The sequence below is a fragment of the Dreissena polymorpha genome, chromosome 16 (assembly GCF_020536995.1).
Source record: "Dreissena polymorpha isolate Duluth1 chromosome 16, UMN_Dpol_1.0, whole genome shotgun sequence".
NCBI lineage: Eukaryota > Metazoa > Mollusca > Bivalvia > Myida > Dreissenidae > Dreissena > Dreissena polymorpha.
In genome coordinates, this window is record NC_068370.1 from 13,376,120 (window position 1) to 13,520,298 (window position 144,179).

General features: G+C 34.8%; 2 protein-coding genes and 1 non-coding gene across 3 annotated transcripts; 1 reads left to right on the plus strand and 2 right to left on the minus strand.

Annotated features, from left to right (window-relative positions):
- Positions 1-19,756: 19,756 nt before the first annotated feature.
- LOC127861670 (uncharacterized) lies at positions 19,757-102,735 on the plus strand. Its single transcript, XM_052400358.1, has 4 exons — positions 19,757-20,320; positions 84,266-84,548; positions 84,664-85,396; positions 102,585-102,735. The coding sequence occupies exons 1-4, from the start codon at positions 19,757-19,759 to the stop codon at positions 102,733-102,735; spliced, it is 1,731 nt and encodes a 576-aa protein (XP_052256318.1).
- Positions 22,786-22,858, minus strand: Trnak-cuu (transfer RNA lysine (anticodon CUU)). Its single transcript has one exon. It is a non-coding gene; the product is annotated as a tRNA-Lys (tRNA).
- A 19,730-nt stretch (positions 102,736-122,465) lies between the features above and the next one.
- LOC127861671 (bone morphogenetic protein 2-like) lies at positions 122,466-141,727 on the minus strand. Its single transcript, XM_052400359.1, has 3 exons — positions 140,670-141,727; positions 127,321-127,325; positions 122,466-123,912 (listed from the first exon to the last, which is right to left on the minus strand). Exons 1-3 carry the CDS (start codon positions 140,972-140,974, stop codon positions 123,047-123,049), a joined length of 1,176 nt encoding a protein of 391 aa, XP_052256319.1. The 5' UTR covers positions 140,975-141,727; the 3' UTR covers positions 122,466-123,046.
- Between the last annotated feature and the right edge of the window lie 2,452 nt (positions 141,728-144,179).

Genomic DNA, 144,179 nt, shown 5'->3' on the forward strand with positions numbered 1-144,179 from the left:
CTACACACCTTGAAATAAAGTACATGTTAATCAATACATATAGATGCAATTTGAAAGTGTGAAAATTTTTCATTAAATCTATAGCCTAGTTAGCAAGTAATTTATAATTTTTCAAACAAGAATTTATGCTTTTAAAACTGAAAGTAGGATTTCTATATTAAACACTATTATTTTTAAGTTTTAAAGCGCAAAAAAAGATGGCTTTCTACCTTGTTATCACCAGATATATTCTAGTTGGCATAATAAAATTAAAGCTATAGCCTAGTTTAATAGCAAGTTATTTATTATTTTTCAAACAGTACCGCTTTTAAAACCGAAAGTAGGATTTCCAGACGTACACATCCATTTCGACAAACACGATTATTTTTAAGTTCTAAAGTGCAAACAAGATGGATTTCTACCTTGTAACCACCAGATATATTCTAATTGGCATATATAAAATATGTCATTTATACTTAACCCTTAGCATGCTGAGAAATTTGTCGTCTGCTAAAATGTCGTCTGCTGAATTTCTAAAATTAGCATTTTCTTTGAATTTTTTCAAAGAATATTATCAGAATAGCAAACAGTTTGGATCCTGATGAGACACCACGTTCTGTGGCGTCTCATCTGGATCCAAACTGTTTGCAAAGGCCTTCAAAATTCGGTTCCCGCACTGAAAGGGTTAAATTTACTATGCCAAATAAGGTGTGTGGCTTTTACATAAAAATTGTATATAAATCTTTTTAATCATGTTTGTTAATTTGTTTTGATTGTATAACTACTGAATACATAATTTTGTTAATAGAAATTTTAGTTTTTATTTGGAAATATTAGGTAAAACTAAGAAAGTCCAATGCATATTGAGACAAATTAATACCTAAGTTCGTTTCCTGGGAAGAACCAATACTGATTCTCGATGGGGATCGAAACTGGTTGCTCCAGATTGCTTAGCAGACACCAAAGCCACTATTTCACTAAGACTCTGCTACAGATTTGCATAATCCTTTGAGTAAAAACACTTTGTAAACAATGATATAAGCTTTATTACAACAGATATAATGCAAGATAAGCACATTTGAGTAGCATAGTTCATCACAAAACAGAATGCAGTATCTTAAAATGAGAGATTAATGATGAAAGACAACATGTGATAGCTAGAAATCATAAACTAATTTAAGGAAACAAAATCTGAAAATAACAAACATTCAGATACAGGTTTTGCACCAAAATTAGCAGAGATCCTATGATTATATTGAATGAATAAATGTGATTTGAGGTGAATCTCACAAATACTGACACTTAAATAACACAAAATTGAATACTTTCAAATCTAATTAAGATTATTTCAATACTCTTTATTCCTGATTACCGGTTACATGTATCACTTTAATGACTAGTTAAAAAATTAATAAATATGATAAATAAGCACATTTGAGTAGCAGAGATCATAAAATAGTATGCAGTATCACAGTATCATAAAATGAGAAATAAATGATGAAAGACAACATGTGATAGCTAGAAATCAGAAATTAACATCAATTAATTCAGAAAACAAAATATGAAAATAACAAATAAACATTCAGATACAGGTATTGCACCAAAATGAACAGAGATCATATGATAAGATTGAATAAATAAATGTGATTTGAGGTGAATCTCACAAATACTGACAATAAAATAATACAAAAATAAATAAAAATTGAATACTTTAATATTTAATTTAGATCATTTCAATACTCTTTTCCTGATTACCGGTTACATGTATCACTTTGCTGACTAATTAAACAATTAATAAATATTACAAATAAGTAAAATGTAACTGAACTGCAGAAAATAACCAACAAGCAAATGCGGTGACTCACAGTCACAATGCAAGAAGTAAAGTCTAAAGATCATATTTTAAGACAATGTATTTTTTCTGGACAAAAACAACAGCACTAAACAAACACAATTTATCCCATTTTCACCGCGACATTGACGGTATAACACGTTGTGGAATATACTTGCTTGTATTCAACACTGTGGAATATACCTGTCGCGTGCACGGACTACTTTTTAAATGACGTCATGCGATATGCGCTAAAATTAGGTCGATATTGTTTGGTTCATTGATCGAATTTTAAGGTCACCCATTAGAAGAAAATGTGCATATTTTGCAGAAAAATATATATATGACATATTCACCAAAAGAAATGTTGAAATAAAATATAAAATTACACGATATTTGTTTTGTTATTTTTTTATTTATATTTACTTTACCACTGAATGATTTTTCATAAGAAACAAAGTCGACAAAACTTAAGCTTCAAAATTATTCGACCTTCAACCTTTAAATCTAGTCATATGACATAATTTTTCGCCATCCGTATAATGAATCAGCTGATTGATGGCGTCATAAAATGACATACTTATTGCGTCATTTTCCCCATTTGTTTTGACGATTTATTATAAACGCGACTTATTTCACATGTTTTTTACATGTACTGTATGTCGACATATCTGAATTGTCAATTGATCACATTTTCCTTATTTCGTGTAATGTGCATTGTTTATAACCAAAGCATATACTTTTGACATTTAACTTAAATATTAAGAATGTACAACAAGCCATACACATATCGCACAGTTCATGAATAATCTTCTATGTTTGCTTTCCTATTTAATTCACGTTAGGCATAGAGCTGTGTAAAGTATAAGATGGTAAAAATAGCACCACACTGGAATTGGGAACGTCCCATTTTGTACACGGGTATTTTCTACTCATTTATCTGTTGTGTACTGGAATGTTTTCCAATCTTTGTGTATTTATATATTAAATTATTGTCTCGTACAATAAGGGTATTTACCATAGATAAATAAAACATTGTGCAAGTTTAAACATAATTATGTTTGTATGCAGAAATCTGCAAATGCAACCGAGTTTACCAACGGCTATTATTAGATAAACTGCTCCGGTTCATTTGAACAGCAGAAATGTAGAGTACATGACGTAGCGTGTGACGAAGAAGAAAGTTTATCGCGTTCATAAACTCATTTGAATAAAGTGATAGAATGGCATAAGGGTCTTTATTTAACTATGCTAAAATAACTATTAAAGACCCTAGATGCAAAATCGTCAATTATTGTGTTAAATGGATTATTAGATGGATTTTAAAGGATAATTAAAGGTAAGATACTAGTTCTTACGTGTTTTGATTTTTGTTTGTACTTTTGTCGTTCCCTGTCCTCGGGGAAATGATTTTAACATGGGCGCCATTGATGCATCGGATCACACACGGCATACCCATAACATTATATAAAAAAACACGTTCTGCGCGTCCTTAAATTCGTCGTCCGAAGTCGGAAAACGTATTGCCCTGTATATTTTGTCAAATAAAGTGTCAGTCGCTGCAATTGTCTGTTTACTCGTCAAAATTGTCAAGGTCTTCGATAGCTAAAGAAACTTCAGCGTGCAGTTTAATTTAGTATTGACAGACCTGTACAAAGTCGCGCCAGTCAAAAATCATAAAAAGCGACATTTAAAGTTATGGTAGCCAGAACTAGGTCGTCGATGGTGTACATGTATGTTGACATCGACAGCATTTTGTCAGGAGCAATCGCCGCCATATTGGATTTTGATCATTTTCTTTCGAAAATAAAATAAATTATAGTAAAGTAAAATCTTCTTTTCGCGGTCGTAATGTGTTAAAATTCGCATACTGCGTAAAATTGAATGTAGGCATATGGTGATATTTTTACTTGTTTTACAGTTTGTGTGTGAATTTTTTAAAGACTATTTTGCGTACCAGAACAAATACATGTATATCACTACGCATGGTTACATTTGTTAGATTTTAATTAAAACGCTTTTATGACTGAATTAAAATTATTGTTAAGGTTATTAGATCTATTTATGTTAAATGTCACGTTGAAAAAATCAAATGGGATAAATAGAATACTAGGATTAGCGTTGAATACAGAGAAGTTTATGTTGCTCGGCTCGAACACCGAAAGCGCTCGCCAAGGCTCGCGCTTCCGGCGTTCTAAGCCTCGCAACATAAACTTCTCTGTATTCAACGCTAACCTAGTATTCTCTATGTACATCATTTCTTTGATAAATACAGCTAAACAATACCAGCTTAAGACATTTACAAAACAGGTAACTATTCAGACTATGACTTATTTGGAGACAAGAGCTCTTTCACTACATGTGTCTTACAACAGGTAAAAACTCAGTCACATAAAACTCTCAACTTGTTTGTCATGCATTTCCAAAATGCATAATCAAATAAAATCCTCTCAATTCAAAGTCCTTTATTTGTGTAGACCACAAAATCACAAAATTCTGCTCCGCAAATGCCCATCTGTCCCTGCACTTGCGCATAATATTCGTGTTTCTTTTGAGTTTGATTTTGCTATTTTCCAACTGGCAGAAAAAGCCAGGATCCAAACAGGCATCTAATGGTGTCAAATTCCTTTTTGAGTAGCTACACTTTCTTGAGATGCTTATTTTCCTGTGTGAGGGATTCAATTCTGTCATTGATATTATTATTACGTCGGAGGATTTTTCACAGAGTTACCGATGGAGACGGCTCTGGTTGACAGAAACATAGAAAAAAATTCACATCATGAATGTGCGTTTTTAATATAAAAAAACAGGCTTTTTCCTGGCCATTTTGGGGAAAAAGCAATTGCAGGATTGTGAATTTTTCGCGCCAAAAATCAACTTATTGGGGAAAAACTAATTTAAAATAACGCTTCACAATCATTCAAATTAAATGAAAAATCATATTAATCATGGTAATGTACTTTGTTAGATGTCATATAATTGAGTTATAATAATCATAAACGCTTCTTTCTGTTTTTATTGGGAATTATTTTTTTCAAATTGGGAATTTCTATTACAATTTAGGTTAGCAAATGGGTCCGTTTAACTGACCCGTAGATACACCAGGAACGAATGTCGGGACAAATAGTGTCACATCGGGACACCGGGACAACGCCCCAAAAGCAGGACTGTCCCTCCAAGATCGGGACGTCTGGCATGTATGTTAAAACCTGACAACTGAACTTGTATGTATTCATGTTGGGTTTCTGTACCGAGTCAATATTTATTAGATTGTAGTTATGGTACATGACTATGTCCGGATATATTCTTGCCACCAATGTTTATGTATTTGCACATATTAATAATAAAATTAGGAGTATTTATAGTGAATTCACATTTTAAACAAAAAACAAACCTTATGACAATCACAGTCGTGTACTGTTGTACTTTTTTCTCTGTTACCGGATCTGGTTCAGCCACTGGTACTTCAGTGTTTCTGAACATAGCATTTGGGATGATTCCTGAAAAGATACCACATATAATCCAGGGCTTTTTTGCAGCTGATTTTTAAGCAAAACTTATATTTTTTCACCACTTCAGTCAAAGAATCCCCAATGGATAGTTTCGGTTTTGAAATTTTATAAATATAGAGATTTTGGTGTAAAAAACGTGAAAGTTAAATGACACTTTCTCCTGATTGGTTTTCATTCACATTCTTCTAGTTTCTTGTTCTACTATTTACGAATAAAAAAGCCACGAAATCATATAATTCCTATGATAAAATCATGATTACAAATATAAACTTTATGAAAATAACTAGTAATACGCTTTGTTTTCAATATTTGACATTTTTATAAAATATTTACATTTAAGTTCCAATCCTGGTGTAGTGGTAAATGTACGAAGTAACGAACATGAAATGACAAAACAGAAAGTTTAATGCATTTTTTCTCACTTCATCGTATTTAAAAGTAAATATACAACAAGCGATAGCTTTAAAGCGGGTATATACGAATTTTTTTATATGTGTTTAATTGTAATATATTGATAAAATATGTTACAATAACACCAAATAGGCAATAACAATTATACATTAAGGCCGAATTTAATAAAAATGAAGCAAAGACAAATTAACGCCCCGAGCCGATAGTGACGTACATATTTTCCTACAATAACCGAAGCATTCGTCTTTGTATTAGGATCGGAGATAGTGTTCGTGTGTCGTATGAATAGATATCGTTGCAGAATTTCAAATAAACCGTTTAAACTAAGTTTAGATGCACATCGTACATGTATGGTATACATGCTGGCGAATTCGGCTGTACAGCCGTTTTCAATTTTAGAATTAAATATCTGGCTTATTTCGCATTTTTCCACACATGTTCTTCTTAACTTTTATTTTAATTTATATTGAAATATATTTATAATAAGTTTTTTACACAGTTGATATAAATTCATAAATATTTGACTTAATCGTATATACCCGCTTTAATATGCGTCAATATAATAATAAATATGAAACATGTGTGCAACTTACGCATATGTTGTGCTAAAAACGTTGATTTCTTCAGCGACACAGTAAATTTGTATTTTCTCTGGCGAATTTCTATCCCCCGTTGACGTCACATCCGGCTAAGGGACACAACTCTAACACTAGTAAAAGCGAATAACTGAAAGGGTGTATATTTGGATATGTGCCCATTAGGGGTGCGCTACCTTAAAATGAAGTTACTGACCAATTATCTGCAACTCATCTTGCTACCAGTTGTTTACCAAAAAAAATATTTTATATTCGATATCTTACGTGACCCACCCAGTCCTGTAAGCCGAAATGATCCGTAAAACAAAAGTGTGTCTTTGTGTCGTATGAATGAATCTGCATTAAAAATAAATTTAATATCACATCGTACATGCATGATCAGTTGTCAAACGAAAGTACGGTTGAGTTTCAAATGCATTATTTTTCTCTTTCCCGGATTGTTTTAGTATGTTGATGCTGCATTAACAAATATAAAAATAAAGAGCGGTTGCGATAGACACCAATAAACTGTTAGATGCCCATAATATCACTTTAATGTAAAAAAAAAGATCGAACTCTTACTCAAATTTGTTCACTTATATACATATATGTATTAATAAATGTATTTTTCTACAGCAATGTGTAATTTAATATATGCAACATCAACAAAGAACTGTCTTTTAATAATATTTACAATTACCTTTAAGATTTAAAAAAAGATCAAGCACGTTCTTTACCAAATCAACTAAAGATAACATGTACAGGGAAAAAATCGTCACTTGTTTTCACCTTATAGGATCATGTTTGTAGCGTTCCTGTTGACATTTAAGCCTTTCAGAGAGAGACATGTGCACGTCATTTATACGAACCATAATTTTTGTTTCATAGTGTCATTGACACCACATAACCAGCTGCTTAATTACTCTTTTATTTGAAAGCACTTAAAAAATACATATTTAAACATTAAATGGCGTGTGTGAATGTTAACATTATTGTATTCATTTTAAAGTATTCAAATGTCAACGAATATGCAGATGTGAACACCCGGGACTGTTTATTTTGAGCTAGCGTAAAGGTTGACTTTAAAAGTTCGTATTGAATTAATAAGGTTTAGATTAACGTAGGTGTACACACCCAACTATTAGATTCGAGTAGGATTATACAATTAATTAACGGAAATATGTAAAATAAATACGTAAATAACAAAACATTTTCAGATAATAAACATATTTTAGTAGCAGAAGTTTTTGTAACACAATGTCATTACGTCCGTGAATGATTATTAACGTTCATGAGTGGAACGAATAACCCTTTTATTGCTAATAAGTGAATACAGTTAAATCCCATACTGCTACAATTTGACAATCCCTAACAAACCCTCCGTCTTTCAAAATCACTGACCACCGGCGTATGAGCATTCGCCGATAAACTTCCAGTAGTACGGTTTGAAAACATGTATGTAAGTTTCATTAGATAGACATATTTTAGTTTTTTAAGGCTAATGGGAAGGGAGCATTCAAATATGGGAAAATAGCGCTTCAAAAAACTAATTGAATTACAGAGATAACTTTCATTTCGAGAGAAAACTGCATTAGTTAAAAGTGAATGCCTGTGGGGATTTTCCTTTATTCGGCTAAAGCTTGATAATTAAAACAAGAAATATCTTTTAAAAGATATACGGCGTTGATGTTGTAATGTTTGCGAGTGAAAGGAGATGGAATGAAGCGACCATGTATTTTAATGAAGGTAGTGAGTGATAATAAGATAATATATCTTGCTGTATTAACAAATAAGAAATGAAAAAGAAGAATAGGTGAAATTGTATGTTTTATTGTCAATAAGTATTGTAATGACTAGGTTTTCATAATTGAACGAGTAATACATTAGTTTCAATAGGAAAAGAAAACATATTCTGAAATACTATGCACATAATGTTGGAATGAAATAAAAGATAATGTGTTAAAATGTGCAAAGATGTTAGTAGAATGTTAACATAAAAGACTCAATATTGCAAGCCTCATAGTGATATGAATTTTTTGCAGAAAGATACAACTTTATATACAAAATGAACAAAACAAAGTACAAAGAAACATATTAACACAAATAAACGCAAATATGGATTAGAATAAATCAATGACAGATATATATTTCCAACACCTATATGTTTCCATAGTATCGAGGGCTACCGGTCCCAAACCCCCGCTTTGTCGATAGTGGTAAACAACTGGGTACCGGTAAAGTGCAATCCAGCCTGTTTTTGTAGTGTTTAGTGTGACCGCTACGGCATGTAAACAATCGCTTCTTTTAATTGTAGAGACGCGTGATTAATGCTATACTAATTCGTAAACTAAGGAGAAACGTTTCGATGTAATGTTTAGAGGATGTTTTGTATCATGACAGTTTTTAATATATTGTAATTTACATGTTATTTTCAATATATTCATATTTAAGTTCAAATGATATGCATCCAATGTTTACGGTGATTTTTGGATTATTAGCCAATTTACAATTCGGATTTATTTATTTGGGACCTATCATGAATGAAGGTCATCTAAGGTCAAAAGTGACGTCAAACAGCTACGCCGAAAAAAATCCCGTGAATATACACATGTGCATCGCAGAAATGAGCAATTAATTTCTAGCTCATTTGCGATCGCTCGTTTTTCGCAGGACTCGACATTCACGTTTAGAGTTCCTTTCATTTACGTCATTCAAATGGAGCTCATTCATTAAACAATGTTTGTCACTAGCCCTTTGCTGAATTTAGTAACTGAATGATTAACAGTTTATATCCTACTTCATCTAATCGCCAAATTCGTTTTTTTTTTCAGAAAACAGTTTGCTATTTGGTGTATGGCGTCAACCAATCCATTGGATTCCCGGCTGACATTTCAAAATATAGCGGTCAAATGGTTAAATCCTTAATTTTGGTATTGAACATAGTCGTCGAAATTAAATGTTTATTTTAAACAATTTAAGCGTAATTAAATACTAATGAATTAACTATGATCCTAATGAGTGTCAAGTACCTGGTTTAAACCAATGCCATATTGAGTTTGCTCGTGTCGCAATAGTTGATTTGTTTGATGCCAGACTTTCACCTCTGTATAGTGAGTACTGTTTGGTACTTTGCATATCGGCAGCTATCTACATTTGTCTTTCTGAAAATAAATCTATTGTGATAACCATTTTGAAATATATCAAACATGTGTTCATCCTGCTACAAAGTAAATCACTCACAACACATGCTTATGTTTGGAAAAACTGATCATAATATGAAACATTGCCATATTAAATTGACACTTTAAAAATGGTGTATGTATGGGAGCAGATGTTTTAAATCTCATTTAAACTACGATCTTTATATACAAAAACTTGTTAACACATGTGTCTGTTTCTTTTCTTACGTGTTTTACAAAAAAAGATAATTGTTTCATTTTGGTACATGTTTTTGTAATCGGGAAAGGGACTATATTGAGTGACAAAGCCATTATGGTGTATATACAGTTTTTCAGTCTGTAATAAGATATTTAAAAACCAACACGTTCGTAATGTTTATGTTTTTCTGTCATATTTTATTTCATTTTTTTTTTCAAAATTATTAATTTTGTATGACTGAACGCTCCTTTTGCCAATAATTGTTATAATGTTCACAATATATGACGTTTCCGTAAACTTTATTACATTGATTTATTTAGTTTCCATTTATTTCAGATGAAGTTTCATTTCTACATGAAAAATATCGCTTTATTAATGGTACTTATAGCAGATTGTTTACTGTAACTGTATTTATGTAAAGTCTAAATTTTATAAAAATGCGAAGTGCATGACACATTCTAAAAAGTTTGCTGTAATAAATTAAGATTTCGAACTCATCGAAGTATATTTTGTGTGACCAAAACAGAATATTCTTACTTAATGTGTTGATTTTATTCTACAAATGCATCGTTTATTGTCCCCCACCGGTTTCACTTTGTGAGTCTGCCTGTATGTCTGTCACACTTTTCTGGATCCTGCGATAACTTTAAAAGTTCTTTATATTTGTTCATGAAACTTGAAACATGGATATATGACAATATCGACATTATGCACGTCTTTTCATTTTGTTCCTGCGTCAAAAATTCTGGTTGCTATGGCAACAAATAGACTAGAAATACTGCTGAAAATGGTAGTTTTCTGGATCCTGCTATAACTTTAGAAGTTCTTCATATTTTTTCATGAAACTTAAAACATGGATAGATGGCAATATGGACATTACACGACACGTCATTTCATTTTGTTCTTACGTCAAAACTCTGGTTGCTATGGAAACTAATAAAACATATTTTAAAAAATCTGACAATGGTGGAATTTCCGACGATGGTGGAGCCGGTAGGTACATATATTGCTTTGCAATAGTCTTGTTTTCACCTCCTTTAATATTTAAAAAAAAAAACTTTGTTGTATTGATTTTTACGGGTCGTCATTAAAATGATGTGTGCACTTATTATTGTGTATAGCTGATCATTCTACAGATGTATATGTATTTTAAAGAATAATTGGTCAAACGAGTCGTATGCTCTTCCAACCAAGCTATTTTGGCAACCTTCCTTCATCTTTTGACGTAAAAATTTCGAATGACGTCACAGGGAAGTATAATAATCTGTATTTTCTTAAGAACCAAGAGTCCAATTTGAAATTCAATTGTTGTTTTAACTTTAATCGCCAAGATCGAATATCATGTGTATTCCGGCATCCATTTTCATTAAACAATGAATTAATCGCTTATTGGTTATTGTTCATTTTACATCTAGATCCGTTTTTTAAATCTATGCTAAATTTTCGATCACCGTACTTATTCATGTGTTTTTATCGCGTTTTATAGGCACGATATAAAATATCGAACATCTACATCGAATTATAATGACATCACTAAAAATGATGTCCTCTATAACAAAATAATATCAACCAATTGGGGGGGGGTTTAATCCACGACACAACATTCAATAGTTAGTATATGTATAGTTCATTTTGTGAAGGACATGACATTTTTTGCAGTACGGCGTCTTTTTTATAAACGTTACGGGGATCTGGAGTTTGTACTGTGTCATGCTCTGAAATATTCAAAAATAGAATTGTATATAGCTAATACTAGTTTTTACTTCATTTAATCGTGTCTCAGAAGTTGATATTCTGTTTCTATGATGAAATTTAAGCATTTTCTAATTTGATTGCAATTAAATCTATATTTTTTTCTACTTTGATTGCTTTACAAAATGTTGACAAGATTTTCCTTCCAGGTAGATATAGTGGAGTTTCGTCATTCAGATATATAATATGAATACAATAGTGTGTGTGTGTCCATATTTGACGACATGACATGAGATAAACGCTCTTAAATGTGTGTATGTGTACGAGTTATAGTAAAATGAAATCGCCAAAACGTTGGGCTCGAACCAACGACCTCGAAATTATCAGTCCTGTTCTCTAACGACTCAGCCAGTCTTGCTGATTTTGCGATCATTTGACGTCCTAATTCTGAATGACGCCACTGGGAAATATCAGGAGGTCACACTATACCTAATATTGTGTATATTTCAATGCAAAAGCGACAACGTATTGCTGTGTTATTATTGCGCTTTAAAACGGGTAACATTTAGCAAGAAAACGAACGGAAAAAAAACGGTGCAAAAACAGCCGTTTAATAAACAGTCTGGTTATGGTGGTGTCTTTGAACAAAATATTGCCTTTATGTTTGCTTAAAATTTCAGATCACCGTACTTATATAAGATTCATGTGCTATTATTGAAGTACTTCACTGCCGGTATCAGGCTTGATTTTATTAAATAAGTATCGTCAATGTGATATTAATGGATGTAGATCTATCATATTTTTTTCCAATATTTCCTTTGTTGAGGTTAACCGAGAGAACTAGCAAACAATGCACTGTACCTTTGCAACTAAGAATTGAAGCTGGTCATCTCGGCCCTAAATGCACTTAATAATCCCTTTTACTTGTTATCCATTACCTCATATTGCACTTGCATTAGTTGTTATACACGAAAACCTTGCTGTGTAGAAATGAATTCAGCTATGTCTCGAGTAGGTACCTTATAATGATTACCTTTGTAATATTTTATCATCATTCCGTGTATTACTGTTAGAAATTCATTCATCACGTAAATTATCTAAGGAATCCATGTTGTGAAACTATGGGACGTAGTCACCGTTCGATTCTCCAACATTGTGTATCTATGGCCGGTTTTGGCCGATTTAGGGCCGGTCTGAGGCCGTTTTTTGGCCGGTGGCCGATTTATTAATTTACTACTTTAAAGCTACTGTTGCTCGTTTTAATGCTAATGCGTTATTGTGGATATTTGCATTCCAACCGTTTGAAATAAAATTGATCATTCGGATTCATCGTCGTGGTTTTATTGACACATTGTAGCCTAACTTTATTACGCTACCAATGTTTAGAGCTAGGCCCCAACAATTTCTGGTGGCAGCGGTGGGATTAGTTTCATTATTTAACTTATCATGTGATGCGAACTCTTAACGCCCTAAACATTAAGAAGAAAAAAATCTGTTCACTCATTAAGAATTATAAGTATACATGCACGCAATAGTAACGGAAAACGAGCGGTGTCTAAAATGAGCGACTAAAAGTGTCAAATATGAAAGCAAATATTATTATTATTTAAATATTAAAGCGAATTGCCGCCAGTTTAAATTTTAAATTAAATAAATACGCCTTACACATGTTCATCGGCTAATCGAAATATACAGAACAATAATAGCTGGTTACTGCAATAACTAATATTTTCACAAAAGATTAAACATTACGCTTGCGTTAATCGACAAAAATTGTTTAATATATTCGCGTCAATAAATAATACACTCATAAAATGGCAGAAATGCCAGTTGACAGTGAGGGAGAAATATATTTCTTTGAGCGTAAAAGAAGCGGCATTGACGACGATGAATGTGAAGGGTCGAGCGAAAAATCGTGTGGGAGTAGGGCTGATGTCGCGGGTCCGGAGGGTCGAGTATCCAGTTCGGACTTCAATCGTTATTAAGATCACCAAATGCCGAGCATGAACAATGAAAGCCATGGCTCGTGACATAAGCGACCTGAAAGTAACAACGCGCAAAACGCCGACGGAAGCAAACAGCCAGGCAAACGACGACGTGCGTCTTCATATCGGAAACGGTCATGGTGGATCCGGAAGCCACGGCGAGCGTCGTGAATCTCGACCAGCAGACGCAAATAACGGCGCAATGCTGCGACCTTTCCCTATGAGGTAGTTAAGGACGCGTAGTCGGTACACAGGCGAGAGCCTGCTATCGAAAACGAACGTTAGCGGTACGGTGCACGACGATACGTGTCTCCAGCCGGTCGTAAAGGACAAGGAGATGATGGTCCCAATGCTCTTCAATTATATTGGGCGGATATCGATCTCGAGAGGGGATGAGTTTGCACTCCCGCGTACTACGGCCAGCAAAACGAGCGTGGTCGTGTATTGTCCCCCGGCGACCATTGTAACGCGCATGGACAATAAAGGCGACCATCACATGTCCAGGATCGAGACTATCGTAGTCTGCCAGCCGTGTGAATGGCCCAAAATATCGGTAAAGAGGAATGGCAAACGTGGATTGCACAGTTTGAAACAATCGCCAATCGGTATGGTTGGTAAGAAGACGAAAGGTTAGACCAATGATGCCGAGGCAGGTAAGGGCGGCAGCGCAATTTGTTTTCTCCCAGTTGCCACCACATGTTCTTGACAACTATTACAAACTGCTACGCGAAATCGATAGTAGGTTCAAGATAATTGAAACTCCACGGTCGTTTGCGGCCAAATTTAGCCGCCATTCGTAGAGAAATTACGAAACCCTGGAAGAGATTGCCCAGGAATTAAAGAGATTTTACAATAGAGCGTACAGTGGGCGCGATGGAAGAACGCGAAATAAAGATCTTGTTCGACGGTTTTTGGATGGTCTGTACGACGATTAGATCCGATTTGAAGTCGAGTATAATAAGGAGCCACGTACTATAGATCAGGCGGTGTATTATGCGGTGACACTCACTCGCTGCGTAGCCTCGATGACGGTCTGTTTGTGAAGGGATCGGTGAACGAGGTACTGGTCATTTTCACAACAGATACGGGGACATCGAGAACCATCATCTCAACGAAAGTGTACCACAGGCTACCGGAATGTAGTAAGCCGGTGCTGAGCGGAAGTACACGCTTAAGGGGGGGGGGGGCAGTGGAGTGCCCATTAAGGAAATAGGCAATGACCTGTTCGAGCTTAGGCTTGACGAGGTGTTGGTAAAACGCGAGACGATCGTTGCGGAGATTGATGACGAGTTTCTTCTCGGTTATGCTGTCCTTGCGAAGGGCGCTTTAGGGCCGGCTGATATATTGATAGGCCGAGGGATAATCTTTCTGGACGGTCACGAGATACCGTGTATTAGTCAGGCGCAATGTGAGAAGTTGAGGAAATAAACGGTCGCTGATGACACGATGATTCCGGGGAACTCCGAGGCGGTTGTCGACGTGTTCGTGGAGAGAACAGAGTGGGACGATCATCTCAGTCCCGACTTTCATGCGGAACCAACGGGAGCGTTCAATCAGCGATTTTCGATGATTATGGCGGCAACCATGGTGGACATTAACAGGTCTCCGACGTGCAAAATCAGAGTTATGAACCCATTCAGCCATAATGTCGATTTGAAACAAGACGCAAGATCGCGGTAGCTTAACGGGTCGAAAGGGTTAATAGTAGGGATGTCAACGAATATCCGAATATTCGGTCCCGGACCGAATATTCGGATACTGTTTTCCGAATCGAATATTCGGAAGAAAAAATAAAAAATCGAGTAATTTCAAAGACTTTGTATTCGTAAAATTTGCTTCAAACATTGTCAAAAAAGTTGTTCCTCGTGTCATAATGTTTATTCCGGTTGGCGCGATAATGCGTCGCTATGGTGATGACAGTATACCGGTCATAAATCCCGCTAACAAAGCCAGACACTTTGTGTCAAAATTATGATAGGTGCAAATCGCGTCGGCAATCAAAACACCGACCTGCACTTGATCCAATGACTCGAATTACATTTAAAATTATCAAAGATTAAATGAGTAAAGGAAAAGCCAACGTTGTGTAAAAAACAAATAAGACCGTATGGCAATTAAAACACCGACCCATCTTGATCTAATTACTCGAATTACATTTAAAATGATCAACGATTAAATGAGTAAAGAAAGAGCCGACTTGGTGTGAAAAACAAAACAGATCGTATGGTTATAATCACGTTGTCCAATCAAAAAAGCTTTTAGAAAATAATTTACTCAACCTTTAATGAGTATTTGCGTATCGTATGGTCCAAAATTAATTAATTACTCAATATTCAATCAGGTATTATACTTAAAGAAATGTTTTTGGTATTGCACCCTCATTTAATTGAAAAAATTATAATTGCTACACGCATAAAGTAAATATCTGTCCAAGCAAAATGCCACCTACGCCTTCCGCTGCTTGGAAGTATTTCACGACATCATCCGAAAAGAAGTCGCCGATCCAAGTGTCTTTTAAACGTGGCAACTTTAAAAGACTGACTGTTTAGTCTGTTAAACAGGTTCAAAGTGTGTTGTGGCTATGTACATAATTCGTGTGAGTTCAGCTTTAATTATATGTAGATCTAACTGTTTTGTCATGTAATTATTTTGTCGTCATGTAATATTATGTTTCTCGTTCTATTGTTGATGTACGATATTAATAGTTTAAAAACAGTTTTTGTCATTCAATTTTAACAATAAAAAGTAATCAACAAAATCAGCTTCGAATTAGCGACGGCAAAGCTGTGTCAATATTTAGTCACTTTCGTTGAACTTCCGGTAAAAACAAAAGTAGAATTCATGGAGTAATGGTACGGTAAACAAAGTTGACTCTTTTCCAACAGATGTTGACCGAATATCCGAATATTCGTTCGGAAGGGTGACCGAATATTCGAATACCGAAATCGGTATTCGTTGCCATCCCTAGTTAATAGCGTATTTGCGGAAGCGGAAAGCCTAGTCGGCGGCGTGAGCGAGCTCTCCGCGATAAGAAGGATCAAGCTAAGGAGTGCGACCGAGGGTGTAGAGGATACACGTCCGATCCCTTTTGCCACAAAGCAGGTTGTACCGGACCACGTAGTTGAGCTTTTCCGGAAGTCGTCCGAAGGCAAAATGCTTGAAGAGAAGCAACTATTAGCTGGCCTTTTAAAGACGTATGGCGACACCTTCTCGACGGACGAGTGAAACCTAGGGGTTACGCGCATAGCGCAACACGCCATAACTACTGGAAGTGCAGAGCCAATTAAGCAGCGGGCTAGGAGGGTACCACTTACCTATGCTGATGAAGAAAAAAGGCAATGAAAAACGGAGGGTGTGATACGCAAAAGCACGTCACCGTGGGCCTCTCAAATAGTGCTGGTGAAAAAGAAATCGGGGGCGATCTGACCTTGTGTTGACTATAGGCGGCTTAACGCCTTGGTTAAGCCAGATGGTTTCCCTTTGCCCATAGTGCAAGACTGTTTAGACGCGGTTGCGGGGACAGTGTTGTTAAACAGTTTCGATTTGACGAGCGGGTTTTTCAAATACCATTAAAGGAGGACGAAATACCCAAAAGCGCGTTTGTTTGTTAGTTTGTCACCACGAAATGACCCGTATGCCATTCGGGCTAAACAACTCAGGAAGTACTTTTCAGCAGACGACGGAGCAAAAACTCCAAGGCCTCCTGTGGGAAATATGTTTGATCTATGTCGATGATGTGGTAGTCTTTGGACGTAACCTAATGCAGCACCTCCATAAACGAATCGAGAATGCTGGTCTAAATCTCCGGCCCGACAAATGTCAGATATTGGAAACAGTGTGGTCTTTCTGGGTCATGTAGTGTCTGAAGAGGGAGTGCTACCAGACCCTTCAAACGTTGCTAAGATTGCCGAATGGCCTAGACCACTATCGGAGATTTGTAAAGGGATTTGCGAAGCTAGTCAGACCGATGGTAGACCTTACTCGGAAGGACGCGCACTTCGAGTGGAGCGAGGATTGGGAAACGGCGTTCTCGAAGGTTGAAGAGATCCTAATGGGTTCGGAGATCATGGCGTATCATTAAACGAGGGTGGCGTGTTCACACATACGCATCAGGCAAGGCACAGGGACAGTTCTGTCACAGCAACAAGCCGAATCACTGAAGTGCAGGCCATGTCGAAAATGCCGTCGAAGGGCTGAGCTGATGGTGCCGAAAACTACGGATAACAGTATTGGCATGATTGGTCCTAGTCCAGAGCTAAAGGTTGGGGATGGCCAAGTTCATAGCCGCAAATGCGCAATCAACAAGGATAGCTCACTTCCGGTGATAACTACCGAAAACAAAGTCGATGAGCACATAAGAGTGATCTCTATAGACGACGGTCTGGAGTCGTCATCCTCAAATGATCCTGACTCGGAAACTTGGATGCCGCATGCGTGGACGGAATCCCTATCAGCAGCCGCTCTTCAAGAAGCACAAAAAAACGATGCGGATATAGACCCCATCCTTAAGGCTTTACGGTCTGGAACGAAGCCGAGTTACACAGAAATGGAGACGTCGAGTCGAGAGACCAGACATTATTGGGTTTAATGGTCCAGTCTGAAAATCTGAGAAGGCGTTCTCCATCGGATGTTTCGAAATCACGATGGTACGAAAAAGTTCAATCAATTGATTGTCCCGCGCAATATGAAGACGTCGGTGATAAAAAAAAGCCCACGACTCCCCAGCGTCAGGACACATGGGCGTAAAGATAACGAAACACAGGGTGCAGGGTTTGTATTGGTTTGAAATGAAAAGCGATATCGTAATGTATGTTCGGGATGTGATGTCTGTGAGGCTGCCACAAAGCCACAGATCACGCCGAGAGCGCCGATGGGGCATATTAAGGTTGGCTCCCGGGGATGTGTTCGCTGTCGATTTCATGGGACCGCTTCCGATAACGAAGCGTGGTAACCGGTACATTTTAGTCATGACGGACCATTTCTCGAAGTACATCGTGGTCGCGGCTGTACCATCTCAAACAGCCGAGGATTGTGCAAACGTGATTGTCAATGACGTCATAAGTAGGTGGGGCGCACCATTGGTAATTCACAGTGACCAAGGAGCAGCCTTCGAGAGTCGTCTCTTTAAAGATCTGTGTAAACTGATGGGAATGAAGAAGACGCATAGTAGCCCACGCAATCCGCGTGAAAACGGTCAAGTCGAGCGTTTAAACCGGTCCCTGTTAAGGATGGTACGAGCCTTCCTGGTCGATGAAGAAGAATGGGATCTATACCTATGTTGTCTTGCAGTGGCGTACAGAGCAACGCCGTGTAAATCAACGAGCCTATCTCCAAACATGATGGTGATGGGTAGAGATATTCGACAAGCCGCCGATATCATGTTTCGCCACGTCAAAGACATGCACGCATCCGACTTAAAGCCATCCGATTACGTGAATGGCGTTCGGGAACGGATGCACACAGCGCAAGGAGTAGCAGTAACACACATTGAGGCTAATGCGAGGCGAAGCAAGGACGTTTAGTATGCGCGGCTATCATTCCACTATTACGAAATGGGCGATGCGGTGTGGTTGCTGCATTAAACCAGAAGGGTCGGCGTTAGTGCCATGCTGGAGAAACTCTACGACGGCCCGTTTGTCGTTAAGGCTAAAGTGTCGGCAGTTAACTTCGTTATTCAAATGGATAGTAGGGGTTTAGACAAACTCATACATCACAATAAACTGAAGCCATACTCGGGATCGAATCTGCCAAAGTGGATCTTGGCGGTTAATAATAAGATGTAATTGTCACATTACTTTCTGGTTTCATGGGATTTTGGGACAAAAAACAAACTTAAACTTATCGTGTTGTTTTATGACTTAACTGTATGATAAAACGGGAGAGTGAGTGGACGAGGACAGCAGTTCCGATTCGCTAACAAAAAAACAACTGGCTAGGCTACTCGTGAGTCGTGACGGTTAGACATGCTTAACTTCGAGCGCAGTCAACGCTGTTCCGCAAAGAGCAAACGATTAATGAGTCGGTAAAGCCGTGTCGAGAAGATATGGAATGTCAGACTAAACATTATTGTTATATTTTCAGGGCAGTAAGTATTCGAACGGGGCCACTCCTTACCGATGCCCTCATTGCCCGAAGGTGGGGAGGAAATGAAGGCTTATCGGACACGTACTGAAGGAGCACATCCCATTAGACAGGGTGCCGTATCACTGCACTTTGTGCGCTTTTCGGTGCAAAGATAGGACGACCCTTGACCAGCACGTGACAAGGTACTCGAGACACGTTGCGAAGGAAACGAAGTTATGCCTTGTTAACTACGCGGCAATTCTCCCGAAGTCGGAGAACCCAATTTTCGTAACGGCGGTGTGCCTTATACCTTGTGGCAACGACTCCTATATGGAGGAGACTGTCGAAGATCAGGAGGCGACGGTTCAAGATGCAAGAGGGCTCCTGAGTTTGCCATTCGTGGGAAACCAAGAAAGTGGGCAGTTCAGTGGTGCAACCACGTTCCCGACGATGCCGGCTCAACGAGGTCACCAGCTGCCGCAGCCGGTACTGAAAAGTCTGCCTAACGTGTCAGCACAGTCTGTATTCCAGCAAGTGAGTTCGAAAAATATTCCGATTCCCTCGGGTCACGGCTCGTCGGTGAGTACGCCCCTTCTTGATGAAACACCGTTCGGCAGGCTGACTGCTGAATTCGAGAGATTCCTTGAAGAGCCGTTCCGAGAGACAAAGCGGACGACGCCGTCGAACAAATGCACGGGGATACTTCCGCTAAAAGTTTGTAAAATGACGGACTCCATATCAACTCAGACTGAACTCACAGAAGAGTTATTCAGCAGTTTAGACAACGGATTCAGGAAGCTGCGAGAGACGGTCGATGAAAATACCAAGTTCCTCATAGGCACACAGCGCCTGATAAAAACAGTGTTCGAGGAACTATCGGCTGGAAAGAGTGTCGTACTGATTAACAAAGACGATTAGCAAAATGATCGGTGAATCGAGACGGTTGTATAGTTGGCCCCTCCGATGAACCATGCTAGCGAACATTTTTAAAAACAGTTTTGTTTTCGGTTCAACGTTTACAGTTTACGATGAAGAGGCTCCCGTGTTTCGCCTGCTGATGTAGGCCCGAACGTGGCTACGCGCTCCCTTAAGCCCGTACGGGTAAACCGCTCCTCACGGTGGAGGATTCTAACGGACGAGACCATTAGGTGTGCGGCCATGGAGTGGACACTTAATGGGTAGGCGTGACGACCAGTGATTTCCGTTCCAGTTTTGAATTTTGACTGTTCCAGTTGAGGTTAAAAACAAAAAAAACGTTTAACATTATTAGCGATCAAATGTATGACATAATACCCGGCCCATCAATCGACGAGGGGATAATGAAGTACTTCACTTCCGTATCAGGCTTGATTTTATGTGTTATGAAATAAGTATCGTCAATGTGAAATTAATGGATGTAGATCTTATCTTGTATCTTATTTCCAATATTGCCATTGGTGAGGTTAACCGAGAGGACTAGCAAACAATGCACTTTGCAACTAGGCATTGAAGCTGGTCATCTCGGTCCTAAATGCACTTAATAATTCCTTTTACTTTTTATCCATTACCGCATATTGCACTTGCATTTCCTGTTATACACGAATCCCTTGCTGTGTAGAAATGAATTCAGCTATGTCTCGAGTACGTACCTTGTAATGATTACCTTTGCAATATTTTATCATCATTCCGCGTATTAATATATTAAAAAATTGATTCATCACGTAAATTATCTAAGGAATCCATGTTGTAAAACTATTTGACGAAGTCAGCGCTCGATTCTCCGCCATTTTGGATATATGGCCGTTTATTGGCCGATTTAGGGCCGTTTTGTTTGGCCGGTGGCCGATTTATGGCCGCGGCCAATTTTCGGCCACGTTTTGCCCAAACTTCGAACGTTTTGATGATTTTTTAGTCATTTTTGGTTTTTTCACTGGGCAGTCAGCATTACACTAGCATGCCCCCAGATAATCTACATTTTTAATACATTTTCTTAACAAGTTTAGAATAACAAGAAATTAAAACATATTGGGAATAAACATTAATCCATAAGTTAACACTTTTTCAACGGAATCTTTATTGTTATCGGCTTTGTAACGAAACTTAGTGCTATATCTCTTAGAATATTTTAAGACGCACGTTGAATAGTGTGACTGTGTGTGAATATGTCTACGTCATCGCTGTGACGCATAAGCTAAGATTAATTTTAATTTCCGTGAATTGAACGCACTTTACTACTTTAAAGCTACTGATGCTCGTTTTAATCCTAATGTGCTAAATTGTGGATATTTGCTTTCCAACCGTATGAAATAAAATTGATCATTCGGATTCATCGTCGTGGTTTTATTGACACATTGTTGCCTAACTTTATTACGCTACCAATGTTTAGAGCTAGGCCACAACATTATTGCGTTTTACAGGAAGTATTCACAATATCGAATATCTACAAAGAATAATAGTGGCATCATAAGAAATTATGTTCTCTTTAACAAAATAATAATGCCAAACGTTGGGCTCGAACATACGACTCCGGAGATAAGAGTCTCGTGCTCTACCGACTGAGCTAGCCGAGCAGCTTTTTGTGATTATTTGATGTCATAATTTTGAATGACGTCACTGGAAAGTATCAGAAAGGTCGAATGATACTTCAATATAAAAGCGACACATTTTAGCAAAAATAATTGCAATATTTTGTTCAGAGAGACCACCATAACCAGACCGTATATAAAACAGAACTCTAAGCTGAAACGCTTTAAGCCAAACAAACCTACCTCGGTATGTCACGTGCGATTGCAAGTTAGAGAAAACTCGACACAAATCATAGTCGACTGTTTTTGCACCTTCTTTTTTCGGCCGTTTTCTATTTAAGTGTAGTCTGTTTTAGCACAATGTTTTACTATTATCTCTAACATAACAGATTTCATGTATAAAGTGGTCAACACATTTTCTTCTCCTTTCTATATCTCCAAAATATAAAACCAGAAAAACTATCTATAGTGTTAACAAGCCTTCGATCAAAAATACGTCATTTTATTTACATAGTATAGCCCTACATGATTCGATTATTCCGTATAATTTCAACAAAAGAAGTATTGATTATCTACAGAACCCAGAGTCGATAATAAAACCCGATTTGTTTGTTAATTAATATAACGAAGATAGAATTATCAGTTTATGCTGGCATCCATTGTTATACAACAATGAATTCATCGCTTAGTGGTAGTTGTTAATTATACGTCTAGGTCCTTACTTTCAAACTATGCCGACTTTCAGATCACCGTACTTATATCAGATTCATGTGTTATTATGGCGTTTTACAGGCATGATTCACAATATCGAATATCTACATAGAAAAATAGTGGCATCATAAGAATTTAAAATACCGCCCAACGTGGGGCTCGAACCCACGACCCCGAGATTAAGAGTCTCGTTCTCTTTCGACTGAGCTAGCCGGGGAGCTTTTCGTCATTATTTGATGTCATAATTTTAAATGACGTCACTGGGAAGTATCAGAAAGGTCACATTATACCTAACATTGTTCGTATATATATTTCAATGTAAAAGCGACAACTTTAAGCGAAAATAATTGCAATATTTTGTTCATAGAGACCACCATCACCAGACCGTTTATTAAACGGCACTCAAAGCTGAAACAAGCCTTCGGGCAAAATATGTCATTTTATTTACATAGTAAAGCCCTACATGACTCGATTATTCCGTATTATGTCAAACCAGAGCTGTAACCATAGGATGACTTATGCCCCCTATAAACGCTTGATAGAAGATATGAGCTTTTTTGGAAACCTAAACGCAGATTTCGAAACCTAAACACGTACCCTAAGTTCAACGTCAAGGTCACAGGGGTCAACTTTTTTGTGCGTGTGAAAAGGCATTGTCCATCTTCACATGCGTACCAAATATGAAGGTTATATCTCAAGGGACATAGAAGTAATGAGCATTTTTTTAAACCTAAACGCAGATTTCGAAACCTAAACGCGGATCCTAAGTTCAACGTCAAGGTCACAGGGGTCAAACTTTGTGTGCGTATGAAAATGCCTTGCCCAATACACATGCATGTCAAATATGAAGGTTATATCTCAAGGGACATAGAAGTTATGAGCATTTTTAGAAACCTAAACACAGATTTCTAAACCTAAACGCGGACCCTAAGTTCAACGTAAAGGTCACAGGGATCAAAATCTTTGTGCGTATGGAAATGCCTTGTCCATATACACATGCATACGAAATATGAAGGTTATATCTCAAGGGACATAGAAGTTATGAGCATTTTTCGAAACCTAAACAAAGATTTCGAAACCTAAACGCGGACCCTAAGTTTAACGTCAAGGTCACAGGGGTCAAAAATTGTGTGCGTATGGAAAGGCCTTGTCCATATACACATGTATAGCAAATATGAAGGTTATATCTCAAGGGACATAGAAGTTATGAGCATTTTTCGAAACCTAAACCTAATATAAGACGTATAGTACATATGAGTCGTGTTCTGAGAAAACTGGGCTTATTGGATGTGCGTAAAGTGTCGTCCCAGATTAGCCTGTGCAGTCCGTTCAAAGGAAGTCCCTTTTTACCGAAAATCTAGTTTAAGCGTAAAGTGTCGTCCCTGATTAGCCTGTGCGGACTGCACAGGCTAATCTGGGACGACACTTTACGCACATGCATTAAGCCCAGCTTTCTCAGAACAAGGTACATATCAAAACGACGACGCCCAGCGTAGGTCTCGATACAGTGACCCCAAGATCGAGAGTCTCGTGATCGACCGACTGAGCAGCGCTGTACAAACGTCTTCCTTTGACGGTATAATGTTTAATGGCGTTATAATAAAGTACCAGAAGAAATATTGATTATCTAATTTTTTAACCCCTAGTCAAATTAAACTTCGATTTGTGAGGTAATCATCTTCACGAAGATCGAAATGTATTTGTATGCTTGCATCCCTTTTCACACAGCAATCAATTTATCGCTATTGGTTATTGTTCATTTATATCTAGATCCTGACTGTCAAAACTGTTTTCAATTTCAGGTAAATTACTATTTACTAGTTGGCTCTACAAACGTTAGGAAACAAAAATATATACGAATGACAAATTATATTTTACATTTCAACGGATCATTTTATTATAACTCATCAGGTATGTTATGAAACATGTATACACTCTTGCATTTTATTATATAGGCAGATGCAGACTAAGCTTTTGTCTCCATTAAATGTCGGAAACTGTAAAAGTATTGTTCAGGAAATTGCTCGGACAAATATATTTTTAAGAAAACCATAATTGTTGAAAAACAAAAAAACACACAGTTGTTGTCTTATTAAAAATACAATGGTGTTCATTGCTTTATCATCTGTGTTTATTGTTGTTGGAAATACGCGAAATAATGACTTAAAATAACGATTGACGATTAACGTATTTCGACGGAATATAACTAACATTGCCCACAGACAAGTGGAAAACTCCAACCTTAATATAATTGTTTTACTTCTATATATAACATTATATTGACATCTGTTAAATAAGTACGATAAATTGTTTAAACGTCTCTATATGCCTAAGAAATACACGTTAAATATGTTTATTAAAGGTAAAATATTCAATTTATAACATGCCATACCCTCTTTCCCATGTAATATAACCATAACAAATATTTATATATTACACATGTGTAATATACCTGTTAACGTTTTCATTGACTTAGTTTTCATTCGATTGACCAATCGCATTTTGTTATTTTGCTGAAATGACGTTGCAACGTCAAATGACGTCACAAGATGTAAACTACATTCGGGAGTTATCACTATGTTTGCGTAAATATTTATTTAATTTGCTCATTTAAAGGCATGTGATAAAAAAATCTGACACTCGTTGTCATGTCATGCCATATTTTATTATACCCGTCCAGGAAATTCGTTAGAAAGCTCGCCAAAGGCTCGCTTACTAATAAAATTCCTGAACTCGTTTAATAAAATATGGTATGATATGACAACTCGTGCCAGATCCTATATATAGGCAGTTCTCTATCGGAGAAAAGTGTTTTTATTTTAATATAACAAATCGATGATCTTGAAAGTGATTTAAAACATATCGGCTATATAAGTGTCACGCTCATGGAAAAAATGGCATAAATCCTGTGCGTTAATTAACGTCCGTGCATTCCGATCAGGCTAAACAGGGACCACTAATTCTACACTGAATTTTTGTTTAGAAGAGACCGCCTTTAAATAATTATTCATTAAAGCGGAAAGTATCGGTTTTAGCCTGCGCAGACTGCACATACTAATCTGGGACGATACTTTACGCACATGCAATTAAGCCGGTTATTTTAGAGCGAGGTCAATTTCTAGTTGCTTTAAAACAAAACGCATGCAGCAAACAAAAGTGGCCTGAGACGCTTTCATAGGACTATGGCTTTTAATTCGAATTTGGAACCCTGATGGTAACCTTATATGGCATCCGGGAATCCAAGTTTCATTAAAAATATTTAGAAATCGAAGTGTCAATGTTAAACTTGTATTTTATTTTCGGTAACCTTCATACACTTACGATTCAAACAGCTTTAAACGAAGGTGACCTGCGGATGATTCATGTGAAGTTTCGTGCAAATTTGCCAAATGGTCTATACGGAACAGTTGTGTTGACGAAACAAAACAATATCTAAATTTTATAACACATTCTGACAAACTCAGTGATTGTATGCGCGTATAGGGTCGGTAAATCTCAGAAAATGTCTATTTTAATTTGATTCAATGGGTTTTCATTTCCTCTTTTACGTTTCATTGTGGCTTATTTGGTTAATTACTTACAAAACACGTAAACTCAAATTAGAAATAGTCCTCTTGAAAAGTATACGAAAAGTATACATACCGCAAGTTTAATCTAAACTCGTGTGCCAATCTCGAAAAAAGCAACGATTTTAATGAATAACTTTGTGGTGATGTAACTTATACTTGTCACACCTTAACTCTGGCAATAAGACAGGCTGGTTTTATCTGAGCTTTAATAAATCTGCAGAAGGGTTTCGCCCGTCCGCGATGCGGGTCTATGTCCTTCCATTGTCTATTTGTACTTAATCTTAACTTTGAACGTAAATGTTCTTTGTGGCTTAAACATGTATTAAAATACCTATTTTAAAGAGTCGCAAAATGAAGATGTCAATTTGACATGTTTGTAAACAAATAGCAAACTGATGACTTTAATCCGACATTTTGGTAAACATGTCACACGATGACAATTTTTGATCAAACACAGAGGTGCACGAACAATCGACCTTTCCATAAAATTAAAGAAAACACTGCTTATTAATAAAAATGAAAGGTCCATAACAAAAAAACATTGTTTTAATTGCACAAATTTTTCTTTGTACCCGGCTAAGAAATTATATTTTATTAAGAAAAGCTCTTGCTCACTATCCAAAAGTTCATAATTACAAGTTCTGTTACATTCATATGAATGCTACATTCTGATAATTTGTTAGCGTGACCGGTTTTTCATTTTCTGACGAACCCACTTCGTATGCAAATTTGAACATGAATATTCATGGCGCTACTTTCTGGACATAAACAAGTTGCCAAAATGACGTTATGATTTGCGCGAAACTTAATGGCGTTATTTTTTATTGGTCAATAGCGAAATGACGTTATATTCTTTTGCGCGAACTTCAACGATATACCCGTTTGACGGAGATGAAACCGAAACTGAAAATAAATTCATTCGCTACATTTAAAAGGACTCTATGACTCTTACCACGATAGAATTTCAGATTTAAGATCATTTTGTTTTAATTATAAGAATTGAATATCATTTTTCTGCATTTCATCGGTGTATGAACAGGGGAAAAATACACATAAACGCCGACGAATATTAATTATGCAATGGTAATATTTTAGAGGATACTACTTATTGAATTCAGACAATATCAACACATGAGCCGCGTAACGCAAACACGAGTATTTTCTACCAGATTAGGCGATTGTCAGGAAAGAAAATCTTGTTAGAGTCGCTGTTCAAGAAGTCAAACGTCGGCGTTCATGCATAAATTATGTGTATGTTTTCCTTGGTCCAAGGTTTGTCTCTGAAACGAGGCGTCTCTTGTAATTTGCACTATCTCTCGTTACAAGTCTTCTATAACAAGTTTTTCTTTGATCACGAAATGATCAAAATCGATGATCTTTCAGTTTACACAGTCATATTCTCTTCTTATTTCTGTGCTTCCAATGTCTGTTTGCATTTGTTAAGTCTCTAACTTAAATGTTTTCCAGGAATATAAACGCCGCGTCAAAATAATCCCGTCATATTTAATGGAAATTGCACGTATCGAGGGGTGAAAGCGAAACGGCTCTAACTGACATTTTTTTCACAAAATGACTTTTTTGTATATTTTGTATCGCAACACCCATGCCCATCATGTATTAAAATATCTTAGTTGCAGGCAATCAAATAAAAAGTAAAAAAGAAATTTGTCCTAAAGCTCTAAGTGAAATTAAATATATTTTTTAGTGCAAAAAGGTTCTATGTGCAGTAAAGTGCTACTTAGAGCTCTTTCTCATTAAGGTAGTAAGCGTTAAGAAAAATTCTAAATGAAACTTTTATCTTTGTTGTATAATGACATTGCTTAGGCCTACACAATACACCAAATATCTGCCAAAGCATGAATTAATTTCACAAATTATGATAGAATGTTGAAAATTAATTGAAAACTACACCTTAAATATAAAAACTCAGAAAGGAATTAACAACATATGGTACTATCACAGAAGTTTCCCCAATGCACCATTTCTAACTTGTTACTGATTGTTGGACACACTCACAACAAAAAATTCTTATTATTTATTGTTTGTTGTGAATTCAAAACATTTTTTTAATGTTTTGAGACATTTAACAGAATACGTTTGTACGTCTCCTATGTTAAGACAAAAAGCAACTGCAAAAAATGAATATTAAAAATAAACTAACATCAATTGACATATAGAATATTAAGCACTATTAAATTATATAAAAACAATATATTTATGCTATTTGTTTAGAGCAAAAATGGCTATAAGTAATTTTTTTTCAAATATAGTTTTAAAATACCTTTATACAAATGATAAAACTATTCAATTTCAAATATTTGCCATTAAGTGAGAATGTTCAATACTTTTTCAAGTCACTAAATTTTGCTTAAAACTTTTTCGCTTTTTAAAATAAGTTTAAAAAAGTATTTATTCAGTGCGAAAAGGTTCTAAGTGCCATTTTTTGCAATATTATTATTTTCAATATAGAAAAAATATTTTTATATAAAATAAATACTGTAAACTTATTAATTAAGTTAGATTAAAATCACTTAGACCTGTTTCGCTCTTAACGCAAAGTGCAAAAAATGTGAAATTTCAATGCGAAATGTGACATTTTTTCAAATAACTATTTTGTTTCTGAAAATTCAAAAATCTTTATTAAAAATGTGATTAAAACAGAATATTCTCTATCAAACTTGAAAATATAAAGCCTTTATAGTTTATTGTGTTTATTTGATACAGTTTTAACCTTCTTCTGTAAAATTTTGAAAAATGCACTTAGAGCTGTTTCGCTTTGACCCCTCGGTATGTAAGGTCAGTTAAGACGGCGTTAGGTCAGAACACACATTTTTATAAATTTACACTAAACAGCGGTCGGATATGGATAATCATCAAGCAAAATTACATTTAATGATACAAAACATGTTACATGTTAAGAATACTGCTAACGGAGGTCAATCAAACTAATGAAGCGTCTCATCATGCGTGTTCATTTATTTTGCCGCGATTTTCGGGTGCAGGGATAACGTGATAATCCACACGCTTGTTTTATTTAGTAGATGCGAACGACATTTTCAGGAAATATCCTATAATCAATAGTTAATGCGTAATATAACTTTTTTGTTCGGGTGCAGGGTTGACGTGATTATCCCTACGATTGTTTTATTTAGTAGATGCCAACGACGTTTTCAGGAAATATTCTATAATCAAAAGTAAATGCGTAATATATTTGTTTTACTTAATTAAGTTTGCAAATGTACAAAATGTCATGCGAACTTTTATGAATTATTTTCATTGCATGGTAGTCCGTTGCTGGTTCTCCAATAAATTATTCATTTTTTGTCAGTTGTGTTTAATTCACTTTTTTTAAAGTCTATTACCAATTGATCATTGTAAATCATGTATCAGGTGTTTCGTGCCCATACTTGAAATTAAATTCTTATCTCATTTAACACAACATTTACTAATTATACGTTCATGATATGTCAGAAATGTCACGTAAACTAACGGTTTTAATGATATGTTCGCGTACTACGTTAAACCATAACGTACTTTAAACTGGCAAATAAGTTAACAAAATGGTTAAACATGTAAAACAACTTGAAACAATGACAACCACTCCTAAATGACTTTACAAATATGTAAGATGAAAAAAATTCTTCGTGAAAATTTATTTCACCAGAGCCACTCCATCTGATTATGAACTGTACTTTTTGTTTTATATTATGATTAAATGTTGCAGGAAGCACTGTTTGTCTTTTTTTCGAACAAAAATCTAAGCAGTCATCAAAAACATATTAATAAATATAACAACGAGGTCATGAACAAATAAAATGTTATGCTACACATTCGTTCTGCGATTCCTTTTTAAATAGTTTAATCATTTTATACAAACCTTAAAAACATCAATTGTTATTGTACACGAATTTCGTAGTTTGAAAGAGTGTAGCTTAATCAAATGCGTAAATAATCCTTAATATTGGTTGTATACGTATTTTAAGTCAGCACGGAATCAAAACTGCTATTTGGTAGAATCCAGATGCCCGATTCGCAACTTTGTATAATGACGCAATAAAGAAGTTGATCCATAAGTTTGTATTTGTAGTTTATTTCATATTAAGATGCTGGTATTCCTCTGGTGCATTCATGTTCTATGGACGATTGAAATAACGGTGGCGAACATGATTAATTAGAACATGACTAGAGAGCAAAATAATAACACATGATCAATAAGTTGCAATTACCCGAAACGTATTCAAACATTTTGCTGTTAGTTAAGCATACATCACGTGATATTTATCAATATTTTGTACCGATTTAGATTTGCTTATTCTTCGAGAGATGGCTAGATTACATGGCGTGCAGTGTGGAAAAAAATCAAATACAAAACATAATTGCATACAAAAACATCAGCTTAATAAATCATATGAAATGATAAATACCTTGACTACATGGTTGGTACGGGAATGCAGAAAGTTAGAAAATTTTATAAAAAAAGGCGAGCTTTAGGAAGCCTAATTTTTGTTTTTCTGCCGATCCGAATGCACTTACTCCTTCACGGTACCTACATTGGATTCTAGTTATCCTGTTTTCTTTTTGATTTGTTTTTTAATTGATTTCAATAACACTTTTGCCACAATCAGTACACAAACCGTAAAAAAATCTCAATATGTTGTTACCAACTGATAATTGCACAATTATTCGGGAGTGTTTTAGCCATTTCTTGTTACATGTTTTATAATACCTTAAACATGGATCATATCGCCACCATTAACAAAATAAGAATTACTTCTATACTGAAGGGATGGACACGACATACTGAATGTATAAACACAATTTAACCGAACTAACATTAGTTCATTTAATTGCCTTCAGTTCATCGTTGTTTATATGTTTTACAGACCTTATATTATGTCTTTCTAACTCATGATTTCGCGATAACTTCGTTATAACCTTTCGCTTTTGTTTACAGCATAAATAACATCATATCTAGACATATCTTGAGGTTTTAAAAGAAATTGACCTTAGACATAAATAGGATTTTTAACCAAATGACTTACAAATGTAGGAAACTAAACACTGTTCAGTATGTTCGAACCATTTAACGTAATTCAAATAAAAACTTTCATCAGGTAAAACAACATATTAATATGCAATTTACGATAACATAAAAGTATTTAATTATCTAAATGGCAATGTATTCTCCACTTTCTTTTCTTAAGATTCGAAAAAGTGGCACCTCATAATAAGTATTTTTGTTCGTTTTTAGAAACGTAAGTGTTTCAAACCCCTAAAGTCAAGCAGCAGAAGAGAAATAAGGAGCACAATATGAGTCCCAAAATCAAAATTACCTCAAACAATGTGAACAAAATCCACATGCAACAACTTTATACAACTTTGCCATAACTATTAATGTGTAAAAACGTATGTCTGTGTGACATTGTTATTTCAAAATTTAGTTTTTGTTAAAAACGGTAGTGCCGAGAAGTACTGCACTAAAATACTCAGATGAAACTTACACATGCAAGTAAACATATTTCAGTGGCGCTCCTGTGCCGTCAAAACATCACGAAGAACGTCGAAGTGCGCGCTAGTCAGTTAAGCAACGCGTTGCAAACGTCAGGCGCCATGCAATCGCCATAAATCGCCTCAAACGCATCGATTATGTTCACAAACTTACCAAGCTCTTCATGTATGCATACTTTACAGCACAATATTTTATTTTATATATTATATTACATTATAAACATAGTAAAAACATGAAACAATACGCGAAAAAAACACCCGTAAATGACTATTGAAAGAGGTAGTTGCGTAATAGATGGGATGTCTATCTTGCGACCAGGAGGTCCAGGATTCTATTCCCACTTAAGGGAGTGTTATTTTGATTTACACAAAGACTGCAAGCCATGGTAATTCCGGAGAAACGTACTCGATAGAGTTTCAATTAGTTTAAGGATCTCAATGCTATAGAGCTAAACTAGAGGTTAAAAAAATAAAAATAAACGTACAATAAATCAATAGAAATATTTTAAGGTCGAATCGTGTCTTTATAACTATTTATCTAGACCGCATTTATCTGGTTATGATATTTAGTCGTTATCTACATTCTGAGATGTGGTGCAGGATAGCAGGAAACGACTGTCGAAGTTGAGTGATTAAAAAACTATTATAAGAATATGTCCTTTGTGTTAACCTGTGACGCCAATGAACTTCTAAGTAATGAGGGTTCAAAAAAACTTATAAAGAAACTACTGCCAATACTCCGTGGCCATAAATTATGAGAAGGTTATATGATAACAGGGTGCAGGATCAACGGGGTTTACATGGGGTTTACACACGGGCTGGACAGAATGTAAACACTTTGTATTTGCAAATATCTTAAGCTATTTAAATACATTTGCAAAACTCTTTAGTGCATAAAAGACGATTTTATAACAGTGTGTACCGATATCAAAAGATTTAAAAATGAATCCTTGCAATCGTCTGAAATCGGTGCCAAACTTTCACGTTGCGTGCAGAAAAGCCATGTACATGAATGCTGTACACATCGAATATTTGGACAAGAACACATTAAGTTACTCTGATGAATTTCACTTTGCCATAAGAATCATAAAAACTATCTTCAGATCTATGAACTATTTAAAATTCTTAAGAAAAAAATGTTTTTACATGATTTTAAAAAATGCCCCACTTACCGTTGTTTTTACATCTATTAACGTTTAATTGTGGACAACACAAAGTCACGTGATCCTACACCCTGGATAAGTGGGTAAAACTTGTTATTTCTAGAGTGTTTCTCAAATGGTGTATTATAGACACATAGCCACATTAGGACAATGAAAAAGAACCTTATTTCATTCAGCGGAAAAATCATATGAACACATTTTCTGAACAAATGTATTTGTTTAAATGGCTTATGCATGCTGATTCTGACAAAGTTTTATGACAATTGGGTAATAAATGAGGTCTCTATCTGTGTTCAAAAACTATGTTTTTCAATTTGACCCAGTGGCATAATGTTTGACCCCACGTAACAAATTTTCAAGAATGTTATGATTTCAGTGGGGCAATTGTTCTCACTAAGTTCTATGAGATTGAGAAATACAATTTGTTTTTTGGGTGTACACAAGCTTTTTCATAAAATTGACCTATTAACCAAGTTGTTGGACCCGTGTGATCCAGTTTCAAATTCGGCCTAGACATTAATAACAAATATTCCCACCAAAATGCATGACGATTTGGAATTAAATGTTGTCTTAAGTGTTCTTTTTTATTTTGACCTAGCTATCTTGTCTTAAACTCCACGTGAGGCAGTCTCGAACTCGGTCGAGGTATCATTATGAAAGGTGTTCTGACATTGTTTTTAGCTTGACTTTTCGAAGAAAAATGAGAGCTATACTACTCGCCCCGGCGTCGGCGTGTGGTAAAGTCTTTTTATAAAGTCAAATAACTTTAACATTATCAAAGATAATTAACTCAAACTTTGAGTGCTTCTTTATGGCAACAAGGCAATTGTGTATGTAAAGTTGCATAATTATGTCAGCATTATTTTTAGCGTTATGCCCCTTTTTATACTTAGAAAATTGAAAAAGTGGTAAAGTTTTGTGTTTAGGTCCATTTTATTCCTAAAGTATCGAAGCTATTGCTTTCATTCTTGCAACACTTACTAACTATCATAAGGGGAATGTGCAGGCAAAGTTATGTAACTCTGACTGGCATTTTGACAGAATTATGGCCCATTTTATACTTAGAAAATTTAAAATTGTGTTAAGTTTTGTGTTTTGGTCCATTTTACTCTTACAGTATCAAAGTTATTGCTTTAAGACTTGGAACACTCGCTAACTATCATAAGGGGACTGTACATGACAAGTTGCATAACGCTGGTTGGCATTTTAACGGAATTATGGCCCTTTATTTACTTAGTAACTTTGAATATTTTGTTAAATTTTGTGTTCAGATGCACTTTACTTCTAAAGTATCAAGGCTATTGCTTTCAAACTTCAAATACTTTCATACTATCATGAGGGTTCTGTACCTGGCAAATTGATTTTGACCTTGACGTTTGAATGATCTTGAATATCAATGTCAAATAAATCTTAAATTGCCATAGCTTCTTTATTTAGGATCAGATTTGATTCAAATTTTGACAAAACAACGCTTACCTGACATACCGCAATGGACTCTAACCAAAACCATCCTCCAGGCCCCACCCAAGAACTCCCCCCCCCCCATATTTTTTTATAAAAAATCATATTTTTTGCCCCCTGTAGCAGTTGAACTGTCCGTCAGTCTGTGCATCCATCCGAAAACTTAAACATCCGCCATAACTTTTGCAACATTAAATATAGCAACTTGATATTTGGCATGGAGGTGTATCTCATGGAGCTGCCAATTTTGAGTGGTAGAAGGTAAATGTCAAGGTCGTCCTTCAAGGTCTAAGGTCAAATAAATGGCGTCTGTCCGTCCGTCCGAAAACTTTTACATTGAAGATAGCAACTCGATATTTGGCATGCATGCGTATCTCATTGAGCTGCACATTTTGAGTGGTCAAAGGTCAAGGTCATCTTTCAAAGTCAGATGTCAAATTTGCAATATTGAAGATAGCAACTTGATATGTGGCATGCATGTGTATCTCATAGAGCTGCATATTTTGAGTCGTGAAAGGTTAAGGTCAAGATCATCCTTCAAAATCAAAGGTCAAGGTCAAAGGTAAAAATTTTGCAATATTGAAGATAGTAACTTGATATTTGGCATGCATGTGTATCTCATGGAGCTGCACATTTTAAGTGGTGAAAAGTCAAGATCATCCTTCAAGATCAAAGGTCAAATATATGTCATCTGTCTGTCCGTCCGAATAAGTTAACATTTGTCATAACTTCTGCAATATTGAAGATAGAAACTCGATATTTTGCATGCATGCGTATCTCATGGAGCTGCACATTTTGAGTGGTCAAAGGTCATCCTTCAAGGTCAAAGGTCAAAGATATGGCTTCAAAGCGGCGCAGTGGGAGGCATTGTGTTTTACGATAACAGCCTTTACAACACCTAAAACACTGACCTGACATACCACAATGGACATCAGCCATACCATCCCCCAGACCCAACACCAGACCCCCCCCCCCCCGAAAAAAAATCCCTTTTTTCTTCTTATTTTTGAAATGTCATCTAATAAATGACCTCACCCTCACAGTATTCCCCCTCCCCACCTTCCTCCACCCGCACACACAGAAAGATTTTTGTTGAAACATGGTAAAAAACACAAATATTTATTTTTATGATTTTATTTTTGAAAGACCGTCCAACCATCACACCCAAGCTATTGCTATCAAACTTGAAATATATTATTATTAAATTGTTTTATGTCTTTACAAACGTTCATTAGATTGTGAAAAATATACTTTAACTCAGAATCATCTATAATGTACCACTTCTTTAAAACATAAGCGATCAATATGTTTCAATTATGGTCCTCTTCCAGTTAGAATATGACTATATTACATTGACCTTATTGAATATGAACAATTTCCGCTTTATACTGTCAAGCACTCGAAAAGTCGAGCGTGCTGTCTTCCGACAGCTCTTGTACATTGAAACATTACTTAACCAATATTCACAAGCTTTTTTAAACATTTGCCAAGATGGATTTACCCCAAGTGATCCAGTATCAAGTTCAACCGAGATATCAATGGGGCAACTGTTCTGACCAGTTTTCTTGTTGCTTTGGCGAAAACTTTGAGTGACATCTTCTCGAGTGTTTGAAAGATTTTTCCTCATTTTGACCCAGACGAGACACTGTTTCGAATTTGGATTAAATATCAATTTGACAAATTTGAGTGCATCGATGAAAGGCCTGAATTCAGAACACACTGCGGCGGTACATCAAATCGTATTGTTATACATTTTTTAATTTATATTAATGAATTATATATTTTTGCAAAATTTATTTCTGAAACGTGTTCATTTTCAATTTATAAGTAAATGTCTATTTTTATGTAAATTACTGCCAATATGCCCATTTGTCATTATCAAAATAAGTAAGAGTGATTAGTTTTATTAACCCAAACACATGTTTATTTTAATAAATTTAGTGTTTTTTTTTACTAATTTTTTTAAACGATAGCTGGCATTTCACGGCATCGTACGATACTTTTTATCTTGATTGTATTAGATATTTCATTCAATTAGAACCGCTTCTGAGCTATCAGTATACTGACTTTTGGAAATGGAAAAACAGAATAAAATACCAGGACAGACATTATATTTAGCCTCGAATAGTATTTTATTTAAAAGTAAAGTGATATATTGCAAATACAAATCAGGGTAATCCATTCAACATAGCAATACTTATAAACATTAATAGGTTGGGCTCATCGCATTGGAGCGTTCAATTCAAAACATTGGATGTTTAAATCTATTGCAGGCCATATCCTATTTCAAACTTAGTTTCGAATTTATCACAGAACACAACACGCGTGTAAATAAACATTAACGTCCTAGCAATACAATTAAAAAATAATAATAATAAAAAAACGCACTAAATTACAAACTCGAATTATTGTGTTTTAGTTTCTCAGTGGTTTAATAAACATTATAAATACAACACTACATTTATTTCATGTACAATAATAAGCTCACAGTCTTAATTACAAACTGTTTCTTTATTATGATCAATGCAGCAATTGTATCTGTGAATAATAATTCTCCCCACACATAACACTGGAGGTTTAATTGCGAAGATTTTGGACCTGCGTCGAACATAGTTTTGAAATCTCTATTTTGGAAAAGTTAAGCATGTTTGAAATATCGCAATGCGATGTTGTAAATGAAAGGTACGGCAAATATGTCGAAACTCAACATATGTAAGATGCTTTGGATTCTGGGGCACTGTTAATGTTTACATGCAATGGTTGAGTATCGTTCAAACCGGCATCAAATAGAGGGCGTTGTTTAGATATTTGCCACTTAAATAAGTAAACGATTATCGCAAATGATCACAAATAACACACTCACAATTCAATAAACGTTGAATATTCGGATCCACCTAGGTCTTGAAGAATTATCGGTATGCTAAACATGTCTGGAATTTGATTTTACATTATTCGATGACGCCTTTTCATAGGTTACACATACGAAACTAAACGTTGAGCATCGTCTTTTAAGGATTAAATGATGGAACGACTAGTTGTTACTTTTTTAAGTCATGCCACTCTAAACGTTGATTTATGAAAAGTGTGCACGTAAAAGAAACATGTGTTATTATTTGCCATGCCCCTTTTTCCGCTGTAAAATATAGACATAACGAAATAAATTTATTTCATTTCACAATGATTCACGTATGTAGACTATATTAGAAATAAACATAACGCCTGTAAGGCATAGATTTTTAATGTTGATTTTTATTTCATAAAATAATCGTACATTTGGATCGAAAAAGTAATACACAAACACTTTAAATACAGAAAAAAATATATTGTTGAACTGTGTAAATGCCGCAACGATCAAGATGGCCACGTCTGTGCCGAATCAACCATTTTTCACCGTTGCATACCCTTTCTTGCTTTTGTTTAATTTTTTTAAAGTTCGCTCGTTTTCCAGCCATATCAAAACAAAAGTGATAAGCGTTTATTTTGTTTTAATATTCGGATTTTATCTCGACTTTACTCGCTACGAATTTTTTAAGCGGAGCTGTAATTATGTGATCCCGCTTAGAAATTTCGTTGTAAAGTCGAGATATAAGGGCGAATATTATTAAGAAATAAACGATTATCACTTTCTTGCTGTTATGGCTGGAAAGTGAGCGGCATGAAAAAAAGCAATACAAAGGGCAAAAATACGTTTCTCGGCATGGACAGCGCAATTTTGACTTCCTTTAGATAATTACCTTATTGCCCATCTGATACAGCTAAAATAGGCAGGTATCTTACGCCAATTTACACGTCCCAATTTTAGGAAACAGACGTCATCAAATTAGTATTAGAAATTAATTGAACATTATATATATATTCACACATATCGCCAGTTACGGGGTCCCTGATTTAGCAATAGGATATGGGATTCCCACTTTAAATACATGTATCTCCATACCCTTTTTATCCGATATTATCACGAATTAAGGTATATAAGGGTACCTTATATAGTATTATATATAAATACGTCATTTATTTAATGTCTCATACAAGAAAATATATAGCAACATTAATTGCGAGGTATACAAAATTTCAATTTCAGACGTGATTGTGGTTTTCGATATAAGACCTTATTGTGACATTTAATTGCATTACCTCCCCTACACCCCCTCATAGTAATTAAAGGTGCCTAGAACGCGGGGTTGAATACGGACCCCGTTTTTAATATTGACCCCTTAAGTATAGTCTGAAAACTACCGAGACCGCGTAACTGGCACGTTGTATTAGTATATATATATATAATATAGTTTAACTATATCGAGCTCATTTAAATATTCGACTTTTAATGAATATCAATTTCAGATATCTGAACATTTGACGAGTATTGGTGCGCCGTTATGAGGAAACTAACATCATTTCTCATCTAAACGGCATTCTAGAATCGGATCAAATCTACTTTTTGATGAGTTTTGTAGATTTCATTACCCTTTTTCATCACGCTTGTAGTCAGTTTTAATGAAAAAGAAAAATGTTGTATCAATATGATACAGATCAACATCGTGTCTGACATCGAACTATTGTTTGTTATAGTGAGATAATGTGTGCAAACGAATTTGTGCAATGAAGAATGGTTAAATACAAAACACTGTTGTTTTTTTCTGTTGTGTTGCTTGACCAATAGTTGAATTTTTTTACTGCATACATCAATAATCTGTTTTAACCGATCTGTGATAGTACACTATTGACAAATTTTATTTTAAAAAATCTATAAACTCATTAAACTCATTACCGGCGTTAGTTTTGAGCTCAAGCTTTGTGAAAGGTAATCAACTATAGAAAACGGAATATATTCGCTTCATTTTGGATTAAGTCAACTTATTTATGAATGAATTGATTGACTAACAATATGTTACTCATTTGTTAGGAATCAAATGATTCTAATCCAGCATATTTTGTTTAAAAGGATGAAAAGCCATTTGACCGTTAAAACACTAAGTTGGGTATTCACCCACCGTATCTCCTAGATTACAGCAAGTGCAGTCTGCGTGGAGTGTGCGGACTGCAAGTGCAGTCTGCGTGGAGTGTGCGGACTGCAAGTGCAGTCTGCGTGGAGTGTGCGGACTGCAATGACCAATCAGGGTATTCCCAAGAGTACATCCGATAGTTTCTAATGAAAAAATAAAGCAAATATTATTTGTTTAATAGACTTTCTTAAATAGGTGAAGAAAAAAACACGCTATGTGTACGCTGGACTGTTCCGTTGTTAAATGTATGATAATAACAATATTCGTCCATCAGACTCAACTGGTCAGACGGTGAGACCTTAACTCTCAAATCTCGTTGATACATTTTCTGATCACCATCACCCTGCACTATTTGGATTAACTATAATATGTTTTCATCTATGTAAACATTCGCAGAATATGTTTCCAAACTTACCATTAAGTATTTTTGCATATGCATCTATGAGCTTTCTTAAATAATTTCAAGGCCGAACTCAGTTGTTTTAGTTTTCATTATGTATCGCATTTTCATCTGCTGGCATGCTATAATTACGTGCAATTATCGGAGAATACTAGTTGTTGTCTTCATTTAGGTTGTAATTACAGTCCACTCTCGTTATCTCGACATCGGATATCTCGATATTCTCGATATGTCGAAGTAAGCTCATTGTCCCATTTTTTTCCTTCTTTATCTATATAAATACACATCGCTTATCTCGATTTTCGTTATGTCGAATAATTCGATATGTCGATATAAATTTTTGTCCCGAGTCCCGATTTAACATGTATTTACTGCGGTTTATCTCGAAGTGCGAATAACTTTCCTAGTGTAGGCAAAAGGTGAGAAACTTTTTTCTTTGATACTTCACCGTCCCGCTTCGCCCGGCTGCTCCCGATACCGTGCGGTAGGAAATTGATCCGTTAATTGCATCAATGATCTTACGTGTGTAATGTCGTTAGCCATTAACTCTTGATTAAGGCCTGCCACTTTAAGTGTGACTTTAACATCAATTAACTGCAATTAATACACAGCCTGCCGAAAGGCCGAAAGACTAATTGTTTTTACAAACAACATTCCAAAATGCATTGAGTTATATTTTTGCGTATATACACCGTCGTTTACTCGACAGTTTAGAAAAATTATAACTGCATGTGTTCATGCAATTCTGTAATACTTAAAACGTCATTTCAAGCATTTAAATAGCTAAATCAATCGTGCCTCGTAAAACGCGTATATATCAGGAAGAGAGTATTATGCCACACGGTGACGGCTTTAGTTAGATCATTTAGCAGGTATTAAGATGTTAAAAACAAGGTAAATTTTCGTCTCATTTTTCCTTTGAAAACGCCTTATCGGATATCTCGAACTCTCGTTATCTCGATATTTTTTCTTGTTCCCGCCGACTTCGAGATAACGAGAGTGGACTGTAATATATGACCGTTCCAAAATATATGTCGCGTGTCTGAATATAAGATGTAATATAAACAACAATTTCATATTGATGTTTCAAAAGCATTTAAATTTGCGATATGTATTCTTGACAATATATTATTATATCAATAACATTTATCCAGATTTTTCGCCACTGTTAAATGTGGCATTTTACAAAAGAAAGCATATCAAAGCAACTGTAGAACGATACTTTTAAAACAGTTGCATATGTATATGTTTCGTTTGCGATTGGTTCGTGTTTGTCGCGGTGTTTTTGGATTGCTGGTTATACATTGGTGTTCTTATGGATCGCTGATCAAGTTCATATGATTTATACGAGACAACCGATGATGATAAATATTTGCTCAAAAGAATATATCTCAAACGAATAAAGTAAACGTCATGATTCGTTAACATAAGCATTCATCACAGAGCATTCGTCAATAATTCTCCCTGACATGGGATTTACTTACTCAGATTGCGGGATAAGTCCACATACGATGTCGATTCCTTATCAAAGAAGTTTATTTTATTAATTAAAAAATAACAAATAATACCAAACAAGTGGGCATAACATAACTGTTCAATTTCAACCTAACAACCTTTCGTTTATTTCATCAAATCATTGACCTTGATACTCATTTTTAAGAAGACGAATCAGTCTATTTAGGAACACGTGCTTGGCCAAGTATCTACAAGGAAGACTGCATAACTGTCCAGAAAATGTAGCCTTTCTTGGATCAACACCTGTTTCTTGCGATTAAACATCTAAAGTGAATGCGTAAAGAGTCAGTGCTAGTAGACATTCCCTCCAAATTACATATTACAAGTTCGTGATGTTGGTCCTATATTTCAATGTGGCACATCAATGAAATACAAAGCTTTATAGTAATTGAAGTTTCCTTGGCATTGTTGTAAAAGCGATTGTTGATAAAAGAAAAGCAAGCGATAAGTGTTCAATGAAACATGAGAGTGTGAATTTGTTTGTGTAACTAATAAATCACCAACGACTATGAACGGTCGGAAACAGGTTTCCAAAGATAAATAGACGATAAACTGTAACTTGAGCTAACTCAATAATCGGTTTGCTAATGAAAAATAAAAATGCTAAAAAATGAAATATTAAGCACAAGATAAGTAAGTGGATTTCGTTCTTACGTGCGTGTGTGTGTATGTATGTAGTTTTTATTTAACTAACTGACTACAGGTGCATCGTTTACAGAAAGTATTACATGCGTAGATGACGGAATGACGGAGTGGCCAATGCGTTAGTCTTTTGATATTGAGGTTGCTAGTTTATTTCCATTTAAAATAATGCATCACGTAGAATTTATTCAGCAACATACAAAGAAAAACACCAGCTGATGACATTAAATATATATCAAATTTTAGATGTAAGTTCATTTTGATCACTTTGTCAAGTAACGATATGTACTGTTATGCTTAAAGTACATATGTTTGTGTACAAGAAGTTTGGTAAGTGCGATTGAGTAGTTAAATATTCATCTTCGCACTTCCACAAAAGAAACACACGATATGCCATACGGTTTGATATCAAAGTGTTGCCTGATCCATTCCGAGATCATCGCTTTTCCAGTTTCAATATCAATGTTGTGTTTGGTCAGTTCACATACCATCCCTATGCGTTTTTCAATCTCAATGGAATGCGTGGTCCGTTCCAATTGCATTCTTATTCAGGTTTCAATCTCGATATGTTGCGTGGTATGCATGTGATAAAGAACATCAGATATACCACGTACGTCCGTCACACAATTAACAATGGTACTCAATAATATGTTCTTGTTTTTTTAGGCACAAATATATATGCCTATCAGTAAAAAAATATTTGCGAACTTGTACAGTCACAGTGCGTCGATGCTAATATTGGATTTTCTTACTTTCTTACTTTTATACCATATAATACCACAAAAGAGGCAGGTATAATTAAGCAATTTACATGATCCAAATGTTTACAATCGAAAATTTACAATTTGAAAAAAGTTGATATAAACTGAATACTTGAATACAAATGCTCTTTTTTTAATGCACGTGTCGTGTACTACTGTTATTTTAATACAGCACACGCCATTGCATCATGACGAATTCCTTTATGTAGTTTGATCACATTTGCTTTTTGTTAAATTGTGCCGAAGATATTATTGATTTAATAACGTCTATGCACTAATTCTTTTTCAAAATAAACTATTGTGTAATTGGTAAAACACGAATATCAACTTTGCTTTTTAAAATCGACTCATTATTCCGTATAGTGGTAACGTTAAATGCGATTTCGCACACTGTCTTCATCTTTATATCTGCCAACGCCCTACAATAATTGCTAATAAATAAAAACAAGGATAAATAGTTATGAATGAACATAACTTATGATATAAGAGATGATTAGGTACACCATTATGACCTATGGCCAAGTGCAAATATATAATTTCTTTTACTTCATATAGCACCTTTAGGACGCACCGTCATAATTTTACAAAGGACATTGTTCTACCGAGGACATATTATTTTAAATTCTTCGTAAGAGATTGTATAAATACTTTTATTTTATGTATACAATTATAGTGAGGAAAAATGAAAATTATCAATTATTTATATATTTTATGTATTGTTCGTGTACATGACGATAGTGACAAGTTGGAGTTTATCATATAACATGTTTTGATTGTCCGCACTGAACGGGGCATCAGAGCTGTTTATTAAAGTTACCCAATTTTTGGACAATATAAAAGAATTGTATGTGTGATTCAGATAAACGTTACTTTTAGCTTTAATTAAGCTTTTAATAATAGGTAAGGTTAACTGTTTAGTTTACTGCATACAATTTAATAAATAAAATGAGTAGATTAGGTTCTCGAAAATGTTGGAAATATATTAAGAAATTTAAAGGCGGTAATAAAAATCATCCAATATAAATGTAAATGAATGTGTAAATCACTTTAAACAAATGTCTGCAACACCAAACGAAAATTGTTTTAGAAATTGAAATTATTCAGATTCAACTGACGTCATTAATATTGATTCTCTCGATGATCCATTTACGACCGATGGAATTATTAAGACTATATCATCGATGTGCCGAAATACAAAGCGCTGTTTTGGACGGTAACGTTGCGGACTTTTTTACTGATTTAAAAGAATATATTGCCCCATACCTTGTTCAAATATTAAATTTTTTATTTGATAACATGAAAAAGCATTTGATACTGTCATTCATGACGCCCTATTGATTAAACGTGTGGTTTCAGCTGTAAAATGCTTAATATGCTGAAATTTGTATATGCAAATGTAAAATTTTGTATAAAGTGGTCAAGTTCAATATCATACTCATAATGTTTAGATGAATCATTAGGGATCAAGCAAGGTGAACAATTGTCACCTCTTTTGTTTATTCTGTTTATCAACGATATTGGTGAACATTTGAGTTATACAAACCTATGGTCGAATTATGTTGATATGTTTTCTATTTTATGTTAATGTTTGCCGATAACATTGCTTTTTTTCAACTGATCCCCGTAGTCTAAAACACCAATTAAATTGTATAAATGAATAATCAAAGAAGTGGGGTCTCAATATGAAGGTTGGAAAAACAAAGGTATGTATATTTCAAAAGTACAAATATAAAAATATTCACAAATAGGAACTCAACGGCGACAATATTGAAATAGTAGATGTTTGTACGTACTTAGGTGTACAATTTGTCTATAAAGGTTCACTTGAACGTGCAGTTGAAGCACTGAAAAAGCAGACTCTCTAAGCATATAACCACCTTATTTCATTATTGAGCAGAATCAAATTAGACAAACAAAAAACTAAATTGTTACTTTCTGACTCAATGGAAGCACCAATAATCACGTATGGCTGCCGAGTCTGGGGAATTTACGATATGCCCGATGTTAATTAATTGCATTCCAAATCATGTAAAACGAATACTTGGGGTTCTTCGACAAACATCTCATGCTGCTCTACAAGGTAAACATGGTCGCTTAACATTGTCTATCATTCGTAAAGAACGAGTCCTAAACTATTGACATAAGTTGTATCTAAAGATTTACTTTTATAATTTGTTAAATAATAATAATCAATATTGCATACAATAATTTTCTGTATAGCCGACCTTCATCTCACTGTGTTTAAGTATTTATGATATGATTTATTTTGCCAAAAGCATGTATTGCTGATTAGGCGAATAAATTAACCATTATTATTTCCTACTGATTGCATTTACAATAACGTTCTCTTCACATTATAGGTGCGTGATGCTTGCTTTAGCCAGACGGGAAAGGTTTTGTTGTCGTATTTGAGGCCGCCATTTGATATCAGTTAAGTCACCCAACGCTGTGACACAAAACTTGCAACACAGTGATTTGTTGAGTAGCGACTCCTTTAAAACACGACTCTTATACGATGTTACCACAACTGACATTGCTAGACGTAAGGTGCAGTTGATGTGACGTAGATGTTAAAAAACACGTGTTTTTTTTCTTCATAACACGATGCCTATGCGATGTAAAAAAATGACACCGCTAGACGTGAGGTGAAGTTGAGGTTACACGGAAGTTGCAATAACGTAGTTTTTTCTTTGTTATATTTCAAATCGGTTTAGGTAACATTATGGTTATTGAGGAAAGTTATGCTAGGCTTGACCGAAAAGGCGTTTGTTGTTTCTTGTTTTATTTACTTATTTTTAAAAATCGTGTGAGCAGAAGTTTGTCTAGACATTGTTTATTCATAATTAAATGTATGTGTTGTTGCACGCCTTAACGTTCGTTATCAAGCGCATTGTTGTTGAAGGTGGTATTTGAGTTTCATTTAATTTTCTGTGCTTGAAACAATAACTATTCTATTGCTTTCTTAAACAAATAAGCAATCATTTATTTAAATTGAATTTAAAAGAACGGAAATCGCTCATTGTGAGATTAGTGTGTATTTGTAGGTATTTGTTTTGCGAGTTATATGACCTAAGAGTGACGTTTGTCCAGCTTTTCTCCCGTTTTACTGTCGATTTTTTGCATTGTCCATTCTTATAGCGTCATTATTAAATGTCGTTTTAATCATTTAATCAACAGAAGAAATACATAATTCTAGTTATTATATTTAAGTTTTTAAATATTTAAATAGCACATAATAATCAATTCAACAATAAAATCAAATATACCAATGATAAAAGTACCATACATTGAAATTTCGCATACTTACTAAACGGATTGTATTGTAGTGCTTTAACTTTGACGGTGTATGAACGTATTATATGGCATGGTTATACATCGCAAGTGAAGTCATAAATAAAATCCTTTATGTTGTAACTCCTTATTTCTCCGATTCAATATTAATAGCTAAAACTGCTATCTAGAAACATTTTAATGATTTTTATCATTTAATTATGAAATCAAAGGTAAACAACCAGACACAAAATAACGACACGTCATAATTGTCGTACAGGCGATTATATTTGTCACGCACATGTCTGTATAGTAAATACAAACATTAAAGGCACGTTAGAAGAGACAATATTCCTCATTGCAATGAATGGGAGATAACTCATGGAAACAAAAGTACTTAATTGTACTGTTGTCAGGTTACAATCATATTGCTTCTGGCGTCTAATTGCAACCTAATTCACATGCAAAAATGTTAACATTAATTACATACCTTGTTTTACATATATATAAAAAAAGTCTGCCATGTGGAAAATGTCTCCATGCTTTTAAAGGGACTGGTTCACACTTTGTAAAAAATAGAATTTTCAAACGTGTTATCACATATTTAAAACGTAAATGAAAATTGTACATCCGTGAGAAAAATTCCTCTTATAACGGACTCTCATACTGAAAAAACATTTTCGTTTATGAATAATCATCGTTAGAAATTTATAAAAATTATAAAGCCTCACAAACAAGGAACGATTGGAAAAAAACGTTATGTTGGTGTCTTCCAAAGGGCAGTGCTTTAAGCCAAGGCGAGGATATTTTTTTCTTTCTTTACTTAATTTCTTGTTGTTATACTTGATATGTTAAGTTCCAATGTTTACATACATTCATTAAAAGCATGGAAGGACACTCTTAAAACATGCCTAAATCTGTCCCTTTAAACACATGTTCATGCCGTTACAAAATTTGTTAACATTTGATATACCATAAAACGGGTAGGTATAATTGAGCAATTTACATGATCCAACAGTTTGTATATTCGAAATGATAGCACTTAATATTTGATGAATACTTAAATACAAATGCTTTTTTGAAATGCGGGGTCATATAGTCCGTTATTTATTACAGCCACCACAATTGCATCATTACGAATTCCATTCTGGATTTTGATAATAATTTTAAATTATGCTGAAAATTTCATCGAATGAATGTGATCGTCTTTTTAATGATTCCTTTAAAATAAATTCTTTAAACGGTAAAACCAGAAGATCATATATGCATGTTAAACTCGACTTATTATTACGTTGAATGCAAACGTTGAGTGCGATTTCGCAAACTGTCTTCATCTACATGTCTGCCAACGCCCACTATTATTATTCACACCACATTTTGTATTGTATGTAAACTTGGTTAATCATCGTGACACTTGATATGTCTATAAAGCTGTTATACACGGGTGTCATATATTTTTAAAAGGTATCAACATACAATAATTGGTATGAGAGCAAACCTTTGATAGAGAGTTATCATAGCACTCAACCTATAATTGGTAATGATCGGTTATGACATATGGACAAGGAGCAACATACAACTGTTTTAAATTCATACAGTAACTTAAACACTTGCCTTCATAATTGTACAGAGAGATTTTTATACAAAAAAACTGTTTGTAAATTCTTAATGCGAGATTATATGAATACTATGAATTAAAAAATATAATTATAATGTAGAAAAAATGAAATAATTGCATACGTTATATGTTTTATTAATTGTTTTTGTATATGTTTATGATGAAAAATTGGTGTATACAATGTTTGAGATAACATGTTTTATTGCACGCGCAAAAGATCTATTAATGACTAGATATTGATAAATGTTGCACGCACTAAACGGTTTTTCAGAACTGTTTCTTACCATTATCCAAATTTGCAGAATTATGACAGAAATGCATGTATGCTTCACTTACATGTCAGCGTTTATTTACGATAATGTATTGTTTGTTACAATATTGCATAGCATTAAACACTAATTATATCTGCATCATTTCAAAACGAGTTCATTTACAACAGCGTACACATCGGGTTATATGTTCCATTTTGGCACATCTATGAAATTACAAACATTTATAGATATTTAAGTTTTCTAGGGTCGGTTGTAAAAGCAATGTGTAATAAAAGAAAATATTGCGATCAACGTTTCAACTGGAAACTCATTTAACAATTTCGTTTCTTTAACATACAAATCGTCAACAACAATATACGGTTGAAAACAGATTTCTAGAATAGACAGATAGTGTGTGAATTGAGACGACCTTGCAAAGTGATGAACTCAATTACCGGGTTGTTTATGAAAAAATCATCTATTAAAAGTGAGAACATTATTATGCTTGTATATTTTATAATGTTAAACAATGGAATATCTTTAGCGTTCGTGCGTGCGTGTGTGTGCATGAAGCATTGGTTAAATTGTCGAAAACACGTGCATCTTTTACATTAAGTATTTTATGCATAGACGACGGAATGACCAAGGGATCGTTAGTCGTCTATTATCTGATGCCTTTAAATATATTCCTTAAACGGGAAAACATGAAAATTAACTAGGCACGTTAAAATCGGCTAATTATTCCGTTTAAAGAACACGTTGAATAAAAGTTCGTAAACTGTCTTTATCATCATGTCAGCCAACGCCTACTATAACTTTTTATATCAAATTATTTTTATTGCAGTTAAACTTCGTTAATCGTCATGCGAATTCATATGTCTGTAAAACTGATTTATACAGATGTGATATATTTAAAAAGGTATCTACAATAATTGCTTAAAACGCACAGCCCGGATAGAGAGTTATTACTTTACAAAAGCTTTGATTGGTTATGATTATTTACGACCTATGAACAAGGAGAAATATACAATTTCTTTTGAATTAGTACAACACCTTAAATACCCGCCGCCCTAATTATACAGATGTATTTCTCAACCCAGTTTAAATGGTTCTTCCGTGATTGAACGAATACTATAAATTACGATATTGAATTATTATGTCAAAGACAATGAAAATTATTAACTCAGTAAAACATTTTATTGATTGACCTTGATTATGACAATTTGGAGTATATCAGATTACATGTTGCCCGCACCGAATGGGATTTTAGAATAAAGTTCATTTTGTTATACTGTCAAGTTATGATATGGACTGTATCCTTAATTACATAATGTGTGTACATAGCATTTTGGTCAGCGCTATGGAGTAGTTAGAATTTCATCTTTGCACTTCTATATAAGAATCACATGATATGAAATACGGTGTCGATATCAATTGCTTGCGTGTTCCGTTTACAGACCATCCCTTTTCAGGTTTCATTCTCAATGTTTTGTATGGTCAGTTCCGAGACCATCAATATTTCAGTATCAATCTCAATGTTTACCATGGTCCGTTCCAAGATCACCCCTGTTAAGGTTTCGATATCAATGTAATGCGTGGTCCGTTCCAAGAGCATTATTATTCAGGTTTCAATCTCAAGGTTTTGCATGGCCCGTTCCAAAATCCCCCATATTCAGGTTTCAATATCAATAGGTTGCGCATGTGATATACGACATCCATTATACCACGTACATCCATCACACGTCAATCACACAATTTAAAAAGATAATAAATACATATACATGTACGTATTTTTGCGAACAAATATACAATGAGAAAACCAACTCAAATGACATCAACAACGTCAGCGGTAAATCGTCAGTTTTATAACGTCATATTTTCTGCGGAAAATCGATAGGCATTTGTAAATACGATATTTGTGTACACGTCTAATAGATTTACATAATAAAATAGAAGAAAATAATAATACATTTGTGGTCTATATGAAGAAATAAATCTGCCATGTGGTAAAATATCCCTTAGCTTTTAGATCCATTTTAACACCATTATATGTTGATATTTGATATACCATAAACTTAGAAGGTATAATAATTGAGCAAGTCCCATGAGTTTAACAGTCGAAAAGATAACCATTTTTAAATTGATATTTAATGAATACTTGAATTTTAAAACACTTTTATTAAGTGAACAACTCTTATAATATAAGATATTATCGATTTAATGTGAACGTCTATGCACTGATGCCTTTTTCAAATAAACTATTTAGACGCTTAAACACGAATACCAACTTTGCCATTAAAGGGGCCATCCAACAGATTTTGGCATGTATTGAAGCTTGGCATTAAATGCTTTATATTGATATATTTAAACAATTGAACTAAATATCTCCTTTAAAAAACATCAAGAATACAACTTTAAAAAAAAGGAAAAAAGTAACCCTCAACGGGGCTCGAGCCTCTGACCCATGGAGTCCTGGAGAAGAAAGTCTCCCGCCTAGACCACTCCTCGTAGTATCCCAATATATAACGACAACAACATAACTTTCCAAATTATTCAATCGTTTCGCGTCGCACGACGCTTTATAATTTTCAGGTTTTCAAATCATCAAAAGATGCATATAAAAGGTATTTAAAAGCATGGAAAATGGTCAGTATTACTATTTCCTCAAAAAAATCATAACTAAAACGAAAATTTGCGATTCTGAAACAACTACTTTTTAATTTTGTTAATTTACCAAAACGTAAAATACGTTGGACGGCCCCTTTAAAAAGCGACTATTTATAACGTTAAATGGGCAAGTTGAATATGATTTCGCAAACTGTCTTCATCCAGATATATGCCAACGCCCGCGATTATTATTTACACCACAATCTTTTGATTGTATTTAAACTTGGTCTATCGACATGACACTTGATATGTTTATAATGGTTTATACGGGTGCGATATAATTCCAAAAGGTATCAACCTACAATAATTGCTAATATATCACAAGTTATCGTGGAGCATATTTGATGATTGTAATGATACGTTACAGCGTTATGACCTATGGCCAAATGAAAATATATAATTCATTTTTTACTTCATACAACACCTTAAAGACGCGCCCTCATAATTTTACAAAGGACATTTTTTATACCAAAGACATATTATATTTAATTCTTTGTGGGAGATTTATAAATAACTGTTATTTTAGATATAGGATACAAAGGTAAAAATACATTCACTTAATTATAGATTTTAATTATTGTTCTTGATATGACGAAAGCGACAAGTTGGAGTATATCATATACAATGTTTTGATTTCCCACACTGATATGATTTCAGAGTTGTTTATTTAAGTTACCCAATTCGTGCTTCAGTAAACTTGTAAGATAACGTTTAGTTGACTGCATACATTTCGAAACACATTATATCTATATCATTTCATAATGATTGCATTTACAATAGCTTTCTTTTTACATTATATATGCGTATGTTGGTTGGATGTTAAAATGTGAATCAATAAAAGAACAAAGCATTAATAGTTTTTTTAAGTATTATTGGAATTGTTGTAAAAAAAGTGTTTAATAAAAAAAAAAGATAAAGCGATGGTCAATGTACAGTTTTAATTGGTTAGTTTAAATACACATTCAGCAAACAATATATAAGTGGAAAACAGTTTTCCAAAAATAGACGAGTTTTGTGTAAATTGAGCTAAATGAAAAAAGTGATCAACTGAGTAACCGGTTTTCTAATGAAAAATCATAACTTGAAATTAATAACATTACTATGCATATGTAACGTTAAAAATGGGTTGTTTGTTTGTGTGCTCGTGCGTTCGTGTGTTTGTAGTTTTCGTTAAAATTGCTTACAATACGTGCATCGTTTACAGAAAGTATTAAATGCATAGACGACACCATGATCGTGTTACTGAGGTTTTCTTGATTTATAATCCAGCAAAAGGTAGACGTTTATATCAACAAACAAAGTACTCATGAAACTGAAATAACCGAGCGCTTTATGACGTTTTTGTATCAAAGGTTATTAAGTTGTGAACAAGACCTTTTGGTCAGTGCTGTGGTTACAATTTCACCTTCGCACTTCTATATAAAAGTCACACCATAAACAATAATTATTTCAGCTTAATAACATGTTGTCCATATGCACCATCAGAAGACACTTTTATGTATGTGAACCTGTCTCGACACATGTCTAAAATAACTATCATAACACCAATACTAGTTACTACTGTATCTTAGCCAGACGGGATGGGTTTTGAGAACATATGTGAGGACACCAGTACTTGATGATTAGTCACTTGCAGATGGGATAGACGATTGCAAAACAGTGATTTGCTGAGTAGTGACGTCAATGATTACACCATTGAGGTGACGTGTACGGTGAAAAAGGGTGTTTTTTTTTATTATTAGATGTTATACCGGTTTGAGGTAATATTCAGGTTATTCAAAAAAAAAGACTTGACAGATAAGGCTTTTTAATTAAAAAAACTTATTTGCAGACGTTTGTCTACACCTTTCTGACGTTAAAATCGAAGTTAAAAATTATTAAATTATTTTGTCATTGCATGCCAAGGCTATAATTATAAAAAGAGTCATTCGCTGCTCTTCTCAAGACATCATTCAGTGTAAATGAAATGTATAAGATACGACAACTTCTCGCTGTTTAATGTGAAGTTCACTGCTGTGAGTTATATGCTTATTTGAACATATTTGTTTTGCAAATTTGATGTTTGGCTAGCCCTTTTTCCGATTTAAATGTATATGTTTCGCATGGTTTGTTCCAAAGCCATCCTCATTCCTGTTTCACTCTCAATTTGTTTTGTGTTGACCTGTCAGCGGAAAACTAGATCGACCACCTGTGCATAGTGATTCAGTTTGTTCGCTCTTGTCAGGATGTACGGGTCTAGCGATGAACAGACGTTGCATCGGAATATCATCTCATTGTCGCCCGATTAAAACTGAAGCTGAAGAAGAGTTAGAAAGGGGTATAGCCATCGTCAGCGTTACAACACAGCTAGCTGGAAGATACCTCCATGTAAGAAGAGTTCAAGATCACTATCTCCAATAAGTTCGATGCCTTAAATGAGCTTCTTGAAGAAGAGACGATAGAGCAGAAGTGGCATAAAGTAAACGTGGCAGTGATTTCAACATGCCAAGAAGTGCTGGCTCTAAACTACTACACTCACAAGGAGTGGATAACAGCTACAGAAATTTAAAGAAAAAAGATAACATAAAGCAAGTGTAGACATCAGCAGACCAAGAGAAGGGGGCACAAAAAGAGTACAAATAAGCAAATAGGAACATCAAGAGAAGTATAAGAGCAGACAAGCGGGACGTAAGAGATACAGCAGAAGTAGAAGAATACAGCACAGTAGAAAAAGTGACATATATCCAAGTAAATAGCAGGTAAGTTTACCAAGAACAGGGGCCAGTTAGGAACAAGAATGAAGAAGCGTTAACAGAAGACGAAGTGAAGAAGACAACCCAACGGAGATACTGCCAACTACAAGCGATCTGCCAATAAAAAGCTGCACAATAACGAAAGAAGAAATCCGCAGTGCAATCTAACAATTAAAGAACGACGAGTCGTCAGGACCCGAGAGCATACCGGAAGAAACGCTGAAGGCTAACATTGAGACCAGTTTGGAGCCACTCCAATACCAATAGTCACAAAATAACAATAGAGGGCTATCAAATCAAGACATGTAGAATCTTTCACGACAGACAGTTCACCGACGCAATCAAAGCACGAACCGGAGTGTGGCAAGACTGATTTCCATCACCGATCCTGTTCATGCTTGCCATAGACTTAGTCATGAAGACCTTGAGAGACCAGAACCGAAACAAAATCCCTTGAACACTTTGGAAGCAGATGAACGACCTCAACTTTGCAGTAGATCTGGCTCTTATCTCTCACAGATACGGGAAAAGACCAATGTCTTTCGAAAAACTCAAGTTATCAACTGAGGGAAGAGCACGGTTTTCAGTTCCAACCGATCTGAATGCATATGCAAAGCAGATGGACAAGACGTAGAGACAGCTGGAGAGAGATGGTCGACGGCCTATGTTCCAGACGGGACCACAGGCGACGATTAGGTGAGATGATGTGTTGTATTGTCCGTTCAAATACCATTCCTATTAAGTTTTCAAACTTACTGTTTTGCATTGCTCGATTCATGACCGCCTTTACTAGGTTAAAAGTACAATTTTTTGCATGGTCGTTCAAAGACCGTCCTTACTCCGTTTTGAATCTCAATATTTTGTGTGGTCTGTTCCAAATGCGTTGCTATTTTAAATAATGTTGATGTACATTTTGGCATCTTTATTGTTCTTTATGGTATTGATATTAGTTTTATTACATTGAATTTAAGAATATCGGATGGTTTCACTTCTTCTCTCCTGCTTAGGTTTCTTGTGTGTCAATGCTTTATTTTACATAAATTGAAACTTGCGAGAATATAACAAATAACTATCTTACAACCAAACTACAGTATCGTTAACAAGCATGTATGTCAGCGTGTTTCAGTAGTAAAAAACTAAAATACGAATTTATTTTATTTCAAACCATATACTGCCTTTAATTTCTCGACATACTGCTAATTAGCTTCAACACCTATTTAATTAGTTCCATTTGATAATCATGGTATGTGCCTTTTTAGTTAAGTTTCTTTTTAATCTTAATCCAGACGTGTTATATCTCTCCTGATACTTTTTTGTAGTTTCATATTTTCTATACATGTATATTTATATATGAAAGAAGTAGTGATATAACTTATAATCTTTGATCAAAATGGTCATTATTTGTCCACGCACTGCATTGTTTTTATTATGGATGGGAATCGTATCGAAATTCGGTATTCGGATAACCGGATCGAGAATCCGAATATATCCGGATGTCCGTATACTTTTTTTAGTTAACTACAAAAGACTACTACCAACATCACAACACTATAAAAAATGTTATTTAGCCCTTTTCATACCTTAATGAACAATATAACATAGTAATATGATTTGTTAATTGAAATAATTGTATTCATAAGAAAAATATAAAAATTGCAAAATACGTTAATTAGCTACAAAATCATCGTAAAACTGAAAGAAGCTTTAGCAAGCTACGATATACACATTCTATATGCATTTAACACGGTTTTAGAAATTCACCGAATATCTCGCAGTACTCGATTGTTCATGCAACACAGATAAATATTGATATTGACAAAATGAAAAATAAAATAACTTGAATGATCATAACACACTGTTGCACCCGTTAATTGAAACCAAGAAGCCATAAGTTGCAATAATTCAACTCTCCGCTTTATAACCCAAAGGGTCCCAGAGCCGCCATAGCAAAAATTATCAAAGGCTTTGGGAGTGCGTTTATATGTACTAATGTACTCCCAGAGCTGCCATAGCAAAAAATACCAAAGGCTTTTGAGTGCGTTTTTATGGACTAAGAAGCCATTTGATGTCGATTGTTGGGAAGTTTGTGTGTATATTTCGAAGTTTATGAGGTCCATCCGGGTCATAGGCCGCATTATTTGTAGACCCAGAGTGTATCCCAGCACTCTTACCTAAGCTGCTTACTCGAATCAAGAAAAATGGGACAAATTTTGAATAAGAGCTAAAATTTCAAGCTATATAGTTTTACTGAAGTTATTCAATTTTGGGCTGGTCTTATGCTGTGGGGGTAAACCAAGTAACCAGAGGAAACGCACCTGTCCGGTATGGTGACCACCTACCAAACTCACATGTGCCGGAAACGGGATTGATTATCGGGAATAAATACCATACAGCAAATCACTGGGGCTGAGGTGGGCGATTAGGCAACGAGGCCATCATCACCAAGGTGATGGGGTACTGTCACGGGATCCCCCTCAGCAACAACGAAGTAAAGATTTTTTGACATTCTGTCAGAGCTTAATGTGCATAACAAAAAGGGTAAGTATTCGGATCCTCTTTCACTATCCGGATACTTGACCAGTATTCGGATATTCGGATATCTGGATATTCGTTACCATCCATAGTTTTCATATTGTACGTTTTTTTACTATGTTTTCGAAATAATTACTTTTGTACTTAAAGCTATTTCATTTGAGTCCGAGCAAAAATTATTACACGGCGTTCTCTGCTGTGCATTATTGTTTGATACAACGATAAAACATATATTACTCTGGCGGAAGGATAGAAATGATTTTGGGCGTTTGTTCTGAGCATAAATGCTTTTGAAAGTTTATTCCAAATCGATATGTAAGTTTTAACTACTTTCATTTACCGCTGTTGGATGAAAGGTCTGCACATATTGTTGAAACACACATCTTATGAGACGCCTGTAATTTATTGTCAGTATAAATGTTAACACGAAAAAGGTGAGTAGTATTTACAATAGAATCGAATGGAATTTCCTGCTATTTGCTTCTTACAACACTTTAACGTTTATCATGAATTGCATTCTTAAACTTTAGGAGAATTGAATACAATGAGCTGATGAATTTCCATAAAGCCATCACTGGATACGTTTTTTTACGGCAAACCAGGACGCGGTTGGATCGCCAAGGACCGGTCGTCATCAGAACAAAGACGGCGAATACGTTTGACAAAATAGACACCGAGACTCTGCGCTCTACTAGCGTCTTCGCTAAAACGCAGTAGGATTACCTGATGCCGAAATAGATGCGGTAGCAATTCATTGAAACGCAAATGTCGCAGTAGTATCGCAGAAAACACCCCAAGAAAATAATTATACGCCATGACGTCGCCGATGATCTATTGATTCAACTTCTCATACCTCGTGCAAATTGACCGGTACCAAACTAATAGATCAAGTTCGCTTCTTTAACATACACATTAGCAACAACTATATACGGTTGGAAACAAATTTCTTGAATAGACAGATAGTTTGTGTGAATTGAGACAAATGGGCAAAGTGATCATTCATATACCGGTTTGCTAATGAAAAATCATCTATAAAAAGTAAGAAAATTATTATGCTTGTATAATGTTAAACGATAGAATATCTTGAGCGTTCGTGCGTGCGTGCTTGCGTGTGTGTGCATGAAGCATTGGTTACATTGTCGAAAACACGTGCATCTTTTACATTAAGTATTTTATGTATAGACGACGGAATGACCAAGGGGTCGTTAGTCGTCTACTATCTGATGCCTTTAAAAAGCATGAAGATTTACTTGGCCCGTTAAAATCGGCTAATTATTCTGTTTAAAGAACACGTTGAATACAAGTTCGCAAACTGTCATTATCATGATGTCAGCTAACGCCTACTATAACTATTTATATTCAATTATTTTTATTGTAGTTAAACTTCGTTAATCGTCATGCGAATTGATATGTCTATAAAACTGATATTACCGGGTGTGATATATTTGAAAAGGTATCCTCTACAATAATTTCTTTAAACACACAGCTCGGATAGAGAGTTATTACTTTACAAAAGCGTTGATTGGTTATGATTGGTTAAACCGTGACGACCTATGGACAATGAGCAATATATAATGTCTTTTAAATTAATGCAGCACCTTAAATACCCTTCGCCCTTATTATACAGATGTATTTTTAAACCCAGTTTAAATTTGTTTTTCCGTAATTGTACGAATGCTTTGAATTAAGATATTGAATTATTATGTAAAAAACAATGAAAATTATTAACTCAGTAAAACATTGTATTAATTGACCTTGTAAATGACAATTTGGAGTATATCAGATTACATGTTTTCATTTCCCGCACCGAATGGGATTTCAGATTAAAGTTCATTTTGTTATACTGTCAAGTTATGATATGGACTGTATCCTTAATTACATAATGTGTGTACATAGCATTTTGGTCAGCGCTATGGAGTAGTTAGAATTTCATCTTTGCACTTCTATATAAGAATCACATGATATGAAATACGGTGTCGATATCAATTGCTTGCGTGTTCCGTTTATAGACCATCCCTTTTCAGGTTTCATTCTCAATGTTTTGTATGGTCAGTTCCGAGACCATCAATATTTCAGTTTCAATCTCAATGTTTACCATGGTCCGTTCCAAGATCACCCCTGTTAAGGTTTCGATATCAATGTAATGCGTGGTCCGTTCCAAGAGCATTATTATTCAGGTTTCAATCTCAAGGTTTTGCATGGCCCGTTCCAAAATCCCCCATATTCAGGTTTCAATATCAATGGGTTGCGCATGTGATATACGACATCCATTATACCACGTACATCCATCACACGTCAATCACACAATTTAAAAAGATAATAAATACATATACATGTACGTATTTTTGCGAACAAATATACAATCGCGCGATGAGAAAACCAACTCAAATGACATCAACAACGTCAGCGGTTAATCGTCAGTTTTATAACGTCATATTTTCTGCGGAAAATCGATAGGCATTTGTAAATACGATATTTGTGTACACGTCTAATAGATTTACATAATAAAATAGAAGAAAATAATAATACATGTGTGGTCTATATGAAGAAATAAATCTGCCATGTGGTAAAATATCCCTTAGCTTTTAGATCCATTTTAACACCATTATATGTTGATATTTGATATACCAAAAACTTAGAAGGTATAATAATTGAGCAAGTCCCATGAGTTTAACATCGAAAAGATAACCATTTTTAATTTGATATTTAATGAATACTTGAATTTAAAACACTTTTTTTAAGTGAAAAACTCTTATAATATAAGATATTATCGATTTAATGTGAACGTCTATGCACTGATGCCTTTTTCAAATAAACTATTTAGACGCTTAAACACGAATACCAACTTTGCCATTATAGGGGCCATCCAACAGATTTTGGCATGTATTGAAGCTTGGCATTAAATGCTTTATATTGATAAATTTAAACAATTGAACTAAATATCTCCATTAAAAAAACACAAGAATACAACGTTTAAAAACAGGAAAAAAGTAACCCTCAACGGGGTTCGAACCTCTGACCCCTGGAGTCGTGGAGTAGAAAGTCTCCCGCCTAGACCACCCGACCATCCATGCTCATGCTTAGAGCGGGTGTATTTTTTACTAAGCAATCCTCGTAGTATCCCAAAATATAACGACAACAACATAACTTTCCAAATTATTCAATCGTTTCGCGTCGCACGACGCTTTATAATTTTCAGGTTTTCAAATCATCCAAAGATGCATATAACAGATATTTAAGAGCATGGACAATGGTCAGTATTACTAATTTCTCAAAAATATCATAACTTAAACGAAAATTTGCGATTCTGAAACAACTACTTTTTAATTTTGTTAATTTACCAAAACGTGAAATACGTTGGACGGCCCCTTTAAAAAGCGACTTTTTATAACGTTAAATGGGCAAGTTCAATATGATTTCGCAAACTGTCTTCATCTAGATATATGCAAACGCCCGCGATTATTATTTACACCACAATCTTTTGATTGTATTTAAACTTGGTCTTTCGACATGACACTTGATATGTTTGCGGATGCGATATAATTCAAAAAGGTATCAACCTACAATAATTGCTTATATATCACAGGTTATCGTGGAGCATATTTGATGATTGTTAATGATTAGTTACAGCGTTATGACCTATGGAAAAATGGAAATATATAATTCATTTTTTACTTCTTACAACACCTTAAAGACGCACCCTCATAATTTTACATAGGACATTGTTTATACCAAAGACATATTATATTTAATTCTTTGTGAGAGATTTATAAATAACTGTTATTTCAGATATAGGATACAATAGTTAAAAAAAAATATTCACCAAATTATAGATTTTAATTATTGTTCTTGATATGGCGATAGCGACAAGTTGGAGTATGTCATATGCAATGTTTTGATTTTCCGCACTGAAAATGATTTCAGAGTTGTTTATTCAAGTTACCCAATTCGTGCTTTAGACGCTTTATGACGTCTAAGTTTTTATCAAGGGTTATTTAGTTCGGACAAACCCATGTCTGCAGAATTGTGTTTCCTTCATTTTTCCTGTCTCATACGTCACGTAACTATATCCTATTTGAGATTTAAGTGCATTACGTTAACACTGTCATTGATATTTGCTGTCATCCTTAACGTTATTTGTGAACAAGACCTTTTGATCAGTGCTGTGGTTACAATTTCACCTACGTAAGGTCATATTTTTAAGGTCATATGTAAGGACACCAGTATTTGATGCTTAGTCAATCGCAGATGCGATAGACAGTTGCAAAACAGTGATTTGTTGAGTAGTGACGTCAATGATTACACCGTTTCTATGCGGTGTTAAAACAAATGGCTTTACTAGATGTGAGGTCAATTGAGGTGACGTGTACGTTAAAACAGGTTTCTTTGTTTTATTATTTTATGTTATAGCGGTTTGAGGTAATATTAAGGTTATTTAAAAAAAAACGTATGCTAGGCTAGACTGAAAAGGCTTTTTAATTAGAAAAACTTATTTCCAGACGTTTGTAAAGTTATTTCTGACGTTAAAATCGAAGTTTGAAATTTTTAATTAAATCATTTTGTCATTGCATGCCAAGGCTATAATTATAAAAACGTTATTGCTCAAGGAAGTATTCGAATTGTATTACTTTTTTAGCGTGTTTAAAAAAATGTAATTATGCTGCTCTTTTCAAGACATAAGCTATCGACAACTTCTCGCTGTTAAATGTAAAGTTCACTGCTGTGAGTTAAATGCTTATTTGTACATATTTGTTTTGCAAATGTTATGTTTGGCTAGCCTTTTTCCGATTTTAATGTCTGGTTTCGCATGGTTTGTTCCAAACCATCCGCATTCCTGTTTCACTCTCAATTTGTTTTGTGTGGACCTGTCAGCGGAAAACTAGATCGACCACCTGTGCAGCGTCATTCAGTTTCTTCGCTCTTGTCAGGATGTACGGGTAAAGCGATGAACAGACGTTGCATCGGAATATCATCTCATTATCGCCCGATTAAAACTGAAGCTGAAGAAAAGTTCGAAAAGGGGTATAGCCAACGTCAGCGTTACAACACAGCTAAGCTGGAATATGCCTCGATGTAAGAAGAGTTCAAGGTCACTACCTACAATAAGTTCGATGTCTTATATGATCGTCTTGAAGAAGAGACGATAGAGCAGAAGTGGCATTAAGTAAACGTGGCAGTGATTTCAACATGCCAAGAAGAGCTGGCTCCAAACTCATACACTCACAAAGAGTGAATAACAGCTACAGAAAGTTAAAGATAGAAGATAAAATAAATCAAGTGTGAACATAAGCAGACCAAGAGAAGAGAGCACAAAAAGAGTACAAATAAGCAAATAGGAACATCACGAGAAGTCTCAGAGAAGACAAGCGGGACTTAAGAGATACAACAGAAGCAGAAGAACACAGCACAGTAGAAATAAATAATGACATATGACCAAGAGAATAGCAGGTAAGTTTACCAAGACAAGGGGCCAGTTAGAGACAAGAATGGAGAAGCGCTAACATAAGACGAAGTGAAGAAGACAACCCAACGGGAATACTGCCAAATACCAGCGATATGGCAATAAAAAGCTGCGCAAAGACGAAAGAAGAGATCCGCAGTGCAATCTAACAATTAAAGAACGACGAGTCTTCATGACCCGACAGCATACCGGAAGAAACGCTATAGACTAACATTGAGGCCAGTTTGGAGCTACCCCAATACCAATATTCACAAAATACCAATAGATGGCTATCTAATCAAGACCTTTAGAATCTTTCGCGACAGAAAGTTCACCGACGCCATCGAAGTAAGAACCGGAGTTTAGCAAGACTGATTTCGATCACCGATCCTGTTCCTGCTTGACATAGACCTAGTCATGAAGACCTTGACAGACCAGAACCTAAACAAAATCTAGTGAACACGTTGGAAGCAGCTGGATGACCTCAACTTTGCCTTAGATCTGGCTCTTCTCTCTCACAGATGAGGATAAAGATCAATATCGTTAAAAAAAAGCTATTTACTGAGGGAAGAGCATGGTGTTCAATACCAACGTGATCTGGATGCGAAGCAGATGGACAAGACGTGGGGACAGCTATAGGAAGCTTGTCGACGGCCAATGTTCCAGACGGGACCACAGGCGAAGATGAGATAAGATGATGTGTTGTATTGCCCTTTGAAAGACCATTCCTATTCAGTTTTCCATTTTAATGGTTGCATGGCTCGTTCCGAGACCGCCCCTATGAGGTTACAAGTTCAATGCTTTGCATGGTTCATTCAAAGACCGTCCTTACTTCGGTTTGAATCTCAGTGTTTTGCGTGGTCCGTTCCAAACTCGTCGCTATTTTAAATAAGGTTGATGTGAATTTTGGCATCTTATAAATTGTTCTTTATGGTATTGATATTTGTTCCTTTACATTGAATTAAAGAATAACGGATGGTTTCACTCTCCTCTCCTGCTTAGGTTTCTTGTGTGACAAAGCTTTATTTGATATATATTGAAACCGGGGAGAATACAACAAATACTGTGTCTTACAACCAAACTATCGTCAACAAGTATGCATTAGGGCCTGTTTCAGTTGTATACAATATAATACTTATTTATTTCAAAACATATACTACCTTTAATATCATGACAGATTGCTCATAAACTTCAACACCTATATTATTAGTTCCATTTAATAATCATAGTTTGTGCCTTTCTAGTTAAGTTTTATTTTTAAAATCTTAATGAATGCGCGTTGTATCTCTCCTGATACTTTTTTGCAGTTTCAGTATTATTATATATTCATATATGAAAGAAGCAGTGATATAACTTATAATCTTTGAATAAAATGGTCGTTATTAATCCACACATTGCATTTAAACAACACTTCACGTTTTTATATTGTGCGTATGTTTTAATATGTTTTCGAAGTAATAACTTTTGTACTTAAAGCCATTTTATTTGAGTCCGATCAAAAATGATTAAACAGTGTTTCAGTAATATACAATAAAATACTTATGTATTTCAAAACATATACTACCTTTAATATCCTGACAGTTTGCTCATAAACTTCAACGCCTATATTATTAGTTCCATTTAATAATCATAGTTTGTGCCTCTCTAGTTAAGTTTTATTTTTAAAATCTTAATGCATGCGCGTTGTATCTCTCCTGATACTTTTTTGCAGTTTCAGTATTATTATATATTTATATATGAAATAAGCAGTGATATTACTTATAATCTTTGAGTAAAATGGTCGTTATTAATCAACACATTGCATTTAAACAACACTTCACCTTTTTATATTGTGCTTATGTTTTCGAAGTAATAACTTTTGTACTTAAAGCCATTTTATTGGAGTCCGATCAAAAATGATTATACGGCGTTCTATGTTATGCTATGTTGTTTGATTCAACGATAAAACATATTTTACTCTGGCGTATGGATACATATGATTGTGGCCGTTTGTTCTGAACATAAATGCTTCTAAAAATTTAAAATTGTGTTGGTTTACTATTCCAAATCGATATATATTACTTTGATTTAACGCTTTTGGATAAAAGGTTTGCTCGATTTGTTGAAACACACATCTTATGAGACGCCTGTAATTTTATGTCAGTATAAATATTTAGACGAAAAAGGTGAGTTTCATTTACAACAGAATTTACAATAAAATCGAATGGAATTTTCTGCAGTTTGCTTCTTACAACACTTAACATTTATCATGAATTGCATTATTAAACTTGGGAAGAATTGAATACAATGATAAATTAAGGTCTGATAAATTTCCATAAACCTAGCACTGGATACGTGTTTACGGCAAACCAGGACGCGGTTGGATCGCCAAGGACTGGTCGTCGTCAGAACAAAGACGGCGAATACGTTTGACAAAATAGACACCGAGGCTCTTCGCTCTACTGGCGTCTTCGCTAAAACGCAGTAGGATCACCTGATGCCGAAATAGACGCGGAAGCAATTAATTGAAACGCCAATGTCGCAGTAGTATCGTAGAAAACACCCCAAGAAATTGTTTTATACGTCATGACGTTGCCGATGATCTATTTATTTCTCATATCTGGTGCGAATCGACTGGTACCAAACCGAAAGCATACCGATTGTCTTGTCAAGGAATATGCCCAATTGGCCAAGAGGGAATCAGTCATGTCCTTATTATTTATACGTCCTGTTTGGTCAGGTCGTTCCTGATAAACTTTCTTGTTCTTCCCTTGACTGGGCTGTGAAGTCGTCTGTCATTGCAAAGCGACAGTGATTACGACCCCGAATCACTCCTCAGAGATGTCTTAACTTCCTCGCCGCCTTTCAGAATATAAATAATCAAATTAAATTTGGCTTTGTCGAAAGTTAACTCGGAAATAAGCCCTGCTTCACGTGAAATAGATAGATTTATTTCGGAGATAGCATACATACACACAATGCATTGAAACAACGCGTACATAAAACAATATGAAGTAAAAAAACAATCATAATTGAAAAGTACATGCATAGAATGCACTATGGCATGCACACCACCAACGCCAAGGATTACACAAAAAAGAGCAATATCCCTTATTTCCAGTGTGGCCCTTGTTGTTGGCGGCACGACATAGAGAGGCACTAGTAATAAATAAATACTAATTACTATATCAATAATAATAAATATATGAAATATAATACTGAGATTCAGATCAATGAATAAAATATTAATATCGCATTGTAGCTTTGCAGACATGTACTATCACAGTATAAATGAGTATCACCTTAAAGCATAAAACATCAAATGTATCAATTATGATCATTATATCACAGATTAAATTTTGATGGATTAAAAAGTATGCATGTATTATTAATCCGAACTGATAAGACATTGGGTAATGGAAAATGTTAAAATTTAACAGCAAAGCATTGTAACTTAAGAAAAATTAAACTACTCTATTTAAAAGATGTTGTTTTATAGCAGATTTAAAACTAGACAATACTTTCATCTGGGTTATAAAAGATGGGTTCACAATGTCCACAATTTGCAACCCAAGTAACTGAAGGACTTCTTCCCATTTCTTTTAACCTTTGGTACAGAGAAAGCACCTTTATTACTTACATGTAATCTTGTATTATGGGAATGGACAGAATTATGGGGAATAAACTGGTCTGACAAGTAATCAGGAGATAGACCATTTTGATCTTAAAGACATGAGAGAGCATTATTTGCTCGACACGTTTGTCAACCAACTGGCAACCATTGCAAAGAAGTATAATGTTTCGGGCTAATATGTGTTCTAAAATCAAGATTGAGCATAAAACGGATCAATTTATTTTAAGTTTATTCTTCCAAAACTGAGTAAGACCATTGTACCATATAGAACAAGCATAGTCAAAATGACACTGGATTAAGGACATCACAAGAAGTTTCTTGGTATGCTGGGTTAAAAACTTGCTTTTACGATATAAAAACTGTAACCTAGAGTTAGATTTCTTTACAACAGACTGAGCCATATTGACAAATGATAAATTCTGGTCAATACTGGCCCCAAGATACTTGACCACAGTTGTTGGTTCTATAACTGTGTCATTACAGATAATATTTAACTTGGGATATGACCTTAGCTTATGTTTGGTACCAAAGAGAATTGATTCAGTTTTACCAAGGTAGAGATAATTTGTTGTAAATTAACCATTGGCTCACTTCATTTAGATCCTTAGAAAGGCCTTGCTCTATTTGACACTCGTCTAGACTTTAAACTAAGATGCCAGAATCATCAGCATAAAGTAAAAGTTTGTTTTTTGGTGCTGACGACATATAATTGACATAGATCAAGAAAAAGAGAGGGCCGATAATAAAACCTTAAGGCAACCCACATGTAATGTTGGCCATAGTAGATTTAGTACCTGATACATCAACAAATTGTTGTCTATCAGATAAGTAGGATGAAAACCAATTCAGAATGTCATCCCCCAGACCCAGGGCTTTAAGTTTCATAAGAAGGATAGAGTGATCTACGGTCTCAAAAGCTTTCTGTAGATCTAACAGAATGATACCCACTATATTACCTTTGTCCATTTCTAGACGGATGAAATTTGTCAAGTGAATTTAACAAGTGTTGGTGGAAAACCCACATCTTAAACTTGATTGGAATTTAAAGAGCAATTCATTACTTTTGAGATATGACTCAACTTTGTCATAGAAAACTCTTTTAAAAATTTTGGATTTAATACAGAGGATAGATACTGGTCTATAGTTACCAACAGCAGTTTATCATCTTTCTTAAAAAGGGGGATAACTCTGGCAGATTTCATATCATCAGGCACAGTACATTGGATAAGGGATAAATTAATGATATGGGCTAAGAGACTGGCCATTATTGCGGCACCATCTTTTATAAACCGAGACGGAATACTATCAAGACCTGTTGATTTGTTTACCCCTAACTGTGAAATATATTTTAATACTTTGTTCTCAGAAACAAGAAAAGGAAAAACTGTTTAGTACTACACCTTTTTTGGCATAAAATGATGTAACAAAATCCTTTCCAAATTTACATATACTAGTTTGGGGCAATTTTTCAACAAGTTTTGATGCTACACTTGTATAAATACAATTGAAAGTTTCAGCTACAGTCTTCTTATCAAAACATATCTCATTTTCAACCTTTATACAAATGTTTGATCTTCATGAACTTTTTTGGAAGTAAACCAAGTTTTTTTAACAACTTCCAGAGAGACTTAGTCTTAATTCGTTTTTATTTTGCTCAAGAGACTGAGTAAAAAACCTCTTCTTGGATATGTCAACAAGAGACTGTTCCTTATTTCTCAATTGACTGAAAGTGTTGACATTATCTTAAGTTTTATTATTTTTTTGTACAAATTAAAAGCAGTATAACGTTTATTTATAGCTTCAAGAATATCTGAATTAATCCAGGGTTCAGTTTCCTGCTTAATTCGTACGTCTTTAACAGAAGCAAAATTATTAATAACAGACAACAATAAGTGTTTAAAATTAAGCCAAGACTCAGACCATTATCACTTAACATAACAGAATTCCAGTCAGTAGCTAAAAGGTTAGCTTTTAGATCATCCTTGTTATAATTTTTTAAAGAACGAATGGTAACAGTAGTATGTTCGTTAATAAATGATGTATGAACTTTTCTGGTACAATAAATTAAAGAATGATTACAAATACATGTATCAACAACACCAAATTGAGAAATCTTTTCCTTATCAGACACTAAAATAAGATCAATGGTGGTAGCTGCAGTACTACAGACCCGTGTAAAGTCACATATACGTTGTTTAAAATGAAACATGTCAGTAAATAAATTCAAAGCTGACAGCAGAGCACAACTTTTGGCTTGAACATCAGTGTTAAAATTACCTAATATTACAGTTTCGTGGTCAGCTATGGTTGTAGACGTTGATGAAAACACTGTCCAGAAGTGTATAAAAGTTCTACTGTTTTTGAGGTCGATAAATGACGCCAAAACCAAGCGGCTCTGGTCTTCTGTGCGAGCATACGTATTTCATCAATTTTTGGTAGAATACTTCTTGCATTTATATGTATAAAATGCAAATCACGTTTTGCGAAAAACACTAAATTCATTGGTTTTGGCACTGTTGAAAACATTGGAATCAGAATGAGTGTCAGGTCCTGGACACGGTTGAACAACTCCACATAATAATATGCATAGTGGAAGGAAACTATTTCTTCTGTTGAGAAAACACCATGAATGTTTACTTCTTGCTTATGTCAGTGTTTATATTGACGAAATTATTATATTAAGCAAGTTCACCAAAAGAAATGACAGGAACAGTGGAATTATCCGAAATTAATAACGAATCCGGATACTGGTACACTATTGAAAGTTGATTTTCATGTCTAGCTGATATACGAGTGAAAACTCTCTTTACGACCACCTCAATATTCCGACCAACTCGCTAAGTCGACCACCATTTTTCAGTCCTGATTTTTTCCTTCTATATTTCAGTGGTCTCGTTACACTCACTAATCCGACCAACCCGCTATTCCGCTATAACGACCACCTTAATCAGTACCAATGATCGAAATTGCTCTTAATTGACACCCGCCAAACGACCAGTAATTTTCACACCTTACTTGATTTGGTGTTGTGGTTCTATCGGGTTTGTGTACGAAGCCATTGTGACCCAATTAACCACAATTAACGACAACGGTTTTTGGCACACAGGTGTTAGATTTTCGGCACTTGTTATTCTTTTTAACCCTTGATTCTTGCTTGAAAATAAGCTATTATTATCGAGTCCTTGATGGGTAAATTGGATATTGTTTGGTACACACTTTAAAGATTAAATACTGCGAATAATTTTACAGTTAGGATATTTGAGTAACATGGTTTTTTTCGGGATGGATATAAAAACCGACCTGTATATCATATCGTTATTCAAAATGGATAAGCTAAAAGGGAAGGAGTTGTGTCCAAAAGAAAAGATTGATTTGATCAACGCGAGTGATGGGAACACTCAGCGGCAGTTGCCTTACTTATTCGGCATTGGAAAGACTCAGGTTCAAGCTATTCTAAATTGAAAAGCTGAATACATGTGTGTATTTAGACTTTAAGTAAACATCAGTGATCATGATGAATAGTACATGTACATGTATTTTCGCTTCTTGTATGAAAAGCATGAAATACTATCTTTGTACAATGAATAAATGTATAAATACAATATATAAACTGATGATTGTTATATTGTATGCAAAAAGATTAACGCTCATTGAATATTTACGTTGTTGTAATTATATGTTCATCATATTCATGAAAACTCAGAATTAAGACCACCTCGCTATTAAGACCACTTTTCAAAAGTCCCACAAGTGGTCTTAATAGCGAGGTTTCACTGTACTAGATGAATTACCAGTAGTATAAGCATCTTCAGAAGTTCCATATTGCACAGCAGTTGTGTTTATAAGATAAGATAATGATATGAAAGTCAAAATATAAAAAGTAAATAAACTTCTAAAAAAAGTGCCTCACTTGGTCAAAAACCACCAATGAAGTAACATGATATCGTGCTCTATGAAAATGGGTGAATTCATGTGCGTAAAGTGTCGTCCCAGATAAGCCGGTGCAGACCGCAGACCGCACAGGCTAATCAGGGACGATACTTTTCGCTTTTATGATATTTTTCGTCTAAGAAATTCTCTTCTTACCGAAAATCAAGCTCATGCGGAAAGTGTCGTCCCTGATAAGCCTGTGCGGACTGCACCGGCTTATCTGGGACGGCACTTTACGCACATGCGTTAAACCCCATTTTCACAGAGTGCGGCTCATATGTCTTATTTTGGTCACAGTAAGTTTAATGATTTGGTGGTATATAACAATATTTCCTAGTGATCAACTCTAAGACATTAACTATTTCGTGATGTGGTTTGTAGTTTAATAGTTTATGTTAACACATACAACGCTTGTTAAAAATGAATTGATATGTTGTTTTTATCCTTGACCTTTTTATAAACATGCCATTTATTGTTGATGATATTATGGTGATCTTTATGATATCAATTTAAATACTCTTTGGTTATAATAATTTATTTATTTGAAGGTTGCGGGCAATTTATGTACACGACATTAACAAGGCTTTCTTGTTGTTGTTTTTGATTGTATGTAATGATGCCTGAGAAAATAATAGAGAGCCATCAACAGTTTCTTTGTTGACAAATGTAAAAAAGAACTATACTATTCACACGCATTTTGTATTAACAACAACAGCAAAAAAATGTTTATTTGAAATATGTATGTCAATATAGTTATACAGCTGTTGTAAAATAATAATTTATGACATTAAGTTTCGTTTGCGCAGTATAATATTACAATTGATGGTAAAAAAAGCCTATACTTTTGTGAATACGTTCATCTAATAACCAATTAAAGAATTAACCAATTATAATGATAACCCATATTGTAATTAATCGCACTTAAAGAAGATGATTGAATTCTGTGGAACGCCCTTCACAGTTATGTATCTATTCAGATTACATAGACAGATGTACCACATCCACCCACAACATTTGCCATTAAAAACAGATACGATAATGATGAATTACCTTCACGCTTAATAATACACCAAAGTGAGCTAATGGTGCGCTTAATCGAGTGCGGTTGGGTACGGAATCCGCATAGTGCCATCTATAATCTCGCTCTTCTTTCATCAAGGGCGACACTAGACACACGAAGCGATACACGATAGTTTTCGCGACAGTCGCGGCGACGCACGATATTTTTCGCGACAGTCGCGGCGACGCATGATAGTTTGCGCGACAGTCGTGGCGACGCACGATATTTTTAACACGATATATCGTCCTTGTGTACTAGCCCAAAAGGCGATATATCGTGTTAAATATATCGTGCGTCGCCGCGACTGTCGCGCAAACTATCGTGCGTCGGAAAATCTAAGATTGTAATTACACATAAAGAGCTCCGTATATCTGGCAGACTTAGTAATGAATGACCGACATCACGTTTTACTTGCACATAGACATGTACGCATATTTAATATTTTATATAAGGTTTTTTACGGCGTTTCTTCACACAATACAGTGAATTGTTGGGTGCAATAAATAATTGCAGATAAACGACAAAAAATAATAATAAAGTGTTAAAAACTAAATCCATCAATAAATGTATTTATTAATTAGTTTATAAATTTGCAACATTCGACTTTTGCCATTAACAGAAAGCATAAAAGTCGGTGTTTAAAGTTGCTGTTGTTGTGGTGGTAGTGGTGGGAGTAGCGGTGTATTTTATTTTGTTATGAAATGAAAGCGTGAAAAAAAATTATAGGAAACGCATCGAAAGTCATGTTACAGTGAAATTCATGACACATTACTGTGTAAAAGTCGAACAGGGCATCGTTTTGTAAATTATACAATGTCACGCAGTAACATGTTTTCGTCATATCGTTTTTTACATTTTGTTTCGTCATATCTTACCTGGTTCTAGTCTAAATAATTGGACGTTACAACACGGGATAACGTAACGTCTTATCTGCAACCTAAAAAGAAATTGTCATTTTCACGAATGTTCCTAGAATACTTATTTTTCGTGTATTTGTTTCTCTCACAAAAACAAGCTTATTTATGTACACTGAACAAGAATTCCATCTTATTAGTAATAATCCCACTTCGAAAAGAAGAACATAATCTAAGTATTGATATGTATCAATGTTTTCAAATGAGTCGTGTTCTGAGAAAACTGGGCATAATGCATATGCGTAAAGTGTCGTCCCAGATTAGCCTGTGTAGTCCGCACAGGCTAATCAGGGACGACACTTTCCGCCTAAACTAGATTTTTGCAAAGAAGAGACTTTATTTAAACAGAAAATATCATAAAAGCGGATAGTGTCGTCCCAGATTAGCCTATGCTATTCTGGGACTACACTTTACACACATGCATTATGCCCAGTTTTCTCAGAACAAGACTCAAATATATTCAGGAAATAATGATTCAAATATAAGTAGTTAAAACAACTTGTGTGAAGCTTATGAAACGCATCAGTCTGTTTTAGTAGAAACCGAGATATCTTTGCACGCATTTAACCTCTTAAAATCTCCGAATAGTTCGCATGTAATGTGCAATTCATTACAAAAATTCTTTCTTAAATGAAAGTGGCATTTTTTTCGATGCACTGTATTACAGCGAACACCCTAACATCGTAAATCATCATAATTACATTTTGAATAAGGATCACATTTGCTTTTTTATGTTAAATTATGTCATTATATCACCGATTGAATGTGAAACGCTAATTATATATAATCTTTAAGATAAATACTTTAAACGGGTTAATATGATATAAATAAAATTGGCCTGTTTAATGCAGAGTATTATTCTAGTCAGTTAAGATCGTTGAATGTGATGTTCGCACTGTTCATTAGTATATCAGCCAACGCCCATCTGCAGGATTATAATTTCTTTTTTGTTCTGAAACTTAGTATTATTGATGTAGACTACGATCTGATGTGGTGTAAAAGATACCACCCAACCCCCAACCCCACCCCACCCCCAACAAAAAAAAATATTATGTTAATCGCATCTTGCTTGAGTTGCTATCGTGTACAAATGATCTACGGAAAAAGAAAAATAATCGGTTTTTATTATGTTGGTTTGGGAGAAATACAAGCTTCTAAAAGAATGTATCCTTACAAAATGAAACATGTGATATTTGTTGTCAAATCATTATTTCGCTGTCGCTTACACGAACACATTGATTCATCATTCGGCCCACGTCTTGCGAAAATGGGATTTATGCCAGCGACCAGCGTAGCTTCAGAAAAGCCTGCGCCACCGCTCAGCCTGGTCAGCGGATGCTGAACTTGGGCTACTTTGGCCGCATTTCGCATAGACATGTGTTCGCATGACGCAGTTCATATGAGCCGCGTTCTGAGAAAACTGGGCATAATGCATGTGCGTAAAGTGTCATCCCAGATTAGCCTGTGCAGTCCGCACAGGCTAATCAGGGACGACACTTTCCGCCTAAACTTGATTTTCGGCAAGGAGGGACTTCCTTAAAACTAAAAATACCATAAAAGCGGAAAGTGTCGTCCCTGATTAGCCTGTGCGGACTGCACAGGCTAATCTGGGACGACACTTTACGCACATGCATTAGGCCCAATTTTCTCAGAACAAGACACATATTACAAGTTTCTTCTCATAAATCCCTTAATACCAAAAACAAAGCTTGAATAGTTATTGCAAGCTGTCACTTTTAATATAAAATAAATAGGAAGACATGCGAATGAACACATTGGTACTATTTCTGTAAATATATAATTTAGTCATTTGATAAAAGGACGTTTTTGCACTTATTCCTGGAACTAAAAGCATAAAAAATGTTTAACCATACATATTTTTTTGTAAAACAGTTCAACACATTGCAACAAAATATTTCCTCTTTATCATTTGGATTTCAGACACTGTTACAATTAGCTTTGTCTTACTTAAAACTTCATTTTTCAAAGAGTAATTTTTAACTTTTTTAAATGCATGTTTAACAACTAAATTAGAACAACAACATGAGGTACTGAAAAATTTCTACTCAATTTTCGTCTGAACAATAATTACATACAATCATCATAATTATAATAATTGTTATTATTATTATTATTATTATAGTTATGTTGCTTTTGTAATTATTTTAAGGCTGACTGCAGTATGCTAGACATTGTTGAGTTTTATTTATATATACTGTGTTTTTGAAGATCACATTGTAAAACATTTCTTAATGTGTTATCTTCGTGAAATAAAGTTATCATTACTATTATTATTATTATAAACTGTTTTCTTTTCAACAACGGATATGAATAATTAACAGTTATTTCAGAAAATTATACTAAATTAATATACTACCAATAGCTAATAACGCTAGTTTATATTTTATGTTAATAAAAAAACATCGTATTTTTTCTTTGTTATCTGTTGTTGTTTTTCGGCATAGCTGTATACGCCAGCTTTTCACCTTATTTGACCTTTGTAACTGTCCAATAAAATTTCCCGCGGCTAGGTCAGAATGAATACACTTTATTTATCCCATAGGCTGATTTGAGCATACGACCAGAACATTGGAAACATGTCCGCGTCTTTGTAACACTGTTTTACTGAGTGTTCAGCATGAAACAATTTTATCTCTAATGAAAAGGCTTAATAGATAGAACAGTTTTACACTCAATCTCGACATCAATACAGTTTGTGCGTGAACCTTTTATTTTCAGAGGATTGCCAGCGCGAGAACGTTTGTACTTAAAGGCTATGTTCTCATATTTAGTACTAACTTCCATATTCCTGTCAACAGGTTAAAATGTAAAAGTATAAAGAGCAGTGGAAGCGAGGCCTCACTTTAATGCATTGCATTTCAACCCGCGAGGTATCGGGTCAATTCGCGGCCAGTGTGTGTGTGAGTTTATATACAGGTCATCGCTGCGTCTTCACGACTACCTTATGTGCTGACCGGAGTTCGCGGCAAGTAAATTTTCGTTATATAATAAAGACGCTATAGCGTGAACTAGGTGAACTGGAATTTTCTTTAGACCAGAAAGATGTTAAATGAAGATATCCAGCGATATAATTATGGTATGTCAATAATAGATTCTTAATGTGTTTTCAACAATACCATGATAAATATTATTTCTAATTAATTTAACAAGAATTATTCCACCATATTGACTTATGTATTAAGCATGAGCGCGATGATTCTCGATACTGTTAATAATCTAATCAAATAGCAATGCCCGACAAACCACTAAAACAGGTTTGTTCGAAGAACGCGCGTATAAATATTTAAAATATGTACGGATACTTCGCGTGTGGCCGGTTGACTCGTATGTTTTAATTTCACTTCCATTCTTCTTTTGGTTTTCTGTTTTGTATCTATAGGTTTATGACCAGCAATATGTAATAATGTAAAATAAGCCGCGAAAACTCCGCGTAACATCCCGTACTGCGTGTGATGCAGCTAAGAACTGCACAGAAAAAGACATTCGCTATCATTGATCTCATTCATTGAACTCTTTACCTTTCATAAACTCCAACCACAATCAACGCCGTATATCTTTTTTTAAAGATAGTTCTTGTTTATTCATGTTTTTTCTTTCGAAACGTACTATTTCAAAATTTTCATCGAGATGGTTAATAGAACAGTACAGACAGAACGTAGCCACTTATTAGAAACAAATAATAAAACAACATAAAATATGACAATTTGTGATATTTAAATATCAATAATTCAGAAGTGCTTCAGGTGATTTCGTTGATTATCGAAACTTTGTTATACCCGTATACATTGTCTCTAAGGTTTATGACGAAACGATGTAAAATATTTCAGTAAGAAAAACGGACACGTTTTATTTTGTCAATTTTTTGTAGTTTGAGGGTCACAATTCTAAAACGCAACATACGATCTTGTTGGTAATCAAAATTTGTCTAACTATTACGCCCTAAAACACGATTACCAAATTTAATGATAATACGATTAAAACATTTTTAAATATTGAGCGGACATCGTTCTGCTGGACCCAACCGCTTTCGTTCCGCCCTACTTACTGTCCGCCGCAAGCCGCAGGTGTGCCCATAATACATCCCGTTTTTAATGATGATGATGATGATGGTGGTGGTGGTGGTGGTGATGATGATGATGATGATGATGATGATGATGATGATGATGATGATGATGATGATGATGATGATGATGATGATGATGATGATGATGGTGATGATGATGATGATGATGATGATGTTGATGTTGATGATGATGATGATGATGATGATGATGATGATGATGATGATGATGATGATGATGATGATGATGATGATGATGATGATGATGATGATGATGATTGCTCGAAAAGGATATTTATTGTACAAGTGACCGGTAACCAAAAATCATTAGGGCTTCTTTGCTCGATGATTGAATGACATCATCCAGCGGTCTTTTAGTCACGCTTAGCCCCTCTAATTGTGTCGTATAGTCACAATGAAATTTTAACCTTCAAGTTGTGTCTTGTAGTTACACTTGGTCAGTCTATTTGTGACTTGTAGTCACAATAGTTCAAATAAGGTTAAAACCCAAAAGAAGTGTCCGTAAGGGTGACAGGCGACCGGTAGCTGTGGGATCCGATAGCCAGAGTGCAGAAATATCCTTTCACGTATCCTTTCAGTTAATGAAAAACAGTATCTTTATGTTGCAAAAACTTTGCTCATAATATCTTTATAATTATTGTCTTAACCCTAGTTATATCAATTTATTACATAATATTTTATTTTTCCTGTGTTTTAATATCGTAGCCTGTATTGTTTTATTGCTTAAGCTTCTTACAGCATTTTTATTTATATCACACATTTTTAGATTATTAATCCTTTAATTAATTCTGCATAAAAGTATCAATCACTCTTATTTTAATAAATTGTATGTATATTTATATGTTTTGTACAACGCCATTGAATATAATTATAAAAATAGGCGTTTTATCAAATTAGCAAGTTTCAAGTTTCATAATTTTGTCTCGTTTCCTCTTGTGTTCTTTTTTCTAATGAATTTGTATTAAAAACAAATTACACGTATAAAAACGGCTTTAATGATACATGGAAAAAACTCTATCAATCTTCATCGCACACTGGGATTGTCTTGACAAAAAACATATAGGGGTCACATGAATACATTGAACAACAGTATTTCCTTTTGATCAATCTTGTTCGAAGTCATGGTTGACTTTAAAAGAACAGGTTAGGGGTAAAACAAAACATTTAGACTTATAAGTCGCTATGGTCCTGATGCATAATTAACTAATCATTATTCAACACTCACATACCAATCTCGTTAAAAACATGTAGTTTCCTCATGTTTTTCCAATAATTGAAAACTTTCTTGTTAAGACCACAATAAAAACATTAAGAAAGCACATGCGAATAATAAGTATTTAAACTAAAGTATATAATTCAAAACTATGTGGTTATACAGTAACATAACGTCATTCCCCCATTTCAATTTACCAAATTATATCTTGGCGTGCTCTTTTCATGAAATGAATTGTCGTTGTAATATTTTTTTAATCCAAATATAGTCTATAGAAAATCAGAAAACAGGATATTATATATGACATTCAAAGCATCATTATGATATTTTCGGTACATCTAGTTCGCTCCAAGTGCAGAATATTCATGGAGATTTAAAAATGTTCTGATATTGGTCCATCATTATTTAATAACCACAAGCATTTAATCACGCTTAGTGGACTGTATAATAATCATACATTTGCTTGTGATTAATTCATAAAATGAATATATAATCCATGAATTGTTTTGTATTTTCATAATATTCATGTTATAAACCCTCACGCTTCACATAGAATATATCAAATTTGTGTTTGTTTGTTGGATTGGTACTGCTTAATAAAACACTGAAAAGAATGTATAAAAATAATGAGCTATAACGTGAATGACAAGACAGAAAGCAATGATTATTTTGATATTGGGACCCACTTTTGTTTATATATTGCATATTATATACAAGAACGAGTATAAAGTATACCATGACAGCAAATTTCGTGAGAGGTAAATTACATATAGAGTATGTCAACGGGACCAACATTTGTGAATTTAATTACAACTCCAATAATTGTTTGTCAGAGCGCCCATTTTTGAAAAAAAATCAAAGCTCAAACGCCATTAGTCTGTTGACACGTCTAAAATAATGCAGACTTGTTAATTGACCTTAACAAGTTAATTGCTCCATATAAATTCAATCAATTACATATTCGAGAAATGTATTTATCCTGAAACATTATGTAATGGTGGCATTGTCCCTTTTTTTTCACAAACGGAGAGAAAAATGTTGCAATTATCGAAGTTTTACAGTGGTAAATATTAAAGCTAAGATTTTTTCATCTTACATTACGCCATCGAAATTAATTCTTGGGATAATAATATTATGTCTAACACATCGCAACTCGGATTTAACGATAATCGTAGCTGGTGTGGCGTAAGTGAGAGAAATAGTAAATGGTGTTCAAAATGGCGACCAATGTCTGATTTTTAAATGTTTTCGTCCGATCTATTGAAAGGTTTGTACATTTACCATACTTATTCGACATTATCCTTACGAGCAGGGTGATTTAACCTCGGTATAAATCCGGTAGATGCATTATCAATATTGAAATCAGTACGATCTACCCCTTGCATTGTGCCGTTGTTCCAATAAAAAATATGTAAACATTTTTTAAACAACAATTACCGTACATATAATTCAACATCGCTATTTCATACAGCGTTAAACACGTGGTTCAATGCTATTTCGAACTATTTTTCTTTTCTGTTTCGAAGTTTTCATTTTGGATACAAAAAAAAATTAATAATTTTATTAAGAAATTTCAAATTTTCCAATGTGGCTTTAATTTTATTTATAACTAAAAGCATGGTAGTTGCAGTGTTACATCTTGCTCCGAGAGCGACCTGGTTCAAATCGAACTTAAGGAAAAAAATCGAATTTTTCACTTGCTGTTTTAATTTTTTTTTAAACCGAATTTTCCTTGTGCAATGACGATATCATACCAATGGCACAATTGTGGGCATTAGCTCGGAGTTTAAACATTCTTCCACATTTATCAGAACGACACCATTCTTGTAAAAGCTATCGTCTCTGAAGCATCTTCGTTTCGTGGTTAGGTAATACTTAGATCGTTTTTCAATTATTCCAATTCGCCTTACAATTACTGCTCAGGCTCAGGCTGCCTCAAATCGTTCAATGTTCGACATTGGCAATGATAAATGGCACTGGCATTGACAGACATCTTGATATTTACTGAACAAACTAATCTGGGACGACACTTTATGCATAGGCATTAAGCCCCGTTTTTGAGAGCGCGTTTCATGTATGTATTAACCAAGTTGACAATTTTAGGAATAGTTTATTGTTGAGCCTTAATTGATCAAATGTAAATATGTTCCACAAATCAAACTGTATAGAAAGCGTTTCAAATAAACACCTTACCTATAAAACCGCATCAGAAAGTAAACCAAAATTTCAACGCATTAAACCCAAGAGAGAAAATGAACTTCTTGCTGTCAGATGATCGCATCATTAAACCCAGTGCCAGAGCCTGTCCTGACATTTTTATGAAGCGACGCAACCACATGTATATATAATCCATTTTATGTGTGCGCATAGTCAATTTCGTATCAAATAATAATATACTTTGTACTTCATAAGTACAAAACTGTTTATAATGTAAAAATTAAAATGTTCTCTTACTGTATTGTTTGATGATATTTATTTTTATTTATTTTAAGAAACTAATAATTTTAAACCGAATTTCATCAGGATCTTTTTTGTATTTCTAACAGCTGTAATTTTTATTTATTTTAAAAACACTAATCATTTTTAATCGAATTTCCTTAATATCTTTTTTTATATTTCTAACAGATGTGAAAGATTCTATGATGTATATAATCGTTGAACACTTTTAGAATTTTTAGAACTATCGTCTCTCGTAACTCTTTTAGAGTGGTTTTGTACATATGTATATAAAATAATTATATAATGATTTTGTACTGTTTTATTGTGTTTTATGTACAAAAGTGAGACGTTATTAAACTAGTCTGTCTGTCTGTCTGTCTTTCTGTCTGTCTGTCTGTCTGTCTGTCTGTCTGTCTGTCTGTCTGTCTGTCTGTCTGTCTGTCTGTCTGTCTGTCTGTCTGTCTGTCTGTCTGTCTGTCTGTCTGTCTGTCTGTCTGTCTGTCTGTCTGTCTGTCTGTCTGTCTGTCTGTCTGTCTGTCTGTCTGTCTGTCTGTCTGTCTGTCTGTCTGTCTGTCTGTCTGTCTGTCTGTCTGTCTGTCTGTCTGTCTGTCTGTCTGTCTGTCTGTCTGTCTGTCTGTCTGTCTGTCTGTCTGTCTGTCTGTCTGTCTGTCTGTCTGTCTGTCTGTCTGTCTGTCTGTCTGTCTGTCTGTCTGTCTGTCTGTCTGTCTGTCTGTCTGTCTGTCTGTCTGTCTGTCTGTCTGTCTGTCTGTCTGTCTGTCTGTCTGTCTGTCTGTCTGTCTGTCTGTCTGTCTGTCTGTCTGTCTGTCTGTCTGTCTGTCTGTCTGTCTGTCTGTCTGTCTGTCTGTCTGTCTGTCTGTCTGTCTGTCTGTCTGTCTGTCTGAAAGGGAAACAACATGTGTGTAACTTTTGATCGTATATTGTGTGTGTGATACCGCTGTTGTTGTTTGTAAAATGAGTCTACATAAATATAAAAAGTATCCCGTCCCACGATGGAAAATATTTCAATATTTAAATTCTGTAGAAGTAAAGATTGATGACGAGTCCTATTGTTAACAAATGTGAAGGTAAGAATAAGAGGCAGTGGATACCGCATGTATGAATGACACTTGATCAGTCCAACGCAACTTTATTTTATGGCCAATTTCATTTCCTGTATATTTATTGTATGTTTGGACAAAATTGGTCAAATAAAGCTCTATTACACGCAAACAATAGTCATTTTTCAATTTAATAATTTACACAAACTGTTATTTAAAAATATATATACATTTTATTATGATATATTGCATGTAACATGCCTGCCATGCATTTGTGTTATTTTTATTTTTATTATTATAGTTTTTGCTCCAATTTTTAGTGTTTTATTTCTTGTCTACCTTTTTCTCTTTTCCATTTGGCTGTGGCGTTGAGGGTTATTGTAATATCAACATTTAACAGCACTTTCATTTGTATGCCCAACTTCATGAAATAAATGCTATCCACATGGTTTCCTATATAATATATCGAAATGCTATTTATATGTTATATAGTAAATGATTGTATGGTCGTGTTTGACTACGTGATTAATAACATCAACTCATACATTATTGCGTTATTAAACTACTGCGCATGCAAATACAAAAAGGATACAATTTGCAATTCCAATACATTCAGAAATAAGTGTGGAATGGTTCTATGACATGTTGATGACGTAAACATTTACATAATGTTAAAGCAACATTTACCGACGTTTAAGTTTGTTTTATGTTTTGCAAAATAATATAATACAATAGTGATCTAGATTATGTTTAATTTATAATTTGGTTCAGTAAACCAAACTCGTACTTCAAAGACAATAAAAAAGAATGTGTTTGAATAACTACAACTTAGAATAATAACGGCTTCAGTGTTTAAATGTTGAAACTAAATTAAACAAACGAAACATGCGCCACACGTATGTTATTTCCTATAATTACTGAAAATAATAACTTTCATAATGTGCTTTTATAGCACAATTTCCGCAAATTTCATTTTAATTGCACTAATCATGTCTACACTAGACTCGTGTTTCATGTGTGATTATAACGTTTGAATATTGTTTTGTTATATAATTTTTACGATGCTTAAACAATTTATATATATTTTATATAAATTTCATCTTCATTTGTTTTCAATTTAATGTTTAATTCAACGCAAATTCAAATTGGTCTCACTTTTGTGTCGCACTATGTTAACATTATACATGGACGATCACTTTAGCGTTATCTAGGATACATATGTCCTATACATTGGTGATTTGTATTAAATAATAATTTGAAAATATAACAGATGCGGTTCAACAACATCGAGTTAAATTTTACTTATAGCAGGGCTTTAGATAAAAGAGTAAAGGAGTCCGTAAGAGGCAAGACACCTTTGTCATTCATTCACAACCCTTTGTTGTTTGTGCTCATTATAATTGCGACATCAAGACGATTCTAATGCGTAGCCATACATTTCTATCAAAATTAAAGGAGTTATTGGTTGGAAAATTCCATTAAAATCGAGCTCTGCTTAAAGGAATGACTTCTGACTTCTGTGAAATAGTATTGATCTGCAAAACAATTTTGCTAGTCTGAAAACCCAATAAATATAACCTAAATGCAGAGAAACTGAAGAACTCACCTTTCGCGCTTTTGGTGCCTACCGTATACTGAAGATTCCGGATGAACTGTGTGAACTAATGGAGTACGGTTTATTCAAAAACATAAGTTTACTGTAGCATCCTTGAATTTCGGGACATATCTCTAATAAGGTATTCATGCATCGTGAATGCCTCTTTACAACACGACGTATCATAACAATGCAATACATGCATGGGTCTTATTACAAGCTTATGAAATACATTTGCCCGACGTGTCGCGACCCTCCAAATTGTATACCAGTGTATACGATGTTTACCTTTATCTAGAAAATAAAGCATGCAGCAAAATGTCGCATGCAAAATCAGCATTGAAATTTGATTTCACTGGTTCGATTAATTTAACCAACCTCATTTACACATACATGCTTACATGAGAAACAGTAACGTACAAACAAATCTGTTTCATAATTCGAACTGCGTTTCGTGTTTCGTCATGAACACGCACCAGGTTCGCTACAATTACCCGCTACGATAACATCAATTGTTGCTAGCCTGGTTCGCTTAACACTAATTCAAGTATCAAGAGTAGTTTCTTGCGTCATGAAATGTTATTTTTACTTGCCCATGTAAGATCGCTAGACATATCATCGCAAGATGTACGAACAGTGAACGTGTTGTCTTATATGTGTTGGTAATTGAAGATTGAAACAAGCAAACTTTTAACTTTATTTTGTTAGTATTCATGTTATAAAAGCAGTCATTTTCACAGTAATGTCATAATAGTTCTATCGCACGTATGTGAGTGGTATATCGTTTACCCATCAACTTGAAGTTTTGTAGTAAGAATGTTTTTCAACAATTTTCAACTACGAGGTTGTAAGTACAAGTCATTGATTAGACTGATGTTTTAGCGAATATAGCCTCATATAACTCGATTGAATTAAAGTTTGAATGGAGTTTTTGCTATAACTTGAACGACTACGGTTGGTGACCAGGGGGCCGTTTCATAAACGATCGTACAACAATTTTAACTTACGAGAGAATTTTGTAATCTTTATAAGTAGACCAACTAGCTCGCAATGCTAGTCAACTATATACGGCGCTAAAGATGCCAATGTAATTAAGTACCGGTACTTTAAATTTATAATAATATAATATGGACTTTAGTAATAATGCATCTTCGAAAAATGAATCGTATCGTAAAGGTGTGCTGCGATGTTTATTGATGTTTATTAAGGTATTTCTTAGTGAAGAGAATGCATACGTTTTTGTTTTTTTTATCAAAACCAACAATCTTTCTATTGGGTGATTTGCATTATTAGATAACACGGTTTAATTTAAAATACCACCTCCATGAACATATATCTTTCATCTTTATTTTACTAGTAACCTTTATGTGTTAAGATGACACGAATGGCAATGTAAAACAATGATATGATGTCAGACATCCCGATATATGGGACATGAAGCGTAGCCAACCCAATTATAAACGGCCTGGTGCTCCAACCTCGCGCTACAGAACACTATGAATTATGATTTGAGACTAGTTAGTGTAAAGAACTTACGAGTGTTGTGCCATCCTTTGTACCGTCAAATGCATAGTCGACAGGTGTTTTTGTTCAGTTAAAGATTCCGTGCATTACTTACATACTGTAGAAGTTAGTCATGGTATAGCATGGTATTCATACACGGATGTGTAAGCATACTTCCCGATGTGCATACACGAAGATAAATAGTCCGCGTTTAAACAAAAGAAATTATTTCTAAACAACTTAACTTATAAAAGTTTGAATAACAGTCAATTTTAACGGGATAATATATGAGTGTATGAACATCCAACACTAAAAACAGTGTTGTTAAAATGTATCTGACATAAAACGCGGATGCTAGCGTTTATATTGCAGCTTCTACTTTCTCTTCTGAAAACGTGTGCAAGCATATACATTTGAGGCGAAAACATTGGTTCATTTACCGGTGGACCAGCACGGTATAACGGATATTAATGATAAGTGAGTGAAATAATATTGTAACTTCAAACCAACATACATTATGGTGATGTTTGCAAATGTGTAGTCTTAAATGAACGTATTTTTGCGCAAATAAATGAAAACATTTATACAGATTTCAAATCATGCAACTCGCAAAGACATATAAGTTAGCTAGAAAGCGACGCCTGATGACACAATGCATATTTTAGTGGTTAAACAGCGAAAACAGCGAAACTCGACTATATACTTAGCACCGTTTGTATTGAGAACTTTTTTTAATCCTTCGCTGAAAAGAAAGGAAGCATCATCACTATTATTTTGTATTTCTGAGTATTTGTCTTTCATTTTCGATTCCATTCAATAATCTATATAGAAACTTTGTTTAATCATTTATTTTATTCCATAAACGTAATAGATGTGTCCGTTTCAATGTGTTTAACATTTGCCCAATCTTTTAACATGCAATAACATGAAACTATAAGCTATTCAAAAGGTAATTGTTACAGAAAAAGGTTTTTCGAGAATTCTTTCTAAATTGATCAGTGTGCTTTAGAGGAAGAGCAAAATAATTTACGCTGACAAAAAATGCTATAGAGATATCCTTCTATTAATGACAGTTTAAATCAGCCTGTATAGTCATTACATTATGTCTTTTAAAGCGCGTTTATTACACGTGACATGAAACATGCTATGCAGCAACAACATCATTCATTATACGTTGAAGTGGGTAATGCCTTTTCAGTATATTGAATTTCCTTCATTCGTTAGGCCCCCAATTCAAGTTTAACGAACTGATATATGTAAAAGTGTTCGTCATTAGACACATTGTCTGGTGGATCCGTAATTCAATAAACACACCCACAATAATCATTTTAATAACTTAACAGAACATAGACAATATTTACATTACAATTAAAAAATGATGTGTTAGTTAATAATGGTTAAAGCTGTTAATGTTGCGGGTATAAGAACCAACTAAACGGTGAATCCGTTAAAGTAATGTTATATTGCGTTTTTCTAAACGATTATGAATACGGCATTCATGAATGGTCCTTTCTTTTGTTAACTGAATACTTTTCTTATTTTATACAAGTTTGTTTCTGATTTCGATGTACCGTATTTGTGCTTGAATTTGTATCAAGCGGAAAAAATATTAAATATGTAAATATGGTGCGAACCCAAATTTGGTCCCCAACCCCCGCGCTTTCAGGGTACTCCGGCTCTTCAGTCCCCACAAACCTCCGGTTACTCCGGCTCACCAGTGCCCACCACCTCCTTGTCTTCCGGCTCCCCAGCCCCCACAAACTCCGGGTTGTTAGGCTTCCCAGCCCCACCACCTCCGGGTACGTCGGCTCTCACCTTCGGGGCTTCCGGCTCCCCAGCCTCCACCACCTATGGGTACTCCGGCTCCCCAGCCTCAACCGCCATCCGGTTACTCCGGCTCCCCATCCCCACCCTCTCCGGCACTCCGCCCCTAGCCATACCACCTCCGGGTACTCCGGCTCCCCAGCCCTAACAACCTCCGATTACTCCGGCTCCCCAGTCCCAACCATCTCCGCGTACTCCGGCCCCCAGTCCCCACTATATCCCGGTACTCCGACTCCTCAGCCCTACCACCTCCGGATATTCCGGCTAACCAGCCCCCACCACCTGCGGGTACTCCGACTCCCCAGCCCTCACCACCTTTGGGAACTCCGGCTCTCCAGCCCCTACAAACCTCCGGGTACTCCATTTCCCCAGCTCCCACCACCTCCGGGTACTCCGGCTCCACAGCCCCCCCCCCCCCACCATCTTTGTTTATGGAATGGTCTTTGTGTAACCACCAACCCCCACCAACCTCCGGGATCTCCGGCTCCCAGGTACCCACCACTTCCGGGTACTCCGGCAACAGAGCCACCACCATCTCCGAGTATTCCGGGTCCCTATCCCCAACTCAGGGTAATCCGCCTCCCCAGCTTCCACCCCCTCCGGGTACTCCGGCTACCAAGCCCCCACCACCTCCGGGTACCCCGGCTTCCAAGCCCCCATTACATCCGGGTACACCGTCTTCCCAACCCCAACCACCTCCAGGTACTTCGTCTCCAGAGCCCCACCACCTTCTGGTACTCCGGCTGTCAGCGCCGACTAACCTCCAGGTACTCCTGGTTTCCCGGCTCCCCAGCCCCAATCAACATCCGGGTACTTTGGCTTCCCAGCCCCCACCACCTTCGGGTCTTTCGGCTCCCCAGCTCCTACACCATCCGGGTACTCGGCATCCCAGCCCCCACCACTTCCGGGAATACGGCTCCCTGGCCCCACCGCCCTCCGGGTACTCAGGCTCCCCAGCTCCCACCATCTCCGGGTAAGCCGGCCCCAGAGAACCCACGACCTCCGGGTACTCCGGCTTCCCAGCCCCACCACCCCCGGGTACTCTCAGCTCTCCATCCCCCACAACCTTCTGGTACTCCGGCTCCCCAGCCCCCACCAACCTCCGGGTACTCTGGTAAACGAACATAATATTAGTCGTGAATTTTCGTCTCCGATTAGCCTGTGTGGACTGCAGAGACTAGCCTGGTACAAAATGTTACGCTCATGCATTAAGCCCCGTTTTCCCAGAGCACGTCTATATCAATAATTCTTATCACGAATTGTTAACGTGTCGGAATGAACGTGTTGTTTAGAAAAAAAGTGTTTTAAGTAAAAAAACATATAAAAAAAATCGCTTTAAAATGAGTACTTGACACAAAACGTTATGGAAAAGAATTCCAATGAAACGCTCTTTACAGTTATCGTTATCTTCAAAAAAAAATTCGTTGAGTACAATTGATTATAAGGGACGATTTAAGCTTTGTTATTTTTAGACTTCTTTTGACAGAGGTATTACACAAAACTATATCTCGCCGTTAGCCGGATAAAGAAGTCTCGAAAAAAGGAAAACTATACAAAAAATAAATGTGAAATGCATACAGTGCGTTAAGTCATTATTGCGTGAACAGCCGCTTTAATTTACATCGCAATTTGATCGGTTGTATTTGTATTACTTTAAGATCATATTTTCGTGCCATTATTGCATGTTTAAATACAGCACAGCAAACAGGGCGTTTCTGAAGAATCAACAACATTCAAGTGTGGTTTGGTGACAATGCATAAAGTTAAAGTCAGTTGCGTTTTTTGTTTATATCTTTATTGCTAAAGAAAGGAATGCAATGGAGCTTCGCTCTGGGAATAATGGGCTTAACGCATGTCCGTAAAGTTGTGTCCCAAACGTACGCGCAAGCTTATCAATAAAGACAGTTTTATTTCATGTAAAAATGTTGTATATATTCTATATTATCCCCCGGATAATTAAAGATACTTTGAAAGAGCCAACTGAATGTTGCTAAATACATAATAGGTCTAGGCTCTTATACAGACGTAGAGTTTAGGAGATTTTTTATAGTTTCACAATATCGATATTATTGAAGCAACTGACCCATTAAATTGAACAAAATTGGTGGAGGATCACCAAAATATGCTACATGAAAAATACAAGACCTCTGTGCCTTGTGGTTTCAAAAGTGAAAACCTCTGTGCCTTGTGGTTTCAAGGGTGAAAATATTATATGTTTGACTGTTCCTAAGTTATGCATATCAGAAAAACAAGTGAACACCACGGTGGACCAATTTTAATCCCAGTGGCATAATTATCACTTTAGTTTCCTTAAAGTCCTAATAGGAGTGCATAGGCGAGCTAAGGACAACATTATATGTCCTTGATCTGAGAAAACTGGGCTTAATGCATGTGCGTAAAGTGTCATCCCAGATTAGCATAAGCAGTCTGCATAGGCTAATCAGGGACGACACTTTCCGCCTAAACTTGATTTTCGGTAAGGAGGTACTTCCTTAAAACTAAAAATACCATAATAGCGGAAAGTGTCGTCCCTGATTAGCCTGTACGGACTGCACATGCTAATCTGGGACGACACATTACGCACATGCATTAAGGCCAGGTTTCTCAGAACGGGGCTCATATGGCCCACGTCGTGCCAAAATTACTCGTTAGGACATATCCGAACAGTGTACAGTAGCTTCTCATATGCGTCTGCGTGCATTTGCTCTGATGAGCAGACATCATCTCCTCTAATGCTCACACGACACCTCGAGCCACTATATAGCAGACTGGTTTGATCCTGACCATATTGCTCGAATACGAAGGCTGGGCTGGATCTATGCTGATCCTGTATGGCACGTATGGATGTTTCATATAATGTCCCTTTAATTTAAACGTTTTAAATATGAACATATTCGATTACGGTTTTGACTACAAATTAAAGTTTTCCATCAAATGCGTACAATAATTTAAAAACACTTAGTGACCTTTGACGCAAAAAATACGGTCAGTTTTTAGTACAACGCCTTCAAAAAACTAAATTGGTTTAATTTATTTAAATTGCTGTTATTACGATATCATCTATTATACCTTTATTTGATAAGCAGTAATTAGTATTCCCATTTGTCAAAGTATTCCATTGAGTAAAGCTGCAATTGAAAGGTGTGAATGTAAACTGATAAAGATCAAGAAATCCAAAACCTGAATAGATTGCATCGTAAATCATTTATTAAAAAATGTTGACCGGCGTCATACGGTAATGGGTCTTATACCATATGCGACAAGCACAGCTCAAGTCAAACCCGCTTTTCAGGTACTTGTTGTTACTCTTTGCATTGAAATCCATATTTAACCTTTCACACCACCCTAACTGCATTAAGACAAAGTATTACACTATACTCTATAACATTATATAACGGCACTGTGTCACGCGTCATTTTGTAGTAAATGACGCGTTTAATTTGATAGTAATAGACAGACAGTTAGCATATAACGAAAGTGAATTTTCCGGGTTCTATTTGACTTGTTGATTAGTGCGGGCCTTTCTCATAAACCAACATGTACTTAAACGTTTTTTTAATAAGGAAGGTCGAATTTATTGCATGGAATATAACGTAAATGTAACATAACGAACAGATTATTTTTTATTTCTGAGTATAAAATACTTTTATATCGCATTCAGAACACAAGTAAAAGTGGATGAACGTTTTCGTGTACTTTTTGAGGAATCGTTACTTTTAACACATTTATGCCTAGAGCGTCTTGAAAAAAGGCATTGGCAAACAGCGTAGACCCAGATGAGACGTCGTATGATGCGGCGTCACATCAGGGTCTGCGCTGTTTGCTTAAAGGAATTTCTGTAAGAAATATTCTAAATATAGAAATAAATATACTAGACATCCCTAATTTTGGAAATAAATTGATCCAATTTAGAAGGATAGGAGAGTCCACTACGCATAAATGGGTTAAGCAACGCGATAGGAAATTTATCTCTACATATCCACTTCATCTGTTATCAAAGAGACAACTGCATAACAATACAGTCGATCAAATACGTGTCCACTTAAAGAGACTCGTCTTCATTTGACTCGTTGAGATTGTTAAATAATTGGAATAATGTCAATGAAAACCCGATCCAAAAAGCCAGCCGATATCTTGGTCCAAATTTGGTAATCCGAGTAAACGGACGAGCGTCTTCATTGATAAATAATGATCATACAACGCCTAGATCGATACGGATTGAAGAACAATTTAACAGTCTAAATACCGTAGTATCTTTGGGCAACTTAAAATGAGAATGATTTTTTTTTCAATACTGAAAATATAGATATTCGATCATAAATGTCCAACGAAATGATGCATGTAGAATAAAGAGGGGGCACACATGCGTTCACTGTGATGCAATCTTTTCAATACACTAAGTGACTGATATTAATGTAATTAATCATAATTGATGTAAAAAGTTGTCATTTCTCAAGTATTCGATATTTTAAATGACGCGTCGGCATTGAACTTTGCAAAATGTATTCCTACCCACTGTTATATAAGTATAAAACTAGAAATGCTTAACACGCCTCAAATGTTTCATACAAAAACACATCGCATGTCAGAGAGATAATGGCTTAGAGCGACTTTACCACTAAAATACTTATTTCAACGCATTAGTAGTGCCTCAGAAAGTTACATTGTATTAAAGGCCTTTCTTTAGTCGCAGACTGTTCTGGTTGTATGCTGTTTGCAAACGCCATTTTCACTTTGCTTCCTATGCGGGAAAAGGATATACGTGTTTTTTGTTCACAACTTATAGAACGCTAATAAAAAAATTGAAATAAAAATTCAAAAAATAAATTGCACGCACATCAAATTAAATAGGGTTTTACGCAATCGTAAAAAGTTGCCGAGTGCACATTCGAAAACTCGTTAATTTGCACATGGCATGTACCCTGCTGAGATCTCTCCACTCGTCTGTACAAGAGATGCATTGACGGGACACAGAGACACGCATATTTTGGTTTTGAAACTAAATCGAGTAAACATGTAGGTCTCGGCGAAATCGTGTTCGTTATAAATTTAATTGAAGTAAGCATATTTATTTATGGTACCAATAATTTAAAAATACTATTAATTATGTAAATGCATCGTGTATTTTGTATATTCATGTTTTGGTTGAATTCGGAAATAAAATGTCAACATTAATATCGTATGTCGCTTTAAGTTGCTGGTCCTTTCTGTAGTACACTTTGCTCTCATCCCTTATTTGCACGAACTTACTCTTATAGTATAACAAGCACATATCAAATAACTATTGACATTCAATACATTCATTTCATTAGATACGAAGTCCTATATTAAGACGTCTGTGCTAATAGTACGTAATGATTCGACATTTTCTATACCCGTTTATGTTTGTTTGATTTTCACTTAGCGGGTTATATATACGCGCCACTCCCTTAGGCATTTGTCCGGCTTGCAACAATTATAGGGTCACCAATTGTAAATGTACAGTGGTATAATCAAAACACAGGCGCGTCCATTGGCAAACATCAATACAGCCATTGCAAAGTTTATATGCAAATAACTGCATTCTATAAGAAACTACATGTGATTTATCGTCGTCCATCGGTCCATAGACAACGACTTTGAGTTCTGGAATGATCCACAAGGCCGTTATCTGGTGCGCGTGGTTTAATAAATACCTATGAGATTTAAAAGAAAAGGATTATTTAAATGTTGTTTCGATTCGATCATGAATTCATTAATATAAATACAAACTTAGCTGTGTTCCGTTTCTGGATTTGAGCCACGCTTCGGGAAAACGGGGCTTAATGCATGTGCTTAAAGTCCACAAAGGCTAATCAGGAACGAGACAATCCTCATTAATTTCATTATCGTGTGGAAGAGACTTTCATTTTAAATGAAAATATCAACGAAAAATTCTATAAAAGCGGAAAGTGTCGTCCCTGATAAGCTTATATGGACGCGTTACGCACACGCATTAAGCCCAAATTTCCCAGAACGAGGTTCTTTTAATGTGGTCTTGTTGTGAGAAAACAGTGCTTAATTCATGTGCGTAAAAAGTCATCCCAGATTAGCATGTGCAGTCTGCACAGGCTAATCAGGGACGACACTTTCCGATTTTATGGTATTTTTAGTTTCAAGGAAGTCCCTCCTTACCGAAAATCAAGTTTAGGCGGAAAATGTCGTCCCTGATTAGCCTGTGCGGACTGCACATGCATTAAGCCCTGTTTTCTCAAAACGAGGTTCTTATATGATTACATGAATGAAAGGCAGTCTAAGCAATATCATGACAATAATGTAAATATGGCGTAATGATACGCAAGTTTTTAAGTACGTACAACTGCATTCAATCTTGCCATCCACTGATTGCCGCCAGCTCCTGACACGTGTTTGCTTGTAGATTGTTCACTGTATCGGATCTTTGTTTAAATTGGTTTTACAAACATCTAAAGATATAACAAAAATCTTCATGTGTTGACAAAAAAACTAGTTGAACACTTATTAAGTATTTGCCAATTAGAATTTAATACGTCATTTTGTTTAAATAAGTGTATCTAGTCCTTAGCTCAGATCACTCGAGTGTTCTGGTATTGTAAACATAATAACATTGAAAATATGTTTAATATTTAATGTTTATCAAATATCCACACCCAAATGTCGTCACATCTTCCGTGCCAATATTTGAGCCGCGTTCTGGTTAAACAGGGTTAAATGCATGTGTGTAAAATGTCGTTCCATTTTAGCCTGTGCAGTACGCCCAGGCTTATCAGCGACGACAGCAATTTCCGCCAACATTGTATATGTATTTGGAAAATATCCCTTTTAAATGAAAATTTCAAAAAAAAGATGAAAGTGTTGTCCCTAATTAGCATGGACGGACTGCAAAGGCTAAACTGGAAAGCATATTAGGCGCATGCGTAGAGCTAAGTTGTCCCAGGCGCATGCGTAGAGCAAAGTTGTTCAGGCGCATGCGTAGAGCACAGTTGTTCCAGGACGATGATCAGTGAAAAGTCATTCTATCATATTTTGCAAGAAGGCTTTAAATTTTCCACAAAATTCTAAGGACACATTGAATGCTCTTGCCTTAAACGTTCTAATAGATTCTTCGGCATAGCAATGTCTTAAGTAGATCTTTTTAATAAGAATTAAATGTAAGGTCTTGAAGCCTTATTTTACCTTGACGATTTGCCAAGACTGAAAATGTTTAACAGAAATCATGGCTATTTGATACGCCGTTTGTTCGAGAGAAAATGAATATGATGCCACAAAATGCTTTGTATTGCTATTACGTCGAGTTGTTAGCAATACAGTTGATTATGTCATATTTCGCTGTGTTTGCATGATGCTTGTGTCAATTTTGTATGCATTTATATCACAGTAACAGGTGAAATACATATTTAAAGCGAGCATAGCTTTATTCATTCTGTTTTTGATATTACCATCATTTGCATGACTTTATTTTATATAAACCACATTATTAAATGTGTTTCCTTTCGTTTATTCTACAAATTAATCCAGAATATGCTGGATTGCTACGAAAAGTGCTACGAGATGCTAAAGCTTTTTTACACTGGATAATAATATTAGTGTATTAATCATTATGCGTAGTGCATTTTAGAAAGAGGGCAATACACAAACACTAGACGACTCTGGTTGTGATAGGTGATTCGTAAAGTATAAATAATACTTATTGTCAAGGAAAATATCACTAAATCGTTATAGTACAAATATATCGGCAATACAGACAACGAGTTGTCAATAAAACCGTGTACTTTCTATACACGCGTGTATGCATTGGGTAATTATATAGTTCGTAGCCGGCGTCAGTATTCGATTGCATTCGTACCAATCCCTTTCGAACAAACTATATATACATGTTAATAAATTTCCAACGATCCAAGAAATGTTCCAGTAAAATAAAATGTCAATTTACTTCATGTAAAGGGATGTTTATCAAAACCCATTTAATAATTTTTGATGGACCGGTACTTTTATGTACACGGTATATTTCTTTAAATTATCTAATATAAATGCTCGAGGTTTCAAAATCTAGAGCTAGATGCAAATCTAAATTTTTTAACAACAACGATTTCAACATCCAAGGCCAACAGGTATTGCAATGGTATCAAAAATATCAAACTCAAATCCAATAACAAAGAGAGATAAATAATAGAAAAGATATCCACCCACCCACGACGAATCAATAACCTTTATTACATGAAATTCATATTAAAATATTCATCTTAACATTACAATGTGATATCTTCACATGCGATTTCATTTTTGTGAAGCGTTTAATAAATGTGAGGTGTGGTAGTTAAATTAACATATTTAGTACATTTAAAATTCGCATTAAAATTATTTTTAATTACGTTATTACGGTAATGTAATGTAGCGTTATTTAAAATAACTTGCGTTATCCTGCTGCAATCAACGCAAAATGAAAAAAACATTACACACACGTAAACTGTTATAGTTGCAATTGTATCATTTTTGTCATTATTAGCGATAGGTTAATAAAATGCGAGGCCGGTGCAGTTCTCAATACAAGCCACGGAAACACGGTAAAAATCCGACTTTTGCTAATATCGAGCCAGGGTCGAATACCCAGCTGCCTATTATGTAGTGTAGTGATGGGAACGAATACTGAAAATGATATTCGAATATTCGTTTTCATTATTCAAATATATTCGAATATTCGATTTTTGAACATTAGATTTAAATGTCCGAACTGACGAACGTCCGGAGTAAAGTACTGTTGCTATTTGGCACTAAAAACACAATAACCTTAAGTGAAGCTTTTAAAAAGGGACACGGCGATTGTGTTAGAAAACGATAATTGATTATTATTTCCCATTTTCACTTTCATTAACCACGACATTTTGTTATCAAAATGTATATGCGGCATTGTGTATTGATTTAACTCTCTTTATCACTAAAATGAAGTTGTATCTAGAACATATAGCGAGTTGAAAATAATCGATTTCGAGTTTAAATAAATTGATTCTTATTTTAAACAAAATTAATTTGTTAACATTAGAGTAACATTCTGATTAGATAATCGTTTGTTTAATGTATTGATATTGCAATTAAAATTATAAAGAATTGCAAGGTAACGCAAGTCCGGTTGCCTCAGTTAATAGATTTGCAAACTGCCATATAAAACCATTAAAAACAGTACCCCTCTCCTGTCATGACATTATATAGTTCGTTGATGAAAGCTGTTATCCAAACAATTACTGATGCACGAAAGTCGTCTGCACTGAGTCAAACATGCGACTTAGCACTAGCATATTGTTTTTGAAGTTAGCTGAAAAAAGCGAATATTCAAATATGAATTTTGGATTCAAATATTCGGTCGATTTTGAGAATATTCGAATATTCGTTCTCATCTCTAGTATTGTGTATTCGAACTATTAAGAATATGGAGCCAGGGTACCTAGCTGCGAATTGTATATTTAATTTTTTAAACTGAAGCGGATATCGAACCACTGTTGAGTACCAGCTGGTTATTGCGTATGAAAATGTAACCCATTTATGCCTAGCATCTAGAAAAAAAGGCATTGGCAAACAGCGTACACGCTGATGAGATGCTTGTGCGTAAAGTGTCGTCCCAGATTAGCCGGTGCAGTCCGCACAGGCTAATCAGGGACGACACTTTCCACTTTTATGAGATTTTTCATTTAAAAGAAGTCTCTTCTTAGCAAAAATCCAATCATGGCGGAAAGTGTCTTCCCTGATTAGCCTGTGCGGACTGCACAGGCTAATCTGGGACGACACTTCACGCACATGCATTATGCCCAGTTTCCTCAGAACACGACTCATATCTTTATGTAAGGCAAAAGACAAAAAAAATATTAAACGGTCATGCAGTTTTTACACAGTTCGAACCCAATCGTTTGTAATATTAACATATACGATGATGACTGCTAATTGTTTTTATTATTGTCGTTTGTAAAAGCATAACACATATTGGAGAAATACATAGCTTGATTATACCTCTTTTCTGTATAGCAAATAGTTCAAAGTTTCATTAATCAGATGTTTAATAATGTTCATTTATATACGCAATCATCGGGGTTTTTATCATGACAATAAACGACCTTATATGATACTGTCAATTCAGTCCGACAGTATTTCAATTCGACAAAGGTCGAATCAGAATAAAGCGTTTATCATCGCAATCGATGGTAATCACCCCACAATTATTCATGCCATGGTAATTAAACGATGTATGTATTGCGCAAAATGATTTCACAAAACTTCTTAATGATATTGACATTTACGTTTCAAAGCGAATTAACGTGTCATTACGAGTATATAAAACTTTCATTAAAAATGTTAATCTTACTGGGCGTTTCAATATGTAAACACAAATTTTTTGATATGACATTGCAGTTTCAAAACCTTGTTCGATATTTGTTTTGGTGAAATATTGAGTTTCTTTTATGACAAATACAATTTTTAAAGTTCTTAAAAAGATTTAAGCGATTTATATTTGGTCACAATACATCATAAAATGCATTATTTTCCCATCAACAATATCGATCTCCCAGTTGCAATTAAGAAAGCTAGAATAAGGAAACAGAGACGGATAATTAGGAAACGTTGATCCCTATACGCATATGAAATTCATTGCATTTTTTCATATCATAAGCCACAAACATTCCGCTGCAATCGTTTTCTTCAAAAGATTCCATAGCAGGACTTGTTAAGTGCTGGCGCGCTTCTGAAGGAAACTGGGTCAAATCCCGTCGACGACACATTTTTTTTAATATTAAACTTTGCTTAAGTTTCATATATTGATATATTATAGTTTCATTATCTAAATTTCGTAAGCAAATAAATGCCATGTGATTTTCAAAACTAAGAAAACGTGAGCAAGCTCATTTCAAGTTCTTGCTTATAATGCTACTACAGACGGTCGGTATTAGGTCATATACTACACTTTGTTCAACCTTGCTGTTCATGGCTGCTACCTTTTGACAACATGGATACAGTATGAATGTGACTATATCTGTGTTGAGTGCATGTCTATTTCACTTAGACGTGTACATTTACTGTTTATTAATGATAATTATACATGTCTCGTTACAGAGCTGCTTATAATGCGGCTACTCTTCAATATTCAAACCAGAGGTCACCGTGGTGAAATGGATATGGTATCCGCCTAGCGGCCGGTTCGATCCCCACGGTGGGAGCGTTCTTTAGATCTCCCCAAAAGACACCAAGTACTGGTTCTAGGCCCAGGGATCGGACTCGAGAGCGTTTATAAAATAAGCCTTTAGGCTTTCGATGCAATCGAGCTAAAATCAATAGGTTTCAATTCAAAACAGCACCACATGGGAAAATGTGAAAAATTCAAATCACACTAATTTACCACTGCGAACTGACTGAAATTGTGCACCCTATCAATTCCAACTTTACTGCTCAATTACATTACTAATGAGATATATTGATAATAATATAATGGTTGAGATATAAATACCCATTCTAGACGTCGTTATTTTTTCGCATTTCCCACACTATTCAAATAAAGAGAACTGTGATTGGAAGGAGGGGTTGTCGACTAATATGGATCAGTATACATAAAAAGCAAATTCATCATTACAATAATTGACAAGATAAGTATTGATGCAAAGCATCAAAGGGCGTCGGGAATTTCAGTGTAAAAGGCACTCAATGAAGTTACATGAAACGATTTTTTTCTACTGTAAATATTAATATATTGGCCGATTATTTTAAACAAAATAGAAAAAGAAAAAATATGGTATAACCATTATCTATGATTTTGTGTTATATCCACCAAACAACCATATTTTATGATGCTGTGCTATAACCCCCAAATAACCATTATCTATGATTTTGTGTTGTAACCCCCAAATATTTCATAGTTCATTTTATTTACATTGGTTTCCTTTTTTTACTGGCATCCGTGTGCAGTTTTCATTAATGGAACAGAACTGTGTAGGTTTTTAAAAATCTGCTTCATCTTGTAAGCGTAATTTCATATTTTTCTCAACTTCAAGGGGAGATGATTCTGAACTTATTCTTACGTTGCTCATTTTTACGATAGGGGTTGAGTACTCATTGATATGAAAACACTGTAAAAGTTTGAAAAAGAAAAAATTGAATGAAAACTGTAAATTGCATAAAGAAGCTGCATTTCACAATACTTTGAAATTCAGTAAAAGATCATAATAAATTTATTGCTCCGATATTCATCATTTTCAATAGGGTTCGAGTAATACTGATAAAAAAACACTTAACAAGTTTGGAAAGATTCAGACGAAAGTTGTGAAATCTTTTTTATATGTGTTTAATATTAATATATTGATAAAATATGTTACAATAACATAAAATGGGAAAGAAAATTTATACATTAAAGCCGAATTTCATAAAATGCAGCAAAGACAAATTAGCGCCCGGAGCAGATTGTGACGTACATATTTTCCTACAATAACCGAAGCATTCGTCTTTGTATTAGGATCGGAGTTAGTGTTCGTGTGTCGTATGAATATATATCGTTGCGAGAATTCAAATAAACCGTTAAACTAAGTTTAGATTCACATCGTACATGTATGGTATACATGCTGGCGAATTCGGCTGTACAGCCGTTTTCAATTTTAGAATTAAATATCTGGCTTATTTCGCATTTTTCGACACATGTTCTTCTTAACTTTTATTTTAATTTATATTGAAATGTATGTATAATATTTTTTTACACATTTTATATAAATTCATAAATATTTGACAAAATCGTATATACCCGCTTTAACTCGTATATGCATTCATCAATGTAATCGCGTGCATAACGTTCACACATATGAACAAGGAAAAATACCATAAACGCTAACAGCATGCTGTATCACGTGGACTGATTAACCATTGCATGAAAACAACATAGACATGATTCCGGAATATTATTTGTGTTCTTGTTTTAGACCGTTGGCATGAGGAAGATAATTTTTGTATGATAAATTTCGAACACAAATATCATGGAAAAAGATGCGAAACGAAACGAAAAAATCGATACAAGGAAGAGTTCTTCAAAATATAAAGTTGTTACTTCTATTATCGTATCGTGAAAATGTTTTTAATAAATGCGTTTCGTGTTCTATCATATTTATGATTTGTATCACGATTTTTCAAAAAAGAAAAGTAAATAACTATTTGTCGGCATTAGCTTATAGCATACTCTTTATTGATTTGTATGTAACCGATTAGCCCAAAATGAAAGCATTCAAATTATCAATCGACTACATCAAGCGACATTAACTATTAAGACATATACTAATGTATTTCCATTCTAGCAAAATGCACTTATTATTCCACTCAATTCAGCTTCTTGTCTGCCTATCAGCGTTTTGATTCTTTAAACGCACACATTCGATATATAATTCCGCCCTCCGTGTAAGCAAATCAGGGACTTTCCGCTAGTCTGTAATTTTAATGAAGTATTTTAGCCTTCGCAGACTGCACACGCTATTCTGGGAAGACGCTTTAAGCATTGAGTCCGATTTTTCAAAAGCGCGACTCCATTACCCTAGTATATTTCTATGGCTGATCGATCATCAGGATGCACAATAAACGGGGTTTTCAGGGGTTTACACACGGGCTTGACAGAATGTAATCACACCGTCAAAACTTTATTTTTGCAAAAATCTCAAGTTATTGAAATACATTTGCAAAAATCTTAAGTGCCTAAAAGACCGTTTTTTCTTGCAGTTTGTGCCGATGTCCTAACGTACAAGAATAAATCCTTGAATAAGTCTGAAAATGTTGACAAACTTTTCCGTTGCGTGAAGCATAACCGTGCAGTACAAATCGAATTTTGAACAAGAACGAAGGCTTATTAAATAAAGTAATTATGATGTATTTCACATTGCCATAAGCAGCATAAACATCTGTTATGTACTAGTTAAAATTCTTAAGAATAAAAAGTTATTCGAAATAAAGCATCACTTACTGTCGTGTTTTACACCCATTAAAGTTAATAGCGGGAACCCAACAAAGTCACGTGATCCTACACCCTAATCATGCTTTGGATCGTATGCGAGTCATTTTCTTTAAGAATTCATTAACATAGTTTGGTTAACTTACACAACATGTCTTCGTTGTATAGCATTATATATTAAACAATATTTATTTCATTGTATTTACCAAAGTTTCACACTCCAATATGCATCTGATAAAATATGGTTTTAATGGATCTCTAAAACCCTATTTTGAAAGTCATGCTCTTTCATGGTTATTACATTGTTAATGCTCTATTAAACTATATCCTTAATTTAAATATTTATCTGTAATGTATTGAAATAAATTCAGAATGCGCGTAGGTCAAAGCGCGCAGAACTCATCTGTCAATATGGTCACTAAAGTTTATACTTTTTCTTTTTGTAAAGGTCGTTCTTAATCTAAAACGTTTAAGCGTACCTTAGTGTCGAACAAACGTTGTATTAGAACAACTCAAAGTGCATTTAACAATTCAGTGTAATTGTTAATATCTCTACCTTATCTGTTACCGTTTTAAAAATGTGCGTAATACAGTAGATAAAATACGTCTACACTTACAGCAACTGGTCTTCGTTTGACTCGAGTAGATTGTTACATAATTGGTTTGATGTTAATTTAAATCGCTACATTAATGCAAGTCGGTTTATTGGTCCAAATATTGTAATCCTAGCCAAAGAAAGCCGTCTTCGACGATAAATATCCTTATTCTTAACAAAAATGCGGTCGTGGTATAAATAGAGAATAATAGGTTGGTGACGTGGATGGAGAATGGTTATCTGGCAAGTCGGAGGAATTTATCGGCGAACCCGATAAGATCCTCCGACGAGCCAGATAACCATTCTCCATCAACGTCACCAACCTATTATTCTATTTATCCTGTCACATTTACAACATTCGTTGAAATGTTTCTAAAATATCTAGTTTTCGAGTAGTTTGTGTTTAAATATGTAATATGGTAAACATCACGCGCGAAAAAAACATTGTGACGTCACGTCAGGCAAAGCGCTTAGGCTAGCTTCCATCTTGTTAAAACACACAGACATCGAGTTACTCGTTATAAATTCAATACACAAAGATGAAATTATGCTGTTTAAATAATAATTTTTTTTTTACATGTATTTGGTATTTTATTAATAGAAAAAAAAAGTATATTTTATTAATAGAAAATAATAAATGCATGCGCATGCGCGGATAGCAACTGACGGATATTCGAGGTCACGTGGTCATCTAGCCTAATATCTTTTGGGATATTAGGTTATCTGGTTATCGGGCGTATTTAAAGGCATGTGACAGGATAAATAGAATTACAATTCTTCCGATTCAGCTTTATTTATCTCTATCATTTAAAATATCCATATACATTAGATCGACAAAATCTCATGATAAAGCATACACAACAACATATAATATAACTACGTTATGTGTTTCAATCATGTTTTATTAATTTAAGACATTCCTTAATGAACAAAATGATTTTTAAATAACAACTATTTATTTGTATTGACATTACAATAATACGGTTTTAATTGTTTTATGAATCGATAAAAGACGTAAATACATGACAACACACCCAAACGAGGTTTACGGTGTAATTTCATACAAATGCCGAGTCATTTGTGAACATAATTGAAGTAATTGTAAACGGGAGGTCTTAAGTATTTTGAAGTATAAAACTTTTTGAAAATGTTTGTTAACTTTATTATTTAATAGATACAATAAACATTATTATTCATAATATAAGGAAAGCAACGGTTATGCTATTTTAAAGAAAAGTACCAGATACTTGTAATCTTGTTATCCGCAGCCGTCGCCCAAATCTAAGAATTAACATGGAATAAAGAAAATCCGGGATTAATATCTGGGTTTATAGTCGTGGATATTGGCCATGTCAAAAAGCCATGAAACATTATTTGGCAAACTATTAAGCATTGATTGAAAATTAATTAAGTCCAGTTTTCACACAACGCGGTTTATATGAGTCGCGTTCTGAGAAAACTGGGCATTATGCATTTGCGTAAAGTGTCGTCCCAGATTAGCCTGTGCAGTCCGCACAGGATAATCAGGGACGACACTGAACGCCTTCACTGGATTTTCGTGAAGAATTTACTTGTTTTAAACGAAAAATACCATAAAAGCGGAAAGTGTCGTCCCTGATTAGCCTGTGCGGACTGCACAGACTAATCTGGGATGACATTTTACGCACATGCCTTAAATCCTCTTTTCACAGAACGCGGCTTATATTCATTCAACGTTTGCTAAATATTTTCTCAATGTCTAGGTCAGTAAATAAACCGATTTAAATAATAAAATAGTTCAAGTAAACATAAACACAGTACTACCTGACCCTATAGAGGTGCGAAATAAACTAAATACGTTCTAAATTCACGGTCTATAGGTATTAAATTGGTATCAAACATATCGAAATCATAATCCTGTCATAAAGAAAGATAATTTATAAGAATACCAGGACTCCCGTGAAGTATCAATAAATGTTATTTCATCAATTTCAAATTTAAATTTTTGCGTGGACAGGGAAATGTTTAGACATCTCAACACGTGCCTACTGTACATTAACCCTTTGCATGCTGGGAAATTTGTCGTCTGCTAAAATGTCGTCTGCAGAATTTCTAAAATTAGCATATTCTTCGATTTTTTTTCAAAGAATACTATCAGAATAGCAAACAGTTTGGATCCTGATGAGACGCCACGTTCTGTGGCGTCTCATCTGGATCCAAACTGTTTGCAAAGGCCTTTAAAATTCAGCTCCAGCGCTTTAAGGGTTAAGTGCGACATATCAAGCGCGCGAACCGTTCGGATGCGGAGGCTCACTTTCCGTGCTCGCATTATCTAGACACCTTGATCATAAATACCAGTGCGTGGTATTGCGCCTTGTTTGTTTGTTTCTGTTGTTGTCGTTTTCAAACTCTGTTATTTTTACACTTTATAAAATAACTATATTTAAATAAATGTTGTTGTTGTTGTTGTTGTTGTTGTTTTGAGATCTGCTATTTTTACATGTTATTAAATATCTATATTTTAATTAATAATTATTTTAAGTATTTTTTTCATTCAATTCACATTTATTATTATTAGAAATTTCTTAAGGAAAAATACTCCTTTGTATGTCGTTTATATCTGCATACGCTAACAAAATGTGCATTCGATAACTACCGAACAAAACTATTCAAGAAAACAAAAGGTTATATAATATTAAATCATACTGTTATAGCGTATTTGCTACAGCAGCGGCGCCAGTATAGTGCGAAGAGGTTCGAGAATGCAGTTAATCTGTGCGGTAATGGCGCTTGATGTTATTGAATGAAATACCCTTTTTTCCGATAATGCACGGTTATAACTGGTTCTGCTATACTAAACGAATCAAACTACGTATATGATATTGCTTTGATTGCAGCATTTATCAAATCTCGTGTTCAAGTAAAACGCAAAGTTTTTTAATGTTTAACATAAAACACCATTTGAAAGCGAGACGACACACTTTTTTTAATTAAAAGCAATGTATCATTTAAAAAATTTATATTGCACATTCCCATTCATATCATTTACAATAACAAGTGACGCAATATTATTTAATTGATATTTTACATCCATCAGATAGCATTAAATAAAGATCAGTGAGGCGTCAGTGTGCGGGCTCCCGTTTACCCATTTATGCCTAGTGGACTCTCCCATCCTTCAAAATTGGATCAATTTATTTCCTAAATTAGGGATGTCTAATTTTTGTATTTCTATATTGAGAATATTTTTTACAGAAATTCCTTTAAGCAAACAGCGCAGACCCTTATGAGACGCCGCATAATGCGGCGTCTCATCAGGGTCTACTCTGTTTGCCAAGGCCTTTTTTCTAGACGCTAGGCATAAATGGGTTAACATGTTTTCATGGCCATCTTTTTTATTTACCGTTCCAAGGCTGTGACACCAGATTCAAATAAACGTGTTGTCTTCTTGCTATGCCCTCTGCTGCATCGTGCGTGTCGTGTGGTTTAAATAATTGATGTGATTGTCGTCAATAAAGGACCACTTTGGGTCTAATGCAAATACGAGTGTTGTCCTGAAGATACATATGCTGATAAAGTATTTACTTCTACTTCTACTTCGCACTTCCTTCAGTCAATTGCTGACTATTACAGGAAGGTCTATTATATGCGGATATGGACACTGAAGAACCAGTACTTGGTGTCTATGGAGGAGATACTGAGAACGCTCCCGAGTAGGGAGCGAACCTACGAACTCCCGATCGCTAAGCGGACACCTCATCTATTACACCACCGCGACCTTTAAATTAAAACATGATATTCAAATTACCATGTGGACGCAGTATCACATGTGTTTGTATCTGGAAACGAGATCAGAGTGGACACGTCAGTTCAGAACTTGATCTTCGTCTAGACACAGGTTGCAAATGACAATTCTGTAATAGTAACTGTGTCAAATTCGTCGTGATGCGTGCTGTGAATGCATATTTTGCTCACCTCACATGTATACAGTTGTTGATATCGTGAAGTGTTTTTATTTGATATGAAGTAGGCATCATTTTGTTCGAAAAGGCCAGTCACACATCGTATAACATGTCTGTGAACTGGGCAAAACATGTGAAACATGTGATAGTTGCAAAGCAACTTGACTCGAGTTACATAATGAAGCACATATTTTGTATGGATATTTGTTTAAATAAAAACACACGTTGTAAGTGGCAAGGATCAAAATGCATTGGTTTCTGCTGTTCACGAAATTATTTTGATTTTGCAAACAGTATAATTATGTAATACAACTTACAAATGCATAAGAGCCGTGCTCCGTGAAAAGGGGATTTAATGCATGTGCGGAAAGTGTCGCCATAGAATAGCCTGTGCATTGAAACGAATTGCACAGGCTAATCTGGGACGACACTTTACGCACATGCATGATAACCTTTTTTTCACAGAGCACGGCCCATATTATTGTTATGTATCGTTATTTGATCCATTCTTCATTCTTTATGGGCGCGATGCAGCGTCGGAAGGAATTTCACCAATGTACTAACACTATTAAGTCGACATAAAACAAAAGAAAGTAATTGCTAAACATTTCAACGGTGGTTGTTTCACACAGGGGGTTAACATTGTTAACAGCACGTTCTCATTATGTGAGGTTATCAATATATTACTGCAAACAATATGTGTCAGAATAAGCCTAGTCCTTGATATGTATTTTACAACCATCTAATGAGGAATTTTTATTAAATTACAGAGGTATTATTATGTCAGAATGATCCAAATGAAACACATCATTAGAAGCCACCTGGACTGAGAGCGAACTTTGTTAAAGTGTTGTTATCTAACGTAGTCTGTGTGATTATAATCACAATGCTATATCAGCATACAGTAAACGCTTTCTCAAAAAACGCATACATTTCCAAGTGCTTTACAATATGCAGACAAGTCTGGAAAAAAAATCAACCGCAGTGGTCATTTTATCGAATAGTTCGTTTTATATCAAATACATAACTGAAACATGTGCCGAGTCCTTTTTCATATTACATTCTACGCGATGCTATATCGTTATTATCCAACGACAAGCACAATAAGTTTGGAATAAATTTATTATTTAAGTTTGGCAAAATATCTGTCAAGGCTGAGCTTAAACAACAAATGCATAGTTATCTCTTGTAAGAAATAAAACATTAACAAAAATTATACAATACAATTATGATAGCGTATATCCCCCGACCCCGGAAGGATGTGTTATAATAGGATCATGCGCCATTTAACATAATAACACAGTGACACTTTAAGACAGTTTTGTAAAATCAATCAAGACCCCGATACCGGAAGTCACTGATACAGTTCTTAACACAGGCACCGGAAGTCAATAATATATTCAATCAGTCTCTGATCAGCGTTGACGACGACAGGCGAAGGGAACACGAAGTCATGGAAACTATGGCTGAAAATATATGAAGGAATGGCGAGTATCGATGTTCATTCGAATACGTCACAGGCAGGTGGGTGTTTTTTTTTAAATAGATTTTAAAATAAACAATGAAATGCAACTTACTCAGCAGTGAGACAACAGGGTAAAAGAACGCACGTGAAATTAAAGCCTACTATATACTATGGTTCAGCGCCCTTACGCGGGGGAATAATTTTCATGAAAGATAACTCTTGTATGGCGGATAATACGATATATATATGAATAAAGTTAAATAGCTTGCTTTGGATAAAATGTTTTATTCTGAAGCAAATAAACATTAGTTATCCAACGACAAGCACAATACGTTTGGACTTAATTTATTCTTTAAGTTTGGCAAAATATCTGTCAAGGCTGAGTTTAAACAACAAATGCATAGTTATCTTTTGCAAGAAATGAAACATTAACAAAAAATTTACAATAAAATTATGATAGCTTATATCCCCCGACCCCGGAAGGATGTGTTATAATAGGATCATGCCAAAAAGATTCTCGAAAGAAACTCGGTGAGTGAAAGAATCTTCCGCCAAAAAGCGGCTAGTATAACACGATAGCCTAGACAGATATACGAACATGATTGAATTAAAATGAAAATATACAAGTGTTTCCAAATAAAAATGAATATATGGCGTTTGACAAAGTTTCAAGTAAATGATAATAACCCATGCTGGACAGGTGGGTATCGTCAGATTAAAACAATCTTAGGTCTTCAATGAGTGTGGTGTATCTAACGTAACACCCTACATGCTTAATAAAAAATGCTGATATATTATTATAAATCAGTCGCCTAAAGATACTCTATTGCTATCAATGTATCGCCAAGTTAAACGGGGTAGTATTTGAGAAAATACAATAGTAGTGTTTTGAATTTACAGATGTAGATTACGAATAATTGATTTAAAATTGTACGAAATACTTATTTTTAAACATACGTTTAATTAATTGCATGCTGCTAATACCTTAACACCGTTTAATCTTGATTGTTACCAGACGATTCAACTGTAAACCACATAACTTACTTTTTGTTTTCTTTTTTGTTCTTATAAATATGTTTAGAATCATAGTTTGTCTTTTATTGTAACAGAAAAACTGTTTTCATACGTTCAAAATAACAAGCTATTGAAAGTGTGAATAGCTAATGGGTGTAATCCCAACTCGCACTGACAATTTTGTCATTGGTTTTCAAATAAGTTCAATATATTTAATAATATATGTTCAATAATCGAGAAATCAATAATGAAAGCAAATTAATTTAAAACAAGAGCTGCCACCATATGATGACTAATGCCCCCTATAAACGCTTGATAGAAGTAATGAGCTTTTTTCGAAACCTAAACGCAGATTTCGAAACCTAAACGCGAACCCTAAGTTCAAGGTGAAGGTCACAGGGGTCAAAATTTGTGTGCGTGCGGAAAGGCCTTGTCCATATACACATGCATACCAAATATGAAGGTTATATCTCAAGGGACATAGAAGTAATGAGCATTTTTCGAAACCTTTAAACACAAAGTGTGACGGAAAGACATGCAGACGGACAGACAGACGGACGGACGGACGGACAGACGGACATTCCGATCACTATATGCCCCCTTTTCTTCGAAACATAAAACAAAATAGAACCCCACTTTAACGACATCAACCATAAAGTGTCAACAATAACACTTATCCATACTAAAACAGCGTAAAACTGCCAAATTTTTAACCACAAAATATTAGCGACAAAAAAAAACACTTAAGAATCGTGGTGTATATCGTTTTATGTGTTGTAGTCACTTATCATCTTTACTTAAATTTGGCATGCAAGTGGTCCAAACTTACCCAAGGATTTCATACATGTATATCAAAATCTTAACTAATAAGAAATACTGACTTGTCCAGATTTGCGCTGTAAGACATATGTAAGACATAGCAACTTTAGACGTGAACAATAAAAACCTAAGAAAACACGAGTGACTCATAGTTGTCATACATCAACAAAATGTTTTATGCGTAAAATATTAAGAGCACCAAAACATGAATTGGTATACCAAGGGATGTTTGCTAGTTCCGCTCAAGATGCCAATCTGGCATTTAAAAATGCTATACAAGGCAATAAGTCATTTACAACTGCTGTATATTTGTTATTGAATCGGGTATTTTTACATTAATGTAAAGGTACGTCCTGTCGTGATATCAAATAGATCTCTGTGACATATTTGCGATTCTCCGTATTTACATATAAATTGTATTGTATTACATACACATTTTACATAGCTTTGGTATCTACACATATATTGAACATAACCATTTATCCCAATCTTGGAAGTTTAAAGTAAATTCGTACCCATGAGTACGTTCATTCATTTATACATCACTAAAAGTAAAATTATTTAAAAACGATGTGCGCGACTTAGATTCCTATACCTCAAATACAGTATGCGACTACATGGGCACAGCCGTAAAGATTAATGCGTTGCAACAGCGCAAGATTATGCTTGTAATTCTGAACTAGATTTAGGCCTCCGTGAGAATTCAATGAGAGAAGAGCCAGGATTGCATCAGAGCTTGCGTATCCTGCATCACAACTCGATGAGAAAAATGCAAGACAAAGGCAAGAACCTTAAGCTACAATTGTGGCTCGTTCGGGGAAACATGTGCTTAACGAACATGCAAATAGCGGACTCTTATATTAGCCTGTGCAAATCTATCAGGCTAATACGGAACGACACCCTCCGCCTAAACATGGATTTCGTTTGGAAACGACTTTTTTTCAAAAAAAAAATCACAAGAAGCAGAAAGTGTCGTAGCTGATTAGCCTGTGCGAACCATTTAATGATCATTTCAAATTAATGTATATGCTTTAGGTCTTTGTTGTCGATTTTCTTCAAATAAATGTGTTCCTGTTTGACGAGATTCTTGTAAATGCATCCGTTGCCAATGTGTGTAATTATATAAGAAAACATAATTCGAGAACGATATTTAGTTCACTCCAGAACTTTGCATAAAAAACGCATAGGGCTGTTGTACGTTCGTATACAAAGCCAGTTTGTTGTCACTCGATTAAGTCATTAAGCAAGATGTATGTCTAAACGTTTAGTTCCTTATTTTAATAGGCTTATCAGATGATATCTTCAAGATTATTTTTTACATTTTTAAACGCTCGCACCACATAGATAATCGTGCTTTTACAGGAGAGCTATTCTCGGAGATTAATTATTTTGACGAAACATGTATGTCTGAATTCTGTATATATGTGAAGTCAGCATACATTCTCCTTAAATTTGTCTTGTTGAGACAAATCAAAAATTATTTGCAACAGACATAGAAAAACAGAGCATGGCAATTGCACAGTTCAACGCGTTGACAGTCTTTGAATATAATAATACTTATTATTATCATTATAATTGATCATATACGTATCATTATAATTTTATAATTATTATTATAAATATCATTATTAAAATTAGTAGTATTACTATAATTGTTATTTATCCGGAGTTAAATTAGTTAAATATACAACATTTTTTATATCGTCATTATACACTATAGATTTAAATATATGTATTTACTGGATCGGCAAATACAATAAAGGCTCTGTGAAAGGATTAATAATCTGTATCGCACGATAAACAATAACCTGAAAAACATCGAGCCTCTCTCAATAAAGATTTGAGCACTAAGACCCAATGGTCCGTGTTGTCCTTAAGTTTAAAGCCAGAAACAAGTTAGGTATAGTCAAATAATGCCGTATAATGTACCACCGATAAACTCATGCTCGACGAGTATTGCAATATTACCATGGCACTATTATAACGATAAGCTTCCCAACATCTATATCATCTTGCTCTGTAAACTGTAACTCCCCTTCGAGGTCGTAGTGAAGGATCTTGTATGTCTTGCGGTTTTGTTGCCATACGTGTTGATAGAACTTTGGCAGGATTTTGTAAATGCAACAGTGCCTTATTTTCCGCAAAGGCATGTTGTGCCTGTTACGTCAATCACCTGCGCAGTTAAATCTTGTGTTACCATGAGGAGCGATAATCCAATCGTCCTTGACAATATCAGCATTTTATATTTTGATTTGATATCGACAAACTTTAGGTTCTTCATTCGCAGATGTCTCGACGTCCCATGATTTACATGTTTCACAATATCACTGCCTGCGAACGTATTAAATATTTGCAACGCTCCGGAAATTGATACATTTAACCCCGTATTCGGATGGGCTGAAATAGTGTGTGTTCACGGCAAGTTCTATAACCATACTTGCAGTCAAGCTATTTACCGTTTGAACCGAGCAACGTTCTTTTATGTTTTGTAGCGTTGTGTATCGAAAGTACTTGATACACGTTGATACAAATGACTTTGTCAACTATAAAATGGTCCACATGATTGTAAGAATGCGTTTTGATAATATTTACTTACAGTATATTAGTTGAATTTTAGTCACTCCCCGGATGACAACGACTGATGGGAAATCATACCCGTATTGTTTTATCTCTCAACCAACTGCGTTCACTTTCGGACGATGACCTCCTGAAAAATAAAATTTTTAAACAATATTAAATGTGTTTACAATCAATGTGCATCTACTTAACGTGTTGTTTATTGGTAAACACTGCCAATCCCAGTGAAAATTTACACTCTAAAAATAAACGTAAAAAGTATTTCAATCATTTTACCGTAATCATGAATATTTATACACTTATTCAATGACCGTGTTAGGCGACAACACTTATATGTAAACGAAGCTAATCTGTTCTGGAATGCTGGTTTTATTTACCATCTACGTTAGTCATGTTCGTGTTATTTTTAATTGTGTATGGCTAACATTGCTTTGACGTTTTACGTCATATCGCCTTTTATTTTGCAAGGACGGTTGACTTGTCCTTATATTGTGAGCCGCGTTCTGAGAAAACTGGGCTTAATGCATGTGCGAAAAGTGTCGTCCCAGATAAGCCTGTGCAGTCCGCACAGGCTTATCAGGGACGACACTTTGGCTCAGTTTCCGCTTTTATGGTATTTTTAGTTTCAAGGAAGTCCCTCCTTACCGAAATCAAGTTTATGCGGAAAGTGTCGTCCCTGATTAGCCTGTGCGGACTGCTAATCTGGGATGACACTTTACGCACATGCATTATGCCCAGTTTTTTCAGAACACGACACATGTACAAGCAAAACATATCTCCGACGATTTAAATACGTGTACATGTTTAAAAAAAAGCATTTACAATTATTTGAATGTTAGGATCGAATTTGAACATTTTAGTTATTTGGCACGAGTTCCTTACTACTAATTATTATTATTATTATTATTATTATAATTATTATTATTATTATTATTATTATCTGGATGAATATGCTGCACCTCGAAGAATAATGGTGTAAAAAGCAAATACAGAAAGTTCAACAAGTATAGCTATTTTGCAGATTGTATACACCGCTTCTTATTACGACATAATAAACGTATTTACGAGCAAATTACAAACCCAATTTATGACCAGTATGCATATTAAACAATGTGCTGGTATTTGTAAATAATAACGAGGCCAGAGTATCTTTCCTCATTAAAAGAGGGGATTAAACTTTAGTGAAGAATATTTAAAATTCTATTGCAAAAGAAAATGAACTTCTTGTGTTTTAACGAAATGAGATTCGGAAAACAAATACATACAGAATACTAGGTTAGCGTTGAATACAGAGAAGTTTATGTTGCTCGGCTCGAACACCAAAAGCGCTCGCCTTATTCAACGCTAATCCTAGTATTCTATTTATCCCATTTGATTTTTTCAACGTGACATTTAACATAAATAGATCTAATAACCTTAACAATAATTTTAATTCATTCTTAAAAGCGCTTAAAATCTAACGATTAACCATGCGTAGTGATATAAATGTATTTGTTCTGGTACGCAAAATAGTCTTTAAAAATTCACACACCAACTGTAAAACGATTAAAAATATCACCATATGCCTCGATTCAATTTTACGCAGCTTGCGAATTGTAACACATTACGACCGCGAAAAGAAGATTTTACTTTACTATAATTCATTTTATTTTCGAAAGAAACCAATATCAAAATCCAATATGGCGGCGATTACTCCTGACAAAATGATGTCAACTTGTCAACATACATGTACAAAGCACCATCGACGACCTTGACAATTTCGACGAGTTAACAGACAATTGCAGCGACTGACACTTTATTTGACTTAATATACAGGGCAATACGTTTTCCGACTTCGGACGACGAATTTAAGGACGCGCAGAACGTGTTTTTATATAATGTTATGGGTATGCCGTGTGTGATCCGATGCATCATTGGCGCCCATGTTAAAATCATTTCCCCGAGAATAGGGAACGACAAAAGTAGAAACAAAAACCAAAACACGTTCGAACTAGTATCTTACCTTTAATTATCCTTTAAAATCCATCTAATAATCCATTTAACTCAATAATTGACGATTTTGCATCTAGGGTCATTAAAAATTATTTTAGCATAGTTAAATAAAGACCCTTATGCCATCCTATCACTATATTCAAATGAGTTTATTAACTCAATAAACTTTCTTCTTCGTCACGCGCTACGTCATGTACTCTATGTTCATAACTGCTGTTAAAACGAACCGGAGCAGTTTATCAAGTAATAGCCGTTGGTAAACTCGGTTGCATTTGAAGATTTCTGCATACAAACATAATTATGTTTAAACTTGCACAATCTTTTATTTGTCTATGGTTAGTGCCCTTATTGTACAATAAAATAATGTAATATATAAATACACAAAGAATGGAAAACATTCCATTAGTGATTACACAACAGATAAATGAGTGGATAATACCCGTGTACAAAATGGGACGTTCCGAATTCCAGTGTGGTGCTATTTTTACCATCTTATACAACACAGCTCTATGCCTAACGTGAATTAAATCAGAAAGAAAATATTGCAGATTATTTATGAATTGTGCGATATTTGTATGGCTTGTTGTACATTCTTAAATGTCAAAAGTATAATTATGCAGGGATTATAAACAATGCACATTACACGAAATAAGGAAAATGTGATAAATTGACAATTCAAATATGTCGATATACAGTACATGTACATGTGAAATAAGTCGCGTTTATAATAAATCGTCAAAAAGTTTTGGGGAAAATGACGCAATAAGTATGTCATTTTATGACGCAATCAATCAGCTGATCATTATACGGATGGCGAAAAATTATGTCATATGACTAGATTTAAAGGTTGAAGATCGTATAATTTTGAAGCTAAAGTTTTCTCGACTTTATTTCTTATGAAAAATCATTCAGTGGTAAAGTAAAAAGTAGTCCCTGCACGCGACAGGTATATCACACAAGGTTGAATACAGGCTAGTATATTCCATAAGGTGTTATACCGTCAATGTCGCGTTGAAAATGGGATAAAAATTAAACAAGAATTGCTATTTGTAGTTTAACCCATTATGACATATAAATAAGTACTTAAAAATGCAGGGTTTTTTTATTTACATAATGGTATTTTTTACGGAATAGAGACTATTATAATTTGTTAACATGACAAAAAATATTAGACTTACTTTTTTCATAATCGACTGTCAAATATTTTCTGCGTTTAATTTGTAATTTTTGATGATGAATTTATGACGTTCAACGTTTTATTTTTGTCTCTTTATGCAATTTATAAGTACACGTTTTTACATAAAATATTATCGATAAACCAAACAGAGTGAATACTTTGACACCGTATGATATGTTTGAATGTTTAAAGGGCTCTATAATCGAAAGGGAACGCGACACATACTTAAGTATGCGATATTTTCAATGTATGTTATATCAGATTTAGAAAATCGTTTCCGCTCGACACATATCATAGTATAGCAACAAACAAAACACATGTGTTTTAATGAAAATAAAACCAATATAGTTGACACTATAATATAAGCACAGATTTAAAACCCAAGGACCTGACCTTTTCTGAGCAGCTACTGTTAACATGGTTCCACAATACTTGATAGCCATGTTTGTTAACCAACCGCAATCAGTATCAAACTTAGCACATACACATAAATACTTTTAACGTTCTGAGCTAGTTTCTTGGTGATAGTGTATCAAACAAAGATATTTCTTAGTGTTCACTGATTTTACTATTGTCAGGTGAGGAATATACACAAGGAGAACATTCAGCTGCAAGAACAGGACAAAAAATTGCGAAACAACGATGCACTAAGTAATGCAGTAGACAAGAACAACTGAACTCAAAGAAAACATACAAAACTGGTGCCATCGCCTCGAAACAGTCAACACAACGAATTTTGAAGCTTAAACCGGTTTTATGAAGTCATAAAATTGTTCAGTGAACAGATAAGTGTATATAAAAATTAACCTTATAACATCACAATTCAATTTAAATGGCAATACAAGATGTTTTAGTTTAATATGCTGTTACAAATACGTTTGTGTTTCAATTTAATAATGGTTTAATTACTCACGAGTTGTCTACAGACCAGAGCATTTGAACCGTAACTTTTTGATGCAGGATGACATGAAACCAAAACTTGTATGAACTACATCTCAACTATATTAAAATACTAGAAGACGCCACGATACTTGTGTAAGAGGCAAATCAAACAGCTTTGTTGTGTATGTCTATCTTCAGCCAAAAAGGCAGCAATGTTTTTAAATGGTCAGATACCATTTATTTCTCGTTGGCGAAATCACAAGAACAAATATTTGGAGCTAGTTTCAAGAAGCTTGCGCAAACCAGTATGGTTTTTATTTGACCTTGTAAAGTAGCTTTCTTACCACACAACTTGTCCACCCAGATGAATTGAAGAAAATACATGGGGCCTCTCGAGTGATCACATAATTTGACCTGGTTACTTAGTTCCAAACCATGTCATTCATTTTCGAACTTGGCCGATATATCATTTGGAGAATGTTTTAGCAAACTTTCAAGAAGATTGAGTCATAATGTGGCATCTACAATGTTCAAACGTGTTTAATGTCATTTGACTTAGTCAACTAGTTTTATATTACTCGTGGCCCAGTATCAAACTCGACCGATAAGTTAATTTTACAAACGTTGTGATAGAGTATATGAAGATTTGGCGATACAATTTTAAACTATGAGTGTTCCAAAGTTTTTTTAATTCGTCCCAATTACTTAGGTTTTACCCCATGTAACAAATATCCGAACTCTGCGGAGATGTTTATGTGTCACATTTCTGACCAAGGTTCAAGTGGATTTGGTTCTTCATCTGGCAACTTGAGTGTTCATAAACTTTTTATCGGAGAATGTGACCTAATTTTTGACCCCATGTGACACAGCTTTGCCCTCGTGGACGTTTCTCTAATAGTGTACGTTGTTTAATAGTGAATGACGTTGTCCCTGACGAGCAGTAATTTCATAAATATGTTCCATATTCGTGTTAATTGTTTATTCGACGTAGCCGCAACTATATTGAAGCATTGAATATATGTTTTCACCTTTGACATTAAACTTTGTAACGTCATCGTCCAATTTTTCATTCAGAAATATTTAACGCACACTATTTCTGATTGGTATATGTTTTTAACTGCAAATGGCTGTTCAATTAAACATGCGCGGTCGGCTAATATATGCGATCCAGCATAATGTTAAGTTTGTGAAACAACGCAATAAAACGTTTGCTCTTGTCATACAACACAAACAAAAACTATGACAGACGGCAACCATAAACGGATGATATTTTGACTTTCAATGAACGATATTTTTCTTGGTGTATTGACGTCGCATAATGTATTAATATACGTTTTGAGACAAAGTTTAAACAATTTATATATTACTTATGAAACTCAGCAAAACTATCAAAATGGAACGTATTGTTTACATCCCATGGTATTGTTTTAAGGTAGCTGCGCAATTATGAAAATAACACGACATTGCAATGAACAATTATTAAAAATGGGGACTACGTCTTTGAGCAGTAAGTGCAAATTATTGGTGATTTTCTTTAAAGTTTAACGGCACGTCAAAGCTCAAACTTACCCAAACGATAATCACTTAGAAGGGTTAATACATAAATACACTTGAGATAATTTAAATTACATACCAGACACAATTATGTCAATCATGTTGAGTCACACAAGCAAACAAATGGAGCCGCGTTCTGAGAAAACTGGGCATAATGCATGTGCGTAAAGTGTCATCCCAGATTAGCCTGTGCAGTCCGCACAGGCTAATCAGGGACGATACTTTCTGCTTTAATGACATTTTTCGTTTACGGTAAATGAAGTCTCTTCTTAGCAAAAATCCAATTTAGGCGGAAAGTGTCGTCCCAGATTAGCCTGTGCGGACTGCACATGCTAATCTGGGACGACACTTTACGCACATGCATCATGCCCAGTTTTCTCAGAACATGACTCAATACAAGTTGGACAAGTGTGTTTTGTTTCAATGAAAATGAGGTTGTGTGATCATAACCGAGTACAGATAAAAATTTGAGTCGCGTTCTGAGAAAACTGGGCATAATGCACGTGCATAAAGTGTCGTCCCAGATTAGCCTGAACAGTCTGCACAGGCTAATCAGGGACGACACTTTCCGCCTAAATTGGATTTTTGCTAAGAAGAGACTTCATTTAAACGAAAAATGTCATAAAAGCGGAAAGCGGACTGCACAGGCTAATCTGGGACGACACTTTACGCACATGCATTTTGCCCAGTTTTCTCAGAACACGAGTCATTTGATTTTTTTTAATTCCTGTCTTTTAATATGAATGCCAGGTGTATTGTATCGCGAGAAGGAATGCCTCCTTGTTCAGATAAATATGGGCCAATGGCACTGCGATACATGCCAGATTCTGATAATCTTATCCGTTAAAAAACATATCATGGCATATAAAAACAAACAAACATCTGTTTAAATGAGCATGTTCTTACAATAATATTGTTGAAATTACAATCTAAACATAGGTTTCCATCTATGAATGTTTGTGTTAACAGGTCAAAAAATTAAAATGCATTGTTGTTTTGAAAGTTACCATGAATAATGGGGTGGAACTATTTTTAAAAATGTGGATGTGATGTAAGCTGCGTTAACATGTTTATTAAAATCATGTTCTAAAGGGAAAACATATTTTCAAACTATAAATGACACTGTGTAAAATGTATCCTACACTGATTAACATTTGATATGTTTACTGTCATAAAACATATTTTTCTCTTGTGTCTGGGCTTTAATACAAGTTACAAGTATAACTCACTTTCCTTACTGAGCTTATATTTTTTATTTACTTCAGACTCAATAATAAAAAAAAATTGTAAGTACAATACCATTTCATATTTGTTTAAGTATTATATTATAAAAAGTAGTATGCTTTACTTTTATATTTGTCAATTGTGAATAACTGTAGGCCCAAAAGAAAACAATAAATTACCTTAAATTTATATATTTAAAAAAAAACAATAAAAATAACAACGCCAAAATTATTGTACAACGTGGCTGGACTATTATCACGTGGTTGGTGATGGCAGGGATTTGATGCAACAACGCTGGTTCCAGTCAAATCTCTGCGCGGAGGTTGAGAAAAATAGGCTGTTATAAATACATTTATGTTATAACGAGGTAGTCGTAAAATCTGTTATAACGAGAAAGTCGTTAAGCGAAGTTTTAGTGCATTCTAAATTGTATAGACAATAATATGGAATAAGAACTCGCGAAGTATCTACAACAGCAACGAAAAACCTTTAAATCGGACTTTAAAAATGCAATATAAATTTCTTTCATACTTGTTATTGCTTTTTGCACATTAAACACTGCAAATGAATAACAGATCGACCACATATGTGGATCGAGTTTGCAGGACTATAATTATATACATAAATATTTCCCTATTATGACTGGTTTATTGTGCTTATTCGGTGTTCACAATTCCGGTATCCAGCAGGTGGTTGTGTTGTTGGTTGAACGATTGAAAAGTTGAGGTTTCATTACCAAAGTACGATACATAATTGCGTTTAAAACATCAACTTTTTGTGAGATCCACATTATTGCCTGCCGACAGGTGCTTCGTTTTATATTACAAGAGTACGTTTAGATCGATTGTAAAAGTGTTAAGTATTTGCAGCAATTTAAGGGTCAATTTTTGCCTCATTATTTGCATTCGAATACGACACGATGTTATGCAACTGCGCTGATATTTAAGGGTGATTTATGCATCAAATGTGAGGTGCGTTTAAATATTCGGTTAAATTAAGACAAATAGATGGGTCTGATTTAAAGCCAAAAGGTATGCATACCAGTTACAACTTCGCAAGAAATATGAAAGCCTCCGAAAGTTGGAAATGGTAAGGCCTATACACTTTCAATATTCATTTGAGCGTTTTTTATGTAAATGATTATATCTTATATGTGGTTTATTCAATTTTAAATAAGATGATCAACGTATAGTTTCACATGTAATATTTTCAGTCCTAGCGTACTTAAACGTATTAACTTACGGAAGCAATCGCCACGGAAAAGCACTAATGTTTGTGTGTATTTCATCTGGTAGCATTTGACTGCATTGGCTATATGCATGTCTGTAATGGGACCATTAACACACTCCATAACGTATGTCACAATTAGTCTTCTGAAGCGTGCACGAGAGGACAGTGAAAGGTATGGCTGAATTTCATACAAGTTTCTTGTTTAAGTTGTTTTTCATGAAATTTCATTGGCGGAATATTGGAATAATGTATTCTGGCTGAACAAAAATTACATACTATGTAATAAGCAGAAGAAAAAACTATTAACATAGTATTTTACGTATACTTACAGAATTTAAATTAAGACATATTATAATTAATAATCCTGTTGGTTTCATTTTTTTAAATAATAAACGTATGCGTTTTAAAAGTTATTCGTTCGTGACTAATTGTCAACGACGTAAATTATTGCTATCTTTGCTTTCAATATTTAATGGTGTATAGAGAGGAAAAAAACATGTCAGTGTCGTTTTCCACGTCTCTGTATGTTTCTCAATAAATAGACTTTCCTTGCATATGTTAATGTTTGCTAATGAAATAGCGCTATTAACAATAGACCCATCTAGCTATCAAGCTCTTGAAAATGGGGTCTTAAATAAATGTTTAAAAGACTGGTATCTGTACATTGTAAATAAGGATAAGTACAAATAGCTATTTATTTGGATTGAACAATTAAATCATTTACGGAAAAAAATATTTGTGTTGTAATCTTTTAGTATATTGTATTTGCATTTGACCGAATGCATGTATTTGCAAATGCTGCCAATAAACTGAAAACAGAATATCATTGTGCTAGATTACACACAATAACAACAACAACAACAACAACATTTATTAGCTGTGAAACATTACAATTGCTTTTTAGCCAAATGCAAAATACATAAGTGTAAAGACATGGATGGTAATAATTATGAAAATTAAGTTATCGTAGAAGTTAACACAAATTTAACTGATTAGTAACATATGATATGTTCCTTTAACATCGCTAATGACAGTTTCTAATAAAAATAAAGAGAGACACTGTTCTACATCAAATTCTGAGAAAAATACATGTACATACATGTAGCCCCTGGCGCTTAACGCTGCTAAATAAGCTCATCTTGAATGCAAACTTATTAAAGGGGCCTTTTTCACAGATTTTGGAATGTATTGAAGTGTGTCAGCAAATGAACATTGGATCTAAAACGCTCCAGTAAAACAAGAATAAAATTAAAGAAAGAAAAAAGTAACCCTCAACTGGGCTCGAACCACTGACACCTGGAGTAAAGGTTTCTCGCTCAATCCATTCGGCCATCCGTACTCTTGCAATCAATAATGCATTTTATACCTTATATAAGCAATCCTCATCGCACAATATATCGACAACAACAAAACTGTCTAAATTATTCAATCGTTTCGCATTTCAACGCTTTATAATTTTCAGGTTTTTAAATCGTCAAAATATGCATATAATGGATCTTTTAAAGCATGGTACATGTTCAGTATTACTGTTTTCTCACAAATATCATACCTACAACGAAATTTTGCCAATCTGAAACATTTTTTTCAATTTTGTCAATTTGCAAAAACGTGAAAAGGCCCCTTTAAATGTAACGAACTTCCGTTCGATTTCACAGCTATCAAGTTGCCACAGACGGTCAGTAGCATGTACTCCTGCACAGAGAAAACTAGATCCATGGATATGGAATTACTGTTTTAAAAAGGGAATTTTCTGCAAATATATAAATGCATCTGTAAGTATGTGTTGTTTCAATGTAGCTTATTAAATGCGTGGTCAACAGAACTACTTAGAACAAAAGCTGCATGTACAGATATTACCATTGAATGAATTAAAACATAAGTATGCTTGCGTATTAGCCACAATATCCGAAATTGCGAATCCACGAATAAAAGCGAATTGTATAGTTATGTATGTTTCGTTGTACATTGCGTACATATTAATAGACAACGTGATAGTATGCAGGTTTTCTTATTACCGAATGCTTAACTACATCTGGATAAACACGGGCTTTGATTTGTTGATCATCCTAAATTTATAAAGATGGTTAAAAGAGATTGTTCAAATGCTCTACATATTAAATACCAGTTAACCAAGGCTTATGGCCTTAAACCGTCCATTTGATAGATCACTTAATTCACCTTTAACAAGTTCATATGCGCAAATGGAATAGATTAAGAAATAAATTACACATTTCAGGACAAAGTATTATACAACAAATATATAGCATACCTTTGTTCAAATATCTTTAAAACGTAAGTTTCCTTATCAACATCAACCGCAACTACGCCGTGTTTTTAAATTTAATATAAATCGGCGTACATCGTATTCTGTCAAACTTTTCGTATTAAAACAACAGTCAACAACCACTGGGTCAGAATCCCGGCTTTGTGTGATGAAAGCGTTCTTAAATCAAAATGCGACCAACGATAACACAAAGAGATTGATAAATTTGAGAAAAGCTACAGCTTTACTGACCCGTTTCTTCTTCTTTTTACAAGCGGTTGGTATAATTTTAACTATATACAATCGGTATTTAACGATACTCTAGGCTTCTGCAAAAACTACGTAACACCAGTTTGCTCATATATCTAGAGTGGTATAGTGATATTCACGAAATAAAATTGTTAGCATATTTTCTATTGAAGTTCAACTCAAACTCAACACGTGTTGACTTTGGCATCAGAAAGTAGTTTCGTGCATAAAATAAATCTACACTGTTAATTCTGTTGCTGGTGTTGTTTTCAAACAATAATTCCATTAGTCGAATTGTGTATTCGGATGTTCAGTGTTTTCTTTGTCATCTGTGTGTTTGCTTCAGCGCCCATAGGAGTGTGTGTAATAAAGTTATGCTCGAACTATTTGAAATATAAATCATATATGCGTATTTTTGCTAAGGCGATAAAGCTCTTTCTTTGGAGCCCTAATGTCTATGGATATTTATCGATATCGAATCACTTTTTCTATAGCTTTTTAGTGTTATTACAATTGTCAAAATGTTATATATACATAAGGTGAGTGTGGTTGCTTTTTGTTCATATTTCGCACGTGTCAAATACAATTGCATTCGTTGTTGTGAACTGATTAGCATCAATAAACATCAAGAAAAAACGCACCGTTCAATAATATATAATTTATGTTGTATTGTCTTCAGTAACTTAAGCGCGTTTACGTGCTTATAAGCGTTTCTTATATAAAGCGACAGGTAAAAAATAACAAAAAGGAAGATCGCGAAGGAATCCTCAATTTTCCAGAGAAAAAAATCAATAAACTTAAGATATTTATACGCATTTATGGAGCGGTATTTCAAGCATTAATTTGTTTATTTGTTTGTGTTGAGATAGCCGAAAAGTCTAGGCTTGTAGCTTCGTAATTTTAATTCGTCACCAAAACATTTAAACAAAACTACTTATCGAGCAATGTTAAAACAATAAATATTGAAATATTTTACGCAAACGAGTTATGTGGTGTATTTGCTTTAGTTGTGACTGGATGATGCGGACTGCACAGGCTAATCTGGGACGACACTTTACGCACAAACATTATGCCCAGTTTTCTTAGAACGCGACTCAATGTCATAAAACATAATGTTTAGTTCGTGGCACAACTGGTAACTCATGTCACACAGTAAACAACTCTGACTAACGTCATAAACTTTCAAACTATTCATTATATACGATGTTTACTAACGGTAACTTGGCCTAAAACAATTAATATTGGATCGTATTGAAATATAAAAAAACGCATATGAATTGATTATAAATTGGACATACAATAATTAGTCGTTATTTCAATTTTCATATGAATATTCATGTATCAATTTACTCTTTTTTTAAACTAACGTTATTTATCGTTATCTTTTAATAGGCATGTTGCATTTTGCCCCGTGTTTTTTTTTTCATTTTTTACCTATGATGACTTACCAAAAAAGATACATCAATCATGGTTAATTGAGATTTTACGTTGTGGTTTCCAACACCGACACGTCAATCGATCTAATGGATTATTAACAATGAAAGCTGCATGCAGATAACGTCAACCACGTCGACTATACATAAACGTTACTATTAACGTTATTGTAAATTCTTTCTAGTTACAACCAATTCAATTAATGCTAATGATGACGTAAACATACGCACGTCAATATTCCGACATTATCATGAGTCGTGTTCTGAGGAAACTGGGCATAATGCATGTGCGTAAAGTGTCGTCCAAGATTAGCCTGTGCAGTCCACACAAAATTGGATTTTTGCTAAGAAGAGACTTCATTTAAACGAAAAATGTCATAAAAGCGGAAAGTGTCGTCCCTGATTAGCCTGTGCGGACTGCACAGGCTAATCTGGGACGACACTTTACGCACATGCATTATGCCCAGTTTTATTAGAACGCGACTCTTATGAGAAATGTGTCATTCTGTGTGTTCAACTGGATGTATTGCGTCCGTCTTATAGCTGGAAGTGAACGTAAATAAGCGGGCAGCAATTGCGCGTGACATGTTAATGAATATTTAGATCAATAACTACGCTCCGAGTTTGCCATTTGTGTTTCATTTATCATCGCAATTGCATTTGTTTAGTCACCGTGATGATTGCATAGTTTATACAAAGTATAACGGCATTAAAAAAACAACTTACACTTTTGATTTATTGTTTTGGTAATAAAAGCAAAAATACATGATTTTTACGAAAATTCATTGTAGTCATTTATTAAAGGAATTCATTTTCGTTTGTTATTGTCTTTCTTGTAATGGAAAGCTGTCCACGACGCGATTTTCTGTATCAACGCTGTAAACATTTGATCTATAAGATGTAAAGTACATGCTATTTCAGAAAGCACTTCCGGGTTATGCCGAAACATTTAATACATTAATTCTCACACAATAACCTGTTGTTTGTATTAGTTCAATATGATAGATGCGCTCTTAAAATGATGTTAGTCTTTACAGAGCCTATATTCTCACAAAAGCTCTAGAGAATTGATGTTAACCATTTGTTGGTTCTTCTATAGTTCTGTGCAGATGTTGTTTTAATATGCACAAGTAATGAAAATGAAGGCAGATAGCGAAGGGGATTGAATATATATATATAATACAAACAACAGGTTATTGTATGAGAATTCGTGTATAAAATGTTTCGGCATGACCCGCAAGTGCTTTCTGAAATAGCATGTACTTTACATCTTAAAGCTCAAATGTTTACATACATGTATATATATGTATCAATTAAACATGTCCGTGTCACGCTATGATGTAGATCTATGAATATAACGAAAATACGAACATACAAAAATACGTTAATAGTATCATACAAGTGAAGCAGACATTGTTGTGTTTTATTCGATACAATTGCATATGAGCCGTTCTACTACAAACCCGTATACGTGATAACGTTATGAAATTATAACTATAATTTATCACAAATATTTTGTTATCATAGCAAAAACATGTATACCTTATCCTGGAAAATGCATTATTACCATGTAAAAATACACATATGTTTTATGCCCAGTTTTATCGTGGAACGCTACTTATTATGGACTGTGTACTAGCAACTAGGAACAAAATAATATATTAACACAATAGCAATGTGCTTATTTTTATTGCACTCTTTATGGATCGGTTTCCACTTTGAAAGTACAAATCCGTAACAACAAATAAATAATAATAGAACAGTATGTACAACATCTACAAAGGAATAGAATATAAAAGAGATGACGAGTCCAAAAGTGTAACATCATTATTGTCGAGTTGTGGAAATTCATTGATGTGACATCTATACATTTTTATATAAAAAAGATGACATTTTTGAATACCATTTTAAGAATGTGATTATTGACATCAGATGTTAGTATTATCTTATTTATGTTCTTTATGTAGATAAACGTGTAGATATGAGGACGGCAAAACTGACTGGCTATAAATATGGTAGTTAAATAGTTCAAATTTGTCCCATAAGCAACCATACAATGAACTATACTTGAGAGCAGAAGGACTAGAATAGCAAGAGACAAAGGTCCGTGTCATACAATGTCCAAAACCAGTAACAAGGTTTGCACCGTCACAATCTTATATAAAAGACCATAAGTATGACCAGTGTGATGTCGTCACGTCGACGAATTTTCCATTAATACTGGCACAAATATCAAAAGTTAAACTGCGGAAAATTAGCCACATTTACACTGCGTGACGATCATATCTTCGTATTCCGTAAATCGGTACTTCCCCTCGTGGTCGTAGTGAAGAATTGTAAGGGGCTTAAGTTTTGTTGCCACGCAGCATGGCGATGGAACTTTGGCAGGATTTTTCAAATGCAACAGTGCTTTGATTCCTGCAAAGTTATTTGCCATTTTGTGCCCATACGGACATTCCCCTGCGCAGTAGAATCCTTTGTAACCACTAGGAGCAATAATCCAATCGTCCCAACCAATTTCAGCAAAATTTATATTTATTGAATATCGGCAACATTTTGTTTCTCCAGCTTTGCGTTTGCATTTGTCACCGCGCTTTGATGACCCGCGTTTTACCCGTTTCAAAATTTCACGTTCCTGTGCGTACACAACTAACGTTGGCAATGCTCCGGATATTGATGCATTTAATTCTGTTTTCATGTGATCTGGCATTTCTATCTGAATCAAATCGTTAATATCCTGCGAGTCTACAGCAAGTTCTATCCCCATATTTGCAGTATGATCGTTAGTCCAGCTCTGTACTGCTTTTTGCAGTTCAAAACTTTCTGACCAGGGTCGGGTCAAGTCGATCAGTTTAGAATCGAGCAACGTTCTTTTATACTTTGTAGCGTTGTGTATTGAAAGTACTTGGTACAAGTTGACACGAATAATTTGGTCCACGGTAAATTCATCAACAAGATTGTCAGGGAACGTTTTGATAATATTGACTCTCAGTTTAGCTGAGCTGATTTTAAGTTCTTTATTAAAGTCATTCTCCGGATGACCAAGTGTAATTGGAAAGTACATTCGTATTGTATTCTTGATGGACCAGGCATCTGTGTTCACATTCGGAGGATGATCTCCTGAAACGATAAATTTAAAACAACTTTTACTGCGTGCACCATGAATATGCGTACATTTCATCTATAATGATCGTAACTGTCTATTCCACAGCACATAATCATGTGGGAAAAACGGTGACAGTTGTTTAACCCTTTTGCATGCTGGGAAATTTGTCTTCTGCTTAAATGTCGTCTGCTGAATTTCTAAAATTAGCATTTTATTCGAGTTTTTTTTCAAAGAATACTATAAGAATAGCAAACAGTTTGGATCCTGATGAGACGCCACGTTTGGTGGCGTCTCATCTGGATCCAAACTGTTTGCAAAGGCCTTCCAAATTCGGTTCCCGCACTGAAAGAGTTAAATCCTATTTCCTGCTAATGGATATGCATTGGCTGATGCAATGAGTATTTTATACTTCATGATTTATGTGAACGATGCTTTTCTGAACTGGAATGCTGGTTCTGTTAACATTATCTGAACGCCATAAATAAGGTTTCTATTAATGGAATTTTGTTTGTTTGTGTCGTTGTATTTACTTTTTTATAAATAGGTCGTGCTAATGTTTTGTTAAGCTTAGGTTTTCATCGAAGATTCGGTCAATCATGCACAAATAATTTTGTCTTCGTATTAAAGTTTCAATTTGAAAATGATTCAGTAAAAGCTGTTAAGAAAAAAAATTAACTCCAGAAACATTTTCAGGTAAGAAATTCTTGTAACCCACTATAGACTTATTAAAGGCGAGTGGCGGACCATATGGTTATATAATAGTAACAATTATACAGTAAGACAAAAGCAGAACGATATAAAACATCACATGGTTTTATAAGGATTCTAACGGTCAATGCAAAACCTTTGGATTTTAAATCGTTTGACGCGTCGAACCTCACACATTTAGTAAAGAATTAATTACGTGCATTCCTTGGTCACATACATGTATTGGTAAAAGACTTTGAAAATAAATGGCTCACATTTATATCGTATATTACCGGTTTAAGGTTGGATTTGTTTTCTTTTTATGTCCTCTAATACCTTTTTATGTTACATGAACGCAATTTTCCCGTATAATTTGTATCCAAACATAAACAAACAATTTAGACAAGTGAAATTTGTCTTGAAAGAATTACACTTAATGGTTATGTTATGATCACTAAGATGGCATTAATTATTTGACAAACAAGTCTCTATTTTGTAATCATTTGAATGGAAATGCAAAACAACAAAGCTTAACATTTTTCCGATTCGTCATCTAAATTAATGGCGCTGTAAAATCCAAATAAAGAACCTTTTTAAAGTAAAGCTAAGATGATAGTTGTAAACATTTCTTTTTTACAATGATAAGATTAATGTCTTTACAACCAAATAGTAAAACCAGTTTAACACCTCTATGCAACCTGGCCAACCTGTTAAAGGCTAAAAATACCAACGTATAAATTTGCTAAAAAGTTTATATATATCAACTTGAAAGAGAGGGAATGAAACTATAGTGAGAATACATTCCTAACGAAATGCGATAAGTGAATGGAGTACTTACAAACGAAAACAAATGAAATAGCAACTATTTAAAAAATATATAAATATTTATGACATCGTGATAATACTATATTTAAATGGATGAAACAGCCTATTGAATCTTTTATATAGTTTGAATCGTGGTCTTTATTTAAACATGCATGTAACCACAAACACTACCAACCATATATCGTATAAACACTTCACATCGTATAATGTTACAAGGTTTAATGTTTATTACCAATGAAAAGTTAACATGTGAGATTTCGGCCATGAGTATCGAGTCATTCAAAGCATTTCATTTATTAAGGCATGAAGCAAAGTCATCTCGATACAGAAAACGGGATCACATACTAGTGATTGTTTGTTATAAAGGCTTTTATAAACGGCTTGTCGTAAATTGCGGGTAGTCGTAAAGGGTGGTCTTAGTGTCGGGTTAATTATACAAACAATAACATCGAAAAATAACTTGGAAGTATTTATTTAAGAAACATTAAACCTTTATATATGTCTTCAAAATTTGCTGCATACTTTGTATTGTTCCAGTTCGCAGACAGGAAGAGACCGATCATGCAAGTTTACAAGTTTATTTGAACATAACATCAGAAGGCTAAAAGCCCAAGTGGACAAATTAAGCGTACAGTGTTTACAAAGTAAATAATCATGATTATACAACGTAATAGTACGTTCAATTGCAATAATACATATAATAATAGAAACGATAATATTAGATCACCTTCGTTGAAAAGATAATAATGACAATTGATCAAATACAGTCATATACAGTTTTTACAGTTAATTGTAAAGGTCCGTTAAACATGTAGATAAATCAAAATGGTACATATATATTACTAGCCTTTACTATAAATGAATTATATATGTAACAGTATAATTTGTACAGCAACGTTTTATTTTCAGTTGTTAGTAATTCAATAAATTTGATTACGTTCGGCCGGTTTCTGTAATAAAATGGTATACACTGGGATCTTAATTCTGAATACATTCTACACTCTAAAACAAAGTGGAATTCATCATCTAATGTGTTACACATATGACATATTCTTTTGCCTATAGGGAAGGGAGGGATCATATGGATGTGTCCAGTTTTCAAAATTATAATGGTATGTTGATAATGTACAACACCATTATTTGATGTTCAGAATTGTATTATTCATCATGTGTTTGTGTCGTTGGAGTACGATTCAAAATGAACAGTTTGGTTACGTACTACGACAAAGTCGTGCGTATAAACCGTAAACTTAAGAACATAAACCATGTTTTAAGTATTGCTTATTGGTGGGTGTTTTTTTTATTACAATCAAATAGGTATATTTTGGTCGCTTGTAAGAATGTAACGTTTTTGTATTTTAGTCTCACTGTGCTTTGTGTGCTTTGTCAGTGTAATTATATTTTCTTCAGTGCATGAAATGCGACACGATTGAATGAAACAGGGCTGTAGGCTAAGTGTTTTTGACATCAATGATGAGGCGCTTTTATATATATATTCGGTTGAATTAACAAAGATATATGGATCTGATTGAAAACTGCAAGGTTGCATACCATTGACAACTGCGTGGGTGTAATACAGCTCTCTGAAAGTTTGCGATCGTCAATTTTTTACGGCAATCTTAAATGATGCAATATATATTTCAAAGGGACCATTTTACGATTTGGTAAATTGACAAAGTAAAAACAATTGTTTCAAATGCGCAAATTTTTGTTATAGTTATGAGTTGGAGAAATCTGTTGTTGTCATTATACGAGGTTCGCATATATAAAGAATAAAATACATCAGTCATTGTATCAGCAAGGAAGGCCGAGTGGTCTATTAAGAGTTACACTTTTACTCCAGGAGTCACTGGTTCGAGCACAGTTGAGTGTTACTTTTTTATTTTCTTTAATGTTATTCTTGTTTTTACTGTAGCTGTGTGTCAATATAAAGCATTTAATGGCTTGCTTCAATATCTGCCAAAATCTTTGAACAGGTCCCTGTAATATATTTGGTAATATCGCATGTATACGTATTAACTGTACGGAAGCAACGACCACCAAATAGCGTTCTATTTGGAGCATCCTATTTCAGCAGGGAGCATAGATATGCATGGCATTAAAATTGCGTATATGAAGCATGAGCATAAACATGGGAAATTCCAAAATATTTATCAATTGATGTTCGATATTTAAAAGGAGTGAATGCACGAGGATCGGTAATTGTACATGTATACGTTATTTCCAGTGTTACATGTAACTTGATCAGCGGAATATTGGATGCATGTAGTCTTGTGTAATATAAATCATATACCATTTAATAGAAGCGAGGCAATAGGAACATATCTTTTGACATATCTAAAAAAATCTTTTAAAAATGATATACGGCGTTGAGTGTGATTAGTGTTGATGAAAGATAAAGAGTCATATCAATGGGATGAAAGAAAAGATAGCGATTGCCTTTTTTCTGTGCAGTTATTAGCTGCATCTCACGCAAATCAATTACGGGGTATTTCGCCAGATTTCGTGGCTTATTTCGCAATATTAGATACTATTTATCGTTTATCAAGGCATACAGAACAAAAATCCTCAAGAAGAATGGAAATAAAATGAAAAAATAAAAGTCAACGGGTCACACACGAATCAACTATACATTTTTTAAATATTTAAACGCGCGTTCTTCGAACAGGCCTGTTTTAGGGGTTTATCGGACATTTTTATTTGATTCGATGGTTTATTGTATCGTAAATCATCGCTATCGTGCTTAATAATTAGTGGTCAATGTGGTGTAGTAATTCTTATCAAAGTAATCACACACAAAAACGTATCAGGGAATTGTTGAAAACACAGTAAGAATCTATTATTGACATACCATAATAATATCGCCGAATATCTTCATTTAAGATATGAGTGGTCCAAATACATTTCAAATTCACCTAGTTAACGCGATACCGTTTATATAACGATTCTTTACTGACCGCAACCAGGCTTTGATACTTTGCGGGTTGAAATGCAATTCATTTAAGAGAGGTCACGATTCCACTTCTGGAACGACAGCCTTTTTTTAAAGCTTTATACTTTTGCATGTTTAACGGTCGATTTCGAAACAGTTTAAAGTATTTCCTTTGAAACGAATGTCAGGATAAAGAACAAAAGTACTTATAAGATCTAAAATATACAAGTGCACATAATGCAATACGGTTGTAATTACTAAATATAAAAACAAAGCCTTTAAGTACAAACGCTCTGGCCTTAACAATCTTCCTACTATAAAGGGCACAAACACAGACACAAACAGTATTGATGTCGAGAGTTGAGTGTGATACAGTTCTATCCCGTTTCATAAGAGATAACATTGTTTCATGCTTAACATGCTGTTAATATTGTTGCAAAACGCACTGTAGTATCCATTTTCATATCCTATACTTCACAAATATAGATAGTCAATTGAATTACCTATTTATGTAAATATGATAACTGTTTGTAGATTGCCCGTTTTCTATTTCGAAAAGTTTCTGGCCAACCGGCTGTTTATTTCATATTTAAATTCATTATACGTTTACAAAGGTAATCTAAGGTGCGAAGCTTGGATCAACAGCTACGCACAAAATCTATTTACATATAATGATGAAGAATTTCAATTGAGACATATGGCAGTAATCAATCTGTTGATTACATTTTTGTGGTGAAAGTGCTTAATTTATATATGTATGTTTTTAAAATGTATTTATAACGGCTTGGATTTTATTGAGGAAATTTATTGTTATCTTTGCTATTCAAGTATAGTGTTATATCAAAACAAATTTAGACACGTCCTTACTTAGCGCAATAACGTAAAGCGTAAATGCGCGTGATTTGTTGTTTCTTTGCACGTAGCCCGTGGAAGTTACAAAAGTACTGTTCCGAATTTCATGATACAATCATCACACACAGATGCGAATTGTTCCTGACGCCAAGCATCACGTGAGAAAGCGGTTCAGTATCCTCTCTGTTATGTATAACCAAAACTTAATCCTCTCCGTTACGGTGCCTGTCATTGTCCTTTATATCAAGATATTTTAATTAGTCTAGACGTTGTGCAAGAACGAAAACCAACACTAAGAAATATGATGTTAAAAAAACGCGAAAATAACATTAGCATAATTTAGCTTGTTTAGCCACGTGCTTGTTTTGTGTACTTATGGAACAAGGACCGCAAATGAAATTAAAACAATTCCATTCAGTGTTTACATGAAAAGATGTACATATGCGAAATAGTCGCTGTAAATTTCAGACCAGTGCATTCTCTCATTTGTCCGCTATAACGAAATGATGACTTAAGTTGTATAAAATAATATGTTACCAATTACACCGATTCCCGTACACTTCCCTTTATTTACTTGTATGTGTCTCCTCCCAGTTGTACGTGTATTGTAGAATAACGATTGAAATGCCTTAAAGTCGACCTACCGGTAGTGGCAACGTTTTTATTGTTGCGGAGGGACACACGTCCGTAGCGGAAAGGCTTTCTTTATATGTCACTTTTAATGGAGAGGGTACTGAACCACTTTAACACCATGTGAAACTTATTAGTAATTAATAATTAAATGTCTCAAAAACCTGTCCGATTTCACGGCAAACAAGTCGCTAACGTGTGTAGTGTTTACGCCCTCCCCGACGCAACAAGATATGTGCGAAAAAAAGAAGGTATACTTTGTGAACTGTAATGTACTTTTGATGAAAACTCGCACTTGCTTTGCATACTAGACAAATTAGCCATTAGTGCTTTATGTGTAGTTATTGCTGCATCAAAGTTGCAAAATACAGGTGTGATTGATATAACTTCTTCGGAAAAACACTGTTCATTTGCATGTACATACAATTACCATATGCATATACGAATATACACAGCACAAGGACATCTTTAATATATATATTCGGACAAAAATGTGTCTTCAAACTCAAATCTTGAGGACAAACTTCTTCAATCACTCAATTCATCGTTAACGGTAACTGAAAGCATGCGAGTTGTATATTGTATTATGTTTTGTTGGACCACGCGTACATATCAATAGCCCACCAATGTAAGAACGCCGGTTATCTTGTTACCAAACGCCAAAATGCATCGAAGCAAACCTAGGCCTTGATTTACTTATTTTGCGAGTTCATTCTTATTGACAAACGATGTTTTAAAGTGCTCTACGGCTTAACATACATGTAACCACCGCTTCAAGTATTAAACCGTCCATGAAAACTCTTTTTGATATATCACTTCATTCACCATTAAAGGCTTCATATATGCAAAAAGCCGGTTCTTTTTGTTTCAATGTTTGAAATATTTAGAAAGGACACGTGTTGAACAAAACTCTTTGCCATTTCCACACAAAAAAACACCGCAATCAACAGTTATATCAACACACTTAACAATCTCATTATCATCATCGGCAGCACAATCACCGCAACAAGGATATCTTAAATTACATATATTAAAGAGAACCTTTATAATGTTTCATCTTTCTGGTAAAGCTGTGCTTAATGCATGTGCGTTAAATGTAATCCCAGGTTAGAACAAACTAATCAGAAATGACACTTTCCTAGACTGCATTAACGTTAAGATGAAACTGTGATAGCCTGTAAGGACGGCTTTCAACGAAAAATGTGATTGTCTAAAAGGACTGCTTTCAACGAAACAAATGTGATAGCCTGTTAGGACTGCTTTCAACGAAAAATGTGATTGTCTGTAAGGACTGCTTTCAACGAAAAATGTGATTGTCTGTAAGGACTGCTTTCAGCGAAATATAAGATAGCCTGTAAGGACTGCTTTCAACGAAAAATGTGATTGTCTGTAAGGACTGCTTTCAACGAAAAATGTGATAGCCTGTAAGGACGGCTTTCAACGAAAAATGTGATAGCCTGTAAGGACTGCTTTCAACGAAAAATGTGATAGCCTGTAAGGACGGCTTTCAACGAAAAATGTGATAGCCTGTAAGGACTGCTTTCAACGAAAAAAGTGATTGTCTGCAAGGACTGCTTTCAGCGAAAAATGTGATAGCCTGTAAGGATTGCTTTCAACGAAAAATGTGATAGCCTGTAAGGGCTGCTTTCAGCGAAATATGTGATAGCCTGTAAGGATTGCTTTCAACGAAAAATGTGATAGCCTGTAAGGACTGCTTTCAAAGAAAAATGTGATTGTCTGTAAGGACTGCATTCAACAAAAAAATGTGATAGCCTGTAAGGACGGCTTTCAACGAAAAATGTGATAGCCTGTAAGGACTGCTTTCAACGAAAAATGTGATTGTCTGCAAGGACTGCTTTCAGCGAAAAATGTGATAGCCTGTAAGGATTGCTTTCAACGAAAAATGTGATTGTCTGTAAGGACTGCTTTCAGCGAAAAATGTGATTGTCTGTAAGGACTGCTTTCAGCGAAAAATGTGATTGTCTGTAAGGACTGCTTTCAGCGAAAAATGTGATAGCCTGTAAGGATTGCTTTCAACGAAAAATGTGATTGTCTGTAAGGACTGCTTTCAGCGAAAAATGTGATTGTCTGTAAGGACTGCTTTCAGCGAAAAATGTGATTGTCTGTAAGGACTGCTTTCAGCGAAAAATGTGATTGTCTGTAAGGACTGCACATACTACTCTGAGAAGGAACTTAAATCACATCCATTAAGGCCAGTTTTCTCAGAATATAGCTCAAATAAGTAGGTGCACCCTTTTTACACATGACTTGTAGTAAACGTGTCAGTGTTGGCATGTAAACATAATCTACAACCATTATATAAAATGTCATCTTTTTAATATCATTATAAAAATCAATGTCATTTCTCAAACGTTAACTACAATGCCTTTATCGCCGCCTATCATATTATTTCAACCCTTTCGTATTGAAACAACAGTAAAACCATCGAGGCGGAATCCCAGCTATGCGTGATAAAAGTGCGCTGGAATCAAAATGCGAACAACGAAAACAATGCAGTTCGAGACAGACACATTGGTGAACAGTGACATCTTTACTGGCCCGCTTCTTCTGCTTTCCACAAGCCGTTGGAACGGTATACAAAGAGGTATGTTGCGGTCAGACGCACACATGGTATGTAAGCGTTTTTGCCAGTCGGATAATGCTTCGTGGAAAGATATCTCAATAGATCTATTAACCTTACTAGGGTTGAAACAGCATTTTCAGTGTGCTTTGTGGTGGTGACTCATCATCAAAGATAATTAGTATTTGATTTAAGACATTTTAAAGGTTACACAAAATCGTCTATAAAAGACAGTGCAAGTTAAATTGTTAAAAATAAACATTTGATAGAGTGTTAATACTGTTACTTATACATTAGCAGGTAGTACGAAGCCTCTTCTTAAAGAAAATCCAGTTTACGCGGGAAGTGTCGTCTTTGATTAGCCTGTGTGGACTGCACAGGCTAATCTGGGACGACACTTTACGCACCCCGCTTTCCCAGAGGTTGGCTCATATACTGTTTTGTCTGGGGAGTTTTGTTACAAAAATTGAATAAGTCGAATGATATATTCGATGTTTAAGTGGTATTAATTATTATCATCTGAATGTTTGCTGTCATGTTGCGCTCAGATGAGCTACTAACACACAATGTTCAATGACGAATAATTCAGTTTTTATTTTCTTCACTCAGCAAGGTGCGTTTGTGTGCAATGCATGTGCTGCACAAAGTGTCATTACCAAAACTTTTACAACTAACCAAAGGCAGATCTCAAAGGAAGTATTAAATTCTCCAGATATCTATCTCACAAACAATTACATAAACTTGAGCTATTTATACGCATTGCTGGAGCGATATTTCTAGCATGGCAGTGTTTATTTGTTTATTTCCACGCAGCCGCAAAGTCTAGCCTTGGAGTCCACATACATGGTTCTTTCTTATAAATTTAACGAACGAGGTCATCCCTCAATGTTACATCCAGAATGTTTCATCGTGCTAGATTTCTGTTTTGTATATGCCTTTAATTACAATTTGATGTTCAACGATACACGAGCGATGGACCACTGTTTATGATTTCGAATGACGTTTTAATCTCGAAACAACCCAATCTAATGTTAGCGCATGTCACGTAGCAAAAACGTGAAGTCCCGATATCTTTTAAATACGATGTTTCCATAATGTAGTCTTATACGCATACTTGACCCTTATACAAATAGTATAGCAACGAATGCAAAAAACATTTTTATTTAAAATTGAATTCGACGTACATACAATATACAATAATAGCTGATATATCAATAACAGCCTCGATTTTCTTATACCGATTTTGTTTAATATACGCAAACGTGATTGCTCATTTTTTATAAACACAATTGTGTTTTCGTGTTCGCAGTCTTTTTTCTTGTTAACGTACGATAACTTCGCCATAAAAGGGACATCGATCAATGTTAATTGCGATTTTACGATATGGATGCGTAATGGATTGATTATCATACGCAGGTTGTTTACAAAAATCGAATGGAAACGTAGAAGCACGTTTACGTTAAGTTAACGTAGTTATTTAAGTAATTGTCAATTAAATCTAGCTACAACGAGCCAAATTAGTGCTAATGACGACGTAGACATGTCACGCCCCCGACATTCTGACGTAGCAATGTGGAATTGTGTATTTTTAACTGGATGGATGTCGAAAAATAGCTGGAAAGGATCGTAAACAAGCGGGCAGCATTTGCACGTGACGTGTTAATATATATTTAAATCAATTAACACGCTCCGAAATTGTCATTTGCATTCAGTTTATCATCGCAATGGTATTCACCCAGTTACATGACGATTGCGTTTAAACGGGTACATGTTTCCTAAAGTGTCGACCTTGATTAGCCTGTGCGGACTGCACAGGCTAATCTGGGACGACACTTTACACACATGCACTATGCCCAGTTTTCTCAGAACGCGACTCATATGATTACAGGCTTCGAAAACCACATGTTATCATTACAAGTGTGTGCATTACCGGTAATGCTGCGTATCGCTTTTGTATTTGAAGCTGATAAAACACGAAAGCAATGAATACTACTACATGTACACGGATAATTAAAAGATGATTGGATAAAGCAAAAGACGATATTCAAAATCATTTGCAATCCTGATGCTGATGGTTATGTTATTGTTGTTGTTGCAGCCGCTGATTATGATGATGGTGATATTGGATTTCTATGGCGGTTGCATGCATGTGTATATGTGTGGTACTAGTATGTGGAAATCCGGTTAAAGTTAAATGGGTTGCGTTAGTAGTTGCAGTAAAGGTATCATTGTGTTTCTAGTGGTTGAAGTTGTGGTGGTGACAGCTGTGGTGTTCAGTGGTCACATGGGAGATGGAGCTGTAAGTAGTGGTGGTGGCAGCTATGGTTAAAGTGCTATGAAAGATGGCAGCGTCCTGTTGTGACAGCTTATTTTGTTGGTTATAGTTTTAGTGTCAGTTACGGTTGTGTTATTATCAGGCAAACATGTATTGCCTTGAAAAAGAAAAGTATTTACACATCAAAGCACACAAATCTTTGCAAAAAAAAAAACAAGTTTATTTATTTCGACTTTCAAATGATTTGAACCGTATTCATATTATGATCTACATTGTAAAAACTATCCGTGCAAAGAGAAATACCCACGGCTTTATAAAAGCAAAAATTGGCGGGACTAATTTGTTCAAATAGCTGTTTCAGTTTAGCGTCGATCGCCTTTGAACAACACGACTTAAAAACCAGCAAACCTTGAAATACAACTTTTGAAAATGAAATAAACTTCAAACCAACACATATTTGCATTCTTTGAACTGTAATGCGCCATGCCGTAAACCAAGTTCGATATAACATTAACGAGCTTATTAAAACGATGTTTATTTATTATGTGTAAAGGGAAAACGAATTCGCTGCCAATAAACCTCCAAAACGTGTCAATGTACTCAAACACCCTTTTGTTTGCAGTGCTGTATATTGAATCATGATATTCAGATTTATTAATACAGAATGCGGACAAGTATTACCGGTAAACGTCATATAAATATATGCGTTCATATTTCTCGATTTCTAACGCGTTCGCATGTTTATGTTCAACAAAAAAATGTTTATTTCATGTTGTGTTCATGTTCATGTGATTACAGTTCACCGTCATTATGCGAGAAGCGAATTAAATGAAATAGGGCATTTAAATCCTAAATTCTCAACGTGAATTCTGACATTTCATCACATAATTAAAATTTGAATGTTGTTGATTTTTTTTATTAGATAATCAATAATATTAAATGCGTTAACTAAAATAAGAAATCTGGTGTGTTTTTGAAATAATTGTGCCCATAATACTAAGGTAACAAAAGATGTCATGGATACCATGCAAGCGTTACAAATGATGTCGCCAAACAAGCGTTAAAATTAATGTCACTATACAAGCATTACAAATGCTGTCACCATGCAAGCGTTAGAATTTCTGTCACAATACCAGCGTAACAAATGTTGTAGCATCGCTATTGTGACAAATGATGCCACATTCAAGTGTGTAAATGATGTCGCATTACAGGCGTAACAAATGATGTCGCATCAAAAATGTGACAAATGATGCCACATTCAAGCTTGTAAATGATGTCGCATTACAGGCGTAACAAATGATGTCGCATCAAAAATGTGACTTATGATGCCACGTTGCAGACCTGTAAATGATGTCGCATTACAGGCGTTACAAATGATGTCGCATCGCAAATGTGACAAATTATGCCACATTCCAAGCGTGAAAATGCTTTTGTATTATAAGCGTTACAATTACGATCACAAAACAAGCGTCACGATTGCTGTCGCACTTGAATATTTTTATAGAAATAGGCGTTTAATCAAATACAAAGTTTCAAAATGTAAAAGTCTTGAAACTGCAATTGTTGTAATGTTGAAAGGCGGCCAAATATATTCACAAGATTCTAGACACGGTTGAATGATGTTAACATTAAATCCATTAATCACTAGCCCGGAATAAAGGCATTTTCTAAAATACAAGTCGAAAGTATACAAATGTTGATGTCTGTTTAGGGTCTGTAACGGACTGTATATATAGACTATGCCCACGGCAGTATGTATACACTATTCAGCGGACTGTATATATGTATGCTATGCAAAGGGCAGTATGTAAACACTATGAAATGAATTGTTATATATAGACTATTCAAAGGGTTGCATGTATACACTGCGCGACGGACAGTATGTATAGACTTTGCAACGTAATACCATGCGAATTAATTTATATTGATACTATATTATATGAGAATGGCTTTATGCAAAGACAGTCAGAAATAGATTACGGATGACCATGACACGTGTGTCGACCACCACCTTCATACAGGCAATCCTGACAGGTGTAAATCTTTCGCGAACATACATCTGAAATCCATTAGCCGGCACAATGTAATATTTACATATTTTCAACAACATGTTCTAATGCATCGTTTCCCACGATATATAGCCGTTATTTCGAATAGATAACATTATATTCATTTATGGATACTAATGGCGTTTCGCGTGCTATGCATTTTGTTCGCCTGTCATATTTAACACCCGATCTATTGCTTAGCCATAACAAATAATTTCACGTTTTTCAAAGGTTTTTTGTTTAAGTCTGTTCAGACGGTAAATTCCTTTATTCCAACCGATGAATGGCAAATGTTTAGCGTATTATATAAGTATTTTAAAACTAAATGAATGCACGCAGCAATTATGACATGAATAATGACTGTTATACAATGGTGTTCGTAATAATAAAAAGCGAAAAACCAAATAATGACGCGTTTAACATTAACATTACAACAAAACCCAGAGAATGTAAATCATTAATTATTCAATGACAAATCATATAAAACGATGACGCGAGCATTATTTATTTTATGTGTTATATTCTGATTGCAAAAATATAGGCGCAATATGAAGAAATTTAATTTTATTAAGGCATTCATGTGTACATCGCTTTGGAAAAACGGAGGTTAAACGATTAATGCCTAGTAGACTCTTCCGTCCTTCTAAATCGGATCAATATATTTCAAAAATTAGGAATTTCTTGTTTATTTATTTCTATATTTAGAATATTTCTTACAGAAATTCCTTTAAGCAAACAGCGCAGACCCTGATGAGATGCCGCATCATGCGGCGTCTCATCAGGGTCTACGCTTTTTGCCACGGCCGTTTTTCTAGACGCTAGGCATAAATGGGTTAATGTATTTTCGTCAAGTGTCGTCACATATAAGCCTGTGCAGTCAGCAAAGGTTTTTCAATGACGACACTTTTCGCTTTATCGAATTTTGCGTTTAAGGGATTCTCTTGTATTTAAAAATCCAGTAACGGTGCAGTGTCCTATCAGATAAGCATTCTGACTATACTTGCTAATCTGAGATGACACCTAATGAAATAAACCCCGTTTTCCGAAAGCGAGGCACGTTTCTATTTATCGTTGTTGATTGATCAATAAACAACGAATTTTTGTTCTGATGCGCATGAACTTGTCCACGGGGGAATAAGGCGTAATGTTTACAAAGGTACACGTCTGAGGGACAAATCCTTCTTTATTGGCCAATAAATAACGATAATACGAAAATTTGTTAAATTCTAACATGCTTTGATAAGTATTTATGAAAGGTAAATGAGAAATATATTTCAATAAGATGTGCTCCGGTACAGGACTACTTTCTGGATTTTTACCACCGAGTAGTTTATCAACGCTTAGTGCGTTCTGTGTCTACATATTTAGATAAACGAGTATTACGTGAGAATTATCATTTAAACGCTACTGCTGCCATTTATAATCAGGTGGTTGTTGTTGTTGATGACGATGATTTCTAAGATGCAGATCCGATAGCATTATCAACACTTAATTTACCATATAGTGCGCAACAATTAAAATGATGCGCTGGATAAGTGGCAACTGCAAATAATGTAAACATTAAAATTCCGTTGTTTTGCTATTTCTAAGACATTGCAAACGCACCGTGTGCCATTCAGAAGAACCTTGTTGCTTTGACCTATAAACACGGTAACCGTAAAATATGCTTTGAGGAAACAAGAAGGAAATTCCAGGCAGGCATTCGAAAACTCATTACATTGTTACGGTAGGTAGATCAATGCATTCGACTTTTTCAATGATTAATACAGATGAGTGTACTTATATTGTATCTCCGAGTACTTTGAAAAATATGCAACTCATCCAGTTCCAATAATGTTATATTTTGCGAAATTATAACAAGGATCGAGTCATCTCAAAGTGTTGAGCGAATACATCTGCCAGAGGCTCTCGCAAGTGAGTGCAATACCTGGTGAAAAGCATATTTACTAGATTTGTTTAGTTTTATTAGCTGTGAATACTACAGGCCTTTAACATAATCTGTCCGATGTAACACTTAATTTAGTATAATTTCCAGGCGCGTGCGTATCATGAGTTCCTGTGATATGCTTTATTCATAGCTTAGAATTTGCCTCGTGGTTCATTTGTTTGCCCTTTGAAACGACGTAAAGGTTGCAAAAGTGAAAAGGAATGTTATCTCTGCGACTTGTTACTGATTAATTTACTGTTTTTGTGATAATGGGCTTAAAGCTTTAAGTCGTATAATCACGATAATTTCTTCGTACGATTGTCTGCTTTTTACGCGTTTCTGAGTCAATGCAATCATGATTTTACGGTAAGAGTTTTCAAAGTAAAATGTCATTCAGTAAAACTGTTCAGTATCTGTATTATATGCAACAAACGTTAGAAGGCGCCACACGTGATTAAGTATCGCATGACGCTGTAAACGTGCAAAACTAATAAATTATGAAAATGGGCCTCGCTCTGGGAAAACGGGGCTTAATGCATGTGCGTAAAGTGTCGTCACAGATTAACATGTCCACTCCGCCGAGGCTAATAAGGTACGACACCGCCTAAATTTAATTTTCGCTAAGAAGATACTTCATTTAAACGAAGAATACCATAAAATTGAAAATGTTTCGTCCCCGATTAGCCTGTGTGGACTGCACAGTGTCAATATTGGATGGCATTTTACGCAGATACGTCAAGCCCAGTTTTCCCAGGCTGAAATGTCTGCATATTTTAACCCTTTGCATGCTGAGAAATTTGTAGTCTGCTAAAATGTCGTCTGCTGAATTTCTAAAATAAGCATTTTCTAAGATTTTTTTTCAAAGAATACTATCAGAATAGCAAACAGTTTGGATCCTGATGAGACGCCACGTTCTGTGGCGTCTCATCTAGATCCAAACTGTTTGCAAAGGCCTTCAAAATTCGGTTCCAGCGCTTAAAGGGTTAAGCGTTATAACCGAAATGAATCAATCAATTATCAGCATTACGTCTAAAAAGGAACGTTACTCACAGATGTCAATTGTACGGAAACCACAAACAGTTGTTTCTTCTTATTCTACAAGCTTAATACATTAACATGTGTTTGTATCAAAAAGGGAGAGAAATATTGCTATGAATTCATAGACACGAGATAGCTAAGAAATATTTCTATTTCCGATGAAATACTTCTAGTAGGCACTACACTGTTATGAATGAACAGTAAAAATAGCAATGAAATAAATATGAAAATAGTGTAATACGCACGAAATGATATACTAGTAGAAGACACGAAACGCATATGACAAAGACGTGAACTTGTTTAAGATTTGACCTTGGACATTTCAGAAAAAAATTAATTGTCGCCTTTATTTCAATTTGTTTTTTGTGTAGCATTTTACATGAAAGGTACATAAAAACGAGAGCTAAAATCTTATGTAAAACGATATTTAAAAAATGAATGCTGTATGTAATTGTATAGACACAAACATAATTATTAGAAGATATTTTGTGTTGCAAATTTCATCCTAAACTAATTTAAACGATAGGTTGTAAAATTATAAAAAAAAACATATCGAAGTTTATTTGTTAAAACCAAACCATTTCATATTTAATTTACTTTAGTAAATTAGGTTCTTTTAATTGTGAACAATGGGATTAAATTCTCAACGATGATATAGTTCGAGGTTGTGCTGAATTAATTTTATTAAACTTAATTAAAACACTGATTTTATGGGTTTGCTGGACATGTTAGATAGTTTAAACTTTTCTGTTTTATAGCTCTAGGGATATATGTTTTTTTTTATCTGAGTCGATAAGAAATGTGCATACTCAAATAGCTAACAATAGCCTAAGTCAAATTATAGTATGAAACAGTAAAAGTGCAAACAAATCGTACACACCTTTGTATTGATAAGAGTATAATGTGTTAGCAACAACGCGTGTCGCATCGTCGTCCTCGTCGTCGTCGCCGACATATTCCCCGACGGCGCCGTCACTATTTCGTCGGCTTTGCAATCTGCTTCCCTTCTCTATCGCTTATGTACTTTTTATACTCTTGAATTAATCTCCGTTTTTCCTCTATACTAATAGTTACATTTGCGAACGACGGGGTTCGTGTATATCCAAGCCTATTTAAAATATCCATTTTAAAAATTTCAATTTTTTCCAATACTTCGTGATGATCATCAGTTGTATTATCTGTCGTGGGCATTTCCAAAGTCGATGCACACAAAGTCCCAAGCATAATGAACACGATAAGTACAAGTTTAGTCGACTTCAGTATCGCGTGCGCCTTTTTCATATCGTGGAATATCTTCGTCTATCTTATAAATAAAATGGTTCACTGTCTCACAACAGTTGACTATTTCAAGACAGTAGGACGCAGGAATGATGGCACGCATTGGCATCAGGCATATTTATACAATTAATCCACGGAATGAACATGTATCTTTATTTTATATATGATTGTATCGATAAATTATGCGGGTGGTTTAACATTTAGCACTACGTCCTCAGCAATCAGCTCTTGTAACACAAGCAGCTATCGCTGTAGCGAAGGAGATCTCGCAGACGCATCAACCATTGGTCAATTGGTTTCGCAACACGTGCGGGCTGTTTAAATTCTCGCAAATATCATTTTCCGTAACACATTTCTAGTTCAGTCCGTACAAAAATACAACAGAGATCCACGCGCTAAAGCCACGCCTCTTGTCAGTAACGCAAACTCGCGATTTTATTGGCCATTGGTCATTGACGCATGACGTTGGCTCATTCATAAAAAAATAATGGTTTACGTTAATTATTAACCGATAATTTTCTGTCTGCTCCCAAAATGTCACTCGTACGTACTATATTATTAAAATAAACACATATCCATTAAAACTTAATTTGCGAAAAATTATCATGTTAAGCATTTTTTTTGCATTTTGCGCGATATAAATAAAGTCCGTCACATCAATATATCAACAATACGTCCTAAAAGTTTAAAATGAACATGTTAACTACATGTCAGCTAGATTCTCTCCAAGTAGCTTAATTTATCTACCGTGGTATGTTCACACTGTTCTGGTTTACGTTTGAAATCGAACCTATCATATGGGTGGGACTAGTTAATCTATATATAGGGCATCATCTGAATAAAATTAAAAATGAAAAGAATTTGTAAACAGATATTCTCTTCAACTGACAAATACTGGCTGTTAATAGCAACTAAATTATTTGATTAGGTCGGGGCCCACTTAATGCTATTCTTTCCTGTTTAACTCAAGTATAAGATTGAGAGATTTAAATTGTCAATATCGTCATCTAAATCGTTAAAATTAAATTAAATTGCGCTCGTTTCAATACATCGATAACACACTGAAGATTTAATCCGAAATTTAAAGAGCTTTGACTATGTCAATGAAAATCACAGTGAAATAAAGTTTTTCATCGGGCTACAGTTCGAGAAGTTATTTTGCTATGTCATTCATTCATACATTAAACTTGTTTTATTTGCTTGACTAATCAATTTCACTTTTCAAATAAATACTCGATTACCACAAGTGACAGTTCGCTGAGTGTCAACGGGTACTCCATGTACCCTGTTAAATTGATGAAAGTCGCACAGCGTGAAGTCAGTGCGAAAGTCCAACTGTTAACTAGTAATCTATCATTTGTATTAGTAGCATCATTAGTATCAGTATTATTGTTATTATGAAATAATAGTAATAGTAATAGTAATAGTAGTAGTAGTAGTAGTAGTAGTAGTAGTAGTAGTAGTAGTAGTAGTAGTAGTAGTAGTAGTAGTAGTAGTAGTAGTAGTAGTAGTAGTAGTAGTAGTAGTAGTAGTAGTAGTAGTAGTAGTAGTAGTAGTAGTAGTAGTAGTAGTAGTAGTAGTAGTAGTAGTAGTAGTAGTAGTAGTAGTAGTAGTAGTAGTAGTAGTAGTAGTAGTAGTAGTAGTAGTAGTAGTAGTAGTAGTAGTAGTAGTAGTAGTAGTAGTAGTAGTAGTAGTAGTAGTAGTAGTAGTAGTAGTAGTAGTAGTAGTAGTAGTAGTAGTAGTAGTAGTAGTAGTAGTAGTAGTAGTAGTAGTAGTAGTAGTAGTAGTAGTAGTAGTCGTAGTAGTAGTAGTAGTAGTAGTAGTAGTAGTAGTAGTAGTAGTAGTAGTAGTAGTAGTAGTAGTAGTAGTCAGTAGCAGTAGTAGTAGTAGTAGTAGTGTAGTAGTAGTAGTAGTAGTAGTAGTAGTAGTAGTAGTAGTAGTAGTAGTAGTAGTAGTAGTAGTAGTAGTAGTAGTAGTAGTAGTAGTAGTAGTAGTAGTAGTAGTAGTAGTAGTAGTAGTAGTAGTAGTAGTAGTAGTAGTAGTAGTAGTAGTCGTCTTCGTCGTCGTCGTCGTCGTCGTAGTCTTAGTAGTATTGTGCACACGTGTAATTTTTACAAAAAGAAAATGATATTTAATTTTACGTTTACATTTTCGCCCTTTTGACGTAGCACGAATAATTCAAATTTCGTTTTTAAGAAATTAACCAAGGGAAACAATTAGTACACTTACACATTTCGAACGACATGGTTGTCTTATCTCTTCACAATGAAAGGTAAAATGTTCAAATGAAATGTGACACATGTTGATGTCAATACCACGGGAATGGTTGCAGACATGTCAGCTATTTTATCTTGGTAAAAAATATCAATATATCGATATTACGCAGGTACCGTAAAAAACACCAAACGAAAACCAAACGCCTTACACATAGCGTCTCATATCGACATGCCAGGATTCTTGACTTCTCGGACTCATTAATATACGTTATATTATACGTACAAATCTATTGCATATTGGTGTTCATATTATGCAAATGATGAATAGGAACAGGAATACCGTTCAAACGATATTTTGCTACCTCTTTTATTATAATATTATACTTGCAAGACATTTTAAAATAAATAGTCATTCAATAGAGAAGTAGATATAAAGAATATTATAATAACTTATCCTAAAAGAACGCAACCATAATTAAAGGAAATATTAATATAAAATTATTTTAACAATAACTATATAAATTCCCAATTAATCGAAATTCTGGGGTTTGCGTTTCTTTGAACGCTCATTTGTGCGTTTGTTGATGCAGTAGATTTTTTTAATTATTAGCGAAATAAACAAATTACATGGGGTCTCAGCGAATACCATAAACAATTAACTTAAATATATATTGTTACATGTACTTAATGATCTTAATTCCGCCATATCTGGATAGATTGTGTCAGTTTAGATTCTAGAAGGACTTTAAATATATTTTTCCGAGGTGCATTCTTGAAAATTAATATTATTTTCATTTACTTATTTTGTATTTTGCGAAGTTCGTATTAAATGCAAACAAAGATATCTGATAAGCTGTCGATAGGTCAAACACTAGTTCCCCCTTATTTAGTGTTTGGTAAATGTACTGTGCTATAACAGTTTCCAACGCTCAGTCGACGTATTCGTATAATACAATATCTAAGTTATATATTTACTCCATTCGCAATTAAAG

Excerpts from the sequence above, each read along its gene's own strand:
- LOC127861670 (XM_052400358.1), top strand. The coding sequence starts at position 19,757 with ATGGAGGAGACTGTCGAAGATCAGGAGGCGACGGTTCAAGATGCAAGA. Across the intron at positions 20,321-84,265 it reads TATCGGCTGGAAAGAGTGTC|GGTACTCCGGCTCTTCAGTC; the intron begins GTACTGATTAAC and ends CCGCGCTTTCAG. Across the intron at positions 85,397-102,584 it reads CCAGCTCCCACCATCTCCGG|GAAGGTCTATTATATGCGGA; the intron begins GTAAGCCGGCCC and ends TGACTATTACAG.
- LOC127861671 (XM_052400359.1), bottom strand. The coding sequence starts at position 140,974 with ATGAAAAAGGCGCACGCGATACTGAAGTCGACTAAACTTGTACTTATC.